Source organism: Cylas formicarius, unplaced genomic scaffold (assembly GCF_029955315.1).
Source record: "Cylas formicarius isolate icCylForm1 unplaced genomic scaffold, icCylForm1.1 PGA_scaffold_1__22_contigs__length_36826433, whole genome shotgun sequence".
In the NCBI taxonomy this organism is placed as follows: domain Eukaryota; kingdom Metazoa; phylum Arthropoda; class Insecta; order Coleoptera; family Brentidae; genus Cylas; species Cylas formicarius.
Genome location: NW_026844264.1, coordinates 16885314 through 17010228, shown reverse-complemented (window position 1 = coordinate 17010228; position 124915 = coordinate 16885314). Strand labels below are relative to the sequence as shown.

The 124915-nt window shown below is 33.9% G+C and overlaps 3 protein-coding genes across 3 annotated transcripts; 1 reads left to right on the top strand and 2 right to left on the bottom strand.

Moving 5' to 3' along the window:
• Positions 1-3609: 3609 nt before the first annotated feature.
• On the top strand, positions 3610-16744 carry LOC132696451 (glucose dehydrogenase [FAD, quinone]-like). Its single transcript, XM_060661268.1, has 8 exons — positions 3610-3886; positions 6593-6808; positions 7395-7657; positions 7706-8151; positions 8206-8406; positions 9181-9523; positions 9603-9822; positions 16413-16744. The coding sequence occupies exons 1-8, from the start codon at positions 3712-3714 to the stop codon at positions 16472-16474; spliced, it is 1926 nt and encodes a 641-aa protein (XP_060517251.1). The 5' UTR covers positions 3610-3711; the 3' UTR covers positions 16475-16744.
• Positions 16745-20764: 4020 nt separating this feature from the next.
• Positions 20765-28967, bottom strand: LOC132697020 (uncharacterized). The gene is made up of 4 exons (XM_060662266.1): positions 28892-28967; positions 28111-28815; positions 22222-24954; positions 20765-21979 (listed from the first exon to the last, which is right to left on the bottom strand). Exons 2-4 carry the CDS (start codon positions 28784-28786, stop codon positions 20784-20786), a joined length of 4605 nt encoding a protein of 1534 aa, XP_060518249.1. The 5' UTR covers positions 28787-28815; positions 28892-28967; the 3' UTR covers positions 20765-20783.
• A 2897-nt stretch (positions 28968-31864) lies between these two features.
• LOC132696119 (zinc finger protein 395) lies at positions 31865-100358 on the bottom strand. The gene is made up of 6 exons (XM_060660744.1): positions 99705-100358; positions 72384-72553; positions 70218-70333; positions 64981-65132; positions 37439-37536; positions 31865-33416 (listed from the first exon to the last, which is right to left on the bottom strand). The coding sequence occupies exons 1-6, from the start codon at positions 100089-100091 to the stop codon at positions 33059-33061; spliced, it is 1281 nt and encodes a 426-aa protein (XP_060516727.1). The 5' UTR covers positions 100092-100358; the 3' UTR covers positions 31865-33058.
• Positions 100359-124915: the final 24557 nt, after the last annotated feature.

Here is a 124915-nt window from a genome sequence, read left to right as displayed (position 1 = left end):
CCTTATTAAAACCCCTTACCAAAGTTCCTACTCTTGAAACTCTCGACATCATTTCAGATAAATTAAAATCTGAGAATTTGAAACCAAAACTTCTCGCCTTAATTGAAAAATGCTTATCGGGAACATATTTTTCTTATAACGGTCAAATTTTTGAACAAACTTCGGGAACAGCTATGGGTTCTCCATTATCACCAGTCATGGCGACTATATTTATGGAAGCCTTTGACAAAAAAGCCTAGTAGATTTTCTTAGACATTTAAACTCTATACACCCTAACATACGTTTTACCATTGAGTTGGAAACTAATAATAAACCTTCCATTCTTAGATATTCTTATCAATAGAAAGTCAGACCTAACATTGGGTCATTGTGTTTACAGAAAACCTACGCATACAGACCGATATGCATGGTCACATCACCATCCGGCCCAAAAATCATCGGTTATCAGCCTTATCAACTCTCTTGTTTACAGAGCCGTAAAACTCAGCCCGAGTCACTGAAAACAAAATTAAAACACCTTACCTCTGCTCTTCTCTCTAATAATTTCAACATTAAAGATATTAAGCGTTCCATAAAAAAAATATACTTCACCACAACTTTTCAATAGCAATGAGACCGAAAGCAATCCTACACTTGCCACTGTGGTCCTTCCTTACATTCAAAACATCACTGACCACATATCAAAAGTTCTAAAGAAGTATAACGTCAAAACCAGGTTTACGACTTGTCCAAAAATCCCTCAACATCATCGGTCCGTCAAGGACAAAATTCTATTTGAGATGGAGAGACCGGACGAAAAATATCAACTAGGCACAAAGAACATGAAAGAGCCTTACAACTAAGACAAATAAACGATCAGCAGTTGCCGAACACGCTCATGAAGTCGGACATAAAATTTTATTCGATAAAACTAAAATTCTTGCATGTAATCAGTTCTTCTACCAACAAAAAATCCCAGAGTCTATAGAAATCTATCAACAACCTTAACCTTAATAATCTTAACTGCGACTCAGGTCGACTGTCACCAATTGGGGATCAGTCATCCGAGACGGTGTTTATGCCCCTATTTAGCTCCGCCACCCTATATACCCAATATATAAGCAGGTACAGAGTAACATACGAGCCAGTTTCAGTCAAGCTCAGAAGAAGTCAACAGAATGATTGGCGAAACGTCAGCAAAAACCGACACAGGAGGAATCCAGAAGTTGTGTAAAAAGTATTACAGTGGCCTGTGGTACTTTCAGATGGGACATTTTAGAAATCTACAAATATTATAGGCGGTTTATTGAATTTTCTTTTTCAGATATTTCGATCGTTTAAATGTTTGTGAGCTATTTGTGGCTAAATCTTAATTAAAATGTCTTTTTTTTCTAGCTTTTTGGTTATAGTACGTACTTATTACCTTTTTTTTAATCGAGAACCACCCGTTCATTAAGTTATATTAAACAGTTTGGTCATGGGTACTACCAAAGAATGAGATATGTGTAACGCTATCTGGTAAATTTCCCAATATAAAGTTGAGAAAAATGTGGGATTATTTTATAGGTTTCAAAATACCGCAAACAATTTCTATTATAATAAAGTTATCTAAAGTTAACCTTGGCTTATTTTAATATTTTATTAATCGGGTATTGCCATGTCATAAATATTGATTCAAAGCAATATGACATGACAATGTTATATTGTATTCCTAAACAAATACAATGAGGGACGAGTAAAGTTAGTTTCACAATTTCAATTATAGCGAAGATGTCCAACATTAATCCTGCAAATTTAAATCATCTCAGTTTATAAGAAATATAGTGTCTTTTAAAATCAGCACTTTCATATAATTCGATATGTTTATTAATAATTGAAGTTAATTTTTATTTGGGCACATTCTTGCTTCTATAGCTGTACCAGATGCTAATAAAAATGGCAGTTATTTAGGACTTTTTGAAGTTTTTGTTACAAGTGTGGAAAGTCAACCTCAAAATCCAAACAACCAAAGCCTTGTTCGGCAAGTGGTTGGGGAAGTTTGGTCTAGGTGAACATAATGAGGGAGACGAGTAGCTAATTCAGGTTTGCTTAGTTTAATTCAGTTTGCGATTGTAAACTCTTAACACTGCAAAATATGTTTATACAAGACAATGTTACGAATCCCATGGACGGGCAGAAGAACAATTATTTTCATCTTAAACGAGACACACACCATGGATAAGTGAAGAAAAGGCGCCAGAGATCACTAGTCCGTTATACTGAACTTTTGAGGTTTGAGAGAAACCAACAGGTTCTGAGATACATAGAGGGCAAAAAAGAAAGAAAAACTCCTGAATATCTAAGGGTGCGAATATGGCATATGACACAAAAATGTCGCATCTGCCTAGTATTAAATGTATTAAATGTATGCTATTATTTATTTCCTATCTCGATTGCCTTTCCTTTCTCTTTCTCAACAATTAAAAAACAATAAATGAAGCCAACTTTTATGGTTCCGTGACGTCTTATATCTAGTTTACTTATTGTTAAACTCTACCATTATTCATCTTGAAAAGGCGTTTTAAAAATAGCGCACGCGCACCTTGTTGTTTTTGGCTAGTTAATTTTGGTGTCCAAGATTATTTTCTTTTATTTATTTCCGAAATTTGTTATATTTTCCTACAAAACGTAAAGTTGTATTTTTAGTTTCCTAATCTGAAAACAAAAAGTAGGCGGCGTTAATTTTATTTGCAAAAATGTTGGTGACGAAGCGGTACGCTACTGGGGTTGACTTGGGGCTTAGAAAGCTTGTTATTACTTCAAAGAACAACGCCAAATTTTGAACAGGAACAGGATAATCGGGAAAATATTTTTTTACATGCTAATTTAACACCCTGTATTTGGAAAACCAAACATTTATAAAAACCTTTGCGCTTATAATGGGAAGAGGCATGAGCTTTTAAATTTAATACGGTTTGAATAACAGCCTGTATTTACTTGTAATAGTTTTGGTAGTTTTAGTTAACAGTGAAACCTACATTTACATTAACGTTGTTCAAACTGGTTAATTTCTGCAAAAAGCATGAATTGAGGCGTAAAATTGTCAAACTAGATTCCTTTTGCAAGTGTAAAATATGGTGTTCTATTTGATTTGAATATTAATTTCAAACTTCGGCTGTATCGCTTACTCAACAAACAAATAGTTGGCAATAACTCATCAGTTACTAATCAGTTAATCCAATGTGATGCACCACATTTTATCGAAAGGTACAAACATGTGTTTTTTCCTGATAAAACAGCAGTTCAAGGAATTAGCCCATTCGCCGTATAATAGGTACTTAAACAAGAACATTTTCAAACCAAAAAATATTGTTCCTGTTTTCGTTTAGTTTATTTTGCGTCAGAAGATAAGAATTTTAGAATGTGTACAATGATTATTAAAAATGGTGATACCGCCCCGATTATCAGATTATAGGATTATGCTGGAATTATGGAATTAAAACAATAAAAATCAACTCCCCCTCACACTGTATTAAAGGGAGGAAACGTTTGTGCGAAATAAAAAACTGCATTATAAATATCGACCATTCACTCATTCCTCAACAAGGGATTAAGATGCAGTGTGGTAATAATAAGATTCGATAAATAGAAAAATTAAGTGGACGATAAGATAAAATTGATTGTCGTATTAGACGATCAATCGCCGAAGTAACTGCTTTGCTTAGGTTCATTAAACATCTGATTAAGGGAACGATGAAGTTTAAAGCGCTGATTATTTTATCTTTTTGTTTCGTTCACATTTCTTGCCAAAATGTGAATTTGACCGAATTAATCGGAATGGTGCAAGAGAATCTTGAAGCTGCCCAAGAATATGTACTACCAACAGATAACCGGGATTTGGTTAATGTGAGTGACGCAACATTATATGGTAAGACTAACCAAAATAACAGCTAGAGTATAGAAAATTAACACAAATTCTGATGGATTATTTTGTATTTTTAATTTGCAAATATGCAGAATGTTAAATATGAATAAGGAGTCTAGATGCTCATACAACATACAAATTTGCAACATACAAATTTGCAATAGATTTGACGAACTGTTATAAATAACCATTAACTTGTTTTTCCTCTGTATATACATAATATGAATGCACAATTTCCACAAAAATATTTATTAATGTAGCGAAAATTTCCTACTGTAAAAAAAATGTTATAACACAACAAATTTGTTTTCCAATTATTCAAGCTGAACTTTTAACTGGATTTTTTTAATTTTCATTTCGTCCATGACATCTTCCTCCATGACTTTCCAAGAAAAAACCTTGTTTTTTTCAACTAAAATATGTTTTTCCAATGATAAATAGCTTACGGTTTATCAATTAGGCAGACCTTGGGCAAATTCGTACCATTTGTACCATGTACTATCGAAACCAGACAACTTATATAGACGCATAGCACATAAAATACATTTTAATTAGTTAGTTTAGTTTCATTCATTACTTCTGAAACGTATCCGCAGATACACAACTTATTGTTTTGTTGACCAAAGTAGTCGAGTAATATTGTTATTCTAGAATACCTTACACTACTATAATAATACCCTTCAAATTGATTTTAAGCATAAAATGAATCTTCTTTAAAAAAGTTACAGAAACTACCATATATTATAGGTAACTTCTAAAATTAAATATCAAATTCAATCGATTTACAATATGGCAAATAGACAGGTATACGTGTCAACAACCATGTCGAACTCAATCACTATCTAGATCCTACTGAAAAACTTTTATTAAAAGTTGCCATGTCATATTTTAAGAGACCGGATTTTCAAAAGATAAAATTTGCTGATGCAAGCGTAGCGTATTTGCAAAGAAATCAGATAAGGGATGAAGAGTACGATACAATATTTCTAAATATATTTAAAAACACCCTCCTAGAGCGTTTGTTAATGCATTAATTAACAGAGCTAGCGCAATTAGAATGTTTTAACAGAAAAAAAGTGTTTAAACAAACCATTTCTGATCTAGATTCAGCAAAATCGACCTATTATAAAATAGCCTCGATTTTTGAGAAATATAGTTAAAATCGCATATCTTCTCTGAGATGCTTACAGGATAGGATAGGATAAAAATTGGGGTGCGTTTTTCAATCAAACACTGTGGCGTACTCAAACGTTTTTATGTAATTCTCAATCTGGTATCTGTGAAATTTTTGCAGCCATTTTTTTCTATATGTATAAGTAGGCCGTGTATATAGTTACCAATGGGAAATAAAGACAACAGCTTTTATCTTTATTGGATTTTACAGTGGCACATAGTGGTCAAACCACTACCTACTTTAGAAAACCCGCACGGGTGAAGTAAACGAAAAGTGTCACTCCACGCTTGCCAAAACAAACTCGTGACTAAAATGCCGCTTTTCCGTTTATCAAAGAACAGTCCAATTACTACTAGTCAGTACAGCGTGTCTCATTTTGCTTGCATTTATGGAATTACTTGGTTATTAGTAAAATTAGAATTTTACGGTTTACGCAAAAGCAGAGCTAGTTTTTTGTGCTACAGGACGATCGTTTTCAAGTACCACTTGTATCTCAGTTGTCTGACAACTCATGAAAGTACAAACGAACCTATTATCGAGAATACAGTAGCGGAGTCAATTTCTTTACTAACTTGCTGTTTTTGGAATGTTGATTAACGAAACGAACAAACATGTTTTTTTTAATGCACTACTATATGTATTTTTCAAAAAAATAAAATTTTTCAAACTTTTATAATTGGCATTCAAAACTTTTATCCATTTATCAAAATAAATAAGAACTAAAAGTTCAGATTTTCACGAAATTATATATTTTGACATGACAATTGTCTCGACAATACTATGGCTTTATCAAATGTTTTAAAATACCAAATAGCCAAGAAACCAATTTCAGCTTCTTTCAAAAATTGAACTGAGGTGCCTTTTACTTGATGAAAATCCATTTATCAAAATAAATAAGAACTAAAAGTTCAGATTTTCACGAAATTATATATTTTGACATGACAATTGTTTCGACGCCGTGTCTCTATCAAATGTCTTTTTAAAATACCAAATAGGCAAGAAACCAATTTCAGCTTCTTTCAAAAATTGAACTGAGGTGGCTTTTACTTGATGAAAATCCATTTATCAAAATAAATAAGAACTAAAAGTTCAGATTTTCACGAAATTATATATTATGACATGACAACTGTTTCGACAACACCGTGTCTTTATCAAATGTCTTTTAAAATACCAAATAGCCAAGAAACCAATTTCAGCTTCTTTCAAAAATTGAACTGAGGTGGCTTTTACTTGATGAAAATCGATTTATCAAAACAAATAAGAACTAAAAGTTCAAATTTTCACGAAATTATATATTTTGACATGACAATTATTTCGACAGCGCCGTGTCTTTATCAAATCGTTATTGTTATTATGTTTGTCATGCTTGACTTCTTCCATACATTGTAATTCTAATATATCTCCCGAAAGTGACGAAAATTTGACACCCCGTACATGTTATGTGCAAGCTTGATCCTTGATCATCGACGAAAAGAACTGAACCGATACTATAACATACAGCAAACACTAGTCAGCATTCCTTTTCTTTATTCTAGATTATGGCGAATTTAACTACATAGTAGTCGGTGCTGGATCAGCTGGAGCAGTTTTAGCAAATCGACTGTCAGAAGTGCCCAATAACCATGTTTTGCTACTGGAAGCCGGAGGAGAACAAACAGAATTTACCGATATTTTAGGATTAAGCCCTAATTTGTATTTTTCGGATATGAACTGGGGTTACAATACGACCAGACAAGAAAATGCGTGTTTGGGTAATTTGGAATACATTTGAAAATAATAGAAAAGCATTTGTCTTGAGTGTTTGGCTGTATTAAAAATTTACTGTGCGAATGGTGATTTTATAAAAAATAACAACAGTAAATCGACAATTAACAACACTCTGAACTTAACCGTTAGTTGATTGGTTTAATTTAAGGAAAGAAACGAAACATTTAGGCAGGCACACGGAATTAAATTTTTAAGTGATAATTGCCAATTAACATTTATTAGAAAACTGCTGCTATCTTCAACATTTCAATGCTGCTGATTTTTATGAAGTGGTGTTATATTTCTATTTGTTGACTTTGTTTTAGTTTGTAATCGTTAGTTCTTACTTTTTTAGAAACCCACCTTAAGCGATGCGATCCCATAAATACTAATAGCAGGTTCATTGTGACAATGCAATTTTTATTTTGGTGGATACGCATTTTTTTAGCTTCTAACATTTTTATAAGAACATATCTTAAGTCTTAAGTAAGTAAATAAGAGTAGCTTAATCGCACACTGTGTACACGTTCACTAATTCTTTGAGATTTAAAAAAAATCTGCACAAGTTAAGTTTTTATAATCATATATCAGGGATGGTTGATCAACGGTGCTTCTATCCAAGAGGAAAAGTCGTTGGAGGCTGCAGTACAATTAACGCTGGAATGTACGTTAGGGGAAGCCCCTTAGATTTTGACCGATGGGAGACGGAATTGGGAAATAAGGGCTGGTCGTATAATTCTGTTCTACCCTACTTCCTAAAATCCGAAAACGCCGTTTTTGATGCCCGCGAAAAAAAGTTTCATGGAGAAGGCGGTTATCTACACGTCGATGTTCCATCCGGAACACCAGGACTAGTAAGTCGATCGATTTCAAGCATAAATCAATTAATATTTGTTATTTAGGAAACGGTAATTTTCGATGGATTCGAAGAGCTCGGTCAAAAACGAATCGAAGATTACAACGGCGAAGAACAAGTTGGTATTAGTCGGGTTCAATTCACCTTGAATGAAAATAAGCGTGATAGTACAGGAAGAGCATTTCTGGACAATGTTAGAAACCGTTCAAATCTCCACGTGAGCACCAACAGTTACGCGGTTAAAGTGATGATTACCAAAGAAACAAAAACCGCGTACGGAGTAGTTTTTATAAAAGACAACAAACAGTACATAGCGAGAGCAAAGAATGAAGTGATTTTATCAGGCGGCGCAATAAACTCTCCACAGCTTCTGATGCTCTCTGGCATCGGACCAAAACAACATCTGGAAAGTTTAGGAATCGAGGTTATAGAAGACTTGCCCGTCGGTCAAAATTTAGAGGACCACATGATATATACGGGTTTGTTTTATAGGTAAAAAATAAATTTTAACGAAGGTCACTGAGCTCATAATATGATGTGTTCTAGAACAAATCACACCTTCTACAACAACACTTTAGAAGAGCTGTTGCAGCTCTATATGGATGATAAACGGCCTTACATTGCTGGATTTTCATGTGAATTTGTGACGTTTGTAAATTTCCAAAACAATACAAAAGACAGACCGAATGTCCAAATTTTAGTAAGCTCGCCCCCTAATCTAAACAACAACGCCGGATGGGTCTTCAAGTAAGCAACTTTTCGGAGAGAAGTAAAATATTTAACATTAAGCAATGGTATAAATTAATATACAATAAGAGGGATAATGCCTAGTCAAATACTTCGATATTTACAGCAGTATGGCAGCAAAACAGCAAAACTTGCGGAACGTTTCGAGCTATAATCATTAATTTAATGGAGTAAATTATCCTTACTCACAGAGATCAATAGTAGTTAGTTGCATGTGAGGCATAAAGGCTACATACGCATATTAAAAAAGTAAATATCAATTCAACTGTTCCAACAAGTTTTAAAACAGAAACACCGAAAACGTCGTTTTGTCATGTTGATATTTTGTTCTCCTAACTGTTATTATATATGATAACTTTTTCAATTTTTTATATAATTTTGAATAACTTAGTATGTGATTTAGCACTTTAAGGATTTCTGATGAACAACTAAATTTCTGCAAACATGTTTAACCAGAGAGAAGAAATGTATTAATTAAAAACTCAACTACACTTGTATCTAGTTTATATTGTTTAATTAAGCTTAATTAAAAAATAAGAAGATATATACAAACAAGACGAAAGTTATTTTACCAGATCTAAGAAATGTGTCATTGCAACCTTTGCTTAACTAATACCTATATCCTAAAGTGACAGTTTTTTAAACCTTTGTCATCCCAGATTTAAACAAATAATACAATGTCATTAATCCAAATTTATTTAATAAGAGCTGATCAGCGGATTATTTGTGCAAATTACTTAATTAATCAGAGTAATCAAATAATTTCCATTTCAGATTTAATGAGGCATACACAGCAGCTCACCAATCTGATCCTCTGCATGACATTTGGTTTACGCCGCTCATATTGCATCCGAAATCGAAAGGATCGGTGACGTTGCAATCAAACAGTCCCTTAGACATGCCGATAATCGAAACCAACTATCTTTCTGATCCAGACGACCATGACATAGAAACCCTATATAATGCTACTCAGTTTATTTTGAGATTAAATGAAACCAAAGCATTTAGAGATTTCGAAGCTACTTTTATGCATCCTCCCATGCCCACTTGCGATCCAGTGTACGACAGATATTCTAAAGATTGGTGGTATTGCTCCATAAGAACAATCGCTTCAACGGTAAGTTGCGGCAGTTGCATAAAACTTTATTAGCTGTTGGGTGGTATAGAACTATTTTAATAATTTCAAATAATTTCAGCTCTACCATCCCATAGCGACGACACGAATGGGAAACTCCACGGAAAATTCAGTGGTGGATTCAGAACTAAGAGTTCACGGAATCAATGGTTTAAGGGTCATAGATGCCGGAGTTATTCCAGAACACCTTTCAGGTCTTCCAAATGCGGCGATTATCATGGTCGGCGAAAAAGGAGCCGATTTAGTTTTGAGCGCAAAATCAAGATCTTCAGGTTTTAATGGTAATTTAATCACGTGCTTAATTGCTGTTTATATATTCTTTCTTCTCGGGAAATAGCAGACAATATCGAAGGTCTTTTATGGCTGATTTTTTTAAATTGTACTCATAAAACTTAACTCACTAAATAGTATAATGAAGTCTCGCACAGGAACGGTATTCTTTTCAAATGACTCCACTTTGATAAAGTAATCTCAAATATAAAATCTGATATATCTAATAATTTTTGTTAACCAAGGGGAAGTTTAAATCATATGGCGATATTTGCTATTTAATACTTCTCCCTCGCCTCTGTTATTTAATTTGTCTTTGTCACCCAATTCTTTTCTATGCGATGAAAACGATTGTTGTAAAATATGATTAAATATAATTGAACTTGGTTGGAAAAATTTTAGGCAATGTTTGAAAACTGGTGCTTGAAAATTGTTAAGCATTAATAAAAAAACGGCAAACACAAAATCCCTTAACCTCTTCCTTATGTGCTACCCCCATATTAGATAATACACAATCCTTAAATACGGTAAAATTGTTACACCTCGGGCGGCAATGATATATTTGTATAGCATTGAACAATTTTCAGTGTATGCACATAAATTGCACACACTAACTTGCAATTTTTCCCATTTTTATAACAGCAATATCCACATACTTAAGACGCACATACGGTGGGCACTGTGAACGCCAATGTATTTTATTGATTAAACTGGTGCATGTTTAAATATCTATCCTCAACATTTTTTTATGTTTGTGCCGAAATTACACATTTGTTATCAAAATAGACGCGACATCTGTCAATCTTAACTGAACATACTTGAGTTAGTTAATGTGACATCTGACGTCAAATTGATGTCAAAGAAAGAAATGTATAGTTAATATTTATCATTTATTCCTTTTTTTGCGATAATTTCGCTGATTTGTGGAAGGTTGGAATAGGTCAACAGAAATTGGTACGGAAAAAGCAAATGTTAAATAATATAAAATGTTTTGGTTGTTTTGGTAAGTTTTGCTAGGTTCAGTCTATTCTTTATATATCCTTTATTACAAATGCTTTTAAAGGAAACTTAGTACAAGTCTAAATGGAAGTTGATCATGTAGGTTTCGTCATAACTCCCAGTTACAGGTTCAGGACGATTATTCGAACGTTTGCTTGAAGGTAGACACTGATTCAGTAAAAATACTAAAAGGATTTCGAACTTCCATTGTCTTTATTTATAACTTACACAACGTTTCGGACAGTTGTATCACTACCCATTATCAAGTGTAAACTAAACTTAATTCTAAGGCTACAAGGTTTATATACTAGGCGACGCCGCTCATCCATGATGGAGTCGGGTGTAGTCAAGCGTGAAGTTGTTCAACTAGCATTGGTGCGCCTTTTTAAAGGTTGCCAAATTGTTGGTATATCCACGCTCGGATTGCTGAAGATGTTTTCATTGTTTCTAATGAAAACTGCTTCTTTAAATTTGCGCTTTCTCCAATACCGCTCTCCGTGAACAACTCGTGCTCTGGACCATTGGTTGTTGTGTTGTTTGGTCCACACATGTTCTGCGATGCCTGATTTTTGCGGTTCACCCTTCATTGTATGTTTCTTATGTTCTTCAACTCTTATTTTTAGAGGTCGTTCGGTTTCGCCAATATATGACTCTCTGGATTCACAGGGTATCTGGTAGACACACTCTTTCTCTTGAGTGGACATTTCAGGCTTTGGTTTTGTGAGTACACTTCCTAATGTTGATCCAGATTTAAATACAGTTTTATATTGTTTAGCTATTCGCCTAACCTTTCAAATCGTCCAGCCACTTGTAGGTAAAACTTCTTCGTTTTTAAAAAACTCCGGGCACTTGGTAGTGTCGTGAAACGTGAAACTAGATCCTTCACACAAGTTTATTAGCTTTGACGTTGAAAGTCTATATACCAACGTGCCCTTGGAGGAATCGTCAAGTATTGTCGAGGCTAGACTAAGGAATGATACAACGCTATCAGAGAGAACGTCGCTGGCACTTGAGGGAGTGTTGGACCTTCTGAGGTGCTGTCTGCATAATTCTTACTTTCAAGTCAAAGATAAGTTTTACGCGCAAGATGATGGCCTGCCGATGGGTTCTTCTCTCTCTCCAGTGATAGCGAACATTTACATGGAGTGGTTCGAAACTCATGCCATAAACACTGCAACTATTAACTAAACTATTAAACCTAAGATCTAGCTTCGATATGTTGACGATACCTTCATTATCTGGACTGGAACCGATAGACAGCTAGACTCTTCTCTGAACCATCTTAATTCTTTGCGAATATCAATTAAATTTACTATTGAGAAAGAAAAGAACGGCTGTCTACGTTTCTAGACGTCCTAGTAAGTAGAAATAATGGTTCTATTAACACGTCTGTATATAGGAAACCTACCCACACATGACAGTATCTAAATTTTGAGTCTAACCATTCTGAAGCAACCAAACTAGGAATAATTAAAACAATGTGCAAAAGAACAATCACAATATCTAGCGACCAATTGCCGAATTGAATAATATTAAAAAGGATTTGCTTCGGAACGGTTACTCCGAAAAATCTATAAACAAAATAATAACAAATTGTGAGCGGGAAACAACACCGGAACCATGTGAGGTAGATACTCTTCCTCTCTTGACGATCCCATACGTGAAAGGAATATCAGCAAAGATTAAGCGAATAGCTAAACAATATCAAGTTAAAATTGTATTTAAATCTGGATCAACATTAAGAAGTGTACTCACAAAAACAAAGCCTGAAACGTCGATTCCAGAGAAAGAGTGTATCTACCAGATACGCTGTAAATGCGTAACATACAATGAAGGGTGAAACGCAAAAATCAGGCATCGCAGAACATGTGTGGACCAAACAACACAACATCCAATGGTCCAGAGCGCGGGTTGTTAACGGAGAGCGGCACTGGGGAAAGCGCAAATTTAAAGAAGCAGTTTTCATTAGAAACAATCAAAACATCTTCAGCAATCCAAGCGTGGATATACCAACAATTAGACAACCTCTAATAAGGCGCACCAATGCTGGCGTTCTAGTTGAACAACTTCACGCTTGACTACACCCGACTCCATCGTGGATGAGCGGCGTCGCCTAGTATATAAACCTTGTCGCCTTAGAATTAAGTTTAGTTTACACTTGATAACGAGTAGTGATACAACTGTCCGAAACGTTGTGTAAGACAATGGAAGTTCGACATCCTTTTAGTATTTCTTCAGGCAGATTATATCGTGCACAAGCTCTGCAGTTTCGACTATTTTTATTATTACACTTATTGCATTCCATTTGTTTATCAAAAATTGCAAAAGACACGACACAAAAATATGGCGAACAATCACAACCACCGAAATGATAACCCAAACTCAAATTTGAACTAAACACTGTTCCGATCTTCTGTCTGATTCATTTCGAGGCCTTGCCATAGTAATCCTAAAATAAAACATAGTGAGCTGTCTAAGGAACAAACGACGAAAGATCTGCTTGAAATAGAAAATAAATAATAAATAAATCTGGGCTCTATCTGGGACATATTTGGCCCCGCCATAAAACCCGTTAAAAAGAGAAGAAGAAACAACTAATAAATAAGTACGTTAAAAAAATGAAAGAGAATTCTTCTCGTAAACAAAAAAGCATATACAAAACCAAACTTATTTTTATTTTACGAGAGATCAAATTCCCAAGATCCAAGGGTCATAAAATTTCAACAAGTTGAACTTAAAACTTTAACATTTTATCTTCGTCTCACGGTCTGCCAAGCGATAAAAAGCCGAAAACCCATCAACTAAAAATGTACGTACTTAATCAAAAATGACAGCTGAAGCGACTTCTTGCTCTAATTCTCATGAAAACCCACATTTAAGAAAACTACGTAACCAAACGCTTTGCTTTTAAAGTTTGAAAGAAATTTTATGATCACCGGAAGCATTTTCTATCAGAGATTAAAAAATACCTCTATGTTCACCTATAATGACACATCCATTACGTCTATCCTTTACGGAAGCTCCACACAAACACCTTGTTTAAATCACCACATCGCAAAGCTCAGCTGCTTTCATTGGGTTTCCTTTCGAAAGTTACCTTCAAGTTTTATTGCACTGTTTACCATGATCAGCAATTTTTGAACGTATTTTCTTCCAATGTTGCGTGCATTTGTATATTGACTGTCTAGACATAAATCTTCAATAAAAATTCATTACAAGCACATTTTTTCGTCGATAAGCAGATAAAATGGATAACGATCACCTTTAACGACTTTCTGAATAAAATTCTCACTAAACGCGCTTTTAATTTGCTAGCCGACCTATGCTTATACCTATAGCTATTGATAATTTGCAAAAAAATACTTTGGTGTTAAAATTGACCTTGACCGATAATATTTGCTTTTAAATTTTAAAAACGTTATACAATGTAACAAATAATTCCAAGTTTTCTTACATTCTCTGTCCGATTAGAGAGCTGTTACTGAGTTGGTGGGTGGTTTTAGCAATTCGTCATATATAATTCTAAAACGACAAAAGAATGACATTTTAGAATGTTTTAAAACAAAACTTTTTGAAGCAGATCTCAACACTGAAGTCGGTTCACACCGCCCAGCTAATATTTTGATTTTAATGATTATCGCAGAAATAAGATTGAGTAATAACATTTTTCTGAAACTGCCCTTATAAAGTTTGCGCTTACTTCATTAAACCTGATCAGATTTGCTCCGCAAGTAACACTTTGAAACAATGTAATGTGTGTTCTATTCATTTGCCCGAGGTATAATGCTCTCCGTACCGTGGAGTTTTCCAATATCAATTAGCGCTTTAAAAAAATTGTACTCACGTGCGTCAAAAGGTCTTATGTTATTATAAATATAATAAAGATCAGCGCCTTTATATGAAACAAGGGTGTATCTGTGTATTTGAAATCATATCTTGATAGATCGCTATTAGTTTATTATTTTGATTTTTTTAATCTCATATAATGTCTGATACGGATTTCTTGTTGCAGAAATGTAATTTCTGATAAACAATAAATAATAAGAAAACAATAATAATAACATTCTCTGTTAATAAGATTAACTGAGATTAATTAAGTTAATAAGAATAAAGTAATCATAAACGGTATAAAACTTACCTACTTGTCAAAGAAAAATGCCAAAGACAAGCAGCATAGCATAGTAAAACGAAAATCGGTATAATTAAGAATTTTTTAAAAGTTCATGAAAATACATTCTTGAAAGCTTTTTTACAGCTACTGCGTCTTAAGTATCTAAATAATAAACAATAATTTGAAAATAACATAATTTTAAATCCATTGTTAATTATTAATTTTTCATAATCTATTTTCCTAATGATTTACAATTATTGAACGAATAGATATGTCTATACAATAACATTTACTTTTCGTGAAACACTTGGGGCCTACACAACACACGCACTACAGAGATGCGACTTTTCCATAATGTTAATATTCCATATTATTAGCAGCATATTCGAATTAAATGTAAAATGGATAAGTAGGTTTTATAAAACAATATTTGTCTTCCTGCGTGTTCTGCACAAATAAAATTAAATGTACATTTACATTGTAACATTTGACATCGCTACCGCATCCAACCACATAACGTCTAAAAACTAAATTATGATACTATTCTATGCCTTATTTCGCTATTGTCTCCGATAAAATCGCTAACAACTTTTATGACTAGTAGATAATCTAAAGTCTCGTTTAGATCAGGTAATAAATATATACTTTATGGATTAAGACTTTATTGGCAATATTGACCATATCAAGCTTGTGGAGATGGTTGAAGTTCACATAAAGTCATAATCATAATTCATAATAATAATAATAATAATACTTCAACACCCGTCGATCAGAATTCCATGAAACCCTGCCAACCCCTGTACCATTTTTATCTTGCTACATTTTTGGCACTTTCATATTAATCCAAATCTCACCAAAACAAATAAATATATATATTTATACTTTTTCTGGTCTTCCTGGAATTTTTTTTGAGAGGTTCCACCTGACTTGCTAGCTTGCTTTGCTGCAGTAAATAAAATACACTTCTTTTCAATTTCAGTCATTCTGCAACATTTTCTTGTATAATGAAATTAGTATATATTTAAAACATTTAAATCGATGATTTTTTCATTCACTGATAATGAAGAATTATTTTCGAATGTTTTCATTGAAATGAATATCGTCGCCATATCGATATTACTGTCGACACTAATATATAGATTAAAAAACAATATTTAAATTTTTAATACTTTAATTCATTACCCGTCTGAAATATTGCCCAATTCATTACGGTTTTACATCGAATCTCCGGTTTTATCAATAAACAGAATTTAGAAGTTGGTGTTGTTTTTGGCCGAGAACTCGAACTGCAACAAAGTTGGGGACGAAAATTTTGACACACGACGTTATCCGTCTATCTCCCTCCTAGCTCTCCATAGTTTGATCAACAAATTCTTGACGTTGAGATATACGTTGACAAGGTTTCTTTTTAAAGACAATAAATAACGCCAAACAAATCTCGATTCGCGATTCCGTAGCATAAAACTGCAATAAACTGTTGTTTTTTTCCAGCGCAAGACTCAAAGGTGTTGAAGAACATACATAGGATTCGCAACAAATGGAGATTTATTTAGGTTCTGGACAACTGTAAAGAGCAGAAGTATTTCAATAAAGTTTCAATATTTTTCAACAAAAAAAAGCGATTACAATTCAGAAACAACGAATGGGAAAATAAATAAAAATTATGTTATATAAGTATTTGATTGTACCTACATTATAAATGATAAAAACGATCATATATTAAAAAACCTATTTGAAATACTATTTAAATAGTATAGTATAACACTATATGTTAAAAATTATCGCAAATGTTGATAAAAAAAACCTATTTGAAATACTATTTAAATAGTAAAGTATAACACTGTGACGTTTCTTGTTTCTCTTTACTTTTTATTATGTATTTTAAAATAGTTCGTTTAGTCTGATTTAATTGATGTGTAATTTATCATATTTTGAGTTTTTAAAACCACAAACATGTTAAAAAATGAATATAGCTCAGTTAGTCTTGATTCACTGGAAAATATTAAGGAAAAATACACCAATATCTTTTCCTTTAGTTATTCGTTCAATATTAGTTTGGGTCAACATTCAAATGACTAAACCGCCCAAAAATTACGTACTTAGTTGACCATCATAAAAAATAAATTCTAAAATTTATTGAAAAAGTAATTTAAAAAAATTAAATACCAGTAAAAAAACCTGCTCGAAGATGCAAATCATTATTTAATACATGGGACGACACAAAATAAACTTTGGAAACTACGAATTACCGTCTACGAAGACGCATTTCAACCACAGAAGACAAATATTGCTGCCCGGTTGCATTTGGGTAAACGCCCAGCGTAGAGAGAAATTAGAAATTAGACAAAATGACGACGTTTTTGTTTTGAGACTGTCTTTCCAGTTTTCCTGTTGACTTGTCAATTTTCCAACTGATATTTCGGGAAAAGACTAATTCCGTTGTTATACAAATATCACTAGGTTCCTTGTGTAAATAACCATTTTGTGCATTAACCCTCTGATGGTTAGATGAAACCACATTCGTTATAGATGTGAACCGAGTTTTGAACAGAATGCTGTTACGTCACTTCAAATATTGTGTTTTTTTGTGTGATTGGTGTACCACGTTTCAGTCAATTACTTCAAATATTGCAGAAGATAAATTTAAAAATACTAAAAAAAACTTTAACATAATGTACGGTAGCTTAGTAACAAAGCCTAATTGTAAGTAGATCTCTCGATTATAAAAAGACCTTTTTGTTTGCATATTACATAAAATATAAAAAAAAAGAAATATTGTAAGTTGTAAGCATTTTTTCCTAATTTCGTTGTTGTCTTGTCTATTACAGTAACCGTGTCAATATCACCCTAGATGCATAGCTTCCGATAAAGCAAATTATTAATCTTACCAGAATCGTACAACTTCGCGTATAATAAGCTCAAAATAAAAAAAGATGTTTTATTAGACTTATTATTTTATCTATTAACATTATAAAGGGTTACCAAAAATAATTGGTCTCATTATTAGTGTTAACAAAGCTTAGCTACTATTCGTCCGTCCAAATATGATAACGAGGTCTGCTAACACGACAAATATTTCCCGATTAATGTTTGGGACAAAAAGAGGTAAAAACATTGCTAATATCATAAGTTAAAAATGCAAAAACTAATCTAATCCACTAATAAGCTACAAATTTAAACACCATTAGTTTAACAATAATTAAATCAATACAAATTATAAAAGAAAGTGACTCACCAGTGCAACTACTATTTCTTTCAGCACCGCAGATGGTTCTTGCCTCGTTTCTTGTTTTTAACAAAATCACTAATCCACTCGAGAAAATACTATTTTCAAAAATATTGGCCAGTCAGAGTTTCACTATTGTGATTGCCTAGTCCTATCGAATAACATATCCAGTTTATTCCAAATGAATTGTATTTGATTTATGCTTATTTGTTATGTCTCCTCAAATAAATTATTTCACAAACTTATATTTGCAACCAACAAATAACCAAAATAAGCATCTAAATAAACGTTTCTCCATCGCTTCCTGGGCATACGCTTTGGCTTACTGCTATTCAATGGTGTTTGGTGAATGTTCGCTGTTTTAGCTTTATTTGAAAATGACATAGCGCAGCAATTATCGATTTGCAAATTCATAAAATTAAAATGTACTTCTTCACTGGCACCTTAACAGTAGTTTTAAACCTAGTTGCGTTTATTAATTCTGTTATTTAATTTAATTGGATATTTTTTAATAAGTAACGGAAGTTCGTTTAGCTTTATTCCTCACACAGATTTAAACCAACCGAAATTAACTGTTCCGTGAACTATGTAATTTCGAAAAGTCTGGATCACAAAAGTGCCTTCTATGTGTTTACCATTTTTTTATCATTATAATTTTGTCTCATTATGTGATAGTTTTGTTGTTATCGAATAAATGATCACTGTTCGTTTGTTAAAATTGTTAAAGGTGTGTGTTATCAGGGTACAGTGAGAAACTACCGACGTCTTTAGGCGATATTTGGGATGAATACATTATAAAATGATATCGGGTGAGTTGTAAAACTTACAGTTATAAGGATTAATTTGGAATCAGTATATAACGCCGTTTATTTTTATTTCTACTATACGGAATTAATAAAAGGAACAACAGCAGCAGTTTTATTATTTTATAATTTGTTAAATTGTAGTTTTTTCATTTATTTTCATTTATTGAGCAAAACTAGTGAGTAAAGTTTTTCAAATTTGTTGCATAATATACAATTATGGTAGTTAACTCATGCCTGTAATTATAATCTTGTGAAGTTTACTTGACTATATTTCCAAGGACTCAACAGAGTGAGTATTATGGCGATATAAATCATGAAAACTTCCTATTGTGGTTTCAAAATGAGGTATTAAAAAATTTGACTAGGCAATCGACAATTGCTTTGAATAGTGGTCTCTTATTACAGCAAGTGGCCCCACAAAATTCTAAATACTAGTAGGTATTACAAAAAATACGATACAAGAATAGTTAACAAGTAGAAATATAAAATTTATAGCTGTGATTTTTAAAGCTGAATTGCTGAGTATTGTTGCTTGGTAAATATAAGGAACTGATTTTATGATGCCATTTAATGTGTTAGTGATTGGCCATTTGGCTGAACAACGTTAGTCCATATTGCTTTTTTAACCCAATCGACAATTATTATAATAGCAATGTCGGGCGAGGTAATACTGCTGAAAATGCATATTTAAATATGTGAAATGAACCATGAAGCACTCTAACTCCATAAATTATAATATATTCCACATACCATAAAAGAGAACATTTATTTGTGACAAAAACTATTCTCCACTGTGAATAGTGTTAATGATACTGATTTGGATTCCTAATGAACATTGAAAACTTAAGCTTTTGTCTTTTGTTGATACCAATAGGCTGCTCAGTGCACTTTACCTTCGATAGTTTAAGAAAACCCTGTATTCCATGTACTATTAAAATTCCGTGCAAATCGATATTACTGCTAGTATTGAAATTCTAATTATTATGATATTATATGATATATGATGACAAACTGCTGTCCGGTCTTTGTTTTCGTATCTGGAATTTTAACTTACGAGGCAGTTTGAAGACATTAAACGCGTGTCATTTCGATTTTCATTAACTCTTCTCTGCGCCAAGCACCCATTACACTGATAATTAATGCAACTGAAACAAAATGTTTTAAGTAATCTTTCATTTTGATATCCCCCATTCCTTTATAAATAAGTATTTATCATCACGGATTTTGAAAGGTTTTGGAAATATGCAAGCATCACTTGTTTTGTTCTGCACATATCGAATTTTGAATTTAATAAACTGGATGTAGCTTCAGCGGAAGCTTTCTGCATTTCAGTCGGTGTTAAAGTATAATTTTCTTCGTTTTCGTTCCCCATTTTCGGGTTTTAGTTTTTGTAATTGCACGACAGTATTCAAAAATTGCAGTGTCAAAATGTCAATTTACTTTCCGACGAACCTACTCGAGTTCAATTGTAACCCGTCGACAATAGCAATAATAAATTTCCTGATGCAATGTATGAAAGTTTTCTGTATATTAGTTTTTGGTTACATATCCTGCGACTATATTTACTGCGTGAGTCAGAATTAACAAACATCAAAATACAAAACAAAATACATGAAATATTTGCCACAAATATGTTCTGATTGCTAGTAAATTTGGGCTATTTGATATAGGTAGCTTTTTTTTATCCGATTTTGAATGAAGAAAATATTGATTCGGCATGAGGATGGTGTCCAGATTCCAGGGAAGATCAAAAAATCATAATAAAAAATAAAAATTTATTATAAAATATTACAAACACTAATAATCTCGAACAGTCAAGATAATAAAATATTATAAATTGCTTACTAATGTTGAGGACGGGTCATCAGTTAAACTTTTAAAGTCTTGTTTCTCTGATTCGTTAGATGAGCTACCACCTTGAATCCCTGTTGCTTTCATATGTCTTCCAGTCACTTGCATATTCTGCAATTCTTTGGACTTTTTACTTCCTAATGGCGTAGAAGTTTTCTGTTTAGCGCTATCTACGCTCAGGCTACGTTGAATTGCTGATATATCTGAGACATCCTTTAAAAAGCTTGAAGGGCTAGGGCTTGCATCAGATTTTAAACTGCTTGAAGATATTTTACTAATTATTTGTTTATGCAAAAAGTCTTTTAAACTAACTTCACTTTCACCAGAAGCTCTAGATTTCCTTCTTCTTGAACTCATCTCTATAGAACTGGAACTCGAGCTAAGCGCTAAAGCTTCCTGAGTTTTATGTAAAACCGGTATTGCCCATTCCATATTGATACTTCTTAACATATCTTCCAAACTTTTTAGATCTTCACTGGAACTAGAAGAAATTCTGCTAGCGGAAGAACTGCATGTTTTATCAAAGCAAACCAAGGACGGACCAGAATCACATTTAGAGTTACTCCCTTCAATGCTTTTATTTTGTTTCATGGCATCGGATTGAACATTCACCTCAATTTCGTTAGGAATATTCAATCCTATAACTTTAGTTGTTGATTTGGCACTTTCAGACTCATCTTTTTTATGAAGGGCATTAAAGTCATCAGAAGGCATAATATTAGGAGATACCAGAGATATACGCGACTTCTCATATCTAGCCTGATCCTCAACAATGTTTTCCGTTTTGGATGCGCTAGGGCTCACTTTCGGACTTGGCACCTTAGTTGAGAGTTGACTATCAGCTTCTGCTATAGTTGATAATTCATGAGGAACCAACGAAATATTCCCATTAAATCTTTTGGCAGAAGTAAGACCTTTTGAAGGAGGTGGATGTCTACGGTTGCTTGTGGTTTCGTTTGAAGCAACATCAACCTGAGGTTGTAATATAGGCAGTTTTGGTATGTCCAGCAAAAAGGGAACAAATGATTGCTGCTTGTCTTCAATAGAATTGGATGATTCAGGTTCTGGTATAACCTTTTGATCATTTTCTTCTATAAGACGTCTAAGACGTTCTAGGAATTCTCGATCAGTAGAATCAGATACGTCAGTAGTTTTAGAGGCAGATTCATCGCGTCCTGCAACAAATTTTGTCAGTACTAAAAGTATGATGACATTACAAAGTTTCATCCTATCCTATAAATTTGATATGATGAGAAAATTATTAGCATAAATAAAAGAACCTGCGCATAAAATATATTTTTAGAACAGAACAGACTATGCATAACACGATTACGATTTTGTTTTGGCATGTTTTTGAAAAGACTACTTTTAGAAAAAAGTCCTGAACAAATATTTCCGAAAAAAAAAAAATTCTTACCAACTATTTTGCCATACTCCCGGGATTCAGACTTCATCTTCTGAAACGTTTTTAATTTTTCTGCCAGGCTGATATCAACTTCAAGTATTCTTCTTTTAAACTCTTCATCATCCATACTAACCGAAGAGCTTCTACTGCTCCCCTCTTTAGATCTTTCACCAGAATGGGGCAGCTCCAAGTATGCTGTCGAATAATCTCTTTCACTTTTAGAAGTAGCAACTTTTTCTGTTTCTGGTAACACTGCTTGTGGACTCTGGTGCATACTTATTCGTTCATTACGTATTTTTTCGATCATAGCAGCAAGATTAGCGATTCGTTTACTACAACTGTCTGTGACATCAGCATACTGACACAATAATGAATCCTTGGATTTTCTGGAACTACCGTTTGTATCTTTTTCTGGAATGTGAATGTTTTCCACTGTTTCACGCGTTTTGTTATCTTCATTCGACGTTAGAGAATTTGGTGGTATACCACTCTCATCATTGAAATAATTTATTTCCTTTGCTATACCTTCAGATTTGAGATTGATATATCTAATGATATCATGCAGTCGAGCCAGCGGATTATTTGATTCAATCTCAATCACACTTTGACTGGGTGTTTGAACATCGCTCGAAGAAATGTTCAATTCGTCCACGCTCAATTTAGACATACTAAGCAGTTTCCGCACATACATGATTAAGTCAGGCTGACTTGTTTGATCACGCGATGATGAGTAAGTTGGCTTGATGGACATATTTGTCTGTTGTGGCTTTCTCCGTAAATAATAAAAGGAATCTTTATTTAAATCTGTACTTCCTGTTGCCTTAGGCTTAGAAAAGTCTGGTGGGCTCAAATAAGAAGTACTCGACGTTGATATTGAGTTTTTGCTTAATTGTTCCTTCCAAGATTCAGACCTGGGTTTGACATCTTTTAACACTTGTGATTTGGACACCTTTTTTATCAAGTCTTTAGGCGATGGTCTTTTAAACGTTTCTGTTTCAGTGGAGACTGATTTGGTAACCACTTTCTTAGGACTACTTTTTCTAGTCCTTCCTGCAACTGAATCTACATTAATATCCTTTTTTTCTCCTGAGACAACTTCAACTTGCGGGTTTTCGTCATTATGAAGTTTAATAAGGATTTGACAAAGTTCCTCTGATGAACGTATATTTTCTTTATTACAATCGCAAGGTGTATGCAACTCCTTGCAAACAATTGGAGCATGTTGCAAAACTTCCTCATCAGCCCTTTTGGATTCAACTTTTTCTTTCGAAGCTTTTGGCGTCGTCTGGGTGCTAGTATTCTGCAAAATCAATACTCTCGGGCGCGATTTTTTGGCTTTGGTTGATCGTTGCTCTCTAATCTTGTGCTCTCCTCGACTTTCAGTAGAAGAACTGCTGTCACTATCTTCATGTCTTCTCTTCCGCTGAGATTTTTCTTTTTTCTTTCGCTTGGATTTTAAAATTTCGTCGCTTTCAGTAAAAGAGTTTAAATCGTCTATTAATGCGTTAATACTATCATCTTTTGGTAAGGTTCTGATTTCGTTAAGTAGTTGCTCTTTTTGTAATTTTAAACTTTCCAATAGTTGCTTTAGCTTCGTGTGCCTATCTTCCTGTTTCTGAGCGGTAAAATTTTTGATAATTTCATGAACTTCCTCCGTACTAAACATTTTAGCTCGCGCTTCACCATTATTCCATTTACCTAGGTTCAATGTACGTGAATCATTTGGTTCCAAAATTTCGAATGGCTGATTTGATGGAATTTTGGGATTTGTACTTGGAATTGTAATGATGGCAGGTTTTAAATTTGGAAGAGCTTTGGTATAAGCATTTTCCAATCGAAGTTGCTTTTTCTTTTCTTGCTCTATTAGTCGTTCTTCCGACATATGATATTCTGGCTTGTCTTTGCCAATTTCGGCGATGTGTTCTTTTCGTTGGAGGAGAGGTAATTTCTTCATCATTTCTTCGTAATCTTTTCGTATAAATTCCTTTTCTAAAGCTCGCTTTCCTCTGATTTGCGCTTCCTTGTCTCGTTGCTTCACTTTATTACACCATTCGTCTTCTGATACTATATTTGGTAAGGCTTCAATGCTATCTACTGTAATTTTTTCTACTTGTGAAGTTGAAGGTAAGTTGCTGTGAAATCGATTGGGGAAATCATAATGAGAAACTTTCGGGACTGTTACTGCAGACATTTTTGATGCAGTTGGCTGCCTTGAAGCAGCTTCATTTAACTTGACTCCAGGTTTGGAAGGTATTTCTGCAGATGCCACCTTGGGAGCTTGTGATATATGACGGGCTTCTTGCGAATCTTTATGACCCAACAATTCATTGTCTGTTTGGATAGAAATAGATCTAATGGGCACATTTTTCGAATATTTAGCGCATGGACATGATACTTCATACTTTGGACACACACATTTGTAATTATCTAAATCAAATTGTTCTTTCGGTGGTATATGTGGAGAATCGTGAGGATGTGTTTTTAGCGGCTTGTCATTATTGCTCTGCCCCACTATATCACAAAAGTCCAATTGGGAAGCTAAACGTTCTCGATGCTTTATGTGTTCAGATATTCTCGTATCAAAGGGAACTTGAGCATACTTTTTTCTGAAGTCATCAATCCGGTCCCTCCTTTCTTCAATAGATTTTACATAATTAAATTTTTCGCCATGTTGTGATGGTTCAGAAGTGTTGTGAGATTCGCGCGGTAAACAAAAATCCCTTCCTGTATCTGAAGACTTGGAATCTGAAAAAAAAAACTACCATAATCAAACAAAATTTTCGCTAACATCAATATTTAAAGCTATATTCAAAAATATTGTGTGACAGCATTAAGCATTATTTTTGTTTTTATTGTGCATACCAAATCTACCATTCTAACGTGCTATTTCAATGAACAATCGAATCAGTTTATATACTTTAATTTAATAAATTCCTACAGTTATATTCAGCGCGTTTTGTGACAATCTCACGGCCTATATGGTCTGAAAAAGGGTAACTTTTTATGTGTTTCTTCGGCGTGAACTGCAACAGTAACATTCAGCTCGAGAAAAAAGTCAGAATCTTCTCAACTTGCCAAAAACGTTATAAAAGTTCAAAGTTAGTAGTCGAAAGTTCTGTGTTCTTTAAAAAAAATCTACATTACGTTGCTTCAAACGTTAAAGCAATACCGAAACCAGAATTCTCACGTCAGAAAAGGAAGGTACACTAATTTGGAACTTAATATTTTAACCCCTTTAGAAACTGTAATTTTTTTCATCATTTTTATTTTGATTCATATGATCACCACAAACTGCACAAATAAATAATTTTAAAAACGTATAAAGATTCATTAAAATTTTAAAAAAGCAGAAATTATTTTATTCTATGATTATCAATTTTTCTTTATTATTCTGGCTTAATACACAATACAAATGAGAGCATTTTTTTTGGCATTTTTGCATTTTTGCACAGATTTCAGTATGTTGAAATTTAAAATAGAGGACAGGTCGTTTGACAAATAGGTTCCAAGTTTTCTAATACACAACAATTTTAGGCTGTTCAATTTGTGAAATAAAAGAATATATTGACTGGAACCGCTTTAATTCAAACCATGTGATACAAACTAGTGCGTGAAGTGTTTTTTTTGCAGTTTGTTGACTGGCGATTCTTAGGCATTTTATGAAAAACGTAACTGGTCTTTTTCAATATACAGAGTGTCCCAATAATAAAAAAATAAAGTGACAAAATGGCCCGGCCCATAAATGAGTAAGAAAGTAGAGTTATCTTTTTTCTTATGGAACCGTCTATAAATTTCTTCATATTTGAATTCTGCTTCTTTTGAAAAATGTTCATGTAAAATTATGATTTTTGTTCCAAATAATACTGAAACTATAATTTAACTGCTTAAGTTGATACAGTTAGTCAGAGCTATACAGAGTGTCTCAAATATTGGTGAAAATTATCTTAGTTTTTTTACATGCAATGCACATGTTTTTTTTTTTTTTTTTCGAGACAGAACAACGCGGTTATATTGCGTTTACACTTTATCAGGAGTTACGAAAGAAATAGGTCCTAAACTGTATAATAAACACCCAATTGAGTTTAAAGCGTTAAACCGTAGGCAATTTAAAGAAACAGTAAAAAAAATCCCTTCATGCAAAAACCTATTACTTTTTATGAATATTTGCAGGACTATGACTTTGTTGAGTGGTGTGATATACACCGTGTGTCAAATAAAATGATCCACTATACGATGTGGAAACCCACAGAAGATATAAAAAAAAAGTTTCGTACAAAAGTTTCTTGTACTCTCCTGAAGATTTAAAATATTATAATTTTGTTGATACAAGGTGTCCCAAAAGTGTCCCCCCGACATCAACTGTTATTTTAAATTGAACACCATCTATATTTCGAAATTTTTTGCATCCTTGGTTAAAATAAAGGTCACGTTCTTAAGAACTTCTTATTCGAACTTTGCATAGTTTCGGCAGAACTTGAGGTTATGTGTTTTTTTTTCATATTTTGATTGCCTCATATAAAATTGTGTTGTGACGCTGCTGATCCAGGTATTGCAACGAAAACTTAGCAACAGACTAAGGAGATGATGCACCACTCAATCAGTTTGATATTATACAGGGTGTCCCAAATAGATGGTGTCGTTTTGGCGAATTCAACTAACAAAATCTCAAGTTTCCCAAAAGGAACACCCCATATTTCTATTCAGATATCAATTCCATTACAAAAACTAAGGTAACTTTGTAATTTATCTTATATTAATATTAATTAAAATTTGAGGTTTAAGATGGCATCCGTATAAATTTATTTATTTTTCAAATAGCAAATACATGATACTACTTCTTTTAACGACATAATACTCCAGATATAAGAATAAAATCTATTGCTAACAATACAGGGTGTCCATTAATACGTGGAAATTTTGAAATAAAAAAAAACGACTCTATACTACACACTTCAACAGATTTAATAAAACTTCATAATTCATGTTTAAAAAAACATTTAATAGTTAATTATCTAGTTTGATTGAAAATGCATAATAACAAAAACAAATAATTAAAGTTTATAGGTTAGCCAAAAAACTATAACTTATTTAAAATACAAATAAAATATATACTAACAAAAAACTTGACAACTATAAACTTTTTGAATAGCAATATGAAAAACAGCAAAAACAAACAACAGAAATGACAAAGTTTGTTTATACATGGATGCTTAAAAAAAAAGATTGTTCTATTTAAAATCAAGATGATGTCTGGGGGACACTTTTGGCACACCCCATATCAACAAAATTATATTATTTTAAATCTTCAGGAGAGTCCACGAAACTTTTGTATGAAACTTTTTTCGTATCTCCTATGGGTTTCCAGAACGTATAGTGGTGTACATATATACTGCTCACTATCTTTTCAACACATGTATAGATGTTTTTATTTTTAAATAAATTATTCTATTCTGTTCTAATCTATTATAAATAAGTCCTATACCTATCTGTCGTAGTTTTAAAAAAAGATGACATCTGCCACTGAGGAAAATGAAAGAGATATATAAGTGTCGAAGTGTATAAAAATAGGCAAAAATTATTCTGTTTGTACTTAGATGCTATAAAAATCATGTTAAATTTAACTCAAGAAACGTCAATCCATTAAAAATTTAAACACATGCCATTCAGATAGCAGTCTGATCCTAGCTCTTAGAAATTTCAGAGTTTTCCACTAAGGAGTTGACGCTTGCTTGCCTGCAGTCCTACATATTATTTTACCTACATATTTTTTATTTACTTTAAAAAGTATGGATTAGTCGTGCACTCATTAAGACAAAGAAAATAGGCATATAATTAATTTTTTATATCAATTGAACAAAGTATTTAAAACCTTCTGATTAATGTAAACAAACTGTTTCTCACCTTTGCTGCTAGACTCGCATTCAGGATATTCTAAATTTTCTTCCGAACTATTTGAAACACCCTGATCAGAGGTGTTGCCTAATTCAGAATCTGTAAGTTCTGGAACCTTCACTGTTTTCTCTTCTGGTATATGTTTACTAATTGGCTTTTTGTACTTCGTTATATTAGAAATCAATGCTGCCCTTGTGTTTTCAATATCTCTGACAATTTTTTTCTGATGGATAGGTAGGGCTTTTTTAAAATTAACCTCATTTTTTTCCACCTGCAGTTTACCTGCGGCCACTCTTCCTCTTTCTTTAATAAGTTGGGCTGCCTCTTCCTTCTTCTGATTCAAAATTTCCTCCTCATTTTCAACATTATGAGCCTCTGTATGTGCCAAGCCAATTTCATCTAAAGCTTCTTGGTACTGGTTTTGCAATTCTAATAATTTTCGATTTTGCCAATTTTTGAGCTTCTCTTTACCTTCTTGTTGTATACGAACCATTTGCTTGTTTTTTTCCCTACGCACTTTGTTGCGAACATTTTCTGCCAAATCCTTTGATTGTTGCCTTACTTGCTCCAGTCTCATTAATCTTCTCTTATCGAATTCCTGTTTTGAGGTATAATGGTCATAATTCATCATCTTGCCCCTACTGATACTAACTGGATTTCCATTCACAGTTACATTAATAGACATTTTCAGCAAACAGGCTTATAAACATAACACTGAAATAATTTGGTGACGAAGACAAGAAACAATTTTTAGAACGAAATGTTTTAAATCTAACTAACGCCAACTCACTTTAATCATAGCTTTGAATTATTGAATTAATTCCCAATTAAGTACAATGTAAACAGAAATAATCACAAATGTTGACAGTCTTTCTTCTTCTTTTTTTTTTGTTCGTATCACATGCAGTTGGGCATTTTAACAGAGCCAGAGATTATCATTGTTAGAAACGAAAACACGGCCGATAACTGCTTGAAGTTAACTTCAGTTCTAATTTTTAGAAGTTACATTTTCTCCTAAAACATAGAGAAAAGTTCATTTTCATTAGTTTGCTCTCTAGGTAATGGTTAAGAGCGGCAATAGGATCGGCATATCATACCCGCCAGTTTACTGATAGTCTATGCTTAGGCAGTGACGTCAACTGGCCAATAAAACATTTCATATTGTGGAGATGTACTCGGTTTTTTTATTAGGCTGTGCTTACATCACAGCCATTAGGAAAGCATGTCATTGAAACCTGTAGGTAATTCCTTCCAAGGGCATGTAATTTCAGCCGAAACACGGTTTATTGATGAAATTTTGTATTTCTTTTCCATAGAAAGTAGAGAAGGAACAAGAACTAATAATAGTTTTCTTGCAATGTATAAAAGATATAATAAATCTCTTCTACATTGTAAGTAATTCAGCCGTTCTTGTTCCTTCTCTACTTTCTATTCTATTCTATTTTTATTATATAAATAATAGTCAGCTTGAAGTCAGAGGTCGTGTGCCCATTGCTGCCGCCGAAATTTAGCTGGTTTAGCGCAGTTCTTCAGTATTGAAACATCTGTACTAAAATCGCAGTTGAAAAACAAATAAAACACTCTTTCAAGATAATATAGATACGTTTTAATATAATAAATTTGATAAATTTCGTTCAAAATTCATTTTACGATACATGGTTATATTATGGTTTATATGCTAAAATGTATTATTCTTAAAATGTAAGTCATTAATTAAAGTAGATTAAATGTACATATAAATGATTTTTTCTCTCTAAAATACGTATCGGTCCTATTTTCTACTATAATGTGAAACTTAACAATAAAAATTAACACTACAATAATACAATATGTATATGAATACTCTGAAAAATAAATAATATAACGAAAATTGCATATTTTGGCATTACTCAAAACCTGATTATGTTATATTCATTTGAATAAAAATAAGATTCTAATATCAAGATCATAATCGTTTTATAACTGCGTTTCTTAAAAAAATAGAATATGAGAAAGTGTTTAAAAAATACAAATGAGCTTAAGATACCTACTGCCTGATTCTTGTCTCAAAACAGTAAGTAGGTAGTAAAAGTATTAACCTGCAGCTTAAAACTTGCTTTTGTGGATGAAACTAGACAGACTATTTGCACTAAATACATAACTAAATAAAAGTCTTATTTCATTTAGTCTCAAAACAAAAACATTGTTATAATAAACTTCAATTTTCTAAATTAACAAACTAAAACTTTGACATGTATTTACACCATAAAAAAATGTTTGTTGACCATTTATATGTTAAGTTCGTTTGGATTAGTCCACTTTCAATACAGCCTAGCATAGTAAAGTTTTCAAAAACAATGAAAGACGAGAGGCATAGGAAATGAAATACATTGAATGCATTATATATACAAGTCCTAGGATAAAGACTAAGATGATTACTTTAAATTCCCTTTTTAACTCGGTTCCTGAAAACTGAAATACACGAAAATAAAAATACAATTGTTTATTTTCATTTTTATTATGAAAATAAAATCTTGGTTGGGTAATATAGAGTGTGAAAAATTAAGAATTTTAGAATTGGATGTACCCGCATTTTAGTTAATAGTTGTTTCGTTTGTCATGATACAAAGACAATTTAGAAACTGACAGCTGCTAAAAATTTCCGAATGTGCTACTAATACCTTATTTGCATAACTCCACTACTAAATTTTGTGAAGATGGGGTAAATTTGTCAAATATTAACAAAATATAAACCTTACATCTATTCTTATCCAAATTTTAAGATTAAAAATGTGCTTTTCAGGTTACTCAATTTTCGAAATGGGTATTTTTAATTTCGCGATGCCCAATTTTTCATTTTCTCCATACTCATTTAAAGGACTATGGAATGATTAGGATTTTTAACACAAGAAAATCAAAATACTTAACGCATAATTGGCGAATACCGTTTTTGTTATCTGAATACTGACTTACGTAGATATTACTTGAACAGATTTTTGTTACCAACAGATCATCCCTAAACCTAAGTTTCGCCGTATCACGGCTCATCAGTAGGGCTAGACCTTGCAAAATGAAAACTGAGTTACCTTATTTCGATAGTACCCTATTAGAAAGTTCGTATATGTCGTTTAAGGGCAGTTGAATTTCTTAACAATTAGGTATATTATTTCACTATACATCGAAAGCCATAGTTATTGTTACGTAAATGGCAGTTATAACTAGCATACTCTCCGAACATTTATTTTGAAAAAAACTACTGAATGCCACTCTTTCGATTTTTTTGAAAAATCATTACCTAATTAGTTTAACCACTATTAATTTGGTCTATGCGGGGCATGGGGGGGGGGGATATTTTTTCTTATTGCCTGCTCAGAAAAAAAAACTATGTTGCATAGTTGTGATCTTGTGGAGTTGTTCGTGGATTTATTCTGAGATTTATTCATGACTTTGCCTCGACTCTAGATATAATGTTATCTATCTGCTGTATGCTTTTTTTTCTGATAAATTGGTTAAGGCTTTCGCGGCCCGTTGATGAGCTATTATCTTGATTCGGGTTTAAAGGCCGTCGTCGGTTGGAATTACTTCCTAACGTTTCGCTAGCACGAGTGGCGAGCTTCTTCAGAGGTCCTTCCATCTCCGATGTTGGACGTAGTCTACGTCCAACATCGGAGATGGAAGGACCTCTGAAGAAGCTCGCCACTCGTGCTAGCGAAACGTTAGGAAGTAATTCCAACCGACGACGGCCTTTAAACCCGAATCAAGATAATAGCTTTTTTTTCTGTTTTAATAAATTGAAAATAATCTGACCAAAAACTATTGATCGATTCTCTATATCGTATTTACGTAAAACTGTACCGTAAAACTTGACTTGATGCATTAATGCATAAATACACGAAGAACTTCACAAAGCAATTTGAGAACATAAGTTAATGTTTTAGAATACTCAAAGTTGCCCTTGAGGCGGGTCCGAAAAAAAGTTTTACATGTGTAAGACAGGATTAAGATGTGAATATATACGTTTACAACAAAGATATATGGTAACGCAAAGTTTTCACTTATCAGAGATCGTCTGTTAATATATTTATTTTGTCGATTTCTTTCGTGTAGATAAATAGGAGAAGAACTCAACATTTATATAAAATAATTTCATACATTTTGCAACAATAACTACAACATTTACATGACTAACAAACAAACACACCACAATAATAAACACCATAAAAATAGCTACATTAATACAAAATGATTGCTTTTATATAAAAATTCTTGTCCAGTCAGTTTATACTCAGAGCAGCCAAGAGTTTTTTTAAATTAATCACTTAATACAAGTAAAAATAAATATCATACAAACCTATTAAGCTTTGTCCGATGAAATGTAATTTCAGTATAATTCAAGCTGGCAAAAAAAATTCAATTTTGTTCCAAAAAATACTCGATTATTTCCAAAAATTTGTCTGAAATGATCCAGAACTGTGTGTTTTAGTCTCATATTTGAAACCCGTGTTAGTCGATCAGGCCTTAGCGATTAAAATTTTCGTCCGTTTTCTCAAAGTATCATATAGAGTACCACAAATGATTGTTTTATTTACCAGCGTTGCTGTTTTGTGAGGTACAGTAAATGTCAAAACTGTGTAAAATCACCAGCGCAAGTATAAGAGTATCCTGGTGACTCCTAAGACTATGAACACGTGGATATCACATGATATACTCTTACACATGTCATATGGTAAATTTTATCAATACCTAATCGAAAATTGTAATGTAATGCCGTTAACTCCTGGCCAAAATAATCTGAGTTTCACAACACAGGCTAGCTCAATTATTCTCGGTTTACAAAATCGTGATTGCGACTCAAAAGTTTATTGTACTTTAGCAAAGTGATTGAGATCAGAGGCAGTCGATTCAGAACAACCCCGTAATTTTCAAGAACACATAAAGCACTTCCGAGTGTCTATGGACGCATGACCCTAAGCTGAAGTCAGTCTCCGAAACGGGAGCACGCCTTCTTCCATTTGCACTGCGTACACCATTGTTCCCTGTGATCCATTCCGTATATTTTGCGACACTTTTTGTTCTCCCCGCGTACCCGGCGAGGTGATATCGGCATTTTAGGACTGTGGGGTCTTGGCGAAAGCTTCAGGAGTTTGTGTGGGGACTGCGGGATGGACATTGGACCGAATGCCAGATTTTGCCTCATAGTTCCAACCAACTGTCTTTGGTAATCGGGGTCTTCGTGAGGTGGACGGGCCATATCTCTGTGAGATAGTGTCGGTGGAGGACTGGTAAGTCCCAGCTCGATTTCGGTGTAATAGAATTCTTCTTCTCTTGGGGAAACACTGCAATAAATAATAAAACGCGAATTGAAAAACGCAACCGGCAAAGTATAAAGTCACCGTTTAAATTTGAAAACATTAACTAACGGATTAACAATTTAGATTGTCCACGGCCATTGCCAAATTTATCTAGCTGCAAATGTTTACGCGGCTCATTAAAGAACCAAGGCTTTTGTCGTTAACATTAACCTTGTATTTTTTAGCGTGGTTGTACTTCGCCGATATTTTTAGAACATTTGGGACAAATAATATTTAAAAAATGCTGGATGATTCTGTAATATAACCAATAACTTTCGATCTTGACTTTTTTTCGAATACTAAAAACTCCACATTTGCAATTTTGTTATCTAAACAATTCAGTTCGATATTCTTATTAATTAAAAAAAATCGCTAACATGGATTTTATAGCATTGGTATAAAGCATTGTAAACTTTTCGCTTATGGTTGAAAAGCGAACATCGGCAAAATACAAGCTTTCTCTAAACTTCCTTATTGGAGTCTATAGTCTGACCATCACTTTTTTTCTCAATTTTTCCACAACAAATCATGTTGCATGCATCTCGAAAATTTACTAATACTCTTTTTTTACCTGATGCAAGAAAAAGCATGAACCACAAAAAAAAAACATTAAAAAGTCAGTTCGTCCTAAAAATAATGCATGCAACGTGCATTTACGCAATTTATCAAACTTGTGTTTACTCGGAACCGATCCTCAATTCACCAAATTCTGACCCGGATAATGCACGAAAATAGTTACGATTTCGTTTGCATACGCCAGACTGTCTAACCTAGATTTATTTGGCATCACACTGTATGGTTTTTAAGCGTTATGCAATATCATCCGCACATATAGTTTAGCCTTGGCGTTTGTTTATTTATTTTAAGCCGACCATGGGCGTGCAACAAATCCGAATTGACGGTATAAGGCTCGTTTTAAAATTACACAAATTTTTTAAATACTTAATTCTACATTGAAATATTTCATATTTCTACTTTGCTTACAGATGGTAAAATGTATTTTGGGCGTATATTCGCCTTACCTACATCAGTGCAAAATTAAATCTTAAAATTCATCTGTACGTCAATGTTTTTCGCTGGACCGTATACTGAAATTTGTTTATAAAGGTTTGCATATAAATACACATTTCTTTTGTATACACTGGGTATCCCACTTATTTCGATAGTAAACTATTTTGACACGTGCATTTAAGACGATTCTCATTTTTTAGCAACTAAGTACTTCTTATTTCCTTATTATTCTTTTGGAATTGTACTTTTTAATAGCAATAATTACTAAGTACCAGAATTATTTGCTCCCTGATTGAAATAAATAGGTAGCTGCCAATGTAATGCATTGAAGGGCGTCAAATTTATTTCTCACTCACACCTCTATTGTTTCTTACAGTCTGTTAAGGATATGAAGCTGGTTTATGTACATGAAGGCAATACCAATTAGCGCTGTAATAACGTCGCTGTATTCTTTCTAATAAAACAGCAAAATATATAACTAAAATACGTGTGGATGTTTTCAGGAAAAAATAAAATTGTGTCACCTTATACCTACGTACCACGCGAGGATGACACGCGCGGGCAAAAATAAACTTAAAATGAAAACAAAAACGTTATGACGTCAAATCTGAGAAACGCAATACAAGCTTAAATCGTATTGTTTAGTAATTTAATTTTGGGCACCGAATGACGCGGACTCATTGAAAGAAGAAGAAGAAGAAGAAGAGTAATTTAGTTTTAGTCACGATCGAACACTGGAAGTAAATAGTTTAGTTTTCCTTCCAATTTATCGGGCTTCTAAGTAAAGGCGGATGCTCCGGCACTTACAAATTTTAGTGGATTACTGATGTTATTTTTTTGTTACTCTAATCAAGTAAAACGTGCATTTAAATAATATATAACCTTCTTGAAAATCCTTGCAATAAAGGGGAACGAATTTCAAGTTCAAGTTGCGTTACTGCCAAAACAAAACTATTAACGTAATTGACTTTATTTTTTTATTTAAGAAAATAAGGTTCCGTGCCACCGTCCTGAAGTTCAGTTAGAACTCAATTTTCCAATACCACATGATATTGTAACAAGCCACATCTGAAGCAATTCCCCATTGCCATTAACAATTCATTTTTATGACTTTTCCTCAAACAATAAGCAAACTATCAGTTGTAAACTGTACACAGAAAATGGGAACACATCACGGTACAGTACACTCAATAGTATATTCTAAAAATGTAGAAATTATATATGGCATATTTGTTTTCTATGAATTTTGTGTTTTTGAGAGATATTTTGAGATTTGTGAAGAAAGAACCTTATTCAATTACATTAGAAGCGTGTGACCAACTTATTAGGAGTGTGTCCTTAAAAGCAATGTCTTTTGTCACTGTCAGAGTCATAGTCACTTTGTAATCATATCCCGATGTTTTTAAACTTTTGTAGTTTACTGTGAACTTTGTTCTGCTTTGGTTTGTCAATTCACGTACCTACATTATGTAGGCTACATGATGATGCTACTGTACTCTTGACTAATAAATAATTCTACCAATGCTGTAAACTACACGTGAACAGTTGGTTCTCTTTTTAATTGCATTATATCTTTTTTTTTTAGCGATTCTGTCCTCAATTTTCTGCGAAATTCCTAACTCAACAGATCCTATCTACAAAATAAAGTTAAAAAAATGATCTATATAAAAACTTTTGCTTTTATATTTATTACTCGCAGCATATAAGCAGGTTTATATAGAAAAAGTATTTTGCCAAATGCCGCGAAATTACTTCGCAAATTTGGCTCCATTGTGTTTGTACTTGCTACACCTACGTTTTAGCAAACAATCGATTTTTATTTTTCCAGGTTAAGGTTATAGATCGCGACAAATAGTGCAAATAAAGCCGAATTGTATTTGGGACGTGCGAACAAAGTAATGAATATTGTAGCTCGATTTCTGTAGCTTACGGTACTAAGCGTGAAACGGAAAGTAGAGTAATGTAACGGACTTGAGTGTAACGGTTTCGAGCAAAAGCGGTCGGTAGTTAATATAAAGAATGAGAAAAAATAATAATTTATATCAACATCAAAGTTGCTGATAAATGTGAACAATGCAAGAGCAGAAAAAGTAAATACAATTTTTATAATTCCAATTTAATTATACTTGAAAGGTGTAACTGGAAATGTAGCAAGTATATTTCTAGAGAAACAGGTATAAATCTATGAGTTGCTTTTACTGTTATAAGATAAATAGATATTGGAGAAATAAATCACAAAGATGTTGACCTTATGGAATTAGGAACGAGCATACATTAGATAATATGTTTGTAGCTATGATGTCGGTAGAGAACAGAATGGAATGACCCCAAAAAAATTTACCTGCACTTTGCTTCATTTTCATTCGACATAGCTTTTTCCATACAATCGTTTTTCTCTGAACATTTAACGCATATTCAGATCAAGTCAGATTTATTAATCTATTTTTTGTCAATGGAAAACAGCAGTAGGTTAACAAGAGTGTGTTATTTGTTCTTCATTTTCCCTAATGCTAAACTAGTTTCAAACGCATTTGTTTATATCAATCATTCTTATAAGCATTTCCACTTGACACATAAAAAGTTCTTGAGCTGTAACAATCTTGTCTTGCTTTTTTTGTAGGAAGCTTGAATACGCAACAACATAGACGGATGCAAATTTATTGATTTTAAATTTTGCGTTAAGATTTGACGCTTTCGCAAACAAATTTGACGAGTTTCTTTCTTCCCGTAATGTCAGGAATGCGCAGGTTTAACTTTCGATTAAAGAAATTGAAATTATACACCAAGGCAGGTAAATAACCTCCCCCGTTCCAGACCAACCATAACGCAGGGTGTCAGGTAGAAGAGATTTTGTTTACGTTTTTTCGGGACCGTCTGGTCTGGAGGGCACAGTCCGAATAATTCGAGGCGGTGTTGCCATATATATTGAACTGATGGTTCCAATTTTTAGCGATGATTATACACATGTGAACTGATTTTTTTAATTAAAAACTTACTTGTGTTCGGTCCTAACATGGCTTTCTATATCTTCACAGGTGTTGGAAGACTTGGTGCAACCTCGAAATGTGCACTGGAAAACAACGCGGGTGATATTCTGAAACAAACAGGACGAGTTTAGTTACATTTAGCAAATGACTTAATACGTATCTACGTAGATCAATGTCAGTCAGCATAAAGAAACATCGAGTGCACTATTGGCAAAAATATGTCGGAAGAGAATGTAAAAGTAAAACGACGTTATTTTTTTATGAATGCCCTATTGTACGCTTTGATATCCGCTCCAAATTTCTACAAAATATGTGAAACAAAAGCAATACATAAGGAGATATCTAAAGGTGCCAATCAAATATAAATACCACCTTTCGTACAATTTGCTGTCCTTAATTGAGAAGCAAAGCGCAATACAATGTAATGTGTGCGGCTAAACTTCCTGCCTATTTGCGTTTTAAGAACAGGCAGTTGTTGAGAATGAAGGTCTGAATAATTATTATAAATAAATAGCAAGCTTAATATTACCGGGGTATTAAAGAAGTATATGTGTACATAAATAAATAGGAACGACCGCTAATTTTCAGAGTTATCCTAAAAAATATGATCGATCATTACAAAAGGTGATGTTTACAGCGAAACAGTTAGACCCAAAACATTAAATAATTTTAGTCACCAGCATAGTGTAAAACTAACTAAATGTTTGTGTTTGCATTGGAAACGTACCATAAAGACCCTTGAACCTGCGATAGATAAAATCTCAAAGTTAAATGAACTATCAATTAATTTAAGGAACTAAACTTTTAGAAAGGTTCTTTGAAATAAAATAAAATAAAATGTTTTTTTTAGTCGCTCAGCAAATTTTAACTTGTAAAAATTCTTCTTCCAGAATTTGTGATGGAACACAATGTCTTAGCCCCTTTTTGTTATTGATATTAAAACTACCTAATCTGTTAACGCAACTGTAACTATATCTTTTTCCAATACAAAATACTAACAGACGGTTGCTTGAGAGAAGGGAAGATTATTTCCAAAGAAAGAGAATCTAATCTAATATTTGATGTTGAAATGCATGGATATAATTATCAAATCAACTCTCAAATTTAATTGACATTTTGTTTTATTCAAGCATTAAATTGAACATTGTAAAACGGCCCCGTGTCGGCTTTGCTTCAAAATTTATGAAGCAGGATAGTGTGCAACGATCAAATTATTATGGACGGGAAATCTAACAGGCCAAGGACAAAGAATCCGCTCGATTTTGAGCCTTAAAGACCAGCGCTTTTGCAGCTTTGCAGCCAATGCTCCACAACGCGATGAACACTGTTGCCGTGTGGTCGTGTTTGAAATTGTTTGCTTTGAAAAACAATTGGCATGCAAATACTTCGTTCGTCATTTACATAAATTAAGCAACCTGTTACATGGAACCAGATATTGATTTGACTGGTTCTATTAACCTCATAATGCTCATAACAAACTTTTCTCCTTTACTTTCGATGCTCGATTCAGATACATATATCTGTTCTGTTCGAAAACTGATCATGACAACGGCGGCAGGCCTGCTGAATTATTGTCAACTCGCTTCACGCCAAGCAGTTCCTGTTTTTGCACGCAAGAAAATCGTGGTTAAATCTTGGCAACGTTGTCTCTGCACGTGGCTTTGTCTATAAACATATCGACCCACCCGGCCATGTTGGGACATCAGGCTTCAATCCGGCAATAGTAGACGGAGATAGCATCAATAACAACGTATTCTGCTCTCGCTCTAGCGCGACGGTTCTTTGTTTGAATTTTGACTCTTTTATCACTATGTCAATTTAGCGGGATAATGGCGTAAATGAATGGGTTTTGTTTGCACTTCATTTCTTTCGCAGTGCCTTGGTCTTTGTCCTGCCTTTAAAGATTTAGCGGAAAGGAATTGGGCTGGTCATTTCGTCCTCCGTTTTATTCGCATTTGAAATTAACTGAAATTGCAGAGTATTTTTACTATTATGACCTACCTAAATGTGCTTTGAGCATTTGGTTTGACAAACATTTCATAATTCGACTTCCGTTAACACATTAATGTTTAAATTAAGGATATTTGCCATTATTAGGAATGCATATTTTATGCGTCTGTGGCTAACTTTTAATTTCGAAGATAAAACGATACAATCTGAATAGCTTCAGCTCAGTTTAATCTTGAAGTTTCTAGGTCTCACAAATTTTTTTATGTATCTAAGATTTTCTGCAAAATATTTGCGGAAAATTTCTAACAAAGATGCCTTATCTTTTTCATCACTCCCAACTGACTAAGTTGCTAAATTGCCGTATTTTTTTTTGGAAACTTGATTAATTTTTATAAGAAGGCAACAACCTCTGAAATCCGAACATAATTGGCAACGCCGAGTTAAATAATTACTGTTGTCACAGAACAGTGTGTGCCCTGTGCCATTGCTGTTTTCATTTTTGGTGTCAATATCTCTGTACCGTACTCACAAACGTGTATATATTTGACTTTAACAAACTGGAAAATAAACTTACATAAATATTTACATGTGAATTCCTACATTTTTAGGTACACTTAAATAGCTACGAAGGATGTTTGGGAAATAAGTTTTGGTGTACAAGAATTACGGGAAATATAATAACGCAATTCAACCAAAAGTTGAATTTTACTATAACAAGTATAAGAAATACTCCTTGCCAAGTACTGTTTGTGGGAGTGCTTCTTGAACATATTTTCGCTTAGATGTTTCATGCGTGATATCTAGCCCCTCAAAGTTATTTCAATGGAGGTTAAACCTATGAGTTTATGAAAACTAACGCTTCGCACCGATTTACAAAAAAAATACAAAGAAATTGCATCGTATCTACAGAATTATACAGACGCCGACGTGGGTGTTGCAATTCTGCACTGCTTTTCCAGACCTTGCCTGAAAATGTAATAAGATTTCGACATATTTTGTGAAAATACTGCGGAAAAATGCGGCATTCAAACTGCGGCGATCTGTCAGCAGCCATATCGTTTGTTGAAGGCCACAAGGTCTTATGGGTCCTACGTCAAAATTTGTCATTAGAGTTGCCACTGGTTAAAAACGAAATTTTAAACCTCGCGCATGCGCACGTTGAATAGACCATCTCAAACAAAAATTACATAGTTATGAGTTTCTATACTGTCAGCATACGCAGGGCCTCTATATGTATACTAGCCATATGGGCGTAACCCACTAAATTCTTATCGCTAAATACGACTTATAAACAACGTCAACGTTGACCGGTTTTGGCCTCTTCCTCTGGTCAAAATGACCCGGGAACATTTTATTACTGCGTAGTAAACGCCTCCTCGGCGGGCATTCGCCCTCATGGATATATTAAACAGCTAGAAAATAAATTAAAAACGGTCGAGCAGGTCGTGTATCGTAGGTATGCGAAGATCTCATTTTCCATTTTAATGCAATCAAGTTTTAATAACTTCAACAATAAGTAACCGCGGTTCGTGGATCGGGCGGGTGCATTGCTCGGGTCAATGTCCGTCCTTCAGCTTATGGCACGCAGATAATTAGCGGGACCGACAGGTATACATATTTAGATTTAGTTTTCTTACGACCCCGGTAAAGACGGCTCATTTGCATTGCATTGTCTTATGCAACTTCATGTAAAACTAGCTTGACGATTATTGGGGTTTTAAGAACTCATAAAATCCCATCATCAACTAATGACCACGAAACGCAAATACGGAGAAAAGCACAATATACAGGACGGCTCACGGGTGCAAGGACCAACAGATTCACTTAAAAGGTGCGTATTAGGCGGAACATCGACCAAAATATTTTAAGCACTGAGTATTGCCGCTTCTACGTGAACACGACAATGCCCTCCAGACTTTAAATGGCATCCCCTATATATTATTATTATTATACGTTCAGGTTTTCCAATATATGTTTACCCAAAAAAATCATTTTTGCAACTTAAATTTTGTTTGGTTTTTATTGTGACATAATTTAAGAAACTTCCCTTGTAATTTTCTACCGTGTTTACTTAAAAGAGTTAGAATTCATAGTTAAAAATTCCCCTGTAATAAATTACTTTTTTTAGCTTCAGCAACATATTTGAGAGCAATAAATAACTTAGGCTTATATATTGATGTGAACAATTTCGAAGAAATTCTCCAAATACCTTATATATTATTACTTCTAATTATCTACCCTGTAATATGGTATTTATTAAATAGTTGTCCAAACTTTAGAATAGTATCTGTTCCGCAAAACCATAGGGGTGGGTGGTTGGTTCCCTTTAGACAATTTGTGGTTTTGAATTAAAACAAATTGAGATACAAGTCCCACATAATAGAAATATATTTTTTACATTTACACTGATAAAGCAGTTCTGTATATAAATAATATGACATTTATATGTATGATTCAAATCATTTATATTTTTTATGAACCATTGATCGTTCTAATATTTCTTATTTCTTTTTTTACGTTTTTAAACATTTTTACTTTTAGAAAAATTTCATGGAAGTAATCAAAGCATGCTAGAATAAAAAACAATGTAATAATATGTCATGTTAAAAAACGAATATGCATTATTTTTAAACATTTTTACACATTGTGTTATTTACTTGAAGCCTAAAATTAGAGTGAAGTATATTGGTTTTTGATTCGTGATAGTGCCGATAAAATGCCATTGCAATTATAAATATTTGGTGAAAGAAGGTTGTGCTTGGTTAATCAAATAATTGACCCTTGTTACCTGTAACTGCTGTTTAGGAAGTGAGTGTTAATCCCAATAATAAAAAAAGAGTTCTTTAAAATCAATTATTGTATATGGATTATATAAATTTAATAAAACAATTTCGCTTTATTTAAAAAAAATCATTATTTCCGTAGCACCTTGGCAACAAGGACAATTTCTGGTTGATGACGTGCCAGGGATTTTGTTTTGGATGACGCATATCTACATATTGAGGAAATAGTGGAAGAACTATCATTTACGAAAACAGGTTTTTGAGAAAAGGAGAAGGAACTAAAACATTACCACTAACTTTATTCTCAATCGAATTTTTATAACTTCCTAAAAAATGGTAACAATGCACCTTATCCCGATTAGTCTATTTGGAAGCCGACGACAACGAACATAATGCATCTCGACGGGCAAACGGCTCGGCGGCCAGTCAGCAGCAGCATTTGAAGACGTGACGTCATTGGCATAGTCACAAAGAAGTTTATCCGACGGGGGTAGGCCAAAGAGGGCGGAGAGGGGCCCGACGCCACGCGGACATTGAACCCGCAATGTTTACATCGAGTAGGGTCGGCCCTGAATATCATGTTGTTCTGCCTGGTGCAAGCCGGGCCCCCCTGCTTCACCGGTTTGACTCCACGTGCAACAACTGCACCGAGCGAGGTTGCCCGCCAAAACGGTAGCGAGAAGTTTGTTGTTTTTACGACGCAACTGTTAATGTGTAATTTTGTAACGTTAGTTGTGGTTAGTTTAGATGGGATTGCGGAACATGTAGGCTAATCGAAAACTAATGTAAATAAAGCATGTGAAAAAAAAACAATATTTGTATTTTTAGAGATAGAAATTGAATCTGATTGAAATTGATTAGATGTAGGCGGATTAGCTCTTGTAGTAAAAATAACAGAATTCCTGGTCAACATTAATTTTTGAAAAGGTGAGGCATTGATATCTATTTCAGAAAACAATATTAATAATGTTTTAGCGATTTTCTGCTGAGCCAAATGCTGAACTATGTATGTTCTGCAATTAAGCATCTTCGTAAAACGATCTTCTTTTAAATGAATACCAACTCGCTACCAATAAAAATGAAACAATAATCGCAACATGCCGTCTTAGAAAATTATTCAATTATTTATTTTAATATCAGCACTTACTATATTTAATTGATATTTATATAATAAAAAATAAAGTTTTCCGACAGCACTCTGAGAATTTGATGCACATTTCACAATGTTTTATCAATTAAAACAAAAATTAGCTAATTATGGGTAACTCACAAGTAACATAAATATTTTTTGGTAGCTATGAGGCAAAGGTCCAGAATTTTTCAGTTGAGGAACATAACATGACGAGTTTTAATACCGGATGTGGAGATATTATTGAATTAAAATAGGACAATCTATATTTGTATTTTCCAGAGCTATATATTTATAGAAACTATTTTAACGCGTATTTTTTAAATGGTTGTGATGGTTTAAATTTGGAAAGGACAAAAAAGGAGGGGAAGTTTATGGTACTTAGTTAATTAGACGGAAGAAAGACTGTTATTGGTGGAAATTAATTTACGGGCACGTTTTGGTCTCATTCGTATTACCAATAATCTAATAAAGAACAAAAAGTTATTGGGTTTTAGAATACCTGCTTTAGCAAAGCTTTTTATTTAATTTGTTGGCACGTACACGTATAAGACGTGCCTAAACAGTTTCGAAACTACTAACGGAAAACATTTAGGAATGCCCCTTCCAATCTCTCTGCTTATTATTTTACCTGTCGCAAAAACAACGCATTAACAAAAAAAATTGATCATTTTAATTAAGTTTCAATCTCCAACATTACCAATTTATTTGACGCAAACAGAAAAATGTTTCCGCAGTTTGACTCCTTGAGTGAGGCAAAAACTGCACAAAGCCATCAACTTCCTGATGCTACTTAAGGTCCATTGCAATTTTAAAATACTTTACACGACAAACACCTTCTACCGCGGTTATAAAGAATCAATCAGGAATCTCGAGCACGCGTATTCTAGAGTGTCGTTAGTTACAACAGCGAACCCATCAAAAGTGACCGTTAGAAAGCAATATCAATTTTCCGTTCTTTAAGCACAGTGCTCCAATTATTGTAATATGGTAGTGCATACGGGAAATGGGCATTACTTGCTTTTTGTGGAATGCATTTCATGTCATAAGCGGTGTGCGCAGTTTCCGCAACTTAAGATAAATTCAAAATGTCTTGTAATTATGCGAATTATTTAGCTAACAAAAGAAACGACTTGATTAATTTTCATACGTTAAGGTCTGAGTCTGTCCGTTATATCGAGTGTACGAAATTAAGTGCGCACTTAACTCTTGACTACTTTTTTATTCTTAGGTACATAAACTCTATTTAAATTGGAAGCTAAAGCAGGATGGTTGTCCGAAAATTGTAAGGAAGTAGAAGTATACGAAAAAAGACATGGCACCTTCAATATGTATAGAAAAATCAAAGAATTGACAGGTATTAAAAGATCAGGACAAGCTTCCACACTAAAAGACAAAGAGGGCAAACTAATTATGACATGAAACAAAAACTAAAGAGATGGTCATAAAAAATTAATGGTCATTAAAAATTGCAAAACCGGAAAATCTGCTGGTTCAGATGAGATTCCACTAGAATTACTGAGGCTCAGAGACGATAGCACAATTGAGATAATAGATAATAGTCAACCTATTTAATACCATTTACAGAACAGGCACCATTCCAGAAGATCACACATTGAAAGTATTTTGGTGTATTGATGCAAAGTTGTCTAGATATAAACCAGGATCTTTATGTATATTTTATAGATTTCGAAAAGGATTTTGATAGAGTTCGTCTGTATCAAATTCTCGAGAGGAAAAACAACTTTTACTGCTGACTTGATCTCTAACACAAAAACTGAAAGAGTCAAATCATGCTGGAGGCATGGACTCTGAAACAAAACCATATCAAAAACATTGAAGCATTTGAAACGTGCTACCATAGGAGAATATGGAGAATATCATGGACGGCCAGTGACAAACGGGGATGTGCTGTCAAGAATGGGGAAAGAACGAGAACTAATAAAAACTATAAAAAGAAGAAAATTGAAATATCTGGAGAACTTCCTGGTTACAAAAACTGAGAGATCGGTACGGATATATCTCGACAGAATTGTTCAAAGCCGTAGTCAATAAAGCTAGAATAGAATCTGTATTTCGGGAATGGAATGCTCTATATATTTTCCAGAAAAATATTGGGATAAAATGAAAGACATAATCGATTTATCATAAAAGTAAAAGAAATTTTTAAAACAAAAACTAGATTAAATGTTCATTTTATTCAATGTATTTTTTGCATTTTGCTTTGCAGGTACACTGCCGTCCTTGTTAAAAAATAAATAAGTTAATAATTCACTTATTTTTAGGTTTGGAGTAGTTTAGACTAATATTGTATAGAGACTTTTATGTTCCAAAGAAGATTGGCAAATAGTGGAATTAAAAATATACATACACACATACCATTAATATTTTGAAATTCTAATTAATTCCGAAATAAAAATAATAAATATATATAATAAATAAATAAATAATTCAAAATCTTCAATATTGCAGATTTTTATACGATAACGAATCAGACGTAATAGATATAGATTTTATTGTTTCAAAGGCAACCCGAAATGTTTTTAAGTTTAACATTAATATGAACAATAAATAATTTTGTTGGTCATTTTATTTTTGCGTGCATCCAGTGCAATAGTTTCGTATTTTTGGATTCTACAAAAATAAAAAAAAGATGGCAATCGAGTAAATGGTAAAACTAAAGGGTGCTCGATTGAAAAGAAAAATACGTTTTTTAGATAAATAATCATGTTCAATTGTTTTTCCATTACTACCGCTTTAATCCGTGGAAAACATTTATCCACCAAATTAACTGACTTCGTGGATTCAATAATGATGAAATTAGCTATGGTGCCGACTTGAGTGTGTTTACGCTATATAGCAATGGGTAATCGAATTTAATTGGATCACAATAGTGCCGGAAGCGGGGTACTATCGTCCATTCCGATCCTTCCTTTTCACACACAATGACTCGACTTAATTATAGCTTTTTAATAATCTAAGTTTTGTGAGTATAATTAGTATAATACGCGCCTTACAACTGTTTTCGTATTGTTATCAGTCGGCGAGCAGAATCTACTACTTCCGCATTTGGCACGAGTATAGAAATCCATAATCGTATTTTGGATTCGCATCCTTTTTGGGTTAGTTAATTCTTAAATCATTATCATTTGAAATATTGTGTGTCCATATTTTCATGTCAAACTTTTTCCTTGCCATATTATCTTTTGTACTTGCACTTGCTCGATTAGTGTGGTCTATTTTATGTTTTTGTGCTTATTAATTCTTTTCATTTCAGTTTAAAAATCTGAAAACCAAAAATATTAGTTTTCTGCGGACAATGAGAATCAATTGATAGCCACGGTTTTTTCTGATAAAGTTGAAAGAAAGAATTTGATCTATTTTTCAAGAAACACAAACAAATACGTAGCCTCAAACTTAAGTTCGAATATCACATTGATCTACTAAGTATAATTACATTAAATAGAAGATATCGAGCAAATGCAAGCGTAACTAAAGGATCCAGAGTAATACTATTTTATTTATCTGCCGTTTTGTTTTAAATTACAAGAGTTTAGAGGTTTTATTCAAAATACGAGTGCCGATTGATCCAACGATCTTTTATTCAATTATTTTTTTTAATCTTTAGTTATCCAACGTTAATTACAAAATAATTGCACGGGGCACAATTATTAATAAGTTTTTAATAGAAAAAACAGAAATGTTTTTTTGACTTTCACTGAACTGGATAACAAAACATGTGAAGGTCGCTGACTCGGTAGGATTCATCACAGCAAACGGTGGCCGCGAGACGGAGTTTGATGACCTGGGAGTAGCAGGCTGTGGTGGCCAAGGGTAACCCTAAGTTCTGTTTACGGCGTCGGGCGCAAACCAAGGATTGTTGCATGCAGTTAGAAGGCGGTTCATGTTTTCGTGATAAACGATATCGCATGAAAAATTCGGTCTCATTTTTATTTTGTGGCTTTAGTTTACATTTGCGTTTTATTAAAGCATATTTTAGGAACTTGTGTTTTGGTTATGGTCTTTTTATTAAGAAAATAATAAATAATTTTCAAAAAATTATTAAATATGAAGAAAACCTTGTTTGTTCACTTATCGGACGTCTCAAAAAGTGTTTGGGTGTCATTTATCGGTCTAGGAGGCGCAGACACATAATGTTTTGTTTTGAACCATTTAACATAACAACAATGTTGTTTTTTTAAGAGCATATATTGTAGCAATAATGTGTCATTAAATAAGTTTCAACAATAAAGTACAATCGAAAAATTTTATAGGTATGTAATAGTGATTTTTATTTATTGTGAAGAAGTCTTACTGGACAGGTTTAATTACTATTATACAAACAGACGATTCGGACATAAAATAAATGTTACACCTATCGGAATCCTGTTTAAACTCACATGAAATGCCAATTTTGAACAGTTTTCAGACGTGACCGACTACAAAACTATTAAAAGGATGATATAAAGTGTGATTTCATTCTTGCAAATATTAACAACAATAAAAGTATCAAGCGAAATATAAATTGCAAAATATGCGTCGACACAAATTAAGAAAAGACTAGCCTAAAAGATAATTCCCACATAAACACGTTTTTCTCAATGCCAACACTTAGAGAGAGACCTTGTTCACTTACGCAGTCTCGATTTGAATAAGTAATAATTGAATTGAACGCTACTAGGCAAAATTTTGTTCTTTCTGAACGAAATTAATTGGTAAATAAGCTCGATAATTAATTAATAATTTTTTGTTTAAATAAGCTAAGCCAATTTAAGTTAAGTATTTAAATTCATTAGAATTAAATAGAATAAGTACATTAATAAAACTTTTTTGTAAAATTGCACACTAGCATCTTGTACGTAATTACACATTTTTCAAAAAGTGGACATTGCATTAATATATAATTATAAAGTCTACCCTACCTCCCTAATGCAATTACACCAATAAGTCAAATTTATGTTTGCCTTATTATGTGTATTTACAATGATTATGGAGTACTTTTACGTAATTTCTTTACGTACAATACCTGATACCATGATATTAGGTATGTCATTTTTGAAAAGCATTATTACACTAATAATATTTTGTAACATTCCCTCCCAATTTTCGATTTAATATTGCTATGGCGTCTTCATATACTGAAAAGGAAACGCAATGGCAGCACCATAAGTATACAATTAAAATCTCTTTTTTTGTACAATTATGCTGTTGCTATAGCGTTCTTCATTTAACACATTAAAACGCCATAGCAAGATTGAATCTAATCACATCCACAAACCTGTTGACTATTAATGGGTTCATGATTACTGGTAAAATTCCCTTACGAGCTCATAATCCTTATTAAAAAAGGTATGTTTACAGAAAAAAGACATGTGATTTGTGTCTTTTAATTTTAATGACTATATCACCACCTATAGAAAAATGGCTTGACATCATACCGGTGGCGATCCGTTAATATGATTGGTAAAATTTACTAGATTCATGGTAAAATCACATTTAATTTGAATTTGACTGAGAAAATTTAATGGTTCGTTCTTATTTGAACCAAAAGTACGAAGTAAGTTATATTTATTACAATATAAAACATATTTTCTATTTTCGACTGAAAGAACGACGGCCAAAAAATAATAAGGTTAAATGACACACGTGTAGTCGGCGACACTTCGTAAAAATGGTAGCTGACGCCTCCACATATATATAGAGCAATTCAGATTGTTTTATTTAAGATTGTGAATTGAGCATTGTCATGTTGAGAATGATTGATATGCATATCATTGAAGGAGATTTTATTAATATTTCACACATTAACACATTTTATGAGGACATGTGGACAAATTTCTTTGTTTTGAAAATACCAAAAAAATAGTTAGTTTTTCCTCCATAAACACTCTTTATCGATTGATATGAAGCTTGCTGCTTTTGTTTGTTGTAACGATAAGAAAGAGTTTGGGTTGAAGATATAAGTTGCTTTGGGGAACGGCACTGAAACTAATAATTTGGATCTAATCAGGTTAGAATTACTCACTTCCTACAACAAATAAATTGACCAACTCTCATCAATTGCTTTTGAATGGGATTATCCAAGATTATTAACTAAAATTTCGGAATTTAAATTCAGGTAAAATTGTGGTCCGTAATAGAAAATTATTTTATACCTATCTGTGTTTAATATTCTTTGGTTTGGTATACTACTTAGTTCAAGTTTATTAATAACCATTCTTATTTCGTGTGTAATACAGGATGTGTTGAATCGTGTGCGAATTATGCAAAATATGTGCGAGTCTAGTGTATCTCAAGAGATGCTCCCGCCCAAATGTAGAAAACACTATTCTATTGAGACTAAGGAAGTTATAAACAATGTTTATTTGACTCTCATTGAACGTAGTACCAGCAAGCAAGCATCTTTAGAAGAAACGGCCACATTGACGAAAATTCCAACATCAACTGTATAGAAAATTGTGAATGATCCCATTTCACCGAGGAAAGAAAGAAGCGATGCTGACATTTTCTCGAGTGTAGATGAAAGTGATCAAGATATAAACGGCGTAAAATTTACAAGTTATATAAGAATAACTATTTTGCATGCTGGCTCTAAAGATGGTTGGATTCCAAATGGACTTTCTCTATCTGCGAAAAATATTAATGATTCTTCTCTGGATTACCACCACCGCTGATTTATTTGAAAGTTGGTTTAAAAACAAACTAGTTCCAAACATTCCTCCTAATAGCGTAATTGTAATGGATTGTAATAAATGTAAGTTATTCCTACTCATGTAACACAAAAGCAACAATCCAAAACTACATGTACAATAACGAAATTTATTTTCACGAAGATTATACCAAAAAGCAATTAATTGAGGTTCTACAAAGCTTGAACCTACAAAAGGAACACGTCTGTGATAATTATGCAAAAAATCTAGGGCATACAGTTTTAAGGCCTTACCACTGTATATTTAATCCCATTTAATATGTTTGGCACCAAATGAAATCTGCCATTTTTTCCCCGTGTTAACTCCAATGTCCTAAGTTTTTAACATCCCTCCACAAAGTTTTTTACGTAATTTAAGTAGGTAATAAAAATAATTTGTAATTTTATTTTAGATTTAAACATAAATACATACATAAATAAATAAATATTGTTTAGTATCTTTCCTAACAAAACCTGAAATAATTAAATTCTAAGCAAAGTACCGACGTGCTCGGCCATATTTCATTGTTACAGCTGGCCCGGGTCTTTCCTTAATTCGTATCAGTTAGTCACTTTCTTATATCTATGAACAGACTGTAAAAGCTCAGGAAAAAGAATGGATCAAAAAGAAATCTAGGAGGAGATTAAAGACATACAACTCCTGGGAAATCTTGCTGAATGGAATGCAAAACATTGCAAAATAACTAAATTCAATTAAAAGTAGAAATATATACCTAAAGAATACACGCGCAGTGATTTTTTGCCATACATTTCTTTTATGAATATATTATAGCAGAGATTCAATAAATTAGCATACTGGCTGTTGTTATAGAAATCATATTCAATTTGTAAAAATTAAAGTGATGAAGTTTTTTGAGCGTCATTCTGGCAAAATATTCAGTTAACGAAAGTTCAGTTGACCAATGTAAAAAATATTTTTAAAAAGGTTTATAGTGTCGCTAATATGCCACTCAAAATTCAAAGTGTTATTTGCGAGATAAGAGATATAGCCTTATATTAATTTTAGATATGCATACATTGGAACTTTCGTTTCGCCACGGGTTACGATCATGTACATGACCATCACTAAAAATGCATTACGTCACTTTATTTGCGCGTGTAACATTTGCGATCCGCCAACCGGCAGTTGTTTATTACTACAAAAATGAAAACGACCTTCGGCGGGCTTACACGTGCCAATGTTAAAAAGAGACCTCGTAGCGAATAAAATTACGCGTTGCACAAAGTTCCAATCGCCAGCCGTGTGCCATTTAACGTTCGGGCTACGATCGCGTATACACTACGAAAAATATTTATAATTGGCGTTAATTATTCCCTTTTAAGTTTCACAAATCTTAACTTTGGACAGTACCGAGAGTAACTGTACCAGATATGTGTGGAATAATTGTTTTCCGATTGTCGACACAGGTGAATTTCGAGTATTTGCGACCATCGCATTCTGTAAATCGTGGTCTGGCAAAGCAGCTTGTCGTTACTTGGTTATTTCCGCGTAAAATGATCGTTTGCAGCTTTATACACCACCTAAATAACATTTTTCTGCTTCTTTTTCCTATTACGCATTGATCAGATATGCGCAAAGTGTGAGTTTAAGACGTCAGCTTCATTAAACACATCGCTAGCCACTTTGGGCGTTACTTTAGTCACGGGTTTGGAAGTGATCGGATGTTTTCGGTAGGTTTTAAATACCGATGACATTTTGACGTTTGCGAGTTCTGATGATCACGTCACACGTCACTCAGTGAATGTATCCGGCGCTGTTTCGCTTGTGCCAAAACAATCTCTTGTCGTTTATCAAAATCAAAATGTTGCATAATATACTATTTCCAATTCGTACAATAGCTATGATAATTTTCTAATCAAGTTTACCACTTCTTCAAATTTTACTGCCTCCATTTAATACCTGACATAACTTTTCCGTACTTTATGGAAAACATTTCATTTAATGCTCTTGTTTTAAAAATAATGCTCCAATAACGATTCTAAATATAAAAACTTACATTAAGTAATAAAATATAAGTAAAAAAAGAAATAGTTGTGTTGAAAATCCTCCTACATGTTACTGTTCCGTTCAGAAAGTAAGGTTTTAAATTCATGTAGTTCCCAGTGCAATTAAGTGGTGGGAAAGCCGATTTGGCTGGATTTTGATGGAAATCGATTAGCAAAAGTTACTCTTCGTCCCATAAATCAGATTTATCTCCACTTATTGTACCGAAAACTACATCAAACGTGTGGACATCAACTTGCGTCAAACAGTAGCTCCAAGGTGGAATTTTGATTTATTGCATCAATAAAATCATGAACCCAGTATAATCGTTTGCAAAGGCTTACTTTATTTACCACAATTTTAGTCAAAGGTAACCCGGCTCCGCCGGCACCTTTCGAGCCTGTGAAATTTTTTTATCAATTAATTTTTTGTCTTGTATTATAATTATGGGTTTCAAATCCACAATTATATTAAGTTTTAATGTGTATACGGTATTAAAAGCACATATGCTTTTTCGTCATACATTAAATTTTTAGTTCGTATTATATGGTGACCTTGACTGCACGCGACGGATGGATCAATGAAAATTTGTGAATTAAACACTAATAAAGTATCTGCCATCGCAATTCTCATTTTTTCTGCGACAGGCGAGTTATCTAAGCTCAAGGCTAAGGTTAGGAATCCATTAAAATAAAGATAAATTCGCGACAATATACCATTAAATACCACTGCCACTGATAAACGGGTATTTAAGCAATACTATGCCGTCTGGTAAAACAATTACGTTTTTTCCTTTCCACGGAATAGTAATAAAATTTTAATGGTGAATCGGCGTATGCAAAATGTGGCACAAATCTTAGCCCTAGTAATTAATTTAACATTTAATTAATTATTTCTGCGTTGTTATAATATTCAAATCAACTGCACATTTCGACATTTTTTGAGTACTTCAGGAGAATCTAAGAAACTTTTGTACGAAACTTTTTTTCGTATCTTCTATGGGTTTACAGATAGGGGATCGTTTCCTTTAGCACACTGTGTACATATTTAGGTAATTATGTGCGTCATTTAAGTCTGTTTTGAAATAATAGTCCTACAAAAAATACATACTGCTAATACATCTTTTTTAAACATAAAAAAGAATTAATTAATTTGAATATCCAATTTCAGAAATTAGATTATTAGAATTCATTTTTTACTAACATCAAAGAAAATATTGTTTGGTTTCGGCAAATCAAGCTATTTAACAACGAGAAAATCGTATTCTCCCATTTATATATGAGCTAGGGAGGACAGGAATCCATATTACTCACTATCTCTTGTCATTTTAAATTTGCTTCACTTTCTATCACTGACACTAGTAAACAAATTAATAAATAAATCTTTTTTTGTACCTCTCTTTGATTCCAGTAGTTTCAGTATGTCTTTGTTGGACTAGGGATTTAACTTAATTTATCCCCTTAGGTCAAATTTTCATTTCATATAATTGCAAGGCAAGCCCACGGACCTTTACTATTCATTAGAACTGTTTGAATAATGTATTCGGAGGGCGCTCGCCAGTTTGGATGTATTTATTATAACGCGAACCGATGAAACCGTCAGACATGACGAATTAATTATTTACATTTCGAATCACACTTTGGACTCATGTTTCAATCGATGGCATCCCACCGGTGACAGTCTGATGTGTCGCTGATATTTCGATTGCGCATACTCAAAACACGGGGAGTACAATGACGCAATAATATTATATTATATGTATTAAATTTTCGCGGAATGTGGCGTGACGTCATTATTTGAGTTATGTTCGATATCTCACCGAAGCGGATACTTTCAAGTTAGGGTGCGTTATAAAATGGCGAGACGCGCGACAGTCGCGCCTTAACAGCGCGAACGACGAGCCTAGTTCGTCAAATTTATACGGGGCTCTCAAGTCCACCTCATGCCACGCGACGTCTCGGGGCGATCCGTTTTCACTCGGTTTTTGGCGCGAGCTCAAAAGGATTTACCCGTCTGGTGGGATGAGTTCGTGGTAGTCTTCGCAGTGAGGTAGCCCACGCGATAGTTTTTGAATATGGAATGGTTGAAAGAAAGCATGCTTAATTTAGTAAAGGCTTATAAATTATTCAAATATTTGTGGAATCCCAAGAATAAAGTTTGCTGGAAGGAAAAAATAAAATCTCTATGGGAACATATACTAAAAATCGGTATTGGTCACTAATGTGGGCGCGCCCGATTTTGGCCGTTTTTTATATAGAACTGTGCGTCCCTTTCACCGAGGTTTTCGTTTCTTATTTAATAAACTCGATGACATTATTAAAGCACTAGTGCAAAAAAAACAACAAAGCTGTAGTGTTTATTCTTCATTCTTCAGCATGGTAGGTCTTGCCTTCTTTGCTCCACGCACTAAATCTCTAAACAATCTCTAAAAAAAGTTCGTGCGAGGTTCATCGGACTTTGCACTTACCACTCGGATCACACAAATTCACAGGGTGAGCGAAAGACCAGAATGTCTTCTTATTATGTATGTATTTAATACTGTCAATAATTGTACAGAGTATCCAATTGTCATTGTCGACAGTTTTGACTTGTATCGTGTATCTTACTTATCTTTGAAGCTATACAGTTTTCGTCATCTTGACTAAAATGTAGCATTTAAAAGGTACCCTCACCCTGTGAACCGTTTTGATCTGATAACTTATCGAAATACAACAAATTCAATGCTATACCCAGAATAAGTCTACTGGGGCAGCCTAAAATTGGTGTGGCCGCCAAGTTTTCTTTAGTTTTAAATGTTTTTATTAGATTTCTCACAGTCTAATATTTACTAAATTCCGAATGCAGCATAACTGCATCAAACCAAAATCAATCAATGAACAAAAGATTTTTCAAAAACACCCTGTATTTTTATATTCGCACGTACATGATTTAAAAGTTTTAGCAACCATCGACAGGGATTCGGTAAATCCCAAAAACCAATGAAATAATTTCTAAATATTACAGTATGACTTTTCTATTTATTAATACCAGATTGAAAAATTATGAAAATTCTTGTTCAAATTTAATTTTTAGGAAAAATTTAACCTATAAGCCGAAATTACAACAAGAAAATAAAAATTGGACTTTTTGTTTAAAGAGTTAAGCGCAAGTTAAATATTAAAATTATTAACACAATTTTAACCTCTACTCTGATTTTATACTTAGCCGCGCCCCTGCCCCTGTGCTAACTGCGTTTTAGGCTTTTATTCAAAAACCAACGTCGCGTACAGTATTATTTATCTGATAACTCTTTTAAGGATACACCTACTATAAAATACTTTGTCGTTCGCTACGCCACTGCTTCACGGATTTTACAGTTTGGAGTTAACGTACTTTTCGGCTGCCGTTCGCAGAAAGTTCGTTGTCCGCAAATTTTGGCGCTGGGCAATCAACTTTTTATTGAGCGAGGTCAAATTGTCTGATTCAAGTGGAGAACAAATAAATATATAATGCATTTCCTTTAGTAAGACAATTCTTCAGGAGAAAATCTGTGATGAATCGGTAAGCAGTGAACGAACCTCAGTTCTCATCTGGCCAAACATTGTCGCTGGATAAACGCCATCTTACAAATCCGACAAATATGTTCCACGTTTTGTAGTAAATATTTTCAATTTAAAATTAAACGCAGCGGGAATGAATAATACACACAAAAATTCCGTAGTATTTTCGCCAGTGACGAAAAAAGACGGAGGTATTATTGAAAAAATTGGCACGACCGATCTAGCAGGATCTATTTTAAGCTCAAAGTGCGTAAAACGTATAGCTTTAGTTAATAAACACCCATGACATTAAGAAATGTATAGTGAAATGATTAGTGTAGCGGATGATGTCTATAACATTCATTATTATACAAGGTACAATGCACGAATACTGGGTGCATTAAAGGGATTTCATCGAAAGCAAAAAAGATAGCAATAATTATCAGGAGTCATATTCTTTTGTAAAAAAGTAATGATTAGTGTGTTTTCCGGGTTTATACTACCATGGTCGAACCGATTTTCATTTTGCGAAGACTTAATGGTTATATTTTTATGTGGATTGTTCAGAGTATTTTAAAATAAGAACCACAATAAAACCTGTATATTTAGTAAGCGAACCTCGGTAACTTAATATTTTTAATTTGACTAAGTGTTAAATATTTGATAAGTTCGTTTCGTAAGAGCTTTCAACAAGTTTAGGAAAGTCGTTTCATCCATTCCCATATAATTTCTAAGATCATTTTGATTATTTTTCGAAAGAAAATCCTTCTTCTAAAGATACACCTCCGATAACCAATTTTTTTTTGCATCCACTTCGATGTTTTCTTGCGATTCAAGTCAATCCTAACATTCTCAAAATTAATTGCACCAATGCGTATAGCGCGTCTTTTCCTTTTATTGTTTTGCATACTTGTTTTCGTAATAAGAAACCTACAATTGATTATACATAAAACTACACTTCAAAAAGTATAAAGATGTCAGATGAAGTCAGGATCCCGTATTAGTATAGATAGACGGTTTAACCTATGGGAGATCAAATCCAAAGATTTATCTATCCCTGTCCGATTCGAATCCACAGTATTCAATTCAATCTTGGTGGAGAATGTAAGAAACATTCCCAAAATTTAGAACTAACGGGAATGGAGCCATTAATTTCATTTTTTTATATGCATTGTTCTAAATTTTATTTTTTTATTTGGAAATTGAAAGTGTTATGAAAAAAGTACAAGAGACGAAGGAGTTTCCAAATAAACCTGGCTATCAAAATTTGTCGAAATTGGTTTATCAACTTGAATATATTTTATACTTTTTCAATGACTATTAGTTTTTGCGCAAGCCTGGGAGTATTTTAGAGCAGCGTGTCGAAAGCCTTATTTGGAAATTCGCGTATTGAAGAGCAAGAATAGAAACGCGAATTATTCCAACTAGCAAACCCGTGACAGGTACCTTGAATTTTGCAACACAAATTTCCAATTCAATCTTTCCGAAAATCTAAATTTCCGGAAAAAAGCGTTAGCGGCCAGAGTAGAAGTAATTTTCCAGTGCGAACTCGTACACGAGGAGGATATTTCGTCACATGATTGATAGGCAAGGTTATCGAGCTACTACCGCTGCAAAACCGACAACGCACGAGTATGAATATGATGTTTACAGCTGCAGCTTTAGCTTAGGATCGGCCGGCGAATAACCAAAATTGCGCACCGGCCCGAAGCATGTATTCGACGTAAATGATCTCGACCTTGCCACGCTATCTCTACGTCAGAGGTGTCAAGTCAAGTCTGTTCTGCGTGCGTTTGTCTCCAAGATAAAGTGCATGACGCTATTTTACGTACGACTTGATTAATTACACCGAAAAAACAAAAAAACAGTTACGAGTTTGATGATTACGAAAAATCATTTTTTCGTAATTTTCGATGCGAGTGATACATCGGGTCATTCCTTTTCACTTTCCAAAACTGGGAAGACTACAGGATTGTGCCATTTCGTGTGAAGGATCAAATAATGACTTGCGTCTCGCACTACAAAACTAGGTTATTTTCCATTGTAGCATGATTTTTTTTTAATAACCCTTCTTCCTAACTACATATATGTGTATATATATATATATATATATATATATATATATATATATATATATATATATATATATATATATATATATATATATATATATATATATATATATATATATATATATATATATATATATATATATATATATATATATATATTATATATATATATATATGATGACACTATATTCCGGGATATCATCCGTTCGCTCGTTGAACTCCGACTGGAATCCTGCATCCGACTGGAATCCTGCATCCGACTGGAATCCTGCAGACGTTTCGCCAAAATCTCACTTGGCATCTTCATTGGCATTTTGGCGAAACGTCTGCAGGATTCCAGTCGGATGCAACGTTCCAGTCGGAGTTCAACGAGCGAACGGATGATATCCCGGAATATAGTGTCATCACATTTTTCCATCCGTGAATCAATACGTGAGAATATATATATATATATATATATATATATATATATATATATATATATATATATATATATATATATATATATATATATATATATATATATATATATATATATATATATATATATATATATATATATATATATATATATATATATATATATATATATTTTTTTAATTTTTTTTTTTTCACGTATTGATTCACGGATGGAAAAATGTGATGACACTCTATTCCGGCATATCATCCGTTCGCTTGTTGAACTCCGACTGGAATCCTGCAGACGTTTCGCCATAAACTCACTTGGCATCTTCAATGCTCGCGCTCCGAAAACACTGTTCGAAGTGGATCAGTTGAAACGTTGTCGAAGTTCACAAACAACTTATAAAGTTATCACAATATGGAATTGACGAAGAAATATGCTCACCCAGAACGTTATTGAGATGCAGGTAACATTACATCTAGGCCTTAAATTTATAAATAATTTATTTTATTACATCTCTCCGAATAAAAACGCAAAGAACGCAGTTCCCACGACTTAAAAATTTCGTTATCTATAAAAGCGACCTTGAAATAAATGCGCGAACAAATGGATGAAGAATAGAGTATAATTTACTGATCGATGACTGTCATAAAAATGAGTATTTACGCACACATTTCGTTCCGCAATAACGTGGTCTAAATTATTCGTTTATAAATTATTATGAAATTAATGTGCGACCGCTTTCTTTACGTTCGATTTAATATGAACAAACGCATGTTGGATTTTATTGGTGCGTCAAATGTTATTACCGCAAATTCACTCAAGTCACGCGAAACTGGTCGCAATTAAGTTATTTTAGAGAAAACCTGCTTCTAGAAATCCGAAGGTTTACTGCTATATAATTTATATTCACTCCCCACTCTAAAAGACCCAATTAATGAATCAGGCCTGCGCAAAGTGTTAATTCAAAACGTCAGCGTCATTAAAGACTGTCGCGAGCCATTTCCGGTACTTTAGTCACGAAGCGATCGGATGTTTTCGGTCCTCGAATGAATGTCATTGTGTTGTTTTTCAAAAGTGTACCAAAAACCTAATGGTTGTAAAAAAAGTATAGTAATTCTCATCACTTTATTCCGTTTATGGATAACATGATGATACGTCATTAGGACAAAATTATACGTGTGAAATTGATGGCAAATACGCAATATTTACGTTTTTTTTAAGCCAGATGTTTTTCATTATGGAGATATCTACTGGGTCACTGCAATTACTAATATAACTCTAATAAATTTGGACATTTAAGTTACAACATTGTTTATACTTGGCGTACACATTTTTTTACACATTTGCAAAATTATACGATACATAATTCGTAATCTTTCTAATATTGGTTAATTTAAGAAGCAAACTAAAACGTTAAGAAAAAAAATAATATGAACTCTCTAAGAAACGCAGACCTGCAGCAAATTAAAGATGAAAGTGAACATGTTCGTCAATAACCGTAAGCTTCCACATTAATATCGAAAGATTGTTGGACGGAATATGTAATATGTATCATATGGTTAAACCATACGCATCGACCAAGGCCGCAAGTGGGTGTGTTACATAATTTGCCACATGATGGATGGCGGCGTCGAATGATATTCAGTATAGAATTTCAGATCGTCTAAATTTGTTTATCGATACCTACGTAATAAATGTAGGATTGCTCGTTTTGCATGACTTATTTGAAATTTAAATGCGTTTACTATTTTAACGTAGAAATGAATAATAGTTACTAATATATTCTACCGACAATTATAACAAAACTACTGGGGCCGGTAAAATAGAACGGCTTAAACCCGCCGAGGTCCGACTTTCACTTGAAAACGGAAAATATCAATCGATTATTACACAAAATAGAAAACTTTTAATACGTACCTCTACCCGTTGGATTAAACAAGCCGCGTCGAATAGCAAGTTGCGCTTTTGAATCGTGTTTAAACACTTCAACTAACTTTCTATTCTAAATTCTTGAACGTTAAAAACGCCACGACCGCAATGTTTACAGAGCGGCATAGGTTGAATAAATTATTCAATTTATGTACAACTTTTACTGTTAGCTAACGTTTTAAGCAAACAGATTCGCTACCACTTGAAAGGACTCGTTTTAAAATAAACGGATTTACTCCTTAAGAAATTTAATTCGCTTAGTGTCGCGCACTCTTGGTGTCTTCTTCCGTTCAGTTGTTTCCCGTTATGTTATCTTATCATTTTGTCAATCTGTGTTTTTCGAAATTTCACATCAAATTAATTTTTGCGCTCCGGAAGGTTTCACAATCGAAAAGCTGGGAGAGGAACTGTATAGCTTCAGACTAGCGACTGTTCAAGATTTTTTTAAATTTAATCCTGTATCTATAACGTACAAGAGACAGTTAATGTTATTAGAAAGCAATAATTACATTTATATGTACTTTCGTTTAGATATTATTATTTTAAAGGACGTCATTTCCTCTGATTGTTCCTCTTATTAAAACTAACTAAAATTTACAGAACATCAATATGCATACAGGGTGGCTCACTAGTGCGAAATTATGTTCTATCTCTTGTAAATTATTTGATCTAAAAATTTTAAATTGAAATTAGTTGCAATTCTACAGGATATCTCAAAAGTATCTTAGTTCGCCTAAATGTTGGAAAAATTTCATGGTAAGTTCCTTCATTCATCTCTAGTTTGTACAGGCCTAGAAGCACCACAATACCCCAGTTCTTTTATAGGACTTCGAAATGCACAATCTATGGGCTACAAATCGGGTTCCTTAATTTTATCGAAATAAATAAAATAAAAAACATATTTTTTACAAAACTTCTGGTTTCCCCCTGCGTCAGTTTTTGTTGAGTCAAACTTGCTGACGTTTTGCCGATCATCCTATTGGCTTCTTCAGAGCTTAACTGCAACTGTTTTACTACTTCCGTTGAATAATTATTTTATTTGTTACAGACAGAAGAATAACAGTAGATTTTTGATTATTCGCAAATAGAGTTTCAAAATCGGCACTTTTGCTTGTCATTTTTAAAGTTTATCTCCTTTTAAACAAAAATAATATTTGCACAGTTAACGATTACATATACAAAAAAAGTATTACAGTAGCCTGTAGAAGTTTCTTTAAAAAAATAATCAAAAACATGTCAAACTAATGAAAAATGAAAAAATGAAAAACTGTTGAAAATAAATATAGCCATCAGCGAATTAAACACTATTCAAAGAAAATAAAATATTTTTTTTGGTTAAAATAACTATCATGGAGATACGAAAGAATCTCGCAATAGTGAGTTACCCTGTATAAACCGGTAGTAGATATTAACTGCCATAAACGGTTATTAAATTAAAATATCTCCAAGATGACGTTCCCCATGGCTGCTCCGTTCTTTTATCTAATTAATCAATAACTGGCAGATTAATGCGTATACCTATACGAAAGTTGTAGCCTACATGTAGTCGTTCTCCGATAATGGTGTTTCTAAACAAATTAATGCGAATCCTCAGTTAATAATAGGTCTTTAAATCGAATGGAGTAACAGGTTGAATAACAGCTACATTAAAAGTTTTACGATAAAAGGAATTATTTGACATTTTCATTTCACGGTATGAAGGGCGAGCGTTTTCAGTGCAGTTGTTTACTTGCTTTATTTGGTCAATTGCAAACGCGCTTGATAAAAAAAGCAGATAAAACAGAAACCAGTTTTCATGAAAAAGTTTCACAAAACCTTATCCGCCAACTATGCTTTTCTTACTACGTTTTAAACAACGCCCCTGTTATTCTTTAAAATCGCACAATTTTGCACCAAATAATTATCGACGTCAGTCAGCTAGATAAAATGTCATTACTCTACGACCATAACATGTTTATGCGTATAACTTTGACAAGATAAAATGTTGGGCTAAGCTGAAAGGCTATCGATCGTTTTCGCATGAAGGGGTTGTCAATTTCACTGATATCTGTTTTTGTCAATGTTGCCACATGAAAATGAAGCCGTAGAAAAGCCCGTCCCATGTCAAGCGGGGTAGTATATACAAAGTCGTGCCGCCCTTGCGGCGATGATTTCATAAAGAAATTTCGTTACACAACCACCAATTTATCGCGGTTATGTAATTTGCAGAATTGGTCAATTTATGGGAGAACATGAATGCTAATTACTTTTTAAATAATAAAAATAAATGGTTATTTTTATATTTCGGTCTCTATTTCGATTAAAGCTAATGTTCAGTTTTGCTTTTTGTGTGCTTGTATAAGAATTAAGAATACGTACAGAGTACTCCAATTTTCAGTGCTGCCCTTCAAGTGTATTGTGAGCAGACTTTTTTTTTAAACTAACACTTTTATTTTGAATTGCTCCGGCACTAAAAAATAATCGCAAACAAATTGCAAAAATTTACATCGAAATTCACACTACTTCCGTTGAATAATTATTTTTTTTGTTACAGACAGAAGAATAATAGTAGATTTTTGATTATTCGTAAATAGAGTTTCAAAATGGCTACTTATTTGCTTGACATTTTTAAAATTCATCGTTCTTTAAACACACAAATAATATTTGCACAGTTAACGATTATAATACTTCCCCCACAATAGAAACGATTTGAATAATTCATACATGTGATATTAAATAAGAATTGGCGACACAATCAAACCCATTAACGGTAAATTCAAGATTGACAGTGACTTTTAGTCATGAATTTAAATTGCTTAATACGTGACTAAGTAATCACAGGTCACGTTACGGAATAATCATCTGAAAGCGTTAAAAAAACCAATATTACCCATCGATATAAGAAAAATAAGTAGGTTATCATAAGAACCTAAAAAAAGTTTACACAAGGATATATTATTCAGCAAACTTTGATAATATCTACATACAGGAACGTTCTTGTTTGCTTCAAATACCACATTTGTCTAATCATAGGTATAAGTGAGGTCAGTGAATTCTAATAGTTTGTTTTGCAAAAGAGTGATTTCAAAAAATTAAAGATTTAAACGTCAAGGTCTTAAAAATTATGATTACACGTGTTTCACTCAAACGGACATCAGACATACAAACACGTCAACTCAAACGTACAGAAACACAAACAGTTTGACCAACTCTTTTTTTGAATTGCGAGTGTTTAATAAAAGAGTGAGTGAAATTTTTAGGTACATTTACGAAAACATTCGATCTTACTCAAACTCGTGCCCAAAGTACTGAAAACGACCGAAAGGTTTCGCGAGTGGTTAATGAAGCTAACGTCTTGCGTGACACTGCGCACGCCAGATCCGTGCGTTATTACGTATTTTAGTGTACAGGGTAGAAAAATTATTTCTGATTCGGATATTTTCTGAATTTCCGAAAACACATATTATTGAAAAAATTGCACTACACTAAGCATATGAAACAGCCGATTTTTTAGAGATATTTAGTTTAATTTTTTAGTTAACATTTTAAGAAATTTTTTCGTTCAGTACTGAAGCATAACATTGAAGCTCCCCTGCCATCATCACTAAATTGTATTTAAATATATATGCTGTATTTTTGACTGTAGAATCACAAGGTTTAGGAGACACACTGCAATTGAGAGAAGCGTGGAAATGCGAAAGAAGGTATGTGCCAAAATTAAATTTTTGAGATAATCAAGGAAAACTAAACAAACTAAATTTACAGCAATAGCTATGGCTGCCGGGGTTCATAAAAATCAGACGAATGCAGGTTACGGAAACATAATTTTTATTAACCAATGCGACCTTATTAAACTGATAAAAAGACCTACAAAAACTCTAAAGTTAATTCGCATTGAACATAGATTTGTCATATGTGATATTATAAGTAAAACTTAAAGAACCATAACAGTTTAATCAAGCTGGAAAAAAATTATATTAACTTAACAGAAGAGAAATAAAATTTCAAATGCAAAAAAAACACTATTCTAACAAGTTCCTATAAAAAACTTTGTGTGCTTGTTCTGGCAAAAAGTCAATCTTTGATTTAAGGGACTTAATGGGATTACACTTTTTAAACTTTCGAAAGTTTGACCCTTTTTTAAAATTTTCGTTTATGCCTAACTAACTAACAAAACCGGACTTATTTTGCTCTATTCTTACAACAGCTTTACTTATTTTAAGACTTGTCTTAAGATAAGTTTAAGCTGCTTCCTCAATATCTCAGAAACCAGTTTTAACTTTAAAAGGTGGAGTATATTTCACATGAAATTATCTCTGGGCATATTTAAAATGACATCTTTCGGCGCAATTTGCAAACTTACTTATTACGATATTCCTTTTCTCAGGGCACGCGGCGGGGCACGTATGACAATTCTAACAAAATGTTAATATATCAAACAATGGCACATACCCCCTTTGACATTTCCATTTTTGAATTGGTGGTAACTTAAATTAGAGCAAAGTTTCGAATTTCAATGTTCAGTAGGGTCCGGTTTAAAAGTTTTTATGCGAATTTCATAAAGATCGGTTTTCCATTATACAAAATCTGAATTAATTATAATCATGTTGTATTAGGTTTTGTTTGAAATATTTTGAAACACCATCATAAAAATTACGGATGATCCGCCGTTTTTCTTTTGTCTTTTGTAGACTGCGTGCAGAGATTTTTCGCTTTAGTGAGATTGACTGGCATTCTGACATTGGTATTCTAATCTACGTTCTCGTGCAATTTATATTCAACGTGACCAACACGTGCGACGCAACTATAAAAGCCATCTAGTATTTATAAACGATGACGACCTAGATTATGTGCGTACAAAGCAAATTTCAATTCAGGTGTGGCCCGTTGGAACCGGTCTAGAAACAGGAAGCGTGAACTACACTTCAGTGTTACCTAGGCTTGACAGGTGATATGTCTCGCGAACTTGGCCCCGATAAAATTCGGCTTGGGTTTCGTAAAAGTTTAAGACACTCCTTATGACGTCAACAATCAAGTGATGCAATTGGAATTCAGGTCAGAGCGGCAGTCGACAACGGCGCGTGGCGCTTACCTTCTTTTTACGTGGTTGATCTTCGATGCAATAGTCCATTACGATTCCTTCATCGGAAACCGGCGAATTGGAACTCGGAGGTGGCGAGGGTGTAGATCTGAAGGACGCGGAACTGCTGCTGCTACTGCCTGGCGACGTACCAAGAAGGAAGGCTGCAATAGAAAACGTTCTTGTTATGAGTTGAGCCTAAATAGGATTGAAAATATTTATCAGGCAAAGTTAAATTCCGTATTCACGCAGTCTCCTGAGCGATGACAAATGCAATGGTGGCTATAGTTTTCGACACTTCGAACTTATAAAGGTTGGAATGTTGAGGTTCTGATGTTTTTCCATGAAACGAACGACGCCACCAACAAAATTTTCGTAGCCCCATATATTTTAACGTAAGGTCTTAATTAACTCTGCCACCATATACCGAATGTATCGAATTCGACTCTGAACATAAAAAATAATATTAAAGCAACTGAACTAACCAAAACTGAAAAAACCCATTTGAAAAATTTAAGCTGATTACGGTTTAAGCAAAACAAAAGGCCGTAAGCGATTTTTGAGTTGTACAAAAAGTTCAAACAAGAATCAATAAAATAAAATGACATTTTTTTCAGTCATATTTCAGTAAGTATAAAAGAATAACTTCAATGTTTTAATAGAATACTATTACACTCAGCAATAAGTAACTTTACCGTCTCTGCTTCCGAGATTCCAATGTTGAGTAATGAATTTGAAACACTCGGTATATATACACAGAATAACTCACTTCCACTGTTCTATTTATAAAGTGCTGGAAGCTGAAGAAAGAAAGCTTGGACCAATTTTTCTTGGTTTGGGTTAGTTTGTTTCTAGGGTTGGATTGGCGTACAACCTAGGCGGGCAATGTTGGCTAATGAATTGTAGTATTTGGCAATGTACTAGCGATACGATGCATTAAAAACAATGTTTACTCTCATCGAATCGAATGACTTGGTTTGGTTAATAATTGGCAAAAGCAGTGACAGTGACAGAGCCAAAAAGGCGCTGGGATTGTTGTTCGTTATATTTTAATAAAAATTGCTCCTAAGTAAAGAATTAGCAGATATTTTTGAATTTACCGTAAAATATCGAAAATTGCACAGCATGCGACGGATTTATTTTCATTGAATAAAAAAATTGGTGATAATGCAGATCATAACATTTAACCGATTTCCACTACGATTAGAAATTTAAAATATTGCAATAATTATTGTGCTTGCCTAACGGTACCGGTACAGTTTTCGGTGACTCTATACTTATTTAAAAAAAAGTACTATGGAGACATTTCCTTGAAATAAATTGTAAACACCAAACTTGACCTTTGTGTGTCAGGTCACTCAGTAACAATATTTTATTTGTACTTGCAATATTTTTTTTCAATTTTAATATAACAGTTAATAACTTTAAATAAATTTAAAATTAATTTCCTTTTACATATACACTCATCAACAGTGTGACACTTATATTTCCTTTTCTAGACAGATGTTGGAAGTAATAATTAACACATAATTACTCTGAACAGGTTACCAGTGACGAATAGTTTCCCGTGCGAAAAGCCGCAGAAAGGGCAACTGCGTCAACCAGGAAATCCAATAATAGTATACGTAGGATTTATTTTCGTGTTCGTCCTTAGACCGATCTGGTCGAAAGTTAAATCTACGGCATTAATTAATTCTGTTTTCTGCAATTAGTTTTGGTTGCATTAATCTGGTTTACATAGAAAATCGATTGGTCACTTTCCGAGTTTTATAACACTATTTATACTTTCGTTTGCCGTAACGTTTACCTGAAATATTTAAATCTTAATAGACCATTGTTACCCAATTAAATGACTAAAATGGTCAAATAAAAATGAACATCATTTCAAACTTTAAATAGTGGTGTTTTTCGAAATTTCGCTAAAAAACTTAACCAAGTTAAGTAGTATAAATCTACTTTGTTGAGATTTTTTTTTATTGTTAATAAACGCGTGGATTATCCTCCTGCATAGCATAAGACAGTTTTTCTCTGTTATGTTATCTATGCTACGCCCAAAGCCAGTATTCATAAGTAACAAATTATTTATTAGATTAACACATCACTGTGTGTTAAATGACAAAAATGACTATTTCAAAACCAGCTTGAATATATTAATAGCAATTTTAGGCGAATATTAATTTGTGTATAAATATGTACCGGTTGTTATAAAGTGACAGACTATGGGAGGTAAATTGTTTATCAAACTTGACTTGCAGCTGGGCAAAACACGGAAAACAGGATTCACAACGCAAATGATACGTTGACATTCTAGATTTAGGAGTAAGATATCGAGGCGCGATTCCCTCTGACCACTGTGCGAAGAAAAAAAATTGAATAAAGGAGATGTCGGCTTCAAATTTTTTTGTTAACGTAGTAAAGCAAAATACGCTATTAAGATCCACTTTTATGGTTTAAGTTAGCACGTAGCTCTCAATGGGTTAAAATTAATTTCTAGAAAATTTATTCTATTCAGATCGATTTCATGTGAGTCATTGTGTTCAGAATGCATTTTGCTTAAACTTTTGAAGTAAATAAAAAAAATTCAGGTCCTACAGCCAATTAAACAAAGTGGCCGAATTATACCTACTTACAACAGAAAGAGATAGACCAACATAAACCAAGATGTCAAGGCTGCAACTCCCGATATGAAATAAATGAAGTAATAAAACCATTCGAATTTGAGAAAACTGCAGAAAAAAAGGCAGATACGATATGCAAAAATGGGGCTTCTGAATCCCCCATAGAAATGGGATTTTAGAGATCCTGTGACTTAATGATCAAAACAAGGAATTCTAAAATTCTAAGAACATAGTAGTAGCCTAGAAACATATGTAAATAAAATATCATATCCTTTAGTTTTGTTTTCGCCAACTACTTACTACAGGATCAAATTTATAAAAATTCTTTAAGATATTGTGTTTTTGGAATTTGAGGTTTGTATTTTGAAATATTAGAATTAGCTGCAAATTTCAAAAACGCCAACTTCGAACGATCTAAAAATTACTGCATCAGATTACGGCGAAGCCGTCACTGCACAGTTCACCAATATCGGAATCTAATAATTACCGCAATCGGTACCACGTGTATGACTTTCGACGAACTTGGTGCACACGCGTAACTCGAATGCAATGCTTTTGTTCAATGAACGTCAGTCGCACTATCGATTTTCCCTTTGTTCTAAGGTTTATGCACTGGCGCATATCGAGTCTATCGATCCGAAATCGTGATACTAGACTTGTACTTGAACTACTCACCTAACATTTTTAACAATATATTTATTTTGTTTAGAGATAACGTGCTGCTTGACACTAACATGATTTAGAACTTCCATTGTGTTTATTTGCGGAAAACTTTTTCGGTCAGTTGTACCCACGATCGATTATCAAGCGACTCCGACCTCCCATTGATCTCGGACGCCCAATTTTTTATTTGCATGTATACGTTTGTACTTCAACGTGTTTGTGTGTTACTTTGCTTCTATTTTAAATATTAGGAAAATTTTCCCTGCGAAAAGATATCAAAAAAATTGTTGTAAAAAAATATCTGGTTAAAACTAGGAAAAAGATGCAGTTTATCATAATGCACCTTTACCAATAAAACATCTGCAATAACACAGAGATAACGATTAAAATGAGCGCATATGCAGAAATACCTATCCAGAAATTTTTGCGAACAATTTTGTTTACCCGTTTTGAGACTCCAACAGTTTAGTCCATAGAGATACATCTTCAGGAAGCAGGAAGGACTGCGATTTGAATATTTGAAAGTTTACTATATTTCTATAAATGATCAATATTGTTATATTTCAAGTTATGCTGGAATTTGCACCACTCAAAAAACCGATTAATTTCATTTACACCCTTACAGAAAGTGAAAAAAGTTAAGTTTATTTATAGGGTCTACAAACCCTCTATGTGTTAACACCAGGTATGCGCTGGCACTTATTTTTGCAATCAATCAGTTACCACTCAAAATAAAATGGAATGATTGGAGATCCAGAAAAGCTATATGTTCATGAAAATATTCGATTTTTGTTATGTGGCTTCGTCGCTTAAAGGAAGGCAACCACAAATTAAAACAAAGAACTGTGTGTCGTGCTAGTCACTTTCGATTCAACGTTTTCACAAAAACCAAAATATTTTCGGTATCAAGTTTGTAGATTTTGCAAGACTGATTTTTTTAAATACTTATTTGAATGTAATTTTCGGGTGGTAGAAATTAAAACAAATATGACCGTGCAGAATTTATTATGAAAATAACGTAGTTTCGTGCCTGGTGCATAAATATACATATTACTTTTGGCGCAATCTAGTTCAAATCGAATCATGCACTGTAAACACTTTTCAGGAAAAAAACTGTGATAAGATTCATAATAAACAAGTCGGTTAAACAAACGTCGCCTAATGGAATAAAAATGTAAGAGCGGTAACCAGTGGGACGAAAATGCTTTAAAAAAAAGCCGTCTGGTAAACCTAGACACAATATCACGTTCGTGTCCCACTTACCTTAACAAATATTACCTAGTAAACCACTTGTAAAATGAAAATGTGTGTCGTATATCATCGCACGAAATGTTGCAAAACATACGCCACATGTTAAATCGTAAAAATCCGGAGAGAAGACAGAGACGGATTAGCGAATTCATTCCAGACACCGGGGGTTAATAGGTTTGGTTAGTTTGTAATAGGTGGTGGACTCACAAAAAAATCTCAAAGATTAGTATAAGAGTGAAAGAAAATTGTTATCATCGCAGTTTTTGTCAAATTTTCGCCGTTATTGCGAAAAATAATATTTCTGTTTAGCAGTGCGAATGAAAAATGTGCATTAATAAATAAGAAGTGAATTTCTAGTATTAAAAGAAAGTGTTTATATACTAAAAAAATTCAAATCGTCTTTTTAGTTTAATATCTATAGTCGAGAAGAATGACGTTTTGCAATTAAATATATAAATAAATTAACAGAAAAATATTGGGCTCTGATGAATAAAATTTACAATTGATATAAAATAAACATCATGTTTAAATTTTAAAACATGTGGGTGGCCTCGGTGAACTATATACATTATTAGGCACGTACAGTTCGAAAGGTCAAATAGCGACTTTACTATATCTGGCATTAACAGCCTACATTTGAATTTACTTATGTGCAAATTCAAAATTAAATTTTTTCGTTAAAAAATTAATGTTTAGCGTCTAGCTGTAGTTACTTACCACTTTGTGGCGAACAGGACAGGCTCATGAGAACTAAAGCGGCACTGCATTCATCCATGGCCGTTTTTGAGTGAGGATTGTCGTCTTGACTATTGCTAGGTCTTCGTTTACGAGATCTGTAACAAATCAAAAATATGCAGTTTATACAAAAAAATAAATACGTTAAAAGGATCAAAAGGATAGAGAAAATAAACTGTAAAAAAATACATAAAAAATATCTGTACATAATTCGCAAAATATGCAAATGAGTTAAGTTTTCTTGGTTTTTTAAGTGGTAGTTCGATATCGGACTATTTATCGATAATACCAACAAAATGAACAAATCTTTTTTGTAATGAAATTCTAATACTATTTATCTGCGCAACATAATTATTATATATCTCTTACTCGATTGCTTAAACCAACAAAATTTCCCCGCTACATTCTTGAAGCAGTTTTAGGATATCGCAGGATTCTACGTATGATTCTATGACGTTACATTCAAAGAAGACCAGACAAATCATAAACGAGGCAACATAAACAAAGGCAGAATCGTAAGAGTCATTGACTAGTATTTCCTAACAATTAATAATTACAGCACTAATTAAGAGATAGAGATTTAATAGTACCTAATCATTTCGTCAATTCGACCGAAATAAATGGTTTGTATATTTGAAACCTTCTAAATTAATTTGGGAGAGCATTTAAATTAAAATCGTCTATAACTTATTACAGTTAAATTAGAAAAAATAATTCTTTTAATAGCGGTAATAAGTTATAGGATTGTGAATTTTTTACTCTTCCACCGTAAAACTAACGACAAAAGTAGATATTTTGCAACATTCGGTCTATTGTATGTATATTGGCCGGCAAGTGACGCAAATCGCAATTTGACCATCAAAAAAAGTAAAAGGACAGACGCAACGAAAGTTGCTAAAAATTGGGTCAGCCGACGCGAAAGAGAATGTAAAAGTAATTTTTTCTCAACACTTCCTCGTATTGTGGCAGTGTCATTTTTCATATTTCTTTTTTTTTGGGTTAATGGAAATATTATTAAATCGTTTTTAATAAACCATTTTATCAGTAACTACCACCACCACCACCACCACCACTCAGTAACACACAAATTCAGTTGGACTACAAACACGATCACATCTGATAATTTATGCTTTACAATTGTTTAAAATTGGGTAAAACGTGTGTTACGGTCAGAGTTGAGTCGCGAAAAATAATTATTTTTGGTTTTTCTAAATAAAGTCCCTTTTAAAAAAATGACATTTCATATGACAATAATAATATAAAGTTGCGAAAAATATGTTATTTCTGTTCTACCGCATCAACGTGGAATATTTTGCAGTTTTGTTAAAATTAAAATTAAAAGAGCCCCTATCTCTCCTTAACTCACAGATATGATATTAGTAGTAAGGTAATTTGTCTAATCTATAAAATTTTACTCTGATTCTTGAACCTAACACATTTGGCTTTATTTTATCAGGCCATTTTCATAGGTTTCCAAAGTTACAAAAACAAAATTAGTAAGAATAGAAACTTTACACAAAATCAGTGCGCAATTTTTGAAAGAGTTCAAAAGTAACCCAAAGGAAGCTCCTAAACAAATTTAGAGATTACTTGTAGGCTAAATGTGAATATTATACGGGCGAATGCAACTCGGTCGGTCACTAATATAAATAAATAAATGTTGCAGTTTCTTTTGGAAAAAACAACCAGAATAGAAAAGTTTGAAAAATGTGCCTACAGCCTACGGTCTTTAGTATCTCTTTGTAAAATATCAATCTTGACGGGATAAAATAGCTAATCTTTACTTGCACCAGTGCGAAAAGATATCAGAAGGACATTGCAAAAAAAGTGGAAATGGAGGGAACGTGAAAAAGAAAAGCAACAGAACAGCACAAAGACAAAGTTGTCTTTTTACTTACAAGAGAAAGGATTATTGTTTACAAATCTTCTGCATTGCGCCTGCTCCAGTTGATGATAAAGCAGCTTCGTGAGATTGTTCATTAAGGGAGAAGCAGGGTTTACTTTAGATTGCCAGTTTTTATCCGTGTTGAATTTTTAACATTCTAGATATGATTTTAGAGATTCATATTTTGTATTACAAATTAGATATATGTTCTCGCCAAAGGTAAGCTTAACAAATATAATCATTTACATTTGAAATCATCTTACCCATATTGAGAAGGAACAGGAACGTCGATGGTGTGGGAAGCAGTTCTTTTTCTGTCACCGGCCATGTCTGCCAAACGAGCGAAATCGGTATCTTGGTCGGCAAGACGGGCGGATTTGCGCGATTCCAATAAACGCACCTCTTCCAATTTCTTCTGCACCTCGAATGGCGCCTGTAACAAAACGGCATTTTTAGACAAATCGGCATAAACATATTTTAAATGTCCTATAAGTTATTGGAGTATTTAGTAGTTTAGAAGTTATTTTGAACTGTTATTATTATCATCATTCCATGCATATTTTCGGTAACGGCGTATGAGGTTTCTGGTCAAATTTTCAAGGGCTCAATTTTTATTGGGTTTCTATATCCATTTCGTAATTTGTGCGCAGCCTTAAATCGGCCACGCGTGGCTTTCCACAATTGCGATGAAGTTCAGTAGGTGAGTGAATTTCATCCAAATGCATTTTATAACTATGATCGCTCAACAGGTTGCTACTATTTTTTGGAAACTTAAAAAAACTTTAACTTGCTAGACATTTTATTGCAATAGATAAAGTTATAAGGTTTAGTATATAGAGGCCCTCACGCACGCATATTTCTTCACAAAATTTGATATTAATTAGTTCTGAAACTTCTAATGGATCCGCTAATTTATTCAACTCCAGCAGCGCACAATATTTTCGCAATTTAATATACAAATCACATATTAGAATATCTTGATTAATTTTATACTTCCATGACTATGGACTTGAACACAGGGATCTTCAATTTTTTATGAAAAAAGTTTAATTAAAAAACGACTCAATTAATTGGTTGATTAACACGACCCTGCTTATTTAAAATTAAAACGGGGAATGACATTCAACAAACGCTGTAAAATCTATTCATAAACATCTAGAACTGCAAGCGTGCCGATTTTTGTTGGCAAGAGAAATCGGTTTGTTTCATCGGTAAAGGTCAAAATAAACGTGGATAGTAACAGTCGCCAAGCTGGCTATATCGTAGTTTTATTATCTAAACAACAATGTCGAGTCAACAGCTACCAGTTACGTCACATTTTATTATTCCACTTACCTATGTGAACGTATACGGAGCGCGTCAAATGAGCGGTTAAATTAAACCGGCTGAAACGAATGATGTAATTGCATTAATAGCCATTTGATAGACATTATGTAGGTTTAAGGCGAACTTGAATTTTGACTATGGGCTTAATATGAGTAAGCTTATAACTTTTTCCGACTTTTTTACGTTTTGGTGTTTGTTTTTGTATCACCTAGCTCCTCGCAACATTTTTACAGTTTTCAGAAAATTAAAAAAAAATCTATAATTAGACATATACCTATGCAGAATGAAATTTTGAATAGAAAAAATAATGCTTGCGCTACACTAATAGCTTTGTTCTCGTTTTTATTTCCAGAAACTTTCATTTCTGAATCTCTACGTGCTGCCAAAATCACTGAGTATGTAGTTGGCAGGTATGCCAGCTGGAATTATGAAAGCTTTTAAGAATGTTTAGTGCAAATTCATGTTGAATATTAAGTTATATAAGGGGTGTTTTTTTTCGATGTATAGAACTTTAAGTTGCAATAAAACAACGATGGATTATTCGATTGACATGAATTTTATTGATCCGAAAGATAATCTTGTGGCATTAAATTTTAAATAAGATTTCTGCCATATGACCGCCACGGCTGGCGCGGATGTAGTCCAATCTGGATGTCCAATTTTCTATGACTTTTTTTCAAAATTTGTGGCCGTATATCGGCAATAACACGGCGAATGTTGTCTTCCAAATGGTAAAGCGTTTGTGGCTTATCCGCATAGACCAATTACTTTACATAGCCATACAGAAAGTAGTCTAGCAGTGTTAAATCACAAGATCTTGGAGGCCAATTCACAGGTCCAAAACGTGAAATTAGACGGTCACCAAACGTAAATCGATTGTGCACGAGCTGTGTGACATGTTGCACCGTCTTGTTGAAACCACATCTCCTGGACATCATGGTTATTCAATTCAGGAATGAAAGAGTTGGTAATCATAGCTCTATACCGATCACCATTGATTTTAACGTTCTGGCCATCATCGTTTTTGAAGAAGTACGGACCAATGATTCCACCAGCCCATAAAGCGCACCAAACAGTCAGTTTTTCTGGATGTAATGGTGTTTTGACATACACTTGATTAGATTAGCTTCGCTCCAAATGCGGCAGTTTTGTTTGTTGACGTAGCCATTCAACCAGAAGTGCGCTTCATCGCTAAACAAAATTCGCTTATGAAAATCGGGAACAACGGCAATCTCGTTTTGGGCCCATTCGACGAATCTACGCCCTTACTTGATGATCGCTTGGCTTCAATTCTTGCACGAATTGGATTTTGTAAGCACGTAACCCAAGATCCTTCCGCAAAATCTTCCATAAAGTGGATGGACACAGATCCAATTCCTGTGCTCGATGGCGGATAGACACATTCGGGTCTTCCACAATGCTACGCTCTACAGCAGCAATAGCTTCTTCTATACGCACCGTACGGCGTCTCTGGGGATGCGAGTTATCAATAAGAGTAAACGTGGTGCGAAAACGTTCCATGGTTAATCGAATTAACTGCTCTGATAGACGATTTTGTCGACGATAAAATGGACGTAGTGCGCGATACGTATTCCGCACAGAACCATTATTTTCGAAAGAAAATTGCACTATTTGCAAGCGTTGTTCAGGCGTGAGTCTATTCATGATGAATTGCCAAACCAAACTGAGAATAAATCACTTGACATCTGTTAAATCGGTCGCCATCTTGAACAGTAATGCCAACTTAAAGTTCTATACATCGAAAAAAAACACCCATTATATTACTGCTAACTTGGTTACTCAGCTAGTTTTCAAACTAATCAGATAATTTGCCAACCGGCTGTTATTTTGAAGGAAGCCGCAGTTTTCCACAAAACAGCAAATAATTAGTGGATGGTTTAGCAACTAGCTAAAACCCAGAGAGTACTCAGAGTTACATTAACCGTCAGTGTTCAAAACAAAAAATTTGAATATGTAGCGTGCAATAGTAAATTCCAACAAAGCAAAGTAAAAAAAAGTAAATAATTGTATCGGAATATTTTTAATGTTAATATTTTTGCTAAACAAACGTTTGTTTGCACTTTTGGCCAATTTTAGACATTATTTAAGGGATTTCAGAAATAAAGCTCACTCTCCTCGTTTTATTATAGATATACTAGTTGTTAATTCGTAAAACAAAGTGTCCTCGTTTCGCAGCAATCCGTGGGTGTTGCATTGCCGTAATCTAGAATCACTTTCAATTACGTCAAGTGAGAGAACCATGGTTAGGTCACCATATCAGTAACAACGTTTTGTTGCGCTATTCTGCAAGACAAATTGATTTATTGTTTCAAACGACGTCATTTAGACGCATCTTAGGTAAATACGCGCAAAAGAAAATATTTGAAAATAATTTTTTAACTGAACATGGTGATGATTTACGATTTTTGCGATGTCGACGTCACAGAGCATCAATTTGCGTGAAGTATAATTTGTTTGGACAAGGCTACGATACTGAATGGAATCGGTCGGAATTACGAGGAATTTTGTTGCGGATGTTTTTAGTAAACTAGTATTAACTACGTCGTGGTCGTTGTTTATCTTCTGCGATCGGAAAGACCAGTCTAATTTTACTAGAAACTCAATGTTTCGTTTAATTCAAAAGTTAGTAAATTAATCACTCAAATTATCTTTACAATTACAATAACTGGAAGAAGTCTTTTACTTGTTGTCTTATGTACATTACAAAAATTAATTAATCTTACACGTTTTCGGCTGTTTTAAATATTTGCACACTTAATAGCTTTATATTATAGGCAAATTCCAAACCATATAAAGATGACGATTTATAAAATATAGGATATTGTGCATTTGCCAAACTCCCAAATAGATTTTGTACAAAATCTACACGGCAACAGAAATAAGAACAAATAATGAATGCCGTTGACCTAATTCTTCTAACTGAAACACCCTGTATCCTATCGAATGCTGCCAAAGTTCAGTTTGAAATAGACCGATTCGATTGGCGGATAAATTTATGATACGCACGTATGTCATGCGTGTTTTCTGCCGGAAAGAGCAAGGTCTTGCGAGCTTGTTTATTTACTTAACGAAAATATCTACGGCAGGATCTGCCCGTTTTATTGTTGTTTAAGTACATTAAGTTGTTATAAAAACCTTTTGTATTCGTAAAACAAAATCAAACTATATTTAAATTCAAGTGCTTCGCAAATTGTCGTGTGTTGTTATTCAATAAAATAATAACAATCGAAGTTCATCGCATAAAATAAATTGCAAATATATCAACCTGCTTTGTAGATCGCCTCTCTAAAATTACCTATATATTAGACGCAATTCTTAAAATTTTCGGTTCCTTAAATTGTATGAAGATTGGCTATTTCGTAAGGGATGCGCGTGCGGACAATCTGTATATAGATGGATAGTGTTGCGTATTTCGCAATTCGCAACTGTTCTTCAGCCATGGCATCTTCTTTTTTTAATTTTTTAAAATTCACAAATTTGTGTTTACTTAAAATACCAACTAAAACATGAACTATTCTATAAAAATACGTTCAGAAATTATTTAACTAGACCTTATTGCTTTAGATGTTTGTCGAACATAAAAACACAATTCTCGAGTCGATTTGTGAACGAATGTTATGCAACATGTTTAATAAACGCCACTTTAGTCAAGAATTTTTTTAATAAACGATTATCTGAAGAATAACTGCTGCATATTACAATTCAAATGCAATAAAATCCCCCGAAAATATTCGATCGCTCCCAAAGCCGTTACTTACCGGAAAAGGGACGCTGTATAACGAAGCTGACCTGTATATTAACTACATTTGGTTTCGATTAACAAATACTTCTTAATAACATACTTAATAACAACTTAATAATGGAAAAAACAGTATCACGTCATTTGTCAGTGTCAAAACGAAGCCATTGAATTCTTCTGCTATCTTGCCTTATCTTGTCTGCTCTTCTATATCGTAGCCTTTTTCTAAATTCATTATTCATACTTTTATGAACGCCCAGCTATAACTTATCATTTTACGTATAGCGATTTTCAATAATTTTGTGTCTCGAGAGAAATCAGCCTCAATCAATATTTTTCCACAATTGTCGTTGTATTACCTAGTCCCAACGCCACTGACAAATACTGACAATTTGCTTAATGAGCTTTTAATCAATGGCGGGCGCCAGTCTCAAATCGCTGGAACAACTACGTTAACCTGTACTTAAGAGCGAAAGAGCGAATTATCAGGGCGGACTTTGCACTGGCTTTTGAAATCGAATGGGACACAATTTGAATCATCTTACAATCAATCGAGATGCGCTGAAACTTATTTTTCCGTCTGTAACACCCGACTGACACGAAGCTTTTAAAAATTACATTCTTTTATTTCAACATAATAACGGTAGGTTACAATATATCAACGAGAATGTAGTTCATGATGTTCACTTTTGTTTTTCACTCCCTGTGTAGTGACTAGTGCCTCAATGGGTGTCAAGTTTCCTTATTTATGAAATCATTGATGTTTATTAAACACTATATCTCCATTTAGGTAAAATATGTTTATTATTCAGTTACATATTCGTGGTCAAGCATAAACGTTTTTCTGCTTATTTACAGGTTATCCATAGTCGATGCGCCAGAGCAACAGATGGTTGTACAAATCAAAATAAGATTTGATAAGGTTTGTTGTTATTCGTTTGTTTTTTACACGGGGAATTTGAGACCGTTTGGAATTCATACTGTTTTAAACCATTAAAATGATACACAATAACACGTTTTACCACAAACCGAAACTCAATTTTACGCACTCGACGCGCGTTTCGCCAACCAAGTTGGCATCTTCAGGAGAAGATTAAAACTGTTTTAATCTTCTCCTTTCATTAAAGTTTGTTTTATTACAATAAGCTTGCAATAAGATATTTTATAATCGACAAGAAACAACCATTCTAAATTTGATATCTTGCAATTTCACTTTAAAAATAGTCACATCTGTATAAAGCGGCAACTATGGGAACTATTTTGTTCTTTATATGGACTAATGTAAGCATTTCAATTTTATTTTATTAATACTTCTGAATTAAAATTGTTTTTTCACTCCATGGCTTTACGACAATTGCTTTTCCAGATAGGATCGAGCGTCTTTGTTAATTGGCTACCTGGTACAATTTTCCGACTAAAAACAAAGCAACGCCAATCAATCTGCTTTCAACAAAAAAAAAGTCCACAAACAAAGCTGCATTCCGCTCGGTTGAAAGTAAACCGCAATTTAAATCAAGAACGTATATAACTGTGCTATACAAATTGCCACATACGTTCTCCTAATTGAACGTGTTAAAATTCACTTGCCGGTGTATAAATTAGGTTAGTCCGAGTCGACGTCACGGCGGCCATTCTTCCGGCTCCTCCTTGCGCTGCCTGCTTGACCCAAATTCGATGGCGACTTCTTAGCGGCGAAGATCGTAACTGTTGTTTAGGCGCTGTTTCGTCGGACAACGCAGGCGACGGCACGGCCAAGGAAATTTTATTTTCCTTCGGTATAATACTAAATTCGCCGTTGCCTGTCTATGAGAACGCGGATGTTTTTGTAGGTCATTTTTTTGCATCGAGGCGTGTATTGCTTGGTTTTTAACGCGAGCTCCGCATCGGAGGTATTCAAGAACCGCGAGAATTAACTTTTCTTCCTTGCGCTTAAGGTCTTTTGTTTTCGTTGCCTTTTTCCCGTTATCACGAACTTATCTTGATTGTAGCCTCCACATTTTTATTGACGTTTTCTATGGTCAACGGGAATTTAAAAAACCGGTTTTGGCGTGTTTACTGGCATACTACTTTCCCGTGCTGACGTCACCAGTGAGTTGAAAGGAAATAAATCTTAATCATCGTGACGTCGTTAACCTTCGAATAAACAAGCAAATAAAGGCAGCGCATACCGTCGGAAAATCAGCTAAACCCTTTCCGTTCAATTGCGGTAATGACGTAGGTGTTGGTAATACGAGATCGTATCTCGAAGCGGAAAGCGGCTATTGGTTAAAAAGCGCATTCGAGCAACCTTGAGCGTTGCGTATGAACACACCTCCGTTCTAAGCAATTTGATTTACTTCTTGTTGCCTAATGACATGCGAAGATATTTTTAACAATGTAACGACAGTATTCGTGAATTTATTCTCCGTTTGTGCCGCTACAGACAGTTAACAGGAAGTATTTCATAGTTTTTAACTTTTACCTTTGACCCTTGGTAGCCTTATTTTATTTGCATGCATAAGCGACAACATTATTAGTGGCTTTTGTGGTGTGAGGTTTGAGGAAAATGGCGCAAACACAATATCTTACGAAGAAATCCATTTTGTCGTATTTAAATTGTAATGTGGAAGCCGGTGTTTTGGAAGAGGCGAAGGATTGTTAAATGCAAAATATTTAATTTTAATTACTGCTACTGCGATGACTCAAGGAACAATTAGCAAAATTAAAAGCGATCCCTGTGGAATTGAGGGCCAATTAAATATTTTAGAAAGCCATGTATCCGTAAATCCTGCTGCTTGTCGTTATAAAGCTGGTTTGTCGGAAAGTTGTAAGTATATTCCAGCAGTTCTCTTAAAGTGTGCTAGTTGGGTTTAAAAAATAAACCTGTAAGCTCTTGCTTTAATTTTGACTCGGAAGAATCAAATTTTACTTCCGAAGTGATTTTTAAAAAAATCCGTCAGAGATGTCGTTAAAACATATGCTTTTACAGAGGTCCTGCGTATGCCGATAATACATAAACTTATGAAGCAACTATAAAAAAAATTGAAAAGCTGCATTGAACATGCGCATGCGCGGGATTTAAAATCTCGTTTTTAATGACACTCAACAACCAACATGGCAGGTTAATGGGTGAAATGTAGAAACATGCGCATCAATTTGTAGCGCAGTATGGCCACTATATAATCTAATAGCTATATGCATTAAAATGTTAAAATGTTCCTTTTACCCAGTTGTCCTCACCCCAGAAAAAAAGTCATTATCCAATCACCATCAATTTTTTTACTTTGCAATTGCGTTGGCGCAAGTCTTTTGCTTTTATATATGCATTGGGTGTGAATAAGTGTGAAAAAGACTTCTTATAATATTTTTTTGTAAGTAGTTAAAAATATTTATGCAATCAAATAATACATTTAATTAAATTCTTGCAAGACTCCAACCTATCATATTATTAGAAAGTTACTATCATATCTAGATAGTATAATAGTGTATTACAATATAATTATAATTACTTATACGCTTATGCACATATATGCAACTTACGCAACAATCTAGTCGCATTATATTTCGGTTTACCCAGAAAAAATGATCACGATAATCGTAAAAAAAATAATCAGACTTTTGTTGCCCACCTACCTACCTACCTACCAAACGAATATAAGTTTTTCCCAAATAGCGGACCCATCAAACTTTGAAGATCTAATAATTCCCCCTTATCCTTTTAGAATATTTTATGAAGGGATTTTTCCGTAGTTGTTACGATATGGCAATACAATCGGTATGTAGAATAAGAGCAATGGCGAAAATGCCAAATTAAGTTGTGATAACAAAGTCAAATAATAATGCAAATAATATTTTTGGAATTTCCATTTGAAATTATCAAATAATTAGATTTTTCCCAAATTGCGGACCAGACAAATTTCATAAATCTTGTAGTTTTACCGTATGCTTTTAAAGAATTTTATTAAGGTTTCCATGATTCTTAGAATATATAAATCCTCCTGGTTTTTAAAATAAAAACAACCAATGCAAATGAAATTCGATGGAAGGAAACAATTATTTTCTTTTACCATATTGGTAGAGATTTATGTTACGTTTAATTTAGGTTTGTAGAAATGACGTTTGTTGCAAGGTAACAGTATAATATAGAAAGAAAAGGTTTGGATAATAGTTACAGAACTATAAATACATTTTTGTCAGATATCTTGTTTTTTAATTTTTAAGATGAACCTTTGTCGGCGATATAGCCCCTTCAGTATTAATGATCTGGAACCACATTTGAATGTGCATACAACCATGAAACTTCAGCGACCTCCAGTCAAAACCTGCGGCAGGTGCCATTCGAAAAATGTGTACTTACAATTTCCACTGCCTGTGGAACTGCTGGGTCAGTGACTAATTACTAACGAGATTTCAATTCTATCGGATACGAGAAATATATTACTCTCATTATAATTTAATATATATCGTCAAGTTTGGAATATTCGATGTTTGTCACCATTAGTCAGGTCTACTAATTGAGTGGACAATATTTCGTATACCTGTCCTGTTACAGAACCCTGACACGGAAGGAAAGAAAAGAAACCCATCATTTTCTATAAAAAATGAAGGCATTTGCATGCCCATAAAAGCGGTTAACTTATTATTGCGTAGCGTTCACCTGTTGTCGACAAGAATAGACGCGATTGCTTTCACCACTTTCCCTCTTACTTTCACAAACATATTAAACGTGACGATATACAGGACTACGAAAAACCTACACTTATATGTTTCCAAGTAAACTATTTCAAGAAAAATATATCTGCTTACAGCAGGCGAATCAAACGCCAATTTGGCATTTTAGCAATTCGTCGGAATTTTGATTTTGTGAAATTCAAAATAACTTCTTAATATCTAGGGCACTATAACTGGCCACCCCGACACTGACCTAATCATTAACCTGTTCACCAAATGAAATCTATTTCTAATATATATTTAACTTTTCGCGTGAAAGACACAAATTACAATATCAACGCACTTATACTGTTGCCAATAATCGATATCAACCATTTCAACATCCAACGCTATCCTCCGAGAAGAGCCAAAAACATTGCGGTTTAAATTTCGTTCGGTTAATTTCGATTTCCCACAAAACGTTATTTTCAAATGGAATACGATCACAGTGCGGGTAAACGACCCAAAATTAACAATGGAATTGAAACAAATACAGTGAACCGGGATTAGCATTGGCGTGAAAATAAGTCAGACGGTGGGCAACCATTTGCAAGTCATGTTCGTTATATTTTCAATAAAGTCGTTTCAGGTAGACAAATATAAAGAGCAATGACACCCGAAGGCAAAATTTAAATCGCTTAATAACGAGCTTCCTCTGTCCTTCACGTCTTTTGTTATGTCTTTGACTTTAGTGAACCTTTCAATCAGATTGAGTTATTTAAAAAGTTTTAGAGAAAGGCGAAACCGAGAATAATTTTGTTATAAAAGTGTACATAGATAGCGGAGGAGCAAATCAACATTAAAAATTTGATACACCCGATTTTACACAAACATAATATATCCGTAATTAACGTAACGAACACTTAAAAAATTCACTATTTCAAACCCCCTTTCAACAAAGTGGGAACTAAATGTTATAAAAGTCATAACCGTCATAAAAATTAAACATTTCAAATGTGTTTAAAATTATGTCTTTCCATTTTTGCTTTCTCTTCAAATTTAGAAAACGATTTTTTTTCAGGAGTTACAAAAAATTGAAATAAGCAACAAAAAAACTTTTATAACAACTTTGTGCATGTTTTTCTATATATATATATATATATATATATATATATATATATATATATATATATATATATATATATATATATATATATATATATATATATATATATATATATATATATATATATATATATATATATATATATATATATATATATATATATATATATATATATATATATATATATATATATATATATATATATATATATATATATAAATATATATATATATATATATACCCCACAAATATTATTGCACATATACATATTTTAAAATTTGGGATCATACTAAAATAAATACTTTTAATTATATCGGAAGAAAGTATCAGGTTGCCTATTTTATAGAACACTTGTGTTGGAGTTTTATTTAGCTTTTTATTTTTAATTAAGTTATTTCATGAATGGATTCCTAGAAGTCTTGTGTCGACCAATCAACAATGCTGCTAAATGTGTTCAAAACGCAAAGATTTAACAGACCTGACGGATTTCCCAGAGCTGACACACCATATTATACGCCTGATTTACCCCTCGCAGAAACCCATTCGTGTAACAATTCTCAAAAACGTAAACCGTAAACGAATCCTACCCAACAGCGCCTTCTGTGGTTTGCCAGAATAATTCCTGAGCATCTTTTTTAGTCATAGCCAAACTTTTCTGTTTGGTTACACAAAGTAATTTGTTAGTTTTGAAAAAGAAGAAGAAAATAATCACAGTTTATTATTATTATGATCTTGTCGAAGTTATAAACTACTTATTTTGTTAGATGACTAAATAGTCAACCAACCTTCACAACCTCTGTGATTCATAGCAGTACTTAAGACCAACAGTAGCGCATAATTATGTTGTAGCCATCTATCTCCGACGCCCATGTGTTGACGGGTAATGCCTCAATTAGTTAATCACGATAATACATAGCAGGTTTAATCAGCTTATCAATATGCCCCCTATAAATAAAAATAATTTCTATTAAACAGATTTATGCCATTTTAAAATACTCCAGGCCCCGAACCGGGCTAATAGTAGTCTCCCTGGCGTTTTATCTATGGGTAACATCCAAAGACAGCCTTGGTACATATCGCAGCGGAAGTGCATATCATCGAGCTCTGCTTATAGACAGACAACCCGCACAGACCAACTTGCGCAAAGCTAGACACCATTGAAGCGTTGAAATAGTTTAGTTTTGGTTAGTGACATTGATAAATGGACACAGTGGCTTGAAGGGAAACAAAAACGCAAACTTTCTCGCACCGAAAGGGACAGAAACGTCACCAATAATACTACAGCCGAGGTTGACTGTTCCTCGTCAATCGGCAAGGAATGCAATCGACGCTTGTAGAACAAAGGGAGCTCTCCAATACTGGCTGTGATTACCAGAACTAGTCCATTCGAAGATATTAACATTAACGCCCAACTGCCTTAGAGGGTGTGGTTAGGCAAGGCCTTTCGGATGAAGATAAGATGTAGAAACGGCGGTGGAAATGATAAGATACCCAAATTAGGAGCCGAAAGACCTTGATGGAGAAAATTTAAAATTGGTAGTGTACCTCAATAGATCGATTGGTCGCAGTGGAAGGTCGGCAAGACAGACCAACTAAACCTAGAATTCTGCCGTAAGCATTACAGGTTTAACCTCCATTCGCTCCCGACAGAATCAGTTGTAATTGTCCATTAAAGGTTTGATATCGGTTCCAAAAAGGGGAGTGTTTACTTTTCGAGTGCTTTGTGAAGGTTTTAAAGTTATAATCGTTATCGGACCCGCTGTTTTTTCCCGTTCACGCCGGTGAAGTCCGGATGGTCCGCGGGGGAGGTCGTTCTTTGCTATCGGCCAAAGTACTCTTTTTTGAGAACCCATTAAGTATAGACCAACAAACCTGGAGGATGATGGAATGGTCCAGACTCTTCTCTTAAGAAGACATCCTTTAGGATTTTTGAATAATGTTCACAACGTAAGGAGGAAGAAGAAGAACCTAAACCTAACTTGGTGTCCAGCCCAAGTCGAAGGTTTTCTGCTAATTTGTTATGTTTTCAATAAAATATCTTTTATAAAGTGGTCTAGCGATGTAGGGAAACAGGGCAGTAGAACTAGCCAAAACTAGCCAAACTAGCCAAAACCAAAAAAAAATTAGATGGTCTCGTTAAATGTTGTTTGGAAACGAGTTAATTTTTACCTTTAATAGGGCCACTATAGTGTCCAATAGATATATGCACTGCTCTGATAACTCTGCACTGCTCAAATACTGAAAACTGGACTTGTAGCAATTTCAAATGAAAAATATTCTTATAAGCGAAGATCTGTTCCGCGATCCAAGTAACAGACTTTTATTTTTTAAATTATAATTATGTTGTACGATTTATTTACTTCATATATGTAAAATATTTGTTAAAACTTAATTCAAACTGATAATCACCACATTGTAACTACCTACCATACAGTTTTCTCACTTATGAACTTGAATCATTTTCAAAAAATATATGTGTGTCAGTCATAATTTTAACGGGGTGTTTATTACGTATATTAAATTTAAATATTTATTGAGAGATTTATTAGTTTTCACAAAGGTCTTATTTATTTTCGAAAATTAAATTTAAGTCGAGGCGGGAACCAATCTTGATGAAATTTTATGGTGTTAAGTCAAGCATGTATCAAGATTAACTTTCATTGACTGATATCGGCTCACGGATCACGTGGTTCATATGTTTAACAATTTTATTCAGGAATTTTTAGGACGCAATAAAAATCAATTTTTCACAACACCCAATAAAATTATGTCAAACTTTCCAATTTCCAATGGACTTGGTTGATTTAACGCTGAAAAATTAGCATACGAATTCGGGCCACGGTACTAGGCAAGAGATTTTGGATGATTTCCGTTGTAAAATGACGCGATGGCGGCGGCGCGGAACGGTATTTTATTTCTAGGGATTTACCGTTAGGTAAGACGCAAGTTGGCGATTTTATCGCTGCTACTTGCGGTCATCATTATTTTAATTTAAAGTTCCCCAGTCATCTGCCTCTTAATTCAGGTATAGTTAATTACATTGGAAAATTGTACATTTGTACATTGTACAATTGTTTCTTTGAGCAAATCCCCTGAGACCTAGTAAAAATAATTTTCAATATTTGACATTTTGATATCTGAAAATAAGAGACAATTTTCTCTATAGATGTGATTGTTATCATTGTTATCATTCATGTATGACAAGAAACTACATTTATTCAGTGCAAAATTACTTCAAAATAACAATTAATAGTTAATATAATTAGTTAGTTAATACTACGAACGTTTTTATTTACATTTTTACGTTGGTAAAACGTAACACATTTAAATGATTTTAAAAAAATCACATGTGTAATAACGGACGTTTGAATTTATAATATGTAGTAGACTGATTAATTTTATTATAATGTTGCAAGAAACCAGTCACAGAGAAGAATAAACGTGGCAGTTCTATTTTCCAGGTTATTATTTATCAATTACGGTGTCGTCTAATTTTTGCTTACTATTTGGACAGTGTTAGTTTTTCATTCCACCGGACTGACTTCCTAATCTCGAATTGAATTAATCGCATGCGAACATATGGACAGAGAGAATTTTTTTCATGAGCTGAACTAAATCAATTTAATAACAAACGTTACGAAAAAATTAATTACAATAATAAAAGTACGTTCACAGTAAACAAGCTTTTGTTGAGAGAAAATTTATTACATTTTTACTTTAATTTAACTAACGTCTTTAATTCAATGATCCAAATTTCCGAAATCCGAAATTTTCTATAAACCGATTTCCACAAAATATATATTAAATAATATATTCCCTGAATTAAACAATTTTTAACATCACATACGTTTAGTATTAACTGTATGTATTAAGTAAATCTCTAATCCCCGGAAACATAATATTTTTTATGCCAGTAACCGGTTTTTTTCGACATTCCGAAGGCAACAGGAGCTGACACGCTGCCGAGTGCATATCGCCATTTGTATTGTGATGTGGATAATAGATAAATTATATCTGAATGGGGATGGAAACATCTTGTTCCGGCGTTTCCAGGTATGTAGAAATTAAAATTATTTAATATGTAATATATCCCACAAACTTAAAAAGTAGAAACCTAATATTACTGAGTCTAGGGCAGAGTTCTTCAAGTAAAGGTAGATATCTGCTCAGATAGAAGAAACTATAAGTGCAAAAAGAGAGAAAGTAAGAAAATATGGCATAACATTAAAACCCTTTGCCGTTGTAGAAGCTCCCACACTCACTAAGGTTACCCTTCCTGCTCTTGATCTTGCAAATTTATAAAGAATATTGTTGCCGAAATGGTAAAATTACTGTAGCTACACGAAAAACCCGACCTGAAGATTGCAAATTTGATTTTGCCAAAATGTCGTTAAATGAAATATTATCGTTCGCAAGTTGTTCCTTCCTTATAATGTAATTTACTTTACATTGCTTGCAATAAATATTTCACTTTTGTTACTTCAATGAAAAGTTCTCGCAAATAAATTATAATTGTACCTAGTACACCTCTTTTCTTGCACTAAATAAAGTAGAATTGTAATAATATAAACATATTTCTTGTAATAGTGTAAGACTTCTCCTGGCAAATAGAATTTTGTTGCAATAAATAATGGCTCGATAAGAGTTAAATTATTTAATTACAACAACTGTGCTTTATTTTCAGGAACCAATTCTTTTTCTCTGTGTATAAAAATACAATATACAAGTATATGCATATTTGTAAGGTCAGGGACCAAAATTGAAAGCGCAGTAAAATTTAACGTCTATACGAGCTCCACCTAATTAATGTGAGTGATAAAACGACTTATTTTCAAAAGATTGAAATTTAAAATAAATAAAACCTGAAATAAAATGGCAATATTATTACACGGGACAGATTAACTCGACAAAACAAATGAATTATATTGCGAAATGACTATCGGAGAGTTTTTTTGAAAACCGATTTGGTTTTCTGTAACTCCTGTCACTCCCTTAATGATATGTTTGAGCCTTGGGTAATTTGCGGCAAATATTATTACTTACTTTCCTAAAAAATTTCTAATTCGCATTTTTTCAGCAAATGTTTAAAAAGAAATAATAAAACTACTGTTAAGATATGCATGCTAACAACCAATATCCTCGAAACAACCGACCGATCGACAAGGCCACTTCAAGTAGGTCTTGGTTCCTAGAACAATTATGCCAAAGTTTCCAAGCGTGGCGATAAACACACAAAATGTCATAACCTATATGTCGTAGCGAAACATTTGGTTGTGCAATTATCATCGCTACACCTTGTTAACACGCCCCGTTTTTCAACCATTTTATACAACTTATCTGCTCTCCGTGGGGCGTTTTGCCGATGTGGGTCAAACGACTGACGGCCTAGTCGCGCTGTATCATTTACTCGGGCAAAAGTATGATCTCGCCTCAACGAGGACAAGTGACGTCATATCATTAAATATAGTATCGAGCAAAAATGGAAGACTCTCGCTTTAGAACCCTCCTACACTACTCACTCGTTTGATGACGCAAAGTGATATTATGTAAAAAATGTCGATAGAATGCCGCAACACCAACACTTAATAGCATCTGAAGGCTGCATTTTCGCATTATGCGGGCGCCTATCAGAATGTGATAAAAATAGAACGCGATAGGCGCATCTTCCGACCGTTGAGAATTTTAAAAAGAGAAATTTATTTACATAAACTGGATAGCAGGACAAACGAAATAAAACGGTAAAAGTAACTGGTATTTAATTGCGCCTCCATCGGCGCGCGGCGAGTCGCTGAACAACAATTCGTGGATTAAACCCAGATGCGAAAAGTATGTGGGTCAATCGATGCAGTCGCCAAATGCTGCGGCCCAGAATGATTCACAAATTTTATAACGGTGGCCATCGAAAATAGCAATATTAAGGTTGTTTACGATGCACTTATAGGTGACCAGGCCGACATTTTGCGCGGTGCCAGCAATAAAATGCCATTTCGTAATGCAATCCAAATTTATAAAAGAAGTTACATGCGCTTTAAACGTATCACAAGACTTGCTATGCTTGCTTGATGGTGTCCACAAATATATCCAAATTGTCTATCTCTACTTAGGCATTAATTTGTGGTATTTGTGATTTTACAATTCAACCAACCAAGTTTCGAAGTTTCTTGGAATTTTATATTTGCGCTGGATGGTTTATGTTGTTATTCCTTAAGCAAATAGACCGGTGGATATGGTATGCTTTAGTTTCCCAGTAGATTCACCCGAGTATTCAAAAATTACAGAAAAAGCATCCCAGTTTCGGATCCAAACACAACTCAAATAGCTCTGTTTTACCTCAAGAAATACTACAAAACAATTATTCTGATGACAGCTCAACATTTTATTAATTAAATCTACCTAGCACATTTTAGAAAAACTGCAACTGCGAGCAACGCGATTTATGGATAGTTGGCCATTTACATCACTCGCCTGCTTGGGGTGTATCCTAAACGAGTCAGAGTCTGGGGAGAAGTAAAAGTGACGTTCCTACATAAACTAGACAAACTGACAACTTCACTCACAGATTATGCAAATGGTAGATCAAGATGCTTACATCCCCTACCTCCCTTAACAAGATAGTTTTCCCCACTGCAAGGGACACCCAGGCAAAAAGTTACTGAGTGGATATTTAATATGCCTTCAAAAAGTTATAAAAATTACTGTAGCAAAAGAAACCGGCTGCTCGAGATACGGGAATAGAGAAACCATGGGCCTGCTAAAGAAAAGATATATATTTTTTTGCATCCTAATGAAAAAAAATTATATTATTTATATGGAACATTGCTGAATCAAGGATATAGTCTGTTGATAGATATAAGAAAGTGACCAATTGCTTTTGAATGGGATTATCCAAGGGTGGTCATTAACATACAATGCAACAAAATTATTAAGTTTCGGAATTAAAATTCAGGTAAAATTGTGGTCCGTAATAGAAAATAATTTTATTCCTACCAGTGTTTAATATTCTTTGGTTTGGTATACTACTTAGTTTAAGTTTATTAGTAATCATTCTTATTTCGTGTGTAATACAGCCTGTGTTGAATCGTGTGCAAGTCTAGTGTATCTCAGGAGACGCTCCCGCCCAAATGTAGAAAACATTATTCTATTGAGACTAAGGAAGTTATAAACAATGTTTATTTGATTCTCATTGAACGTAGTGCCAGCAAGCAAGCATCTTTAGAAGAAACGGCCACATTGGCGAAAATTCCAACATCAACTATATGGAAAATTGTGAATAATCCCATTTCAGCGATGCTGATCAAGATATAATACGGCGTAAAATTTACCAGTTATCTGAGGAACAAAGCGTGCCTACATTGGATATCTTAATTAGAAGGCTTGAAAAAGATGAAACCGGTGTTAAATGTGGCAGAACTACCTTATGGAAGTGTATTCAACACATGGGTTTTAGATTTTTTAAAAATGACAAAAGGCAAAAGACTTTTAAAATTCGGAAATGGAATAGAATTCGACTAGAATATCTAGAAAAAATTAGGATTTACAGAGAACAACAAAGGCCAATTATTTACTTACATGAAACCTGGTTCGACACTTATGATACCCCGGACAACGGTTGGGTTGACTCAACTGGTAAGTGTAAAACAAACGCGCCATCAAAAAAAGGTAAAAGAATAACTATTTTGCATGCTGGCTCTAAAGATGGTTGGATTCCAAATGGACTTTCTCTGTCTGCGAAAAATATTAAAGATCCTTCTCTGGGTTACAATGAAGACACCACCGCTGATTTATTTGAAAGTTGGATTCAAAACAAACTAGTTCCAAACATTCCTCCTAATAGCGTCATTGTAATGGACAATGCAAGTTATCACAGTAGACAGTTGACTAAAACCCCTTCCTCATATGACACAAAAGCAACAATCCAAAACTACATAAATAAATAAATATTATTTAGTATCTTTCCTAACAAAACCCCAAATAATTAAATTTTAAGCAAAGTACGGACCTGTTCGGCCATATTTCATTCTTACAGCTTGCCCTGGTCTTTCCTTAATTCGTTTCAGTTAGTCACTTTCTTATATCTATTAACAGACTTTACCTATACTATTCAAACAAAACGGAAAAACTTTCCATAGACCATCCACTCTCCGGGAAAAATCGGGGAAGGTAGATGTATTATCGGTCGTTGTGTAAATAAATAAATAACAAATAAATACATATATGTAATCAGTTGATTCGGTTTAGCTAAATGACAGAGTTTTTGCAGGGTCAAAATTAAATAACATAAGTTTTGAAAGTGATAAAAATGTACAGTAATAATTTAGGATGCAAAGGATCTATGCCATTAGACGCCGACGATTTGAAAAAGTAAACATTATTGGTTTCCGTAGTGAGGTAAACGCAAGAATAATTAAACTTATATTCTTCTACGTTAAAGGCAAGGTTTAGTGAATAAATAGCATATATTATGCTATGACAAATCTGTATTCGGTATAAATCATCACAACATTTGCAACTGTGAAAAATCAGCAAAATAACGGACAAATTCATTGGTGTTATAAATGGATTAGAAGCCAAAAAACTCGTCTAATCAGCTAAGCTTTCCATCGAACAAGATACGCTATCAATTAACGATATAAACATATCGACCAACCAACAAAAAAAATTATAGATGGATTTGAATTAAAATCCACAAATAGAACGAACTTCTCCCCGAAAGGGAAAAAGTTTTGCGTAATATGTAGCAGCCATTTTCTGGAAAAAGAACGAACGAAAATTCCGACCAAAATAACTCTTTAAAAATACTGTCCGTGAACATAACCATGGAACTAACCACATTGTAATTTATATTACTCGTTAGACAACTAATTTTCTGGAATAAATCAAGCACACGTGTATTCATTTGCCCGCCGTAGAGTGTACTCGGTGCCAAAATTGATCCGTACTGACTACGTCACATTTAAATAAATTCCGGGCACTTCGAGTTATATTCTGTTAAGTTTTTTGAGTCAGAAATGCTATTGGGAAATCGAGAATTTGGCTATGAAATCTACCATGCAAGCAATGAATAAATTTCATGCATCATCAAATCTCTCATCTCATGCGACAATAGTGTTACGACACAGTAACAATTTAACGAGAAATTATTGCTGCAAGTGGGTATTAAAAATTAGATTTAGTCCGTTTGACATTATCTATGTATATATTTTATATTTATTGTGTTAAAAGTAGTTTTAATTGTTTCTATGGTAAATGGTCCATTTATCAAAAAAAAGAAAATCGTCTCTTCTACCGTTACCCAATCAGTTACGGACGTTGGCTATGAATAGTTTGATCCATATTAGCCCAAACCACTGCAGACAGTTAAGTATCTTACGTATCCACGAGTTCCCCAGTCCTTTCCTGCCACCGATTTTTCTCTGGAAAATTAATTGATGTTTGTATGTAATTGTGGTGTCTCATAATGTGGTCAACGTATTCAAGATTTCGCTTTTTTACTGTAACAACCACTTCTTTACTTTTTCCTACATGATTTCTGTATTTGCAATATGATCGATGTACGATATCCGAAGAATACGGCGATATATCCATAGCTCGAAGGATTCCAGCTGCTTTAGGGTGGTGTCAGTTTTTGTCCACTATTCCATAGAACGGAATAGAGGCAACATAACATTTAACTTTAATTCTATTAAGAATTTGCTTGTAAACCATTTTTGTTAGTGATTAGTGCTCTTATTTATATTGATTGGTCTCTATTTTGAGTTCACTACGCGATGATAACTGTATCATCAGCGTACGTACCTAATGTTGTTGATTACTTCTCCATTGCCCAAGGCTTTTCTAAAGATTGTCTAATTGCTATCTTCTCGCTGAAGAAGTTGGCAACCTTTACTGTCAATGTTAATTATACCCAGCAACTCCATGAGTTTATCATGTTAGACGTAGTCAAATGCCTTAGAGAAGCAGAGAAGTCTAAGAAGCGCAGATGCACGTCCTTATTCATATCTCTGCATCTTTGAATCAGAACTTTTAGATTGAAAATTACTTTTTTCTACTCCCGTTTGCCACACTTGTTGCATAATATACTATTCTTATACTTAGCGCGCTCCGAGACTGAGACTGTGGTATGTATGTTTTCTTTGAATTTACTGTATATTCTACTTGACAAGAAACCTTGGGAACATGATATGATATTATATACAATGTTTTGCATTTCGTGTCCTTGGTATGGCTACAAAGGTGGGCCGTAGCCTTTCCTCTGGAATTTATGCCCTTTCCGTAAATAGAGTTAAAGAATCGTGAAAATGGTCGTCTGATTCTCACAGAATATCAGGATTTCATCTTGTATGTTGCCCGGGCATGGTGATTTATCATTGTTTAGTGAAGAAATTACTTTTTCTAGTTCAGATCTTAGAATAACTGACCCAGTAGTATCATTTTCTTGAACTTCTGTCCGTCCACGGTCGAAAGCCTTTCTATGAATTTTTTTCCAAGGTGATTTCTTTCCTTTTAGTTGTTGTTTCTTTCCTTTGTCGTTAGTTGTTCATTCCTTGTTATTTTTGTTTCCGTTGTGGTAATTATACTTCTTGTTACATTGTTCAATTTCATCATATTTCTCCTGCAGCTATCGTTCTATTGCTGCTTTTATTTTGTGATTTATTTTTTGGTGTTTGTTCTTAAGGATTACTGTACTTATATATACTTAAAGTTCATACAGTATATGTCCCTTTAATAGTACGCACCTAGTCCGATAAATGAGATAAATTTCACATGTCCTGTAAGTGGGACAAACATAGACTTCTATATATTTTATAATTAAAAAAAAAACATTACTTAATTTTAGCAGATTACAGGAAAAGAACAAAATCGAATATATATCAAGTCGCAATTTTGAAAAACTGATTTTCGGTGTTATCCTAAAGTTATATATTTCCTCGAGTGACCGATAGATGGCATTTACCTCAAGTCGCAATTTTTTAACATGGTTTTCATCCAACGGGTAGCCATTGTTTCCGAAATAGCGACAAGTAAAAGTGATCTTTACCCACTCTACGCGTTCTAAAAATACATCTCGTGGCGATTTTCTGGCGGTGGATGCGGATATGCGCAGATAACTGAAAAGTTTTCATCGTGGCGATGCAATGCGAAGTTGAAGAACGTGGGGTGTCCTAGAAACCCGGGCCGGGCTGTACGCGTGCGACCCGATTCAATATCGACCTGTGACCTACTTTATTTGGCAACACGTGCCGCTTTGATAGCGTTGTTGCCAGATTCGGCTTCTAAATTATGTTTCACCTGTTCAAAAAACCTACAAAGGAAAGCGAGAAATGGCCAGTAAAATTATTTATTTCAAGTAATTTTAATTAATTAACGGCTACGTTGTTTCCCAATTATAAGTTGACCCGAAAAATAGTGGATCTCTGGAAAGTCAATCACTTTCAATTATTTAATAATGAAATATAACATAAACTAATAAGATGAAACTACACATATGTTGAAAAACAAGAAAACTATAACATTTATGCGGTACTGCAAGTATCTCGGAGTGTTCACATACTTGACCAGTTAAAAGGTTGTGGGAATAAATAACGGCAATGGCAGTTCAAAATACCTCATTCTATCAACATTTCTGTATGAACATTGCTGAAACGATAAATAATAACACAATAAAAAAATTTCATTTATAAAGAATCGGGAACAACCACCATGGTTGTATATTCGATGAACTGATGACGATGTGGCAACGCTGTTTCCACTGCTACCTCTGCAAAATGCAACCACCATTTTGTTGTCAGGGGAACTGAAGTTTGCCGCGAGAGCAGCTCCCCCGTTCGAAGAAAAAAAGAAATTCCTAATAAATGATGAATGGTCTAGGGTACGTTTTAACAATGAGATCTAAGTGAATATTCGTCAAATAAAAAAGGGTAGGGTGGGTTTCAGTAAAAGCAGTGTGACGATTATAGCATCAATTTCGTTTATTAAATTAAAATATTGTACATGCTCTTATAGGATTTTTAAAGTATACATAATTTTTAAGTTTGCCAATCAGTAGAAAAAATATTGCAAAGGTCTGTAGCATTGACCCATTTAAGACTTGTCACACGTCAAGGGATATTTAGCTGAACTAATCTCAAAAAATGGATTGCAGCAAAAGTCGCTAAGCTGGAAATAATTGATATTAATGTATTAAAATTCAAAAACTTACGAGTATGAAACACGCTTTAAACTTGGAGAAAATTTAACTTTACAAAAAATGCATTTATCTGTTGGATAAAAAAATTACTTTTATAAGGGTGAAAACAGTATATTATGCAACAAGTGCGGTAAACGGCATTTGACTCATGAGTTTATTTAACACGAGCGGAGCGAGTTTTGAATAAACGAGTGAGTTAAAAAGTTTACCGAACGTGTTGCATACTATACTTTTTCTACGACCGTTAGTTTTTCTGTCAATTTTCGTAAAACACGAATACATTCACTGACATGACTGTCAAAATGTCACGACGACCAACGTCAAATTCAAACCGTGGAAAATTCTCCGAAAACATCCGATTGCGAAGTGGCTCGAATTCATGGTAAACGAAATTGACGTGGTAAAGTGACGCTTCCCGCACGCTAGATCCGTGGGTAATTAGGTATTTTACAGGCGGGAGTAGAAAAAATTTATAACGCACTACCAGAAATGAAAAATAAAATAAAAATTATTAAAAACAAAATTAACTAAGTGCCTTATTGATGCTAAATTGTAACATAAGTTTCTAAGTGGATATTTATTATAAGTCAAATTCACAGATTCATTAATATATTGTAACTATATAAAATCGCTTATTTTTTTTGGTAGAATATCATGTTTTTTTTTATATTCTATGGGAAACATAGTTATATTAATCTGCATTTTGTTAAGGATGGTTGTTAAGTTTTTAACCTTGAATATAAGTGTTTTTTTATTGATATTTATGTAATGTTTACATTACAATAAGTTGTTCAATTGTATATTTTTATTGATTTAAATAAATATTATCATTATTACTATTATTATTATTATGGATGTTAAAATATGTTTAAAAAATAATTAACTATTAAATAAATAAATATCCGAAGAAAAATGAAATGAAATTATAAAATTCCAACATAAGCAAATACTTGACTCCTGCCCAGTGGATATCACGAATGAAAATCCCCACTCCCAAATTATTACTATTTTTCGATGAATGGATGGAGTGTGGTTGGAAACTGAACAACCTAAAACCTGTTGTAGAAACCATTATATTGGGTGTATAAGCCTTCTTTGGTCATAGTGAGGGTCATGACATAAGGGAAGTCCAGTTTCGATCGTCTCCATCAAGAAATAATGTCACGCGTTAGAAGGTGGATACCGTAATGGTAATGTCAAAGGTCGTAAAGTACACACACATACACACACGCCCGACGGAAATAACATTATACGGTTGATTCAACATTGCGGACACCAAAACGGGGTATTGTAATGTGGAATGTACAAATTGCCAAGTCAGAGAATAGCAAATTCGATCTACGCTTGAGGCCGTGGGGTATATACGGCTTGAATAAATCGTAAAAACACTCCCAATGTTTGCTTAACGGTCCGTGGCGATTTTTTTAGTTTTTCTTTCTGCTTATCTGCTTATGAGTGACGATACTCCCTTGGGGCTCATCCAGAGTAATATGGTACATGAACGCAATAAGTGTTTTGCGATCAACGACCAACTAAAAACATAAACATTCGAGACGCTGGTCATTATAGATGATCTTTGGAATTAATAACAGCCTTAGAGTTAAGCATGTTTTCTGTAATTATCTTTCCGTGTTGATATCTTATATATAAACCCCTTGTTCGTTCCGTATGGCTGCCGATCCGTCGAAACTTTCGCGGAAAAAATGCTAGTTGGGACTGTTGCAAACTTATCATACAGTAATTAACCAAATAACGCGAAAATTTCTGTTCGTGCTTATTATATCGTTAATAAATGTTACACCGATGAAGCGGTCGAGAGAAAGGTATTATACAGTCGACCTCAAGACAGGTTGCGGTTTAAATATTGCGAAATATTTTCGCAACATCGTATGTTATAGGCAGCAGCAACATTCACTATGTAACCTATATTCGGCAGTTAAAAGTGGCACACGCGCACAGTTTTCTCATTTACGTTGTCGCATTTAAATGTATTAAAGTTTTATTTGCTTATCTCGGTTCACTTACGATTTCTACGTATCTATTACACAGGTATACGCGTCTATTTCGCAATAAGACGGCTAAACCTTGGTGATTGCTTGCTGATTGATGCATTGTTTTCTCAGAGGCCTTTGTGTACGTATAGAAACGGAATTGTATAAAACCCGTATGCCGTTACTTCTATCGGGCTAAATTGCCAGTGAAAGCTCATGTTGGTTTCTGAGGGTTTAGTAAAAACAGTAGTGTCAAGAATTCACAATTTCTTTCTATTAGACGTTGTCAGGACATCGCGCAACAAAAAAGTGGAATTAAAAAATTTCGGACCAGCTCGCGATCCTAATTTTTCTTCTTTCTCGTTCTTATTGAAGGTGACTTAGCACCTCCGTAACGAACAAACTTCAAAACTGTCCTTTAAAAAGTATAGCTAGGTACACAGTAACTTTTTTTGTACTATTTCTCACTAAAATATATGGCGTTTTTACTTATTTTTGCTTTAGAATCGCATGCACCTGTATTTGGATCCCCAAAAACCATCATCGCTACCAAAAAGTTATTGTTGTTCGTCTGGTTCGTGCCTTAAATTTGAAAACAATTTTTCACTGTTTAGCTATGGTGTTAAGCTCGGTGTAAAGTTTTACTACCAGTGGATAAATTTAACATAACGAGCAAAGATTGACCACACATTTCATAAGTGCCTTGCGCCATTACGTTTAGAATTGGGTCGAAGCACTCTTTAATTATAGCTGCAAGTTATTTTCTTTGTCCGAAATACTGGGTCAATGAAAGTACTTAAAACGTAATTATTTGATCTAACGATCGACGAGAGGTCACTTGTGTTAGATTTTGATCCCCATTTCGTTTTGTTTTGGAAAATCCAACGGCCAATGCATAAATAATCTATCTGTCTAGTACATTAAAATAATTTCTTAAACAATACCAAGGAATAAACAAGGGTTTATTATATTTTAATGGTTATTCTTAAGCACTCCCAACCAAAAGAAAAACGTAGCTAAATCGGTCACAGTCACAGTAGTTCATTTTTCATTACCAATTGCTACCTGAAATTTTACAAAAGTAAAACTAACTAACCGTGGTTACGATATAACATGTATGCCAATAGAAAAAATACAAAATTTAAGGAAAAACAACAATATTATATTTTTGTATAGCCTAGTACCGACAATTATTCTATTATCTAAATAAATAATTAAATTTAAGCTAAATTCAAAAGCACTATGCAATAAACTTAATTTACTTAAATTAACTTTAAAATAAATTTAAAACTCAAAGTAATATTTTTTTATTATTACATATAGAGAGATCGTGAAATAGATTGTGGTAAAAGTGACAAAAGACTAAAATTCTCCGTACCGTAAAAATCTTTTGAAATTTTAAGAATAAACAATTTTACAAAACTTAAAGCTAAGAAATATCCAAGTTCGATTAAATTCTGTCTCGCGAATGTGTTGCATTCAATCATATTCAATATTTTTCTGCACAATTCCTTGCGCAAGGACGTCCGCAGTTTGAGTGGTAAACAATGACGAAACGACTGCCAGTTTGCAAGTCCGCGTGATAAATCGTTCCATTATTTTCAAGGTTCCACGGCTCAGTACAAATCAGTCGTCCTATTCCACGTTTACCCTACTAATCTTACCTAATTTGTACAGCATACAAGAACGATAAAACCATTTTCACAAAGGACAAGGATAACGCGAAATGTCCTTTCACATTTTAGATTCGTTTTTTTTACCTACCAAACTAAGGAATTGTAAGGTTATTTACAGGAAGTTTTATAATCAAATATATTAAAATAATCGAAGACAGCAAAACTACGTCTCACGTTGAATAGGAGACAAAGAAAAATGTACAATCTAGAATAAGGAAACGGCGATAGATAAAGGCACCTTCTTAACAAGTATTAAATACGATAAACAAAAAAAAAGTGCATCTCGCTACTTTGACGCAGAACTCGATAAAGTGAAAACAAAGAGACCGACGTAATCAGAAACCAATCGATAAAACAATGACGCTGCAATCAAACAAAGGATGCAGTTGCATATAAACGCGAACCAGTTTAAGCAAACGAATGCAACCTCCTAAAATACACTTCAGTCTCGTCCATGAGAATCGCCAACTTGGGCAAGAAAAATTAATATCACCATGACGTCACTCGGATGCAATAATTAATTCGGAGCAAACGTATTTCCGGACATGCGCGCCGCAGTCCCCGCATCAATATTAACAGATAAAGCGCGTGTCGTGTACACGCCACAACATGAACGTTTGGATCCAAATAATTCGTGCGTGAGCAGCCTCTGACCGAAACGCGGGGATTTTGAACTCCAAACAAGCGTGATTTTGCGGCCTAATATCGTGAGAGGCTGATAAAAATCACAGGCAAGGGACAGAGAGACCGTTGACCAGTTGCGCATTAGTTTCAAGGTTCGCCCAACCGAAACCTGTTTTCTAGGGGCTTATGCATCATACAGTTCGTATTTTTACCTACCAATTCACCGCGGTGAAGGAATGCCGGCCGGCTTTCTTTGTTTACTTACCTCTGTACCGATCGGGTGGATCCTAATGATGACTTCGTCTGTCTCAATATGATGTTTCAATACTTCGCCACTAATTTCGCGCCCGTTAAATGTAACGAAACATTTTTGTTGCGGGACGAGTTCGGCTCCCAAAACCGATTGAAATCCGGGCCCGATCAGTTCCGATTCCAGAAATTCCGCCGAAGTACGACCGAGGGTGCCTTGTCGAGAGTCGAACCGCACGGTATACCGCGTATTGGGAGTGAGATTGATGCAGTTGTTATTTTCCACACTTGCCGGAGTTTTAACCGCCTGAATGACGCCGGAGTAATATTTGCCGTCCTCGCCCGGAGCGCACACGCGTGTGCCTATAATTGACCGTTTCGCGATTCGTTTTCCCGTCGACATTGTTGCAATTTATATCAAAAGTAGGAAAGTCGACGCGCAATAATTTAACAATATTGAGTTCAGTTTCGAAAACCTTCTCACAACACACCGCGATCAGTAAAATAAAGTCTCCTGACCAACAATTTCTGCACCGACTCTTGCTGATGGCTAAAACACTCTATAGATACATCAAGAACCAATTCAACGATTTTATTATCGTAGGATATGCGCATACTTAATAAGTGAAACTATTTCGACGCACAACGCTTCGCCACTGCAAACACTACGACTACCAGCGACTGACTGAGTGCCGGCCGGCTTTGCTAGCGTAACGAACAACAGCTGACGATCGAGTCTATCTTTGTTCCCTGTTAACGAAACGAGAGAGAGATCCGCGGGCTCGTGGCTCGGATTCCTTCGGAGTCCCGCACAGCGGCCCGGACACAGCTGATGATAACAACAAAACCACGTGACGAACGGACCAGGATGCCATTGGCAGGAAGCGGTTGACCTACATTGGAGTATTGGCCAAGTCGGGTGGGAGAAAAGGTCATACAATGAGCTCCGTTCGGTTCAGGCCGGGCCTTGATTTTTGGGATTGCGCTTAATTCGTATTAGTTCGTCCCTTTGTTTGGCGAAAGCGCGACTACTTACTGTATACGTCAACATTAAGACATCATCTCATTTATCGGACAAATTTCAATTGTTAATTTTCACAAATTAAATGTTCATTAAATTCTTCAACTCCTGATAATTATCGATAGGTTGACTTGGTGGTGTCGGGCTAACGACGCAGACCTGAAAGCGCTAAAGGACACAAAACCAGAGCTTTCAAAAATTGTATTTATAATATTAATAGTCATCAGCTAGAGTGTATATTCGTTCAGGGTTATGAGTAGGATTGTAGAATGGACTGGTCAAATTAGTTTGTGTCAATTGACTGGTCAATTGATCGAAATAATTTTAAAAATATTATGAAATTTATATTTATTTATATTGTGAGTTATGAGAAATTCTCCGAATCGCTAACGATCATATTTGGATAAGATGTTATTTAAAAGAGTTTTTAACTAGTCAATTAAGTGACGGTTAATTAACCCGTCCCAACACTAGTTATGGGCGTTTTTGCTGAGTTCCAAAGGGAATGTACTGGCTTCATATTTTTCGTATGTTTCGTAGTGTAAATTTTGCAGATATATGAAATACAGTTTTCCAGTATATATAAGATTGCTACTTTGTTAAAAATAATGTCGAGCAAAGTACTGACATTTCGAAGACGTTGGATCATATCTTTTTTTTATCTTACTTAACATTTTACAATAAATTTAAATAGTTTAGAACTGTTGACATGAAACAGGATATTAAACTTAAATTATTATATATATATATATATATATATATATATATATATATATATATATATATATATATATATATATATATATATATATATATATATTAAAATTACGCTGAACGAGAAACTTTTGGTGTTCTTCGAAACTTGTATAAAAAAAAAGTATCTAGCGTCAACAAACTCAAGTCAAGGTGCTATTGCTAACATTAGTATTATTGACTTCAAAAAACCAGTAAAATTAATCAAGTTTTTTCCGCTGTAACGGATACACAAGTAAATCTTGTATAGATGTAATTATTTATCCATCAGTCAATTGATATCTCTTCTTTAAAGATAAAAGTCTACTACGTTTTCCTTTTTAAAACCAAAAATAAAAGAGTTATAAGCTTATTTTTAGGATGTCACGTTTGCCATGAAATTTTGGCAACGATTGGTAATGACTTTTACACGTTAACAAGAACTCCAAAAACTGATCACATCAGGCTTTCTCTAAAATCAAGGCGTGGATATGCCTACTCGATTTGGCTATCTCTGCCAGAAACACTAACAACTTACAAAAATATGTCTTATTTGCTTACCTGTCACAATTAAAACCCAGAGAGTTTATGGTTTTGGAAAATGCCATCAAATGGCACTTTGAAACATTAGATAACTTGTCTAAACAAATTGAGTTTTCACATCATGATTCTATGTTATTAATAAAGAGATTGAAAAGTAATGGGTCCATGTGAGACAGCACTGAACTCTAGAAGTTTATTTTATTAATTTTATAATTCTGAGTCGGACCCCGCAGATAGCATTCTAATGATATGAGTAAGCTTCAACTCAAATAGCAACAATCCACGATAGAACTTAAAAAAAAACATTGAACAAATCAGTGAAGGCACACTGTTGATTGATAATTAAAACAGTTAAGAGGGATGCTGTCGACTAGTAGTTAGTAATTATGGGTGCATACTAAAGTGACCAACAATTGAGCTTTGAGCTACAAAAACTATCGTTAATACGGACCGCTATCCTCCTCCTCTTTTGGTAGTGGTGTTCTCACATAAATTCTTCCGGTATACGGAATAACTCGCAATTTCACAAAATTCGTAAGACAGTCTCACCTCTTACTTCGCAGCGTTAAGTTAAATCTTTCTTTTTCATCTTTTTCATGTTGTTTTAGAGTGAGATCTGCACTACTAAATATTCTTTGCCTTTCAGCTTCGACTTGACCAGCTAATTTTAAGAAAGCGGGCACCATCTTTATAAATCAGTTTCAGTTTAGCTCTGAAGGATGATTGGCGAAACGTTAGCAAGTTGCTCTGAAAAATCTTTTTGCCAATGCGGCCAACACCCAATGTTCGGGTTTTCACATTCAGTACTTATGACATGATATTATTGCTTTCATGCATGTTGAGAAACATTATATTGTTTGCTCCCTTTTGGCTTTTTTCTATTTTGATAAATCCGGCATCGTGCAAAATTGATAAAGGGAAGACGGATTGATTCATTAATTATTGGAAATCTACATAAATTGAATAAAGACATGTTAATATTATTATTATTTCAAATTATTATTTCAGTTTTGCAACTTCTAGCTTGAGCTCATTTAATGACCTTTAATAAACTTGATACACACTTTTACATATTGTTGGCAATCTTCTCAACAGACTTTAAGTATAGTTTTTCCCATGATTCCCTTTATTTCCGAAAAATAATTTCTCTGTTTTATAGTTTTACCTATATAAACCGTCACATTTTGTCAACAAAGCCTACCATACTTGCACTTTAACCACACGACCTTGTTGTAGAAGTTATGAAGATTCGGAACAAAATATCTACAGGTCGGAGGTACAAACATACATTGAGAATGTGTTCCTCTGTTATTCGAATTCAGTCAAGAACATATTTAATTGAATTAGACTTGTACACAACGACGTAAACAAGACAACTTGAATTAATTAAAATTAAGTTACCTTTGTTAATTTTTTATGAAATCATTTAAAGTAAAAAAGAGTTATTGTGAATGGGATGAAATGTGCCAATTAAAATAAAATAAAATCAGTGTTATTTAGAAAAATCACTAGGCTTTTTTGTGCACTGTGAAAAGTAAACATTATGTATGTGTATGTACTTAAAATTAAAAAAAAAAGTCACCAGCACTAAACAATAATCGTTTTGTTTTAACGTCGGTCGATGGTTGAAAAGTCTTTATCCGGGTTTACGTATACTAAAAATCTTATGTTTCTCGGCCAGCTTTCTTGTAGGAAGGTATCTCAATATGGTCCACTCACATTGCGCACGCTCGCCAAAGAGAAATCATCCCGGTCCCCAACTTTTCATTAATTTGTATGCAGAAACATTAATATATGCTTGCAAATTCATCAAGTTATTACCCTTAATGCCGCAGTATTTCGGGTCGTTGGCGAATTGCCAAACCAGAAACCAAGAAATCAAGGTCACTTTCAGTTTTTACTTTCCGTTTTAATCTCTATCTGCGTATTATCGCTCGGTTACGAGATTTAACTTTCACCGATCCTTTTACCGTTTTAGATTCCAGATACTTTGTTATTTCGCAAGCGACATAGACTATGGTATTGAAATAATTATATTTCATAGAGTTCATGAATTTAGCGGAAATTTTAAATAAGACGACCTTAGATCTGTATTCATATATTATAGCATATTTTTGTATAGGTTTAATATTATATTGTCCATATGGCACATAGTTTCTAGTAAAATACCTACCCAGAAAACAGAGGAAGAAAAAAAATCGAAAAAAATGAGACCTTAACGACAGGAAAAATGACGATTTTCACGCAAAGTTTATTAAATTAGTTGTAATTAGTATTAGTATTAGAACTTCATTTCCGTTAAGAACAATTTCCGGTTTATTTATAAAAACTGAAAGAGCAGCGAAACAAAAGTGATTATTATTTATATTTGCAAATGTCACGAAAGGTAAATTATGTAAGTCACCTATAGAACTTGAGAAGTTTATTCGATAGAATCCAACCAAAACTAACTCAAGGATTGCGCGAATTTTGAAAAAAGTTTATTGATAGGATAGGTCGCGAAAAACTGATATTTATGATCTTTTTAACTGATTTGTTTAAACTCCATTTGTAAAGTGAAGCTTGTTTCGGAAAATACAAAATGTTCTGAAGTAAAAGTATTTTTTTATTGCACAAATTACGCAATACAGTTTAAAATATGTATTTCGAATTAAGGAAGAAACACCAATAAAAAACGTATAGAATTTAACCAAACATATTGCCGTTCTCAAATTACAATAATATTACACTCGTATATAGTGCCAATTTTTCTGCGCCCCGTCCTCACGATTTTAAAGCAAATCCGGTTCTGCCAGTCTCGAGTCCGTCGATCAACACTAGCTCGTCATTGCAATTGCGAGAGAAGAATTTTGAGAATGAATTCTCACCGAGATAACAACAAACGTAAACTTAAACAGCTTTTATTACAGATTCGAAACTACTATTCATTATCTAAACCTACAGGGTTCAGACACAGCTGCTAAGTATCAAAGACTATTACATAGTGCTATTGGACTATCGAGTTTTTGGTACTTATAATCAACATTTCCCACAGAAATCTGTTTATTTATTTTCCTACAGGAATATACCAAAAACCATTTCCCAGAAAAATGTATATCCAATCAACAAAGAATATCCTACTGATAAATACGTTTTTATTTTATTCATTATCAGTTATTCGAGTGTTACAACATTATAGCTCTCGGGCCTGTGTTTTTTTGCTAGCCTGGCAGTTTTTTGTTCGGCCGCGTAAACTTTCGATTTCTATACAGGATCGGATTTACTGAACATTTTCATGGTTTGGAAGAATGATCGGATTCTGATCATTCTGAACCTTTGCAGAATGATGACACTGAAGTTGTAGAAGACGATGCCCGTTCTGGCCGTCTAGGGCAGAACGAACAACTGCCAATGCCTTATTGAATCTTCTTGAACGAAAAGTCTCAGACTTTAATAAAGGGCCAACAGTTCACGCTGATATTCAGTAGATATTGTCTGTATTCTCAACAAAAGCTTTAGACAACGGAACCAGAAAATTAGCTATTGAGTCCTATCCTTTGTTGAAAGATTGTGCTGCATTGAATCCTCCAGATTTAAATACTAAAATTAAGATCTGGCTAAGCTCAGCTGTCGTTGACAAGATCCTTTTTTGGTAAAAATCGAAAATCAGTTGACCATTACTCTAAGCGCTTTGGTAGTAGCATTTGATTATGTTTATGAAGCATCCAAGTCCAGCACTGCCCCGACACACCAGGAGTTAAAAATAGCTAGAGATTCTGTAAAATTAATTTTCATCTCTCCATTTCAAGTCATCGCAGATACTTAATTGTTCCATATCTGGATTCTTCCATACGAGATGTATTGGATGCCTACCCAGTAGACTCTCTATTGTTTGGAGTTGACTTTCCCGAGAAATGGAAAATTTCTAAAGAGTATTTAAGAATTGTTTTTTTACAACATTGGATTTGAATGATGCATATTTTATAATTCTGATTCTGGGGAACAAGTATTATATGTTCAATTATCTATCTACATTTTGGTTAGTTTGCACAGCTCCTTTTGTATTTACAAAAGTAATGAGAATTGTAATAAAATATCTCAGAACAAGATATATTATCTGCATATCATATCTGGATGATCTGATTATAATTAGTAAAACAAAAGAGGATGGGAGCAAAGATCAACTCTTTACTACGCAGTCTTTAGAGGAATTATCATAAATGCCGAAGAGAGCTCTTTCCTGCCCTCTCAACAGGCTCAGTACTTGGGGTTTCTTGTTAGCTCCCAACGATTATTACTATTAGTACCATCTTTCAGACGCATCTCGCACTGTTTGGGGAGCATTTTGGAATGGACAAGCAACACATGGTTTTTGGGATTCAGCACATCAGTTCAAACATATTCATTTATTAGAACTTGTTGCAGCATTTCATGCTGTTAAATATTTGACCAACAAACTTTCAATTTGCTCATTACTTTTTCGAATTGATAACACGACAGCCATTGCCTGCATAAATGGAATGGGAAAATTTCAAAGAAATTATGAACCTGGTGAGAATATCGCAACATTTTTCTAGTTGCTTCTTATATCAATAATTCAAATAACTATTTTGCAGATCCAGAATCGCGAATAACAAAAGTAGATACAGAATATGAATTATCCAAGCAGTGTTTAAAAAAAAATTGTCCTCATTTAGGAACTCCTATTTGCAACTTATCATTCCCAATATCCTGGAAAAACGATTTTTTTGACGCATTTCCGCCGTTTTGTTTAATAACAAAATATCTAAGAAAAATTGTCAAGATAAGGCGCGTTGGAAAAACACAACCATGGTACACTATCTATCGAAAAGCCGGATTTTTGTGCGGAACTCTTTCTTCCGTAGAGGTTTTTCAGCAATAAGCCTCGATCCAATCCTGGGATTCTTGGCTACAAACACGCTAAATCAAAAAAAATCATATTATCAAAAGTGGTGGTTATTTTGTACCAATTTACAAAAGGAACCGCGTTCATATTCTTTAGATGTGTTGATTTCATTTTTATCTATAGAATACAAAAATGCAAAATGCAAAAAAAAATATGTAACTTTAAATTCTCAACTTATTGTGTTGTTAGTTCAGAAAGCTATTTTTAAACCACATTTTGACAAATGTTTTGAAACTTTTTCACTAGGTTCTCCTATGTATGTAATTGTTTTAAATTGTTCGTGTTCTGTATTAGGTTTTGGATAACTAGAGTTTACTGTTGTCTGGATTTGTATTTTATTTATAATTTTATAATTTTTATATTTTTATAATTTATTTATATTAAATTCTTTGTTGTAATTTTCTGTTGAAAGTGGCGTATTAAGAAGTATAAAAGTATAAAAGAGTGAAATGCAGCCATTTTGGGTGTATAAGGGTGATTTGACCTGTTATGTATGACAGTGTCCATGTGTGATGGTTTATGATAAATGGAAAAACTGCAACTGCAACTGCAATACACTTATTACATCTCTTTATTAACAACTCAATCCCTTTAAAAAAATATTCTTTTGGTTTGTCTGCAAAATGAGCTAAAACAGCCTCTTTTAACTCAACATCGTCGTTAAACCGCCGTCCACGAAAGTCCTTTTTCAAATATCCAAACAAATAATAGTGGCTAAGCGCCATATCTGGACTATAGGGATTGGTACTCACACTCTAAAATGGCAGCTTGTGCAACACCAGCAGTATGGACAGGTGCATTATCGTGCAAAAGACGCACACCTCTGGTCAGTTTTCCTCGACGTTTTACACGTATGCAGTCTCGCAATTTGTGTAATAATGTTGCGTAATATTTACCATTGACAGTGGTATTAGTTTCTTTAAAATCTATCAAAAGAATTCCTTCACAATCCCAAAAGATCGTGGCCATCACCTTTTTTGTTGACTGGCAGACTCTGAATTTTCTTGCAGGTGCTTCCCCCTTACGACGCCACTCCATTGATTCTTTTTTTGATAGAGGGTCATAATAGAGAACCATAGTTTCATCTCCCGTCACAATAGTTTCTATCACAGGCTTCGGTTCCGACCCACAGAGTTCCAAAAAAGACCGCGCACACTCGACACGGCGTTGTTTTTGAATAATCGAAAGGTTTTTAGGAACCCATCTTGCACTAACCTTATGTATACCTAAATGATCATGCAGAATTCGACGAACACTTGTATCAGAAAGCTTAGTAATTTCTGAGATTTCCTTCACCTTTAAAAGTCGATCACTCAATACCACCTCTTCCACAATCGCAACAATATCTTCCCTTGTGACCTCAACTGGTCGACCAATTCTTGAATCATCTTCAAGGGACTCCTGCCCCGTTCGAAAACGTTGTGCCCATTCTTTCACTACAGAATACGAAGGAGAACTTTGACCGAACATAGCATCCAGCCTTTCTTTAATAATTTTAGGCGCTAACCCTTCTTTTGTCAAAAACTTTATGACTGCTCGATTTTCGGACACGTCTTGTTTAAGATCCTGTCAATAAAAAACTATTTGACGCAAGACTTCAATTTCTTTTCTCGCAGCCTACTAAGATATATATTTAAAAGAAAACAAGGTTTTTATAATGTTTAGCGTTTTTTATTTCAAGAGGTATGCACTCGAATGGTAAATAAATTAAAATCAGTTGCGATTTCTATACGTGTACGTACTTCGGGGGTACAAATTAATATTTCGTACATATTTAAGCGTGTGGTAGTTCTTCCCATAAAGAAAAAATCAAAAGACTATTTATTTTTATGCCGATAATGTCAACGTTTCAAAGTAAACTGTGGGTTCGTACCATCATTCGCAACAATAAAATGCATAATTTATTAGACAGTTAGATTGTTTAAGTTTTTTTACTTGTCAATTTAAAAAAAAAGTGTAATTGCCGATTTGCTTCAAAAATAATAATCACATTGTCTTTCAACATTTTTTAATAATAATGCCAAATAGTTAAAGAAATGAAAAAAACCTATTTAGATTTGAACTTCAAGTTGTAATGTCACTTTTTGAGATTTTTTCTGGTTGTAATTGTAAAAAAAACCTGTTTAGTTCCATAGTCGTTCCCAAATATTAAACCTGCTTTTGTTTAATTTTATCATGTTATTTATTGTTGAGTCGATATCATATCTCAAAACGAACACGTCATAATCGAAAACAATACCAAATTTTAGCGGTTTTCGAATGCGTGTTGCTTTGATAAGAGATGATCTAAGCCACAACGGAAAACATATTTGTTACCTTTGTAAAACTGGCAAATTCGTAAGTTCATGTAAAGTAAAATATAATATTTTTGGACAGGATGATTTGCCATGGATTTTAATAATTAAAAATATAAACACGAAATGAGCATTTCTATTGAGTTTGTCTATTTTTACTTTGAAGTGTTATCAGACACTTCAGTTTACAAACAAACAATTACAAATGCTGAACACATTCATTTTCAACACGATAGGGAAGAAGGGGTTTATGTGGGTCATTTCTTTCAAATTTAAATTAATTAAACGAATAATTTCGTTTATTTCAGAAAATAAAATATCGAATTATGCACTGATCAGGAGTGTCACTTTTTTCGGTTCTTTAGTCCCGGGTTGATCGTAACTAAAGTGTCGTTGCATAATATACTATTATATCAATTAACTTTCTTTAAGTACTTATGACTGCCTGGAATCAACCTACTACTTTTATTTATTAAGTACAGTATTTCACTTTCCCAAATTGTTCATTCACTCACTTCACTATTGTCATAAACTTTGGTTTAATTTTTTTTTATTGAATAATAAAAAAATTGAACGAAAATATAAAAAGGATAATTCCGACCGCGACCGTATAATTTAGAATCAAAAGAAAAAGACCTATTACTAGAAAATTAGTTAGAGACTGGACATTTACGTAATGAAATTTGTCGAACCGTTTTCAGCACCGGGCCCATAATTCCTTTACGAAAGAGAATGTTGCAGACAAAACAAAAGCCTGCGGAGCGCTCGTTACCTTGTGAATTATGTTAAGAATTTCATAAGTGTGACGAATAGAAATTTTAAGTTTCTAAATGTTAAAATGCGTCTTCTGAACAAAAAAAGCAAGCGATTTGACGTAATTAAAAATTACCACGGAATGTGAAATTTCCCGCACGGCATCTGTTGAAATTTGTCTGAATATATTTTTAATTGCATTTGATTGTACAGTTTACATTTACGGCAGTCTTTTTAATTGTACGTTGCGCTGTAAGTTGTGCTGTTCCGCACCATACCTAAGAATCTAAGATATTAGTCAGTTCGTCATGATTGAATACTTTTTTTTTTTTCAAATTATTGACTGTCTTGACAAAATTTAAAGGCGAAAACGCAAAACATTGGTCTGCCCGATAATAATAGCACATAATAACATAATTAAATATTTAAAAAATAATGTTTTAGCTAAAAAAATAAAACAAAAAATTATAATCGCGTTAAAATTTTGGTAAATACAACGAACGAAAATATTTTTCTTTTCTAAGCAAAAATTTTAACAGGTCTTGATTAGCAAAGAATAATTTTTTCTTAAATATATTGTTACTATTAGTTGTCGTCTGGTTAAGCGAAAGCGAAAAATACTGTTTTTAAATGTTTTTAACTTACTGCACCTAAATACGTGCGGAATTCTATTTGCCTCTTTGTCTAAGCGAGTTCTGCGACCACTAGCCCAGAATATATTATTTGACAGTTACAAAAAGCGTTGTCATTGCCTCTTGAATTGAACTAACTGCCTTTCTACGATTCATACTGCTATAATGGCAACAAACTTTGAATACATAGATGTTTTGATTAAAACTTCAAGTTTTACACAATATAGTAATATGGAGATATATTATTATAATATAAAAATTCGAATTTTTTGCGTAAACTCTAAAATGTGGTTGCTCAATTGTTTTTTTTTTCATGTTACCACTTAATATTAGTACTTTGTTAATTAGACAAAAATTAATTCAGTTTGTTTTGGTTTTGATTGGTGCAAAAAACATTTTGAAAATATCATACAAATACAATTTACAATATACAAAACAATACAATTTAGTTTTTGCCCCTAAATTAGCCATCACGAGACAATCACTGTAATAATGCTGAAATCTTAGAGATAAGAAGATAACTTGACAATATTTCGAAAATTTAGGGTCTTCAGTGCCAGTAATCAAAGTTTACATGTCTGGTTATATAGAAAGCACATATAGAATGATGAAAATTAATGAAAGTTTAGAAACTCCAATCGCACTCGTATGCTGTTTGCTGTTTAGTAGAGTCTGGAGCAAATAAACTTTTAACTAACGGCTTGTAATTTTCTAGTGTTTGTCTTTCTCCAAAGGTTAGGTTCATCACTTAGCTGTTGATCACAATTACAATTTAAAAAATAGTGGCAAAAATCTGTTAAGATAGTAAAAATATTGCAAAAACTGAACTTGCAAATTACTGTTAAGAGATCAGTGACTTTAACTTGAATACCTCTGTGTACAGCTATTCTAATGAGTATTAATGACGATACAGCAGACTTAGTCTGAATTTAAGATAGACAATTCTTTGTACATTATATCTAAATTCTTTGACTCTTTTTTATAAAAATAATTAATAATTAAATTATAATTAGTTATAGATTAGTACAAAATAAGTAACCAGCTAGTACTGAAAATTGAAAACATTTGTAATCATATCATAATTGAGTTTTTAAGTTTTCAAAAGTGGAGAAAAGAATTTACATAGTTATGCAACTTTTTTGGGTACGCGTTACTAATGGAACTGACTGCGCGGGCTCATATCAATAAATCAGTCACTTTTGCTTTTATTAGAAGACGTCCCCAAGGGCAAGAGGATTGCCCTAGTTTCTTTTCATGGGAAAGAATATGGATTAGAATTCGGGCCTTGTGTTAGTTGACCCGGTTTCGACCTAACGATATTGATGAATTTCCCGGCTTTCGTTGTCAAACCCTTATATCAGTGATGTTGGCACGCGTCTCGATGCGATTAGAATGTGTATAAAGTCAATTCGATGAGAGGTAGCATTGGAGGACCTATTCAATAGTTTTATTTCTTCCGTTATTTCAACAGGCAGGCTATTTTTAGAACCAGACGGCATTGTATGCGCAAGGAAACTTATGCGGAACCATTTTATTACCGCAATTGCCAAAACTAGTAGCCCACCGACTGGTAAAAAAACTTCAAGGTTAGCGACAAAATATTTGATAATGATTGTTGCATAATAAATACATTTTAGTTCGCCATTTTTGTTGCTCGCAAAATATTCAATGCTAGTTAGATAAGGTCAGTTAATAAATAAAATATTTCGCATAGTAATATATTCTTTTCTTTGATGGGAGTCAAGTCACTTGATGAATAAATTGTCCGTTTTAATGTTCTAAAATCAAATGCTTACACGATAATTAAAATTTCCATCACGTCCATTTTTAGACCCAACCATTGTGTCAAATGGGTAATTTCTTGGCACAGTGGATTCGTTTTTTTACTCATTAATCTAAAGTGCTCAATTTTGCACTGATCAAGTATGCAAGCAAAGTGTGACACATTCACTGTGATGGAAATTTGTCATATTTGCACGCTGAGCTACTGCGGTCGAGTTTAATTTTGGGTGACGAGCATTGTGCAAGTGTGCTGTTGGTTTCTCATATATCTTTGCATGCGCTATAAACAATTAGTTTGAGGCTAAAATGGACACTGTACTATACAAGTAAATCTAAACGTATCAATTGTGAATGGGTTGCTTAAAACGTCTTAATTATAAACTGTTGCGAACCACTATCGCTTAAAATGTCTGCCTAGACTAGCATGGAGACAAAATTGCACAACGCACAATCAATGGCTAAAATAAAAAAAAAACTCATTACCATCAGCTGGGATCTGTTCTAGTCGATATAACAAAAGGTCCCTAATTGTAATTAGAACTTAACCTCTTATACCCTGGGGTAGAGCCAGTAAAAAAAACACTGCGACCGTATTACAAAAGAATAAAAATAGAATTACAGTACAACTTGTTTCTTGTCAGCGAAGAAGTACCAACCGTCTAACGGTGATTTTCTTACCAGCACGCAAATATTAACATTTATTTACCCTTAAAGAATATTACAGGGAGTACTACCATAAACAGTTAAGCAAATAATAGAATATTGTAAAAAACTTGAATACGAATTATTATTCATTATAGTTCCTATTTGCGACGACCCAACATTTATTTAGCATTTATTTTTGAATTAAAGGTTACCGGTTCTATAGCTTCGTTTTACTTTTAATTTTACATTGTTGATGATGAAAATTGAACAATTACTATTTATTGCACTACCAAAAATATAGTGCATTTGTTGCTTTAAAATTGTAAGTATTTTACAGTACCTTAACCGCAGACCTTCGCAGGACCGTGGTAAAACCCATAACAACAGATGTTTATTTTGCAATAAGTAGGTCTTGCCTGAGATGAACCGTAACGAATATTTGTAGAAATTTTTATTTGAAACGTAAATGGACCGTTTCAAATTTGATTAAGCATTGATGCTGCGGTTTATTTTCGAATTAGTAGAAGCGTTTATTTTAACATCAGGTGACATACATCGTTCTTAAGAGTTTAATTTAATTGCGATATGTTCGTATATATTATGGTGATGTGATACTTCCAGTAAGTACGTATTTAAATAACCATTTTCGTCTTGTGTGCCTGTCGATTAACAATATTCTTCGTCTTGTATTTTTGGATCTTCTTTATAGTTCTTCAATTTGCAAACAACTACAGTCTTTATTAAGCGGTATGTCATACATGTTTTAAGAATTGCTCGGCGCAAATATTGAAAACATACTTATATTCCGCTTGTTAGTGTAGGTAGGACGGTCACGAGTAAAGGTCTAGTTGGCAAGGTGTTCTATAAGGGCCTGCGGTTTTGGAAGAATAAACAGTAGGCAAAATTAATGACAGGGTCGGTTGTAAAAGCACTATAATTCTAGTCGAAGCATGTATATATGGGCGGGGGTCGTACAGCCTTAGCCGCTTCCGGCATTTTAATCTCCAGATTTCTCTATTGTGGCAATCCTCTTCTATTTGTCGGTGTATACCATACCATATCAGTTGTCTGCGCTCTATTCCCCCTAAAATATCCTCTTGCATATCTGCTCTTTCTCTAATTGTTTTCTTTCGGATATATTCCAATAGCGATATTCTGGATGCTCGTCTCAAGAGTTCTTCTTTTGATCTAGGTGCTATTTGCCATTTTCTGATCCACATGTTGTGATGGGTTCAATAATAGCTTTGTAAATGGTGATTTTTGTTGTCCTTGTGTTATTCTTTGACCACAAAATGGAATTCATTTATTGAATCGCCCTACGGCCTGTTATTAATATCTTTTTCGGTGTTTCCGTCGTCACTAATATAGCTTGCTAGGTACTTATACTCTTATATACATAATAGGTCAAATAGCTATTTTGATGGAAAGTTACTTGCGCAAGTGAAATTACCCTCCTTATTGTCCTGACTAAGAAATAAGAAACAAGAAAACTGTGGAATAAATTGCACTTTCAAAAACCAAGCTGTTATTGGTAGGTAATGTGAGGTCATTAATTATTCCTCCCCTTCGCCAAATCAACTGTAAGCACGCCACTGATCGAAGTACTTCCTGGTGGAACACAAAAGATTTTAATATGAACCTTTGCAATTTGGGTATGTTCACCTTCACAACGTCGAAGTTTAAGGAATGTTGAACTCAATGAGTAGGTATTTAAATGTCATTGTAAGTGTGGACAATATATAAACAATTGGAAAACAATGGTACAAGTCGATTTCGGCCTTGAGCGGTAACAATACGTGTAAAAACGTATAAACTGAAATTAGGAAATATGATAATAATAAATAACCGCGATTATTTCCACAACTATCAGCTACGTAATATTTTATTTTTATTAGTTAGTATTAGTTTGTTTATTTGTTCCATCAGATGGGGTTGGGAATAACGGTATGAAACGGTATAAATCGTCTTACCATTTTTTTTAAGTTTTGCATTTTTCAGTTGAAAGTTTAAGTATTTAAAATGACATTGGCAGACGTCTGTGACAAATCAATTGTAGTTGATTGTAAGTTCTTATTTAACTTCCATTTCACTATCGCACAAATGGCATAATATATGAAACCGTTACACTCACGAGCCTACATTATTAAAATATTAAGCAACAAGTTTGATAAACGGCACTTCAGGCACGTGTTGACGTTTATCAATGTAATGTGTATTTTAGACTAGGGATTAAAAAAAAATATTTTTCAGTATATGTGGAAATATTATTTGCCCATTATTTTAAAAAATTGTCTAATCAAATTCATTGATTATAGTATTTCCTTCCTAGCATATTTATTTCCAATTTAAAAAAAAAAGTTTGTTTAGCACAAAATGAGTGTCTTCTGAATTAACCTGTTTTTTTGATTGGATTCTCTAATTTGGAACTAAATTGAGATTTAAATTGGAAAAAAAGTTAGCTTAGTGTCTTATTAAGAATCTTAAAACGAAACATTGATACCGTAAGTTAAAAATTCGGACATTCTGTATAAAAAGCAAGTGAATTTCGAAGAAACTCGTTTTGAACACTGCAACGTTTGCATAGCTTTTTTAAAATTGGAAATAAATAGGTTAGAAACTAAATTCAGGAATTCATGAATTTGGTTTCACTAAAATACACATCTACAAAAACATTTTCATTTTAAGGCTTATAGCCAAAATCCATACGACGTTTTGTTTTTCTTGAACCATCATCAATTTCAATTTTTCTTATATGACACCAATTTGGACTTTTAAGACTTTGAATAGCATTAATACATATTACAGATACATTTTTGATACCATACAGGGTTACAAAAGTAGGTCAGTCCGTTAATCATAGTTTATATGGCTAAAATAAATCTACTTCCTTCACGTCACTTTTAATTTGATTGATATTATTATATCTCCATTAAATGTGATAATTATAATTTATGTTTTTAATTAACGTATGTTGTTCAAGCATTAGCCGTATCTAGGATGTTTTATTTAACAAAAATACAAATTGGTGTTTTTTTCGATCAATCTGTAGAATACGAGACAGTTAAGTGAAAATAATTCGTAAAAGAAAAAATACATAATAGATCATTTCAAAAGAAATCTCAAATTACCATCCAACTTGGTCCGTTTTCTTCTGATTTAACAATACAAGAATACATTAAAAAAGTTAATGTTTTTAATATCATTACATATTACGTATCGAAGAAAATGGAGGTCATATTCAGCAGTTAATTTATTAGGTAGCGTGTTAATTAGTTTCTTTGTATCTAATGAAATTAATGTAGATGAGTTGTTATTGTTTTTTTCTGTCATAAAAAGTTGTTATTATTGTAATACGTTTTCATAAAGGGGCAAGTCAGACTTCTCATCTGGATTAAAATGACACAATGTTTTAGCACATCTCTTCGATAAAGCAAAGCGGCACAGTTGCACCCACAGGACTCCTACAGTTAAAGGTCGAAATTGATATACCGCGTGGGATGGACTATATGCTGCAGGATCATCATTCTACCCACGGAGACGGTTTAATGTTGAATGTACTTGTATGTATATTATTGAATCTGAACGACAATATTTTATATAGTCATTATAAACCGTCTTCTCAGTGCAGTTTTGTGTAAACTGACCAAATATTTGTAAATTTTAATAGATCAGTTATATAGGATGTGCGGAAATGGTAAGCAAAAAGTTTAAGGACCGATTTTACTCGATAAATGAATATTAAAATTTGGATAAGAGTTTTTCGAACACTCAAAAATAACAGAATTACATGGTGAAAAAATAATGTATTTTCCCTTGTAACTTTTATTCTATTTTGCCTATTAACTTTAAATTTGGCACACTTATTGCTAATGTCCCTTATTATGTTAAGAACGAATTTGACATAAAAAAGTTAATGTCAATATGCCTGAACTGCCCATTTAAGAGAATGTCTTCCAACTCTCATGCGTAAAGTGTTTTGTAAAATTTTAAAAGCTTGTAATTAAAGCATTAAAACATACCCCGTTGTTAAACCACATTAAAATAAAAATTTGAAAAACAAACGTCAATATTAGGCAAACCATCAAACTCTTCTCAACTACCAAACACTAACGATCAACTATCGGAAACCAAAAAATCAGTTCTTTCAACAGGTTCCTAAACTAAACAATCCTAAACAAACTGCCTCTCAAACAGAAATTTGATTTGAAAACGCAAAAATCCTTAAAAAATCAAAACCTCCTAAATCTAATATTGCAAAGCCTGAACACATTGCCCTAAAATCTCTAAAATCTAATCCCAACATCGTAATCCTAAAAGCAAATTAATTAAATGTTACGGTAGTGAACATCAATGAATATCAGGAAAAGATTTAAAATATTCTTACAGACGGGTCATATCATCATCTTAAAAAAGATCCTGCAACATTTATGGAACGCAACCTTAAATATGTCTTTAAGGCTTCTTCTCTATCAGACTCCGTGAAAAAATCTGTCACCCCCCATGACTTTAAAAGTCCCTCTCTCTACGGACTCCCAAAGATTCACAAACCAGGCCCTTTGAGCTATTGTCAGCCCATTCTCCAACATATTTTCTAGCAAAATATCTACCTTCCTTATTCAAATCCTCTTACAGGGAAAACTGATAGTTTCGTACTTAATTCCTTTAACTTCATTGAACAATTAAAAAGCATTACATTAGATACACAAGATATTCTGGTTGTTTCGACCTAGAATTTCTCTTTACTAAAGTTCCTATTCCTGAAACTCTCACCATCATTTCAGATGTATTAAAATCCGAGAATCTGGATCCAAATCTTCTCACCTTAACTGAAAAATGCTTGTCTGGAACATATTTTTCTTATAACGGTCAAATTTTTGAACAAACGTCGGGAACAACTATGGGTTCTGCACTATCACCAGTCATTGCGAATATATTTATGGAAGCGTTTGAGAATAAAGCTCTCATCAAGAATTCCTAGTAGATTTTCTTAGACATTTAAACTCTATACACCCTAACATACGTTTTAGCATTGAAGTAGAAACTAATAACAGACCTAACATTGGGTCATTGTGTTTACAGGAAACCTAAGCACACAGACCGATACCTTAATGCATTGTCACATCATCATCCGGGCCAAAAATCATCGGTTATCAACTCTCTTGTTTACAGCAATCCCACACTTGCTACTGTTGTCCTTACATTGAAAACATCCCTGACCACATATCAAAAGTTCTAAAGAAATATAACGTCAAAACCAGATTTACCACTTGTCACAAAAATCTCTCAACATCTTCGATCCAGATGCTAGCAGTTTACAGCATTCTACGCATATGCGGCAAAGATTACATTCGAGAGACCGGACGAAAAATATCAACTAGGCTCAAAGAATATGAAAAAGCCTTAAGACTAAGACAAATAAACTTATCAGTAGTTGCCGGAGACAATCACGAAACCGGACATAAAATCTTATTCGATTAAACTAAAATTCTTGCATCTATTCAATTCTTCTACCAACGAAAAATCCGAGAGTCTATAGAAATCTATTAGCAACCTAACAATCTTAACCGCGACTCAGGTCTTTACCTGTCACCAAAGTGGGAGTTAGTCCGATTTTTTCCGGCTCTGCAGCAAAAGGACGGAGGTCTCCAGCCCGCTGATGCCTGAGCTGTGGAGACACACCAGGGTAGTGTTCATCCCCAAAGTAGGGAAGAACGACTACACGGACCCGAAGTCATACTGGTCCGTTTGCCTCACCAGTTTCATTATGAAAACCCTGGAGAGATTTGTGGACTGGTATCTGAGGCACTTGGTGGAGCTGGAAGCCCCTTTAGAGCCAACCCAGCATGCGTAACGAACTGGCAGGTCTTTGGGCTCGGCTCTCCACCATCTGACTTCCAGGTTGGATGAGGGTATGGGCTCAATGTCGGTGTGCGTGCTCGCGGTCATCGAAAGGGCTTTCAATAATATAGCCCTGTACTCGCAGAGCGGTAGTGCGTACTGGAGTGGGAATGGTCGTTGTAAACTGGATCCGCTCTCCCCTTTCTGTGGTGCCTAGTGGTGAACGAGATATTGCATATTCTGAGGGAAGAATTGGGGGTTAATGCCCAGGCATATGGAGACGACCTTGTGATAATGACACAGGGGACGAACGTGGGAAGGATGCAGGGGCTCCTGGACGGGGCATTGGTAATATTCTCTCAATGGTGCCAGAACAGCAAGTTAACTGTCAATCCCGCCATGTACTTGAGATATGGTTAGACTCCAAGTTGTCCTTCTAGGAACACATAAGATCAAGGACCAGGTCGGCCTTTGGAGCTCTGGGGGCGTGCCGGAGAGCTGTGGGGGGCACTTGAGGTCCCGGCCAAAGATCATGCATTGGATCTACGGTACCATAGTGGCGCCTATGCTCACGCATAGGGCAGTGGCATGGTGGTCGGGGACCAAAAGAGCGGGATAAACTGCAGAGATTGCCTCTGCGTAACGGGCGCCATGAGGACGACACCCACGAGGGCCCTAGTGACTCTGGTGGTCAGGACGGCTGTAAAGCGGGTTCTGGAGAGAGAGAACCTTCAAGCGGGGCCCGTATGACATTTTAGAGGGATGGCCAGGGGATCGCGGTGTCATGGGCATGCCGAGTGATGTCATGATCCCTGAGATGACCTTCTTTGACAAATGGACCTTTCTCTTCCCATCAAAGGAAGAGTGGAGAGGAGGCAGAGCTGGCTCCTGGGATGGACTTGTCACGGACGGGTCCAGAATTGGAGATTTGGCCGGAGCTGGAGCGTACTGCTGTCGGTCCCTCTAGGCCAGTGCTGCACCGTGTTTCAGGCCGAAATTTTCGCTATATTGATGGCGGCCACGGTAGCATTATAGTATTCTTCTGCTCTGAAGCAGGTACAAGAGTAAAATGTGAGTTAGTTTCAGTCAGGCGAAACATTAGCAAGTTCGACTCAACCAAAACCGACGCAGGAGGAATCCAGAAGTTTTTTAAGTGTTACAGTAGCTTGTGGAAGTTTCTTTGAAACATTCAAAAATACTTGTCACTTTCAAAAACGAACTTTTCCAACCACTGCCGGAAAGTCACTAGAATTCTAATTTTAAACACCAGGGTGCAGGTTGGCAACTACCTATCCGTCTATCTGCCACTCTCAGAACTCTTGACCATCATGGAATACCTCAGCTGATAATGCCCTGAAACCACCGTCAAATAATCTTGAGAAAGGATATTCAATATAAGCATGTGGAAATCATTTCAAACCTAGCTTTCAACTAATAAGACCTTTCAGAGTTTAACATGGCAGCTGAATGTTAGTGAATTCGACGCAGTTGTCAATTTTTTTTAAATGTATACCCAAATCCCATTAAATTTCTTGGGAAAAGGAGATCGCAGTTTAAAAATAACGTTATAGCCGTGTAAGGTATATCCATTTCATCTTATTTATATTATATCAACTTGAATTATCTAAGCGAAGTCAATGTAAAAAATTTGTATTGCATTGTTCAAATTCATGCCTGTAACATTGTCGGCGACTGCATCGTCATTGTTTGGACAAGGCCCATTTATTGGCAAAAATGACAAATGGTCAAACACACCAATGCCACTTAACTGCATAGAACTGCGTGAAACGAAACGAATGCGACGCAGCTGATTGCTTTCGCCGCAATTTTTACGGTCGCACCCACACTCACAAAAGCAGTTGCGTAAGTCTTTACACGTGTCCGTAATTATTATATTTTCTTTACCAACAATGAACGTGTCAATTTGCGTGGAAAAACAGCAATTTTCTGCATAAAAACTTCAACACTGATGCAAAGTCGTTTACTCGGTAAACGATCAGTGCCGTATCGAGTTAAAAAACTTCCTTAATAAAAAAATGGCAATATAGGCATTTTTAACTTTTACTTTCAACTCTGGTAAAACGCTACAGTTACGACTTTTGCAAACGATATCAAATTCAGGTGGTTTTTATTTTGCGATGTCTGTCCTACAAGTAAATATCAAAAATTATTAACACAAAGGAACTATTAACTCTCATATTCGTTAAAGGAAAACATTTGCGCACAAGAAACTTTCATTTGCCTCCCTTTAAAACTTTTAAATTAAGTTAAGACCACACTTGTAGTTAATTAAGTTTTATTAGATCGAAATTTCCCTGATGGTCAGCGCGCTGCATTCGCACCTTTCGATCCATTATTATCCAGCACAGCTTCACTCACTCTCCTTTCACGGACAGTGTGGATAGTTCCTCGGGCTCAATCATCAATATAAGAAGGACAGGCTTTTCATATTGTTTATCAACAATCAACATGTGAGTTGGCAAAGCAAATATCGATGGTGTGTTTCTTCTGGGAGTGACCAAACTAGAGGAAACGAATAACACTAAGGAGCCACCATCGAAGCTGAAGAATCTAATGAGAGAGATCATCCTAGATAAAGCTCTATATCTATGGAGAGAGCTAGAATAAATCCTCTCCCAAACTTTAACTCTTGAATCTTAACTCCTACCACCACGCCACACTGTAGACTATGCGGCAGAATAACATAACAATCGACGAGGGCGAAGGAACATAGAGTGCAATTCCCAGGAGCAACAGCACGCATTCTCCGAAAAGAACACCCAGAAATAGAAGAGTAGCCCATAAATTTAAAGATTACCTTTTAGGAGTATCAGTTAGGGAAGTGTGAAGAAGGAAAATAGCTAGAGAGTAAAGGAACAAGCCTAAATATACTTCTTGAATTTTAATTAATAGAAATTTTAATGAGAAATGAGGTATACACACTGATAAAAGGAGGGTATTAATTTTAGTTAGGTTATTGTATCCACGGAAAATAGAAATTGCCAATAGTTTGAGTATTAGACTTGGAAATTCAGGGTCGAAATAGGAGAGACACCGTTAGGCAGTCAGTAAGAACTAGTTCAAATTAAAATGTGAAAATACCTCTGGTTGTAAACGTCAGGTAATTAAAAGAATTCCAAATTTTCTCTCGCTTGAGTTGGAGCCGTCGAAGCGATCGATCTCATATTGTAGCGTTATATAATAATGCGGTGATCAGATATATCCCTGCCAGCTTGCATTCTGATCACTGCAGCTTTAGATAGCAAAGAAGTTGCAAAATAATGCTAATTTCGTCTTTATTAATGCCAGACATTTCAACATATATCAAAACTAAACTTCCGCTTAAAGTTTTAAAAAATATGGAGTCACCAGTTTCCTTTTCTTCAAGGGACGATGGAAATGGAAATTTTCAATTTGGAAAGTTTCCGATTCATAACACTTCCCACACGAATAGAAGGAAGCGCTACTATTTGGGTCTCATTGTGAAAAAAAAGCATAGGTGCTGATTTTACTTGACAAACAATTTTTTGCCGATCGCTTGCAATGCGTAACTACGATTCCATTGCCGTTATTAGATAGCCAAGGTTAGCTTTGCTGCCGTTTCCGTTATGTATTTCTTTTTGTAATTGCATAGATACTTATTAAATAGAACGTCCGATTTGTAAGCTGCAAGTAGGTGCAAAGGGTGCAAGCTTTCTTCGACATCTTCCCGTTAAAAATTTTCCTCGGGAATACGTAAATTAAAATTAGAATGCGGTGTACCTTGGATTGGGTCTGTATTCAAGGTCGCATTGCTTTAATTTTAATTCATAACAGAGTAATCTAATACATTATTACAAAAACAACAACAAAACATTTAGGTAATGTTTGGAAACCAAATCGGATTATCAAAATTTTGTTATGGGTAACAACTAATAAATCGGTATTGTACGGAAGCATTTCATTTTGACACATGAAAACATCTAAACTTAGCCACATTTTAATAGTCAACCCTCTAAGTCCATTATTTATTTTTATGTCAACCAAAAAACATTTTACCGTCTGTAATATACAAATATTTTGTATTTGTAGTCGTTATAAGAAATAAAACTGATCCAGCAGTGGTTCTCGAACAACACATTATTGGTTTCAGTTTGATTTCAATTTTACTTAATTTCCTAAAGTGCCTAAAACAGCTCCATAATGGCCGGAAGACGTCGGAAAACGTTTTTCATATTTAAATAAAAAGCTTGAATGAGAATAAATAATTTAGTTTTGTTTAGTTCACCCAGTAATATTATGCTACAGTTCGTACGATGTACATTACACTCTGTATAATTAGTTCACAACACTGCACAATTTCTATCCAAAAACATTAAACATAATAATGGATACTTGCTTATACTATATAGGTACTATATTTGACCAATAGTAAAATTTGTCAGTCGTTTGAACTGATAGCTGCTTTAGTATGAGCTTTGAGTTCCTAATATTCACAGAGCATACAGCCAACACACTGACGAATCCGGCCAGATCAGGAGTATTAACTACAACATTCGTGAATATTACGTGTTTTTAATATGTATTTTATATTAAGTAAAAAGGGATAGAAATCATTGTGTTAATAGTTTGTTTTAAAATGTCTATTAACAAAATGCAATCATATATTTGTAATATTTGTAATAATTGTCCGACACACCAGAGAGATGCCATCATGGAATTTTGCGAGAGTTAGTTACAGTATTCTGGAAACTTTGATAATTTCTAGCATTTTATATACTCTCTCTCTCTCTGCTTCTAATGGACTATTCAGTATATCTATAAGACTCTCCAACTGGTTAAACATGTAGAATTTCAAAATGTCCAAATAGACCGTACAGATCACCGCAGCCTTACCATTACTACTGCTAACATTAAACGAAATTTCAGCATGAAGTCTATTTAATTTTTTTTAAGGTTGCGGAAAAACTGTTGCTAAGAAATGTATTTTTTTACAAGGATAAAATGAGAAGTAAAACTTTTTATTTAGAGAACGTAAGCGAACTAAAGGAACCGATCATAGCTCGCTACATCACCCTGTATAATACGACCTGTTATTACAACTGGATGCAGGTTAATTACTGGTCAGAACATTAACCACTCGTATAAAATTTAATGGACCGTGTTAATTTAAACTTAATGCCGAACCGCGTTACCAATTAAAGTCAATTTTGATAACATAAAAAGCGAAAACCTCTTTACGTAAATCGATATTCGTCGAACTCTTTGTCGGTAGTAATTTGCATGTGCGGGAAATCCTGCACTTGCATAAACATTGGTGCAGGTTATTGGTTAACATAGCTCGATATATCAAGGGAATATAAATTTTGTAAGAATTATTCTAAATATGTTTGAACAGATTATGCGCTGGCTATTGAAGTTAAATTGTTTTCATTGACATTATGAAGTAATGTGTTCTTCACAGTCAAGATTTTGTATGGTGTAGGGTGGTTAAAATTGATCAACCAGTTACATAATTTTCAAAGCTGCAAAACTTAGCTTTTTCAAATACGACACTTTGTATAGCATTGTATGATGTGAAGCATAACTCAATTCTACATTCGCTAAGTTAGGGCTTCTCACTATATCTTCAATGGTATTCTTGTTATTTGATATGTTCTACCTTTCTATGAATTTTCCATTGCGGAGTTGTATAAAATAACTAGTATACTCAATGTCCGTACAAACTAAAGAGAAATTATTCAAATGTGCTAACAATGCCTTTGCTAATCCAAAACCAGGGATATCGAAAGTGATCCGTTATGGGAAGAATGCTCGATGGAGTTCATTCAGTGTATGAACCAAAATGTCAAATTAAATTATTGTTATGGTTTCGTTTAGTTTCATTCTGTGTCTCTTGCTTCTTGCGTTCTAAGTTTTGTTTTTTATTTGTTGTTTTTAATTAATTATTACGCTTTAAATTTAATGTTTCCATTTTAATTGTTCTAGTTAAAGCGATTTTTTGCCGTTTGCCATGTTCATTTCATTTTTGAACAATATTTTTTCAGTGTCTGCCAAAAAAAAGTTTTGCAGCTGTGAAACAGATATATTTAGGATAGGATA

What these genes read in the sequence shown, in the direction of transcription:
- LOC132697020 (XM_060662266.1), bottom strand. Translation starts at nt 28,786, where the DNA reads ATGTCTATTAATGTAACTGTGAATGGAAATCCAGTTAGTATCAGTAGG. An exon ending in ATGCGAGTCTAGCAGCAAAG is followed by an intron (nt 24,955 to 28,110) that starts GTGAGAAACAGT and finishes TTTTTTTTTCAG; the next exon opens with ATTCCAAGTCTTCAGATACA. An exon ending in GGAGTATGGCAAAATAGTTG is followed by an intron (nt 21,980 to 22,221) that starts GTAAGAATTTTT and finishes AATTTGTTGCAG; the next exon opens with GACGCGATGAATCTGCCTCT.
- LOC132696451 (XM_060661268.1), top strand. Translation starts at nt 3,712, where the DNA reads ATGAAGTTTAAAGCGCTGATTATTTTATCTTTTTGTTTCGTTCACATT. An exon ending in ACAAGAAAATGCGTGTTTGG is followed by an intron (nt 6,809 to 7,394) that starts GTAATTTGGAAT and finishes ATCATATATCAG; the next exon opens with GGATGGTTGATCAACGGTGC. An exon ending in CATCCGGAACACCAGGACTA is followed by an intron (nt 7,658 to 7,705) that starts GTAAGTCGATCG and finishes TTTGTTATTTAG; the next exon opens with GAAACGGTAATTTTCGATGG.
- LOC132696119 (XM_060660744.1), bottom strand. Translation starts at nt 100,091, where the DNA reads ATGTCGACGGGAAAACGAATCGCGAAACGGTCAATTATAGGCACACGC. An exon ending in GTCCTGTTCGCCACAAAGTG is followed by an intron (nt 65,133 to 70,217) that starts GTAAGTAACTAC and finishes TTTCTATTGCAG; the next exon opens with CCTTCCTTCTTGGTACGTCG. An exon ending in ATCAACCACGTAAAAAGAAG is followed by an intron (nt 37,537 to 64,980) that starts GTAAGCGCCACG and finishes TGTTTGTTTCAG; the next exon opens with AATATCACCCGCGTTGTTTT.